A 144179-nucleotide genomic window follows, 5' to 3' on the forward strand; every position below is an offset into this window, starting at 1 on the left:
TGTTTTTAACCAATACTAGGAAGATTAGAGTTTAACGTCCCGTAGTGAGCGAGGTCATCGGAAACAGAGCATAAGCTCAGATAACGGCAGGATGGTAAAGGAATTTGGCGGTGCCCTTTTCAGAGGAACCATCCCAGCACTTGCCTGGAGCGATTTCAGGGAAACAATGGTAGACCTAAATCTGCATATCTGGACGGCGATCTGAACCGTTTTCGTCTCGAGTGCGAGACCAGTGCGTTAAGGGTTGCGCCATCTCGCTCAGTGTGGATGATGTGATGGACAGCAGGACATACAACAGCATTTAGAAGCAATGGATCGCATGAAATGGAGGCACAAAGGACATGCAGATATGCAAGGGTGAGTCAAATGAACACGTTAAATATTTTTGAAATATCATTTATCGTGCAGAAGTGGTACAAAGCTGCATCACTTTTCAACATAATCTCCTCCACGCACAATGCAAGTTCTCCAGTGCATAAATTCCTTTAGAAAAAAAAAATCTTTTCGTAGTCCGCGCAACCACTCATGCACCGCGTGGCGTATCTCTTCATCAGAACGGAACTTCTTTCCTCCCATTGCGTCTTTGAGTGGTCTAAACATATGAAAATCACTTGGGGCAAGCTCTGGTGCGTTTGGTGGATGAGGAAGACACTCAAAATGGAGGTCTATGGTAGTTGCAACTGTTGGATGGGCTGTGAGGGGCCTTGCATTGTCATGTTGCAAAAAAGGACAACTGCTGACAGCAATCCAGGTCACTTTGATTTGATTGCAGGCCGCAGATGACATTTTAGGAGATCTGTGTATGATGCGCTGGTGACACTGGTCCCTCTAGACATGTGATGCTCCAAAATGACGCATTTTTCGTCCCAAAAGAGAGTCAGCATAACTTTCCCTGCTGATGGTTCTCTTCGAAACTTCTTTAGTTTTGGTGATGAGGAATGGCGCCATTCCTTGCTCGCTCTCTTCTTTTCCGGTTGGTGGAAGTGAACCCAGGTTTCGTAGCCAGTAACGATTCTTGCAAGGAAGCCATCGCCTTCTCGTTCAGAGTGTCGAAGAAGTTCTTCACAAGCATCAACACGACGTTCTCTCATTTCAGAAGTCAGCTGCCGTGGCACCCATCTTCCAGACACTTTGTGAAACTGGAGCACATCATGCATAGTGTGGTGTGCTGACCCACGACTAATCCGTAAACATGCTGCAATGTCATTCAGTGTCACTCGGAAGTTCTCCTTCACTATGGCTCCAACTGCTGCAATGTTCTGTGGAGTCACAACTCGTTGTGCCTGGCATGGACGAGGAGCATCTTCCACTGAAGTCACACCATTTGCGAACTTCCTACTCCATTCGTAGACTTGCTGCTGTGACAAACATGCATCACCTGACTGAACTTCATTCGTCGATGAATTTCGATAGCTTTCACACCTTCACTACGCAAAAACCGAATAACAGAACGCTATTCTCCCCTGCTACAAGTCGCAAGTGGGACGCCCATCTTTATACTGATACTGCGACGGTATGTGCGCATATGCACTATGCTGCTACGTGAAGGCCATTCTGCACTCTGTTTGTAGCACGCTTACCAACTTACAGGATAACGGCGAGAAATTTCGATTTGTTATTACAAATTTAAGGTTTTCGTTTGACTCACTCTCCTAGCAAACCGTCGATGGTGGTGGAGTACTTCGTCACACACCGTAAGTTAGGTTGTGGTGTGTAGCTGTAGATAAAAAAGAAGCTTAACGGGTTAACACAGAGAGTTAAGGCCATAATGTCGGGATGGTTCCTTTGAAAAAGGCGCTGCCGAATTCGTTCACTTCCTTATCCTATGAGAGCTCGTATCCGCCCGCTAATGACTTAGTCGTCGACAGTTCATTAAGCCTTAATCTTCCTTCCTTCCCGCCTTTAACTGCGACGTCACACCTTGTAGGTTTTCGGCGTAACGTGACACGTCGGGACCTAAGCGCATTTGCACGGCTCCTCAGGATTGAAATGACGGCTCGTCCGGAAAGCAAAGGGTGGATGTCTGAGATGACGCCCCCCCACCCCACACCATGCGCAGAGAGCGGCTCTTAAAAATGGATTACGGCGGCGGTCGCCTCCGGTGATAGGAGCGGCGCGGTGGAGGGGGTAAGGGGCGCGTGGTCCGTGTAACCCGGGGTCGGGACCTCCCGGCTCGGCCGCTCGTGAAAACAAGAGCAGCGGAGGGGGCCGGCACTGCAAACACGTCGTAAAGTGGCAGTTAGGCCGAATTGCGCCACATATCACGGCGCCGCGAAGCTTTTATAGGCCGGGCCGCCCTGCGAACCTGCGGCCGCTCTCCGCGGGCTCTGAACGTTATTTATTGGCCAGGAGACCGCGCACACACGCACACACACAGAGTGTACGTGAAGGAGTGTCGGTGTGTGAGGCGCTGGGCAGAGTAGGGGCGGAAGACGTCGAGGCGGAGGAGAGAAAGGAGCGGAGGAATCAGAGCGGAGCGCGTCCCCGTGGCTTCTTTAGAGTCCGCCAGCCACTCAAACGCGTTCCGGCGCCCCATAAAGAGACGAGTCGTCGCGAACGGAGCATTCGGGCGGCTTCCTGGCACACTACCGGCGCACGCGGCTGGAGGCGTTGCCGTTACTGCGGCCCCCGGTGCCGCCGCCTAACGTCCTAATTTTACTGCAGCGTTGCCTTAATGTTACGAGTGAAATGCCCACGAGAAGTGACACGCGAGTCAATATTTTATACACGGATCGAATACGAGAGCGTTTGTCAGGGTAGTGGGGATCCTACTACCAGGAACTGTTCTCGAGCAAGGAAGAATGTGCACTTGCCTAGTCGACATGGTGAAGTGCGACACCCAAACAGGGTCGGCGGTTATCACTAAAACAAAGGGTTTTCGCTTATATCGCTACTACCCCACACCAGTTTAACCTGATTGTTAAAAACGTCCAATAAAATTACAATGAAATTATAATAAATGTAAAGCACCAGTTTGCTTTTGTTCTACAGTATTACTTTTATTGTGAACCGGTTTGCGGCTTACATGGCCATAAACCCAACCTCCTGGAAGCCCTGGACATTAACAAACATCTTGCTCACAGTCGAGATCTCATCCTAAATGACCAGACACAGCTCAAAACTTCCCCTCTCCTAAACTTCATACAGTCATCTTTGTAGTTCATTACTTCCCACACTCTCTCTTCCTACATATTCCCATTTTCCTGTATTCTTTAAGTTGTTTTATTTGTTGAAGTTGTCTTTGTATTCCACATAGACTGTAGTCTCAATAGTTAAGGCTTTCTTTTAACTGGTACATGTATTAATATCCACGTTTAACACCCCTTGCAGTTGTCTCATCAAATACTGTTCATATTTTACTTTGCTCATTTATTTAATTAACACTCGTACACAGCCACTGCTTTGATTATAATGTTAATGTTAAAATGCAGTACCACCACGCTCTCAAACTGTAGGTTCCCGCAAACACCTCCATTTTCCTGCATTTATTTATTTCTGTTTATCTTATTGATATTGCTAAATTTCGTTATGTATTCTGTATTTACATTGATAACTTCTCTTCTTTTAATTGGTTGTGTATCACTCTCCATGTTTCATACCTCCTGATGCAGCCTTGTCTATGAGTAGTACTAATTTTATTTTATTTTATTAGTTTTGTTTATTAATAGAAACTCTTACGTAGGCATGCTATTCCTGTTTTGTGCTAACGGTTTTCCTGTTTACCCCATTGTTATTTATGTACTGTTCAGTTTTTACTTTTTCATTGCAAAGATGTTACTTACTTTATGTTTCTACTTCAGTTTAGATGTGTTGCTTCTCTTCCAATGTTGTCTGCTAACATTTAACTTCTTTGGTGATAATACTCAGTAAATGTCTGTAAATGGCCTTGTAAGCTGGGCCAGGTGGTAGCCGGTACGGTAGCTCAGCGTGTTCGGTCAGAGAGCTGATTGGCCTCTGTAATAAAAAAAATAAAATATATGAAAAAAGCTGAGTGGAAGGATCAACAAACGAACTTAACCGGATGTCATGTGACGTCCGCAACGACCAAACACAACGATCAACAGCGAACAAAATGAAAAAAAAGGAGGGATAGAGCGTCTGCCCTGTAAGCAGGAGATCCCAAGTTCGAGTCTGGGTCGGGGCACACATTTTTACCTGTCCTTAGCAGTTAAGTCCCATAAGATTTCACAAACATTTCATTTTCAAAGACTTGTGCGGGAAACGGGGTAACCCTCAAATGTAAAAGCTTAGAGATAAGTGTTGCCATCTGTTGCTGCGTACAGGAGGTATGAAAATTGACGTTGGCAGACCCCTAAGTATCATATTAGGATATTTAGGGGTGATACCAATGTAAATTTTGATAGTTTCCATAGCAAGCAACAGATGGCAACACTTACTTCCAAGTTTTTACATTTGAGGGTTGGCCCGTTTTTCCGGGCATGTATTCTATTCCACATCAGTTTAACTTGACTGTTACAACCGCTCAAAATAACCGGTTTTTAAATAAATCAGATTTTCGGTTTTTTATTCCTATTATTTGCTATAATAAACGTTGAAATCGAACACAGACTGAAAAATTTTTACTCTCTGAATTTTAAGACACGTGCAATCAAAGCATTAAATTAAATAGGCACATAAAAGAAAGCCTAGTCTGTCCGCCATTCGCTGCTTTTCTCAAAAGTGATAAGTGGCTGAATACCACAAAAATTCTCCTTTCTCTTACTAATTCCAATTTTTTGAAATTCTGCTAAAAATCACGTTTTAATCGGGGATCATACCACAATTTGGGCATTACGAACAGTCAGTGCTAAAGGGTGAAAACCGAGATTGAGGAACTCCGATTTTCGTGTTAATTTGTCCACTTTCAAGGGCTACAGACAGATAAACGCATATTATGTACACATAAGAAGCAGATCGGCTAGTTTCTGTTTTTGTTGCGTACTATGAATGAATTGTTGTCACGTTTTTATAAATGTTCCCTTCCTATTTTATTATTTCATAGAAATGGCAGACATATCTTTAATCTTTTAAAGCAAATGAAGCATTGTACTTTGTTACTACATCACTTGTTGCAAATATTTCCAACTAGATTGGTGCCGTCCTGTAATAAGACGGATGTCCGGTTACAACAGTGAGAAACTACCGTATACAACAGGTAGGGACAAATCTTGCACACCACACGTAAACGACAAGAGGGACATTATTATCTCAGCGATGCTGTACCAATTCCTGAGGGGAAGAGGGACATTATTATCTCAGCGATGCTGTTCCAATTCCTGTTCCAGGAGGTTGTTTCTCATTTCTGAAGGCATTGTTACTGAAATAGCACTGATCGCTTTTCCCATTTTCTATAAAAACGCACTATTTCGAGCCAAAGCAGACTCCACGAACAAAAATTACTCCTTTATAAAAAAAGGTTAATTTAAAAGAGAAAAATTTTACCACTGCTACTATGGCTAATCGATTTTTCGATTTTTTCCTGGTTATTAGTAAAAAATAGAAGACACTTGTTACAACCGAGGCCAAACGAATACCGAAACACACCGATTATTCATAACTAAAATACCGGTATCGGTTTTAACTGGTCGGTTTCTCCCAGCCCTACGCCCAAAGGAGTGAAGATGTTAATCTGACATCATGAACAAAAGTCAAGGACACTAAATTAAAGTGTGGTACTGGGGTGAAGCAAATAAGTTTTCAGTCATTGTAGTCTTTTTTGTGTTTCAGTATATGAAAGAGACAGAGATAGAGAGTGAGAGGAAAAATATTAGATAACGTTGTACATTGAGTAGAGATGTATTTCTGGATGATGTTAATTTCAGTGCAAGCCGTTGAATAAAACGTTCTCGGTTTTTAAACAGCGTCATTTCGAATAAAATCCTCGAGCTTTCGATGACCATCTATACCATCGTCGTCAGGAGTTCAATGATGCCGGGGGTGCTACGGACATCATCAGCAGCCAATCAGATAGACCCGCGGTGGCGCGCGCGCGAGCTATTAGCGGGGCTATCACCCGGGGCAGCACCGGTGACGTCAGGTGGCGCCAGGGGCACCAAACAGCGAGGTCATCGGTCTCATCGGATTAGGGAAGGACGGGGAAGGAAGTCGGCCGTGCCCTTTCAAAGGAGCCATCCCGGCAATTGCCTGGAGCGATTAAGGGAAATCACGGAAAATCTACATCAGGATGGCCGGACGTAGGATTGAACCGTCGTCCTCCAGAATGCGAGTCCCGTGTGCTAACCACTGCGCCACCTCGCTCGGTTTGCTTTCTTTCGATGACGCCGATGGCGGAGATGGTCATCGAAAGCTCGAGGATTTTATTCGAACTGATGCAGCTTAAAAACCGAGAACGTTTTATTCATGTATGCCGTCGCGAAAGACTCCGAGGACACAGTGCAAGCAAGCGTTTGCTTGCTGTCAATTTTCCGAATGCTCCGATGCGACGTGACAGTATTTGCTCTCTCGTGTCAATCTCTTCAATCCAATGTCATCAGTTCGTTGTTCTACATTTCCAAATTTCTACCCTTTACTGCTTCCCTGATGTCTTAGCACATGACCTGTAACCACATAACTTCTTCTAGATAGTTTTCCACATCTTCCTTTGCTCACCGATTCCGTGGGCAACCTCCTCAGTTTTTTTTTCTTATGAGTAACTTAAGGGTGTGTTGTGGTCGACAGCCACGAAAAATGTGTAAAGTTTCGAATTTTTTTCATAGAGGGATTCTTTTTATTAAAATTTGGGTTTTACCAATTTTTTATACGTAAAATGGTGTATAAATAAATGTTTATCTCATATGTGCCTTGCGGCGCGTTGTGGTTTTCGTGAAGCGTTGAACAGAGTTGTGGCTATTTCTGAAACCCATAAAAACAGAAAATTCCTAAATTGGAATGAATTTGGGGGACCACCAAGGTGGGCTTTTGAAAAATATATCGAAAAAGCAATGGCATCTGTTTTAAAAATATGTACGTTTCTCTCGTTTAAAGTTTCGAGTAACAGAAAGAAAACACTGACACAAAACATCCGGATAATTTGCAATCCCAGAACCATAGAGGCATACTTCCTCTTCCTCACAGATGCTCTAGTTCTACATTTAGCTCTGTACTTTTTTCAGTCGCGGATGTTTTAAGAAACGGAGACATTATTTGCTCTAAGACAGCCACTTGTTTCCTGTCAGACAACACCGCGAAGTTTTTGCTGTTCGCCAGAAGGACGATTCCTTACACGTTCATGGTCTTCGGCAGAATAGTTGAATATACATGCAGCTGTATATATGCCGCTGTTTCAAGAGTTTCCAAACGCACGCCTTGTCCTTTTTCTTATTGGCAGCGGGCATATTTTAAGCGAATCTGCACTGGACAGGAATTCGTATACTGGTCGAATCCTTTCTTGAACTAATCCATCAAGGGCCTACATCTACCTATTTTTCGGCCGCAACACAGTTCCGTTCAACACGCTGTGTATTCTAAAATACATCCACATGCAGGAAATCCATAGTTTATACACTTAAAAGTATGCAAGTTATGTTAAAAAATCTGTTTCTTCATCGCTCTCGAACAGAGCCTTAATGTGCAGCAGCTTACTGCAGCATCGTACCTCAACCGCTTAGATTCTCTTCCTTTTGGATAATCTTCTATACCACCCTGAACTCCAGATACATATTCTTAGAAATTTCTTTCTGAAGTTGAGGCCAGTGTTCGATACTACGTAGAGATGTCACAAAGTATGTTGCACATGTAGTTCCAAACTAAGACCGTGGGGCAACGAGAGCGATGTTCCGTTAGATGATAGTATATAGTCTGGGTTTCCTGGAGGTAAACAGGCGAATCATAGTGTGGCAGTGAAATGGCACGGTAAGTAGAATAGTACTCCAGAGTTGAAGAATAAAAGACAGTACGACTGTTGTGGGCAAAAAGTCTAAATTGAGCATAGATTCACAGTCACATTCTGGTAATATGTAGACCAAATACAATGTCGCGTGCAGGCATAGGGAAATGCTGCCAACAGTTCGACCAAGACTATATAGACATGGGTGATACTGATTAGGAAGTCCAGATCTTGCACGATAGAATTAGGGCAAGCTGAACGAACGTCTGGGCGGAAAGAAATTTTCCAACAATGTGAAAATTCATGCAGTTGTTCACGAATCGTTCGCTGACCAAGGAGTGGATTACTGTACTAGAAGGACACTGCCGGTTCGAGATGATCATGATCTTTTTGACCTCAATAAATACAAGGTCAGCACTTCTGGTGCTAGCACCCAGGTATCTGCGGCAATTTCGCTTGTTATTTTCAAGGTCACTGACCTCCCCTCACTTCCTCTCCACCTCCCTCTGTTTGCTCTCATCTAGTTGTGTAACGTCAGTCTGATCGTGCAATGTTGCCCTCAGCCAGTAACCAGGTGGACCCACTGAAACGATTTGCCCTCCATTCTAGGTCTTTGCTCTTTAGCGAGAGGGCCATAATTAGTTTAGCCAACTGTATGGCGCCAAATCAAGAAACTGGCAAAATTAACAACTTGGCCGTGAAAATTGGGGAACTGATAGAAAAATGTGGGGAGCCAAATCCGAAAACTGGCAACATTGGCTGTAAATGCTGGTAGATTGGTTATCAAAATTGGCAAATTTACAGGGAAGGTAAACTGGTAAGATAGGCCGAAAACACAGATTTACCTGCCTGGTGTGTGGATATATCCATTCTTGTAGAAAGATGTATGCAATGTGGATGTAGCTTCACTTTTAAACAATTAGATGCATGATGTTAAGTGTAGGTCGACATTTACAATTTGTTATAACACACTAATTCTAACTCTTCCTTTTAAGCAATTTCATCGGTTTAGTTATTTTTACTGTCTAACGAAGGGATCATCTTCTTTTGTAAATATTAACGATGGTATAACAAAATAATCAATGGCTGTACTAACAATAAATAAATGTTAACAATAACATTGGCAGTCTGGCAGTCTTATCTGTTCTATAAAAGACGACTTACGTACAGATATACAACTGTGACATTGCATCTTTTTTATAACTTTGATTTACAAAGATACTTTTTTGTATTTTAAGGATTGCATATATATCTCACAAACTAATGCTGTTAGGTACATAGGTAGATATACTCAATTTGTTTGCACCAAAATTAGTAAAGACTCTATTTGCACTACAATTCAGTTTTTTTTTCTCTATACACAGTTCACCTTCTTATACAATATTTACAATGCATGGGAAAGAGGGAAAAGAAATAGCAGGTGAGCGACTATGCCTTCGTTGAAGATTGTGGCTGTATAAAATTTAGCGTAGCCATGTAATCTCTTGCAGTATAACGCTACTGTCAATGAAGAATTAAATGAATTTCGCGTGGCATTTAACATTTTCAGGAATTTGTTGAGAACAGATTTACCCACTCATCATCATCACTTTCGTTTTCCATCTATCCAACATCTGGTTAGTTTGGGGTATCAATGGTATTTCGCCACTTTACTCGGTTTTTCCACCATGCTTCTTCCACAATTTGGTTCCATAACAGGTTTCTCATCCTGAAACTCATCTTTATTGTATCAATACATCTTGTTCTCGGTCTTCCTCTTGGCCTCTTGCCCTCTATCTTGCCCTCCATCATTCTTCTTGGTATTCTTTCCTCTCCCATACTTTTCACATCCCCAAACCATTTTAATCTATTCTTTTCAATTTTCTCAGTCAACTTGTCCACTCCAATTTCCTTCCTAACGTATTCGTTTTTCACTCTGTCTCCCCTCGTCTTTCCTAGCATACTTCTCAGAAACTTCATTTCACTGGACTGTATCCTACTCTTCTCTCTCCTAGCCATAGCCCAAGTCTTTGAGCCGTAAATTAGCAAGGGTGTGAAGTAAGTCTTGTATAGCACCAGCTGGCACCTCAATGGCACTTCCCTACCCCACAACAAGCCCCTCACACACTGGTAAAATGTAGTACTCTGTTGTATTCTTTTGCTAATTTCTGTCTCCAAAGGAGCATTCCCTATTAATACACTTCCCAAATGTTTAAAGTTGTCCACTATTTCAATATCCCGTCCCTTAATATGAATTTGTCCCTTGCCCTCTCTATCCCCACTGGTTACCACCATGGTCTTGCTCTTCTCCACACTAAATTTCATTCCATATTTCTCGACCTTATGATTTAGAATTTTTAATTGTTTTTGTACCTCCTTACTGCTTGTTCCTCACAGCACAATATCATGAGCAAATAGTAACAGCTTCATCTCTCTTCCTCTATGGGCTTCTTTCGTCTCTTTGACTGTTTCATCCATCACCATTATAAATATCAGTGGTGATGTCACACTTCCTTGTCTTAGTCCCATAACATTCTTAAACCATTCAGTTTTTCCAACTAGTGTCTGCACACAACTAGAGCTTTTTTCCTACACCTGTGTGTCATGGTTAACCATTTCCGGTAGTACTGGATCAGCTGCTGGTAAAAATAAATAACAACATATAAGTACAAATGAATAAATTATCAAATGAAAAATAGATTTATTTATAATATTTATTAATAATTTATGTGCATATTCTTACTTCCACATCTATCACTCTTCTTCTGCTTTTTATTCTGGCTGGAATCAGTGGTTGGTCCCTGCAGGTTGTGCTTGACGGTGATCTTTTAACTATGATAAACAGATCTTGAGTGATAGGCAATAGTATTTTTATAATGAAAAGAAGAGGGGTGAGGAACCTGATTCCAGTTCCCTGAGACCAGCAGGGCCCCTGGCGATTGACAAGGAGCATCACGATGTTGACTTAATGCAGTTGGCCAAGAGCAAAGTGGGGGAAGGGAAGGGGAGAGAAGCGAAGGAGGGGAGAGACTGACCTTTAATATATCAAGCTCAATAGCCTCAGCTTTAATCCGACACTACAGAGCAATTCCTCGAAGGCTGATAACAGAGGTTCAGACCTTGCAATTTTGAGCTCAGAAAGGTAAGCATCATCTAGAAATAACAGTTTACTGAACAGAGTGTGACAGCAGGATTCTTGTGCAAAATATGCTTAAACTGTACAGAGACTCACAATGACATTCTGGCAATAGACAGGCCAAATCCAATGTCATGTGTAGCCATAGTGAAATGGTGCCAACAATTTGAACATGGCTGCATACACATGTACGATACTCATCATGAGGTTCAGGTGTTGCTCCATGCAATTTACATCTTTTATGCAAGTTGAAAGAACGTCTCGGGGAAAAGGGATTTTCCAACAGTGAGGACATTCATGCACTGGATCCTGAACGGCTCCATGACCAAGGAGCATATTTCTGTCATCAAGGTATTTAACGACTGATACAGCATTCCTAGTATTGTTTAAACAGACTTGATGAATATGTTCAAAAATAGTGTTACATGAAGTGTAGTGTGTCGTTCAGCACAGGTTACTTGGCCTGCCACAATTATATATAACTTTCTGTTTGAAGTCCCCTCAAAGTAGATCCCTTCAAGCTATGAATATTCTCTTTGCATCTCCTTCTCATATCCTCCGTACTTTGGTCGCCATATTTTACACATATGTGTTAGGTTTCACAAAGATAACCAAGCACTCTACTCTATATAAGACAAGGTGCCATGAGTGCAAACATAATGCTGCAGAAAAGTACTTAACTGTTTAGGAGCAGCCAGGTAACGACAACATATCTGCAGAGTCTACTCAGAATCTGCTTCTAAAAGTTACCTAGTTTATCTGCCAGAAAGTCCATAAGGGGTGGCTATAGAAAAATGTGCCAGTCATGACTTACACTACACAGACTCACTTTTGTCAGCTCTCTGAAGCAGCCAGCACATTACTTTGGTGTCATGTTGTCAGTGCCTATCACTACAGACCTTTAAACCTTGACTGACTTTTCTGGCGTCTCATTGACGAAAGTCCTGTACTGAGAGGTCATACGCTTAGGGGAGCAGCTAGTGACGATACAGTAGCAGTTATATATATGTAGTAATTGTTACCTTGTTGATAAGAGCGTGTGCAGTTGTGCCTATCCATGGGTTATATGTGGATAGCCTTAATGATTGATGGGCAGTTAAAAATTAAAGGACAATATCAAACTCATTATACACTCTTCGAAACATTGTCTTAACTGCTGTCAATGAATGACCCGCGTAAACTATTATCATATGCCAGGTTATAAGATTGGCTGAAATCTTGAAGTCTGTGCAGATTCTTAGAATGTTTGCAAGATCCAGGTAAATCAGAAGTCTGTTTCTGACCTTACCTTCTGGCTACGACCACTTTAACACCTCCTGCACCTACTTACTACGCATTTTCCCAATCTTATCTCTCATACAGTCTGTAAGCACATTCTGGATGATGGTATGAATAAAGGGCCGGCCGCGGTGGTCTAGCGGTTCTAGGCGCGCAGTCCGGAACCGCGCGACTGCTACGGTCGCAGGTTCGAATCCTGCCTCGGCCATGGATGTGTGTGATGTCCTTAGGTTAGTTAGGTTTAAGTAGTTCTAAGAGATCTAGGGGACTGATGACCACAGTAGTTAAGTCCCATAGTGCTCAAAGCCATGAATAAAGGCACCCATCCACAGCCCGATTGTTCCACCAGCCCATCTACTGAGCGGCTTGCTAACACATCTGAAAATGTGTGAATACCAGCGACCCCTTGGCAGACACTATATCTGTTTGGACCAATGGACCCATACCACAGAACCAATGGAGGGTCGATTGCTAGCGCAAAGGGTGAACAGGTTGGGGCAGACTTACTCTGGTCAATGGACTTGGCCGCCTGCGTGTGAGGGCCTTCAGAGATCGGCTATTATGTAAAGCCGCCATACACATGCGGACGTCGTGTGTGCCCTTACCCATTCGCCTATCCATCTGCCCACCCATTCGCCTGTGGGTTCACAGTTGAGTAGAAGGTTCAAGTTCGTCAGTTCAACTGACAAATCTCTACCTGCTAACCTCAACCGCTACCTGCCAGCCCATACTCCATCAGTGCAGGGAGGTGCCAAGCAGTCGCCACTGACCACACACAGTCGGACAGGTCGGCGAGCAGGCCAGTGAGTCAGCGGACCACATGGCCAACAGAACACAAGACTCCACACATTTGATTGTTCACAAAAAGCGACAATTTCCAGTTGACTCATAGCAAGACGTCTACTTTTCTAATGTAACATGAACTGTTATAACGTATTTCACTGAACTTTACAATTAGATTTTTCTTTATATTTGAGAGGATGGAGGACCACTATAAAGATTTCACTGTGCTGTGCCCTTGATAACGATACAAGCATTATTAACATCTGCAGGGACTAAAATCCGACATGGTCTTTTGCACGCTTTTAAATGTGTGTTCTATTTCCACCCTTTTGTGACAGAGCCATCACATATATCGCTTTGCTATAATAAGTAAAACTGGTAGCTTAATGTTCTTAACTGTCTTGGGGGAGACACACATAATTAATGGCTTCTGATGTAAATCTTTGGATATCTCTGCTGTGAGGCAGGCCTGAGAGTGTGCAGTGACGGACCTTGGTGATCGCAGCACTTGAATTTGGGATGGCTCAAGGCCCTCCCTCCCTCTGCTGAGTTGCTGGTTCACAGACATATGTGGCCACATGCTGGCCAGTTTTCGTCGTCTATGAGGTGACCTTCCCTTGCACCTCTGTATGCTGATCGGAACTATTGGTCGTCATTATGGCGAAAGTTGTGAGCTTCCCCTCCAAGCCGTGGTTATCTGGGAGTGGAGAGGAACCTGAGTTAGTCAAAGAACCAGTGCGGAGACGCAATGCTGCGAGGTCAGATCGAGAGAGAGAGAGGCATCTCGTCGCATCATGGCGCAGTTTTCGGTGAACTGATGTTACTTTCTAAAGGTAGTGTTGCTTTTTCCCTGAGCATCTCACAATTTGTGAGGTCAACTCTGCAAATTGTGTTACTTTTTCAGTATTTTTACTTATTTGGATCTTGGAACCAGTTTCAACTTGCGTACAGATTTTGGAAAAACAATCGTCATTTCATAGCAAACTTCTGTTCAGTTAGAGGCTTCCACCACTTCTTATCAGAACAGTCTGTCCCAAGTGAGTTTCACTCAAGCAATCATTTATTGTACATTTGAGCATATATGTGTGCATTGCACTGCGGAATAAAATTTGTTAGATTTTTCAGATGTAACTGTTCACTCAATGAGATTCAAATAAGCAACGATATTTGTCTCAATTATGAAGAAATATTCATTTTAATTGTGAAGCAATTTAAAGAAAATAAATTCATTGTTCAAAGGAGTGGATCTGTTTTGTCCCTTTTTTTTTATTCTTGCAACAGACTCACCGTGCTGCCGTTCCACTGTAAAGCAGGTGTCCCTTTCACGGAGCAGTATAATAGTGATAGGAAATTTAATTACTTTACATGACAAATGATTGATCAGCATTTCTTTCATATGCATTAAATAATTTTGGAATCTCAGAGCATTTTCAGTTACTGTGATGAAGGTAATATAAGGCTTACACCAGCTTCCATATCGTTTGTCTGATGAGCACATAAGTGTGGCAGGCAGACAGCACAATCCACTGCCGAGACTCAGCACATCACACTCTCACAGTAACGTCCTAACAAGCATCACATTTCACTACAAGCAGCTGCCTTGCATCTAACCCTATTTCTTTCACAGTAACAGAACTCAACTGCAATTTCAAAAATAACCATAAAGTGGAAACTAGGTTCTTCTAGGACAAGCTTTTTTTAAAAAAAATTCCTTTTTGTAATTTCACCACTGTTTGTTAATCACATTTGCCGCAGATAACGTTCAGCAAAAAATTGATGAATCAATCAACGCCTATGCTAAGTACCTTCAAAAGTACACGATTCAGTCCTTGTTGCAGTGAGAAGAAGAACATGTTAAGACAACTAAGCATTCTCGTAAAAGATGCACTTATCATAAACCAACTATTTGACTAACATTTAACAGCATGGAACAGATGACAACTTGTCCCATGACTACGTTTGACTTAACATTGTATCAGAAAGGAGTCACAAACAAAGTCGCATAATCTTTTTCAGTAATTATAACAGTATTTTATTATTTGCCGACCCCATCGATAATATGGCAGACCATGCTGTATTAAAATATGGTTATCTAATTTAAAAGGCCTCTTGCGTAAAATTCTGAAAATCAGCTAGGAAACTTCTTCTCCTTTCCACGTAAGTAAGGAAGAAATACGTTTTATGCCACTCTTACATGAAAGAATAAGAGTTTCAGTTTGGTACGTCATTCAAATATGTCCACCTCTAATTCGCACCAGAGCCGAGTGAGGATTACCGCAAGCGAAGCTTCAGGCTAGGAACAAGCCTTTTGTAAATTGGTTTACAAAACTTTTTAATACCCGCAGATGCGTATACGGATAAGAATTTGTAGATGTGGAGAACGGACTTGCAAAAGCAGTGCGGAAGCTGCTACCACTTTCGTTATCCACGCCGACTTTTACGATATAAGACTGTAACAATTTTTATTTTGCCGGATGTTGATTAGATAGATGCAGACCGATGGCAAATAAAAGTTTGTTTCTTAACGGCTCATTGTCTTCGATAAAAATATCATTCTTTTAATACTCATTGGTCAATTACTCTCTCTCGCTGGTCTCATCGCAATATTTCCTTTTTAAACATCAGAGAGTATTCATGTTGTAACTTTCCTTTCACACTATTATTTTTGTTAGTCAGTAAAACATCATTACCGATACCAGTTCACTCTTTTGCCTTGATTTCGGTGCAAAACATTTCATTGGTTAAAGATGTGTAGGTTGGTAAGCGATTACTTTTTGTCAGCTAGACGAATTTACACTCTTCTCGGTGTTACGATTATGGCTTGGCTGTAGCGTTTATCTACATGACTATGATTAACGGTGACTAGTTGTACCAACCCACTGCTAGTTTCGCACTCTTATATGGGATCGGAAACAATACTACATAACCAGTCACATTAATTTGACCAACTGTCGAAATCCTGAACCAGATCAACGCGAGTCGTGCAGGAAGAGAATTAATTAGGCTCTGGACGATATTTACAAGGATTTGGAACCATGCCGAATTAGTGCCACTGCCAGCTGTGCTGGGTGTCTAGGTTGAGGATACATGGTGAGTTCGACCCGATCGAGTGGTCCCACAGTTTCTCGACTAGGTTTCAATCCGGGAAGTTCGGTGGCCAGAGGAGTATGACAAACCCATCCCGGTGCTCTTCGAGCAACGCACAAATACTGCGAGCTGCGTGACACGTTGCACTGTCTTGCTGCTAGATGCCACTGCACGAAGGAAAAACTAACAGCATGTAGGGGTGGCATGGATCCCAACGATAGATGCATAATAGTGTTAATCTATTCTGGCTTCCAGAACGACGAGATCACCCGGAAAATATCACGAAAACCCTCCACAGACCATAACTCTCCCTCGTCCAAACCGGACTTTTCCTACTATTGTTGCAGGATGTTTGCTTCCAGGCGTTTCCCGCCATACAGGCCAACGGCCACAAGTCCGATGGAGCATAAAACCTGTCGCCACTCAATGGATGTCCAATGGTTGTATTGGCGTGCAAATTCCAGTTTTAGTAGCCGATGGACAGCAGTCAGTATGGGTGCATGAATCAGGTGCCTGCTGCAGAGGCCCATATGGAGCACCATCCACTGAATGGTTAATGAGAAGACACCGTTGGTAACCTCTTGGTTCATCTGTGCGGTCAGCTGCCCAACAGTTGCACGTGTCATGGAGGTCTGTTCCGTCTACGCAACTAAATGAAAAGCAGTTTGTTTTTTTGCAATACGCGTTTCACTTCTTTTATTTGTGAAGCATCTTCAGTGGTGGTCTGTAATGCATGTTTCTTTTTATGCATATAATAAATGTATCATGTGGTAGTTACGATATGTTACCATGTTTCATTTTGCGATGTTTTTCTCTTGTTTTTCAGGTTAGAATCAACTTTTGTAGCACAAACTTCGTGAGATGAATTTATTGTTCTGTGTTACTTAGAGCCCCAGTGCTGTTAGCCCATGTGTGTGTTCCTGGGTATGTGTTCATTAGTTCCCATACTCCAGCTAGCCGATTTCCGGCCTTATTTCACCCACATCTGTTATAACACATCACTTACATTACTTGCACTTTTCATTTTGTGATTAACATGTGTGTGTTTACGGAGTGTAGGCTAACCCAGCGAAAGACAGTTGGTAGGCACTGTACGTGAAAGTCGACAGAATAATCCCCCTGATGTAGTCAAGGCAAAATTGAAAAATGGGGCTTTGTAGCCCAATCGAATGAAGACAAAACTGTAGTCTTAAAGTGGAAGGTTAAATGAGACGTGCTAAAGCTTGGTACGAAACATGAGGACTCAATGGCCCAAATTACACAAAAAGGAGAAAGAAACCAGTAGGTCCCCTTTGCCATTGACAATAATAAAGGAAAGGTCCTTATCGACCTCTCTGGCCAGATGGCTTCATATTACCCAAATTTAAGAAGTACTGTCAAATGGTAAGAGGCTTGTCTTCCATTTCATCACTTCTACATCTATCTATTGCAAATACTCCGCATTTGGACAATTTGTTTTACGATCGTTTTTGTAACCTTCTAAGTAGCAGTCATGAAAACGAAATAAAAATTATGATTATATAATACCTCAGGATACGTTTCCTGCTCTTGATCCTCAATACTCAGTATTTGTACCTCCGCTCTGCCCAGTGTGCGTATGGTTTTGTGGTTCAATGGGACCACTAAATCCTCTGAGGCGTGGTTATAACGTACAAAGCATGCCCGCAGGTGTCCACACGGGCTTGAAGTAAGACACGCCGAATGATCACGAGTGAGCACACGGACTGACAGAGATATTTCAAAATGCCCACCAGTGGACATATGGTACTCAATGTGTTAAAAGGAAAGATCAAGACAGAATTATTAAGATACTCCCTTATGATTTGTACCAGTACGCCCACACGTCTTTGCGCACCAACCTCAAAGCGGAAACTAGCTTCTTCAGAGTCCCTAGTGTGTAATGAAACTGCCACGCCACGAAAACTTCGAAAGACCTTCTGTTGTTTAGGGGATCAGCGGGAAGTTCTCTCATTCTCTTCTTGTCGACAAGACGTTAACTCCTAATCTTCCTTCCTTAATACACTCCTGGATATGGAAAAAAGAACACATTGACACCGGTGTGTCAGACCCACCATACTTGCTCCGGTCACTGCGAGAGGGCTGTACAAGCAATGATCACACGCACGGCACAGCGGACACACCAGGAACCGCGCTTTTGGCCGTCGAATGGCGCTAGCTGCGCAGCATTTGTGCACCGCCGCCGTCAGTGTCAGCCAGTTTGCCGTGGCATACGGAGCTCCATCGCAGTCTTTAACACTGGTAGCATGCCGCGACAGCGTGTACGTGAACCGTATGTGCAGCTGACGGACTTTGAGCGAGGGCGTATAGTGGGCATGCGGGAGGCCGGGTGGACGTACCGCCGAATTGCTCAACGCGTGGGGCGTGAGGTCTCCACAGTACATCGATGTTGTCGCCAGTGGTCGGCGGAAGGTGCACGTGCCCGTCGACCTGGGACCGGACCGCAGCGACGCACGGATGCACGCCAAGACCGTAGGATCCTACGCAGTGCCGTAGGGGACCGCACCGCCACTTCCCAGCAAATTAGGGACACTGTTGCTCCTGGGGTATCGGCGAGGACCATTCGCAACCGTCTCCATGAAGCTGGGCTACGGTCCCGCACACCGTTAGGCCGTCTTCCGCTCACGCCCCAACATCGTACAGCCCGCCTCCAGTGGTGTCGCGACAGGCGTGAATGGAGGGACGAATGGAGACGTGTCGTCTTCAGCGATGAGAGTCGCTTCTGCCTTGGTGCCAATGATGGTCGTATGCGTGTTTGGCGCCGTGCCGGTGAGCGCCACAATGAGGACTGCATACGACCGAGGCACACAGGGCCAACACCCGGCATCATGGTGTGGGGAGCGATCTCCTACACTGGCCGTACACCTCTGGTGATCGTCGAGGGGACACTGAATAGTGCACGGTACATCCAAACCGTCATCGAACCCATCGATCTACCATTCCTAGACCGGCAAGGGAACTTGCTGTTCCAACAGGACAATACACGTCCGCATGTATTCCGTGCCACCCAACGTGCTCTAAAAGGTATAAGTCAACTACCCTGGCCAGCAAGATCTCCGGATCTCTCCCCCATTGAGCATGTTTGGGACTGGATGAAGCGTCGTCTCACGCGGTCTGCACGTCCAGCACGAACGCTGGTCCAACTGAGGCGCCAGGTGGAAATGGCATGGCAAGCCGTTCCACAGGACTACATCCAGCATCTCTACGATCGTCTCCATGGGAGAATAGCAGCCTGCATTGCTGCGAAAGGTGGAGATACACTGTACTAGTGCCGACATTGTGCATGCTCTGTTGCCTGTGTCTATGTGCCTCTGGTTCTGTCACTGTGATCATGTGATGTATCTGACCCCAGGAATGTGTCAATAAAGTTTCCCCTTCCTGGGACAATGAATTCACGGTGTTCTTATTTCAATTTCCAGGAGTGTATTTCTGTGGCCAAGGCACATCTCAGCTGTTGCAAGTACACTAAGCGATGTCAGTGAAGTGCTACGTATGTCACATGACTCTGTGTGGTGCCGCGGCAATTTAGTCCGCACAGTATCTGCTTAATGCAGTATTCTTTTTTGTTTGTTTTCTTGTTTGTCTAAGATACCCCAACTTACGGACAGTGGTGTATGTATTTGTTAATTATTCCGCGACTACATAACTGTACGTGGAATATTAAAACCAGTGAGGAAGTATGTAGTCGCACGCTGCTGAGAGCTACAGTATCTACCCGCAAGGCATTTGCCGTTCCTCCCGTGAATCCCATGACTCACAACATAGCTCGAGATAGATTTAGCACTGCATGCAGGAAGCGGCAAATTTCAGCGAAGTCAACTATACAACACTCTTCACCTGGTGATCTAACAGTTTATCAATAGAAATATCAGTCGCTGTCTCTTGCGCGTACAACTTCCGTTACCCGGCGAGTTCTGTGCGTTGACAACATGCGGGCTCGAAATAAGCATCCATGACTCTGCAGCGGTAAATTATGGATCTATATTCATTGTTAGAGAGCTCAGTTTTTACATTACAAGATGCAACTTTAGCTCCCGAAATGCTTAGCGTTTTCTCAGTAAATCCATACTTAAATGATGTTCGATTTTCTTATATACTGCATGTTTCTCGACGAGGGCAAGGACGGGCAAAGAAATAGGCCATTCCCATCCTGGTAATCGCTTAAATCAATGTAGTAACACCATATCATGAGTCTGAACCCTCATCCATCCTTAAGTGAATCCAGTGTTTCAACCAATGTGCCACGTCGTTCGGTACTCATGTGATTCATTATTTTTAATATTGGTTAAGTTTACTGAAACAGTGTCCGTGATTGCTTGCACAATAAATATGTTTGGAAGGTTCTGTCTTGAGCAAAACACAGAGGGTGCGCCTTTCAGAAAGACTGTTGAGCTAACGTCTAATCTTAAGCTTTGAAGATAACAGTCGATTTTACTTTACTGGACCTTCTCTCTCTCTTTTCTTCTCTGTCTCTCTCTGTCTTTGGATTACACATACACATAAGAAGCGTGATCAAAAATTAACAGAAATTTTATTTTTCCTTAAGTTTCTATATGTATACATCAACATAAACTTTGCCTCCTTACTCAGATGTAATACACTTGTGCCCGCGCTTTTTTGAGTCTTGCAAGCACTTATGCAACTTACTTTTCGTTGCAGTGTTCAGCCCATTCAGTGGTTCTGTTTTTACCCTATCCGTGGCAGCAAAAAAGTCCTTTCTTGGCTCTCTTAAGCCTTGGGAATATAAAGAAGTCACAGGGAGTCATGTCCGCTGAATATGCTGGCTGAGGCAATAAAAATTTTTTTGCCAAAAAATCACGAACGAGCGGAAGCATAATCGAGATGCAATTTCCACGAGTGGTATTGCCACGATTCTGGTCGTTTTCTTCTGATTGTTTCACACAAACGGTGCGTAACTTCCAGATAGTGTTCCGTATTGACCACATAACCATAAGGCAGGAAGTCATGATGCACTATCCCATTGTAGTAGAAGGAAACGGTGAGAAGAACTTTCACATGTGATCAAACATGTCTAACTCTTTTCGGTCTTGGCTCTTCAAAGAGTTTCTATTGGGAGGATTGGACCTTGGTTTCAAAGTCATATTCGTATACCCATGTTTCGTCACATGTTATAATCCTCTTTAGAAGTTCGAGATTCATTCAGCAATTCCTGAGAGATGTCTACGCGAAGTCGATTTCGCCGCTGCACGTTTCTCACCCAAAATATGTGAAAAAATAGCTTCTCATGAGCCAGAGAATACGCTGACATCATCAGCAATCTCTCTGACGGTGATTCGGCGATTTTCACAACCATTTTCTTTGCTTCTTTCACACTTTTGTCCGTAATTGATATGCTAGAAAACGCATAACATTTTCGACTGTCCACAGTAAACTAAACAGCCGACAGCTGAAAATGCAAACATACATCAGGAAAAAGTGTGTCAACAAGATAAAATTTTTTTTTGAAAATCGGATGAATAAAGCCTGTGGAATTAAAGAAATCTCATTTTTTGTCACACCTAGTACATACACACACAAACTCCTTCACCTTTCATACGCACAGGATAAACAACCGAGCTGATTAAAACATCAAGCTCAGGCCTTGCTTCTAGTAATGGCACGCTGAGGAAACATCCCCTTATATATACGAGGACACGAATGCAAAGAGCCACTTGGTTTTCCCGACAAAGAAACCATTTCAAGATCAGTGAGTGTACCGTCTGCAGAGTGGCTCGCCGTTGGCCGATGATTCACCGTCATACGTTTCCTCCTTGCATGCGGAACGTCGGACATGTTTTCTCTAATATCAGTTTACTTAAGTGCAACAACTCTAGGACCTTCAATAAATCACGTATTTTGCACTAATCGGACTGTCGTTTTCAAGATAAGAAAGCCAGTTGCTGCTGGGATAGGAGACAAAAGAAGTCATTAGGGAACAGCATGCAGTACGACTCAGCAATTTCAGCACTCGGTGTTCGAACATATTCCTCCCTAGCCCCGACATTATTCAGTCTGTATGTTGAGCAAGCAGTAAAGGAGACAAAAGAAAAATTTGGAGTAGAAAATAAGTCCAGGGAGAAGAAATAAAAACATTGAGGTTTGCTGGTAACATTGTAATTCTGTCAGAGACATCAAAGGACTTGAAAAAGCAATTGAACGGAATGGACAGTGTCTTGAAAGGGGTGTATAAGATGAACAACAACACAAGCAAAACGAGGATAACAAAATGCAGTCAACTTAAACCAGATGATGCTAAGGGAATCAAATTAGTAACTGCGACATTTAAAGTAGTATTTGACTTTTGCTATTTGGGCAGCAAAATAACTGAGTATGGTAGGAGTAGAGAGGATATAAAATGTAGACTGGTCATGACATGGTAAGCGTTCCTGAAGAACTTTGTTAAAATCGGGTATAGATTTAAGTGTCAGGAAGCCTTTTCTGAAAGTATTTGTTTGGAGTATAGCCATGTATGGAAGTGAAAAATGGACGATAAACAATTTAGACAAAAAGAGAATAGTAGCTTTTGAAATATGATGTTACAGGAAAACGCTGAAAATGAGATGGGTACATCACGTAACTAATAAACAAGTACTGAATAGAACTAAGGAGAATAGAATTTTGCGGCACAACCTGGCTAGAAGAAGGGATCGATTGGTACGACAGATTCTGCGACATCAAGGGATCATCAGTTTACTAGTGGAGGGAAGCGTGAGGGGTAAAAGTCGTAGAGGGAGACCAAGAGCTGAATACAGTAAGTAAATTCAAAAGGATGTCGATTGCGCTAATTACTCGGAGATAAAGAGGCTTGCACAGGATAGAGTAGCATGGAGAGCTGCATCAAACATGTCTTCGGACTGTAGACTGCAACAAAAGCATGTGTTTGACAAATGATTTTGTTTATTAGCTTCAAATCAGTCAGGGAATTTGTACGTTCACGAGAGCAAATTTTGCAAAGTAATGAAATAGCCTCACTCGGTTGGACGTTTCAGACGAAGATTTTGTATAGAAAATTCCGCACACTTTCATCTTACGTAGTTATCACTCTTCTGCTTCCGCAATGTGTGTTCTTTTTCCGTTTTACGTACCCACAAAGCATAGCAGACGCTAGTGGACGGAAGAAATTGATATAAAGATACACTTCATTGATGCACATTGTAACGTTAGGGGAGATAAAAACAAAAAGAAAATTCCCAACTTATGACACTATGTGAAGCAGTTCGCGGCATGCGTTTTGTCAAAGCAGTGTATGTACGGCCAGTCATAGCTAAGTACAGGGTCCAAACATGGACCAATGAACGGTAGCCCTGATGCCGTTAGGGAAAACAAGTGATGTACGAAGGTCGTAAAGGTCTGTTGGACGTTCAAAGTTCGTTTAAAGACGCGTCGTCGCGCTGATTCACGTAACAGATGCCCGCAGAGCATCTTATTTGAGTCCAGGCGGAAGAAAGCCGGCGTAGCTCTAGTAACTAATTGAGAGGATAGGTGTATGGCAGTTACCACTGTTTCAGTACAAAATCCAAAGAAAAAGAATCCAAAAACCCCAAGAGTCGCTTACAAATCTTATTAATGTATTTAAACAATTATTTGTTTATTTACAACAACAATTAATTAACTGTTTACAATCACTTTATATATTGCAAAACTTAAGGATGAATCAACTTTCGCAAGTAATATAGCTCGAAGAAACGTGGAACATACAAAGAAAGAACTAATACCGTCTATTACAGAAGGCACCTAAAAGGAATACGCTATGAGAAGAACTTCCATTCAAAGAGAACAACTACCCGCGATTTACGGTGGTCCCCTGGACATTGTTCTTAACAGTGTGTGATGATGGAGGGCAATGCAACAATCTCTCATGCTGGCCAGAAGGTTGGTAAGGAATTCTTGTGGTAGGGCATTCCATTTCATCACTAGCGCGATTAAGAGAGGTAGGACGTCAAACGGGCTGACTTGGAGCAGCAGAGACACCACAGGACATTTTAATTTCCACTTTCTATACTTTCACAGATAAATTCATAAAACTTTGTCGCGTGACCAGAAAGGTATCAGGATTCACTCTCATAGCAACTGAAGTTCAAGAACTTAAAAAATTTCTTTTTATACGTGAAATTTTATCATTTTTTCACTTACCATTGGCTGCATTTGTTGCTATAGGTACACTTTTCTTCATAAGTAAGAAATTTGCACAGCATACAAACCATACCCAAAGGTGTATGAAACTTTAGAATTTATTTAATGTATGAAAAAAAAAGAATGAGCTGTTACATTTTAAACTTCATGTTTAGAAAAAACTCAAACTTTATAGTTAAGTATCTCAATTTTAAACACAGTTTTTAATAGAGTTGGAAAATTCTAGAGTTTCATACACCTGTAAGTATGGTTTGTACGCTGTGCAAAATTTTATTTTGTTACGTTTTTTAACTCCCGCTGCTATGAATGTGAATCCTGAATCGTTACCGGTCATTCTATTAAAGTTTAATGAATTTACTTGTGAAAGTGGAGAAAGTGGAAATTAAAATGTCCTGTGGTGCCTCTCCTGCTCCACGTCGGCCCGTTTGATGTCCTACTTCCCCCCCCCCTCCCCCCCCCCCCCCCCCCCCATCTGCACACTGGTAGTTGGTACATATGAACGTGCTGTAGTACGTCTTCCCAACATTTCCGAAAGAACAGATACCATCCTCATATACAGGGTGGTCCATTGATAGTGACCGGGCCAAATATCGCACGAAATAAGCATCAAACGAAAAAACTACAAAGACCGAAACTCGTCTAGCTTGAAGGGGGAAACCAGATGGCGCTATGGTTGGCCCGCTAGACCGCGCTGCCATAGGTCTAACGGATATTAACTGCGTTTTTTTTTTAAATAGCCCCCCATTATTGTTACATATTCGTGTAGTACGTAAAGAAATATGAATGTTCCAGTTGGACCACATTTTTGCTTTGTGATAGATGGCGCTGTAATAGTCACAAACGTATAAATACGTGGTATCACGTAACATTCCGCCAGTGCGGACGGTATTTGCTTCGTGATACATTACCCGTGTTAAAATGGACCGTTTACCAGTTGCGAAAAAGGTCGATATCGTGTTGATGTACAAAATGCCCAACGGGCGTGTGCTATGTATGCTGCTCGGTATCCTGGACGGCATAATCCAAGTGCCCGGACCGTTCGCCGGATAGTTACGTTATTTAAGGAAACAGGAAGTGCTCAGCCACATGTTATCGTCAGCCACGACCTGCAACAAATGATGATATCCAAGTAGGTGTTTTAACTGCTGTCGCGGCTAATCCGCACATCAGTAGCAGACAAACTGCGCGAGAATCGGAAATCTCAAAAACGTCGGTGTTGAGACTGCTACATCAACATCGATTGCACCCGTACCATATTTCTATGCACCGGGAATTCCATGCCGATGACTTTGAACGTCGTGTACAGTTCTGCCATTGGGCACAAGAGAAATTATGGGACGATGACAAATTTTTTGGACGCGTTCTATTTAACGACGAAGCGTCATTCAGCAACAGCGGTAACGTAAACCGGCATAATATGCACTATTGGGCAACGGAAAATCCACGATGGCTGCGATAAGTGGAACATCAGCGACCTTGGCGGGTTCATGTATGGTGCGGCATTATGGGAGGAAGGATAATTGGCCCCCATTTTATCGGTGGCAATCTAAATGATGCAATGTACGCTGATTTCCTTTTTAATGGTCTACCGATGTTACTACAAGATGTTACACTGCATGACAGAATGGCGATGTACTTCCAACATGATGGATGTCAGGCACATAGCTCGCTTGCGGTTGAAGCGATATTGAATAGCATATTTCATGACAGGTGGATTGGTCGTCGAAGTACCATATCATGGCCCGCACGCTCACCGGATCTGACGTCACCGGATTTCTTTCTGTGGGGAAAGCTGAAGGATATTTGCTATCGTAATCCACCGAAAACGCCTGACAACATGCGACAGCACATTGTCAATGCATGTGCGAACGTTACGGAAGGCGAACTACTGTTGAGAGGAATGTCGTTACACGTATTGCCAAATGCATTGAGGTTGACGGACATCATTTTGAGCATTTATTGCATTAATATGGTATTTACAGGTAATCACGATCTAACAGCATGCATTCTCAGAAATGATAAGTTCACAAAGGTACATGTATCACATTGGAACAACCGAAATAAAATGTTCAAACGTACCTACGTTCTGTATTTTAATTTAAGAAACCTACCTGTTACCAGCTGTTCGCCTAAAATTGTGAGCCATGTGTTCGTTTACAGAGCCATCTATCACAAAGCGAAAAACATGGTCCAACTAAAACATTCATATTTCTTTACGTACTACACAAATATGTAATAAAAAATGGGGGTTCCTATTATAAAAAAACCCGTTGATATCCGTTTGACCTATGGAAGTGCCATCCATCCATCTATCTGGTTTCCCCCTTCAAGCAAGTCAAATTTCGTTCTTTGTAGTTTTTTCGTTTGACGCTTATTTTGTGAGATATTTGGCCCGGTCACGATCAATGTATCACCCTGTATAGTTAAGGCTAACCGGCCATTGACCTTCTTCTTCTGCGCTGGGTGCACACGCGTTGCCCGAACTCTTACAGGACTCGGTAAGATTGTCTCCCGCGAGTAATGAGTGTAATGGGCAGGGGTACTACGAATGTAGTGTGTCGACGTTAAGTTGGGAATGGGGTTCTCACTGGGAGCGTGCAATTGATAAATCCCTGCAGCCGCAATATCCTCTGTTCCCTTGGTTTATCAGATGGTTAGAGCGTCTGCCATGTAAGCAGGAGATCCCGGGTTCGAGTTCCGGTGGGGGCATACATTCTGAACTGTCCCAGTTGATGTACATCAACGCCCGTAGACAGCTTGGGGTCTTGATTCAATTATCATTTCATTCTGGCAATATTCTACCGCACTTTCACTCATTTCCACCGAGTTGTTTACATGTTATATTACTATATCTACCACATCCTTAAGTCTTGCAGAGACGTTTAAGAACAGTATAGGTCATTCTTTAATACCTTAAATACGCCCGTCATAAAGTCAGTGATTTCACAGTAAAGTGAAATACCACAGGCATTTGTTTCACTTCTCAAACACAGATATAGGGTTTTTCAACAGGAAAAGTAGTATCACCAGTGCTGAATAGAAAGCTTTTTTAGACTTTTCCATAGATTACGAACCTCCTCCATGAGTATACATGTTGCTCTTACTTGTGATCTACCCACGTCTTCGTTTTTCCTCATATGTTGGAATCCAGCAAAGTACTTCCTCAATGCATCTACAGTCCATTCGTGTGGCCATACACTGGTGGACCGAAACGTTATGATCACTGCTCACCACGAGATTGCAGGCGTTGCAGGTATGTGACGTGCTAAGGAAATTACGTAAGGAAAGCAGAGTGGAACAGGGTATTTTCTGAAGGAAGTGGTTCCGTCAAAGGAAAGACTGTTATAGCCTGACACCTGTGAACAAGCACCTCCGAAACGGCGAAGTTGTGTGAATGTTCACGTAGTATGACGTCAGAGAGTATGGAAACTAGCTGAAGGTCGGTGAAACGACGAGTAGGCGTCATTGTGTTGGATGTCCATGCTTCGTCACAGTGCATGGAGGTCGGAGGCTTGCCCCTTCTGTAAAGCAGACCTGGTGCAGGCTCAAGTACTTCGGTGTGCACCATTCAGCACACATGGATCTTCACAGCACATCTCTAAGTGTTCCATTGATGACCTAACGACACTGTCAGGTACGACTGTAATGGCCATGGGATCATCGAAATTGGACCGTGGATCAGTACAGAAGTGTTGCCTAGTCGAATGAATCTAGTTCATCGTTACACCAAGTCGATGGTCGCGTCTAAATACAGGTAAAGGGCTGCTCGAAACGTACACTGCATCACGGACTTACCCCGTTCAGGCCAGTATTATGCTATGGGTGACAATCACCTGAGTTTTCCTTGGCCCTGTGGCAGTAATCCAAAGCACCATGACAGCTATGGACTGCATGAACATGATTGCAGATCATCTACATCGTTTCATGCTAGATGCCTTTCCCAATAGCGATGTCATATTTCAACGGGATACCTGACCATGTCACAATGCTATAATTGTGCTACAGTGGCTTGAGGAGAATGATAGAGAACTCACGTTGATGTCTTTGTCATAAAATTCAAGTAATCCGAAAGAAAAAGATCGTATCCGTGACTCAATCGGACGCCAACTGCGCACCCACAAACCAGCTGCCTGTTACCGTCGAAAGTTGCGTGACATTCGCGTACACAACTGGTGCAAGGATTTTTCGAATCCGTGCACAGAATTGGTACCATATTACGTTTGAAATGTGTATCAGCACGCTGTTAACAAGGAGATCATAATATAGGGTGGTTCGAATTAAAATTTTGCTACTTGAGAAGTCATCCTTGCGAAATGAGTGATAATAACACAATGAACTTTGTGGAAACATTGTAAGAAGATGCGGAAGAGAAATAATGAATAAACTATTGGTAGAAACACGATTAGTTACCACATGAGAGGGTAGCCTTTGTTAACTGCGTACCATGTTTATGTTCTAGATTATAAACGTTGCGGAGTTTTGAAGGTGACAGCGTCAAGTAATGTATAAAATGCGTCTTTGACTATTAGCCGAATTTTTGATGCCTTCATAGAGCATTTTTTCTGATGTCTTTCACTTACCTGGTTCTAGTCCATAACTTGTCTCACCGAATTCTATCATTCTATCATTCAACCTCAGACTTCATCCTTTAGCACTGGCTATTCGTAATGCACGAATAGTAGTGTGATTCTCGATTACTAAGTGATTTTTGAACAGAATTTCAAAAAACTAGAATTAACGAGAGAATACTGAGTGATATTTAGTAGTATTCACCGCTTATCACTTTTCGAGAAAAGCAGAGAACAGTGGGCAGACTATGTTTTATTTGTCAATTTAATTTAATATTTTGATTCTACGTATCTTGAAACTGAGGGAGTCAAAATTTTTCAGTCTCTGTTCGAATTCTGCGTTTATTACAGGTAACAATAGGAATAAAAACCGCAAATCGGGTATTTAAAAACCCGCTTATCTTGAGCGATTTTATCAGACAGGTTAAATTGGCGTCGAAAACAAATGATATAATCAAAAACCGGTATTTTCAGCTATGACCACCATCCATACCTGCTGTACACAGCAGCCAAACGTTCCGCACATTCCTTGGGTAACCTGTTCCTTCCATAGCTCAATGACTTCGGGTAATGTAGCTTACGAGTACTGAAAGATTCACATAAAACAAGTCTCATCGTTTCTGTTCACAGCAGGACAAATACTTTGAGTACAACATTATACAAAGTGTTGGAATGGCGTAGAAACAATGAGATATGCTGTAGCTTAAATTGTTCTACGCAGTACTTTGACGAAATTGTTAATTTTTACTACTCATAGTTCCCCCCCCCCCCCCCCTCCCACCATGAACCACGAACCTTGCCGTTGGTGGGGAGTCTTGCGTGCCTCAACGATACAGATAGCCGTACCGTAGGTGCAACCACAAAGGAGGGGTATCTGTTGAAAAGGCCAGACAAACGTGTGGTTCCCGAAGAGGGGCAGCAGCCTTTTCAGTAATTGACAGGGCAACAGTCTGGATGATTGACTGATCTGGCCTTGTGACACTAACCAAAACGGCCTTGCTATGCTGGTGCTGCGAACGGCTGAAAGCAAAGGGGAAACTACAACTGTAATTTTTCCCGAGGGCATGCAGCTATACTGTATGGTTAATGATGATGGCGTCCTCTTGGGTAAAATATTCCGGAGGTAAAATAGTACCCCATTCGGATCTCCGGGCGGGGACTACTCACGAGGCTGTCGTTATCAGGAGAAAGAAAACTGCCGTTCTACGGAGCGTGGAATGTCAGGTCCCTTAATCGTGCACGTAGGTTAGAAAATTTAAAAAGGGAAATGGATAGGTTAAAGTTAGATATAGTGGGAATTAGTGAAGTTCGGTGGCAGGAGGAACAAGACTTCTGGTCAGGTGACTACAGGGTTATAAACACAAAATCAGATAGGGGTAATGCAGGAGTAGGTTTAATAATGAGTAGGAAAATAGGAATGCGGGTAAGCTGCTACAAACAGCATTTTTTTTTTTGTCATCAGCCTACTGACTGGTTTGATGCGGCCCGCCACGAATTCCTTTCCTGAGCTAACCTCTTCATCTCAGAGTAGCACTTGCAACCTACGTCATCAATTACACTCCTGGAAATGGAAAAAAGAACACGTTGACACCGGTGTGTCAGACCCACTATACTTGCTCCGGACACTGCGAGAGGGCTGTACAAGCAATGATCACACACACGGCACAGCGGACACACCGGGAACCGCGGTGTTGGCCGTCGAATGGCGCTAGCTGCGCAGCATTTGTGCACCACCGCCGTCAGTGTCAGCCAGTTTGCCGTGGCATACGGAGCTCCATCGCAGTCTTTAACACTGGTAGCATGCCGCGACAGCGTGGACGTGAACCGTATGTGCAGTTGACGGACTTTGAGCGAGAGCGTATAGTGGGCATGCGGGAGGCCGGGTGGACGTACCGCCGAATTGCTCAACACGTGGGGCGTGAGGTCTCCACAGTACATCGATGTTGTCGCCAGTGGTCGGCGGAAGGTGCACGTGCCCGTCGACCTGGGACCGGACCGCAGCGACGCACGGATGCACGCCAAGACCGTAGGATCCTACGCAGTGCCGTAGGAGACCGCACCGCCACTTCCCAGCAAATTAGGGACACTGTTGCTCCTGGGGTATCGGCGAGGACCATTCGCAACCGTCTCCATGAAGCTGGGCTACGCTCCCGCACACCGTTAGGCCGTCTTCCGCTCACGCCCCAACATCGTGCAGCCCGCCTCCAGTGGTGTCGCGACAGGCGTGAATGGAGGGACGAATGGAGACGTGTCGTCTTCAGCGATGAGAGTCGCTTCTGCCTTGGTGCCAATGCTGGTCGTATGCGTGTTTGGCGCCGTGCAGGTGAGCGCCACAATCAGGACTGCATACGACCGAGGCACACAGGGCCAACACCCGGCATCATGGTGTGGGGAGCGATCTCCTACACTGGCCGTACACGTCTGGTGATCGTCGAGGGGACACTGAATAGTGCACGGTACATCCAAACCGTTATCGAACCCATCGTTCTACCATTCCTAGACCGGCAAGGGAACTTGCTGTTCCAACAGGACAATGCACGTCCGCATGTATCCCGTGCCACCCAACGTGCTCTAGACGGTGTAAGTCAACTACCCTGGCCAGCAAGATCTCCGGATCTGTCCCCCATTGAGCATGTTTGGGACTGGATGAAGCGTCGTCTCACGCGGTCTGCACGTCCAGCACGAACGCTGGTCCAACTGAGGTGCCAGGTGAAAATGGCATGGCAAGCCGTTCCACAGGACTACATCCAGCATCTCTACGATCGTCTCCATGGGAGAATAGCAGCCTGCATTGCTGCGAAAGGTGGATATACACTGTACTAGTGCCGACATTGTGCATGCTCTGTTGCCTGTGTCTATGTGCCTGTGGTTCTGTCAGTGTGATCATGTGATGTATCTGACCCCAGGAATGTGTGAATAAAGTTTCCCCTTCCTGGGACAATGAATTCACGGTGTTCTTATTTCAATTTCCAGGAGTGTATTTTCTTGACGTATTCCAATCTCTGTCTTCCTCTACAGTTTTTGCCCTCTACAGCTCCCTCTAGTACCATGGAAGTCATTCCCTCATGTCTTAGCAGATGTCCTATCATCCTTTTCCCTTATCCTTACCAGTGTTTTCCACATATTCCTTTCCTCTCCGATTCTGCGTAGAACCTCCTCATTCCTTACCGTATCAGTCCACCTAATTTTCAACATTCGTCTATAGCACCACATCTCAAATGCTTCGATTCTCTTCTGTTCCGGTTTTCCCACAGTCCATGTTTCACTACCATACAATGCTGTACTCCAGACGTACTTCCTCAGATATTTCTTCCTCAAATTAAGGCCGGTATTTGATATTAGTAGACTTCTCTTGGCCAGAAACGCCTTTTTTGCCATAGCGAGTCTGCTTTTGATGTCCTCCTTGCTCCGTCCGTCATTGGTTATTTTACTGCCTAGGTAGCAGAATTCCTTAACTTCATTGACTTCGTGACCATCAATCCTGATGTTAAGTTTCTCGCTGTTCTCATTTCTACTACTTCTCATTACCTTCGTCTTTCTCCGATTTACTCTCAAACCATACTGTGTACTCATTAGACTGTTCATTCCGTTCAGCAGATAATTTAATTTTTCTTCACTTTCACTCAGGATAGCAATGTCATCAGCGAATCGTATCATTGATATCCTTTCACCATGTATTGTAATTCCACTCCTGAACCCTTCTTTTATTTCCATCATTGCTTCCTCGATGTACAGATTGAAGAGTAGGGGCGAAAGGCTACAGCCTTGTCTTACCCCCTTCTTAATACGAGCACTTCGTTCTTGATCGTCCACTCTTATTATGCCCTCTTGGTTGTTGTACATATTGTATATGACCCGTCTCTCCCTATAGCGTACCCCTACTTTCTTCAGAATCTTGAACAGCTTGCACCATTTTATATTGTCGAACGCTTTTTCCAGGTCAACAAATCCTATGAACGTGTCTTGATTTTTCTTTAGCCTTGCTTCCATTATTAGCCGTAACGTCAGAATTGCCTCTCTCGTGCCTTTACTTTTCCTAAATCCAAACCAATCGTCACCTAGCGCATTCTCAATTTTCTTTTCCATTCTTCTGTATATTATTCTTGTAAGCAGCTTCGATGCATGAGCTGTTAAGCTGATTGTGCGATAATTCTCGCACTTGTCAGCTCTTGACGTCTTCGGAATTGTGTGGATGATGCTTTTCCTTAAGTCAGATGGTATGTTGCCAGACCCATATATTCTACACACCAATGTGAATAGTCGTTTTGTTGCCACTTTTAGAAATTCTGATGGAATGTTATCTATCCCTTCTGCCTTATTTGACCGTAAGTCCTCCAAAGCTCTTTTAAATTCCGATTCTAATAGTGGATCCCCTATCTCTTCTAAATCGACTCCTGTTTCTTCTTCTATCACATCAGACAAATCTTCACCCTCATAGAGGCTTTCAATGTACTCTTTCCACCTATCTGCTCTCTTATCTCTTCTAAATCGACTCCTGTTTCTTCTTCTATCACATCAGACAAATCTTCACCCTCATAGAGGCTTTCAATGTACTCTTTCCACCTATCTGCTCTCTGCTCTGCATTTAACAGTGGAATTCCCGTTGCACTCTTAATATTACCACCGTTGCTTTTAATGTCACCAAAGGTTGTTTTGACTTTCCTGTATGCTGAGTCTGTCCTTCCGACAATCGTATCATTTTCTTTGTCTTCACATTTTTCCTGCAGCCATTTCGTCTTAGCTTCCCTGCACTTCCTATTTATTTCATTCCTCACCGACTTGTATTTCTGTATTCCTGATTTTCCCGGAACATGTTTGTGCTTCATGCTTTCATCAATCAACTGAAGTATTCTTCTGTTACCCATGGTTTCTTCGCAGCTATCTTCTTTGTACCTATGTTTTCCTTCCCAACAAACAGCATAGTGAACGCATTATTGTGGCCAAGATAGATACAAAGCCCACACCTACTACAGTAATACAAGTTTATATGCCAACTAGCTCTACAGATGACGAAGAAATTGAAGAAATGTATGATCAAATAAAAGAAATTATTCATATATAAGTACAGGGTGATCAAAAAGTCAGTATAAATTCGAAAACCTAATAAACCACTGAATAATGTAGATAGAGAGGTAAAAATTGACACATGCTTGGAATGACATGAGGTTTTATTAGAACCAAAAAGAAAAAAAACGGAGTATTGCTAGACGCGTGAAAGATCTCTTGCGCACTTCGTTTGATGATCGTGTTCTCAGCCGCCACTTTCGTCATGCTTCGCCTCCCAGGTCCGCAGACCTCAGTCCGTGCGATTATTGGCTTTGGGGTTACCTGAAGTCGCAAGCGTATCGTGATCGACTGACATTTCTAGGGATGCTGAAAGACTACATCTGACGCCAATGCCTCACCATAACTCCGGACATGCTCTACAGTGCTGTTCACAACATTATTCCTTGACTACCGCTATTGTTGACGAATGATACTGGACATATTGAGCATTTCCTGTAAAGAACATCGTCTTTGCTTTGTCTTACTTTGTTATGCTAATTATTGCTTTTCTGATCAGATGAAGCGCCATCTGTCGGATATTTTTTGAACTTTTGTATTTTTTTTTATCTAATAAAACCTCAGGTCATTCCAAGCATGTGTGTCAATTTGTACCTCTCTATCTACATTTTCCCGTGATTTCAGTTTTCAAATTTATACTGACTTTTTGATCAGCCGGTATATGTATATGTTTATGTACCGTATTCTTCCTTATACGCAATCTTCTCGTGTACATTTACATTCGACATGTCCACAACGATTAACTACGATCCTGATATATGCCACTGCGTACATGCCTCGAAACAGAATTTGGCTGTGGATTGCTTAACGCACTGGGTTCGAGTTCGAGAGGTGTGGGCCTGAAATACTATCTTTACCGAATATGATTATATCTCGCATTGTTTCTGTCATTATTAAGGGAAAGGTGGTGATGTTCTTGCGCTAACTAATTATTTTACCTTCCGTCTTTCCTACTACGCTATCGCCCCGTTTCTAATTATTCAGCGTTTTACTTTGACCTATACCCTTCATTTCGTTCCTCTTTATTCCCTTCTGTCTTCAAATATTCTCCTTTCTGGCAGCTATGAAATAATGTATCTGTGTACTAGAGTGCGTGTCTGTGCGTGTGTGTGTGCGCGCGCACGTGTGTGTGTGTGTGTGTGTGTGTGTGTGTGTGTGTGTGTGTGTCAGAGAGAGAGAGAGAGAGAGAGAGAGAGAGAGAGAGAGAGAGAGAGGGTGCGCGTGTGGGATGTAGACGTAGCAATTTCTTAATGCGAAATAATTCTAATATAGAATATGTAAAATAGTTGTATCTCTTAACGAAAACATGGTAACATAATCTTAAGTAATTCAATAATCCAAGAGATCAGTTATGCACCAGTCGCAGCACCGAGTTCACACATCGTCGGCAGAAACTCGAAAAACGTAATTACGCATGAAAAGCTAACATAAACCGACTTTACTCCGTGCTATCTGACTGGACACATCACACATGATATGTTTGCTGCGTCTGAGACGTATGGTACACATTTCATTTCGTGAGTGTAAACATACAGCATTCGCGTGTAGCTCTTTCTTCCTGTGTCTGCTTTTTATACGGTAAAGATAGTCTGTGCTATCTTAGGAACACGTAGAAAGTTTAGCATCGTCCGATACGTTTCGTTACCAACACACAAAGGGCTTCAAATTGATTTTCACGTAACAGGTACTTCGGTCGCTCAAAAAGGTGTTTAACGAACAGAAATTCTTGGTAATAAATTATTTGTCTGCTCATCTTCGGCTTCTGTCAATAATATGACATCTTTTTACCCTAGACTTAGAATTTGGTACCACTGATGTGCTTCATAGGCAGAGAAGAAGCACATGATAGGCGCGATATTTAAAACACGGCTGTAGCGTATTTTTGCTTAGTATGAGATTCCGCAACCCTCCAACTTGTGCGCAGTGACTTTACTGTTGAAAACTGCGGTAGCTATATTACATTGCAGCTAGAGCTGTCCCAAACCTTTAATCTGCTAAAAGGTTTCATATCATCGCAATCGCCACTGCAGCCAAGCCAAAATCAACACCATGCGGGTTCTATAATCTTCTACAGGCTCAAAAATGGCTCTGAGCACTATGGGACTCAACTGCTGTGGTCATTAGTCCCCTAGAACTTAGAACTACTTAAACCTAACTAACCTAAGGACATCACACACATCCATGCCCGAGGCAGGATTCGAACCTGCGACCGCAGCAGTCGCACGGGTCCGGACTGCGCGCCTAGAACCGCGAGACCACCGCGGCCGGCAATCTTCTACAGGCATGCTATATTGTAAATTAGAAGACATACAACGATAAAACCTTGTCCAAAGTCCTGTCCTCATCGATGATTCACTGAAAATAAGTTAATGTTTTCATTCATAAATGAAACTACTTTCATTGGCCAAGTGAGCGATATGTAGGTCATCGTGTAAGTTACTCGCATGTCAATAGCTGTAGATGCTTAAATACTGAACATGGATGAATATCGTGTGTCGGCGAAAGAAACCATTTGGTGGACAGCTTGTGTCTAAAGCGGCAGTTATTGTCGCTGTGGCCATTGCATGCCATTCCATTCTTCCCGGGATTTCACGCGATAATATCATGATAGGGAGGAGAGGAAGATGAATAAGCTGAACTCCCATTGACATATATCAGCATTTTGGTAGCGTTCCTACAAGTAGAAATCTAGAGTAGCAGTGAGTGACGACCCGGAAGCGCTCGACGCAACGTTAGCCACTTCGACCACCACCGGTGTAAGGAATATTAATCTCAGGAATCGAGAAGGAAAGGCAAGGGATGAGCAATCCATGCTGTTCAACACCAAAGTCTCTGGTTGTTTCCTGAATCTGTGGAAGGAAGTGAGGATTCAAAATATTGCTCCTAGAGATCAATCGAATGAGCAACGAAGTTTAGTTTCCCGAAGTAACTGCAGATGTCGTGATGGTTACTGAAACTACGCAAGACTAGTTCTTCCCTCACGCTTAACCGAGCTGATGTTCTGTCTCTAACAATCTCAACGTGGCCTCCTTCTTTCTCGAAAATGACAAATGCTGGTGATTTATTGAGTTCTCTCTCCACTTCTCTCACTAACGTCATCGACACGTGTAGGAACAAACGACCACATATACACGTCAATGACAACTACAAAGACAGTTTTAATTTACTCTTACGTACTACGAATTATTTTCGCGCTGTAAGTCAGCAGACTACGTTACATATCTCTTCGCAACGTTTCATCCACGACTGCAGTGGCCATTTTCAGAGTCCTCTTGACTGTGTGACTGTCCATCACGGAAGCACACAGAAAGTGCGACTATTACCCTCTAATATTGCCTTCCATATCAAGTGCGACCTCATCTCTTGACGCTTTTATAATCTCCTTGAATCTCCCTGGCTTCTCTGCATAAGCGAGGAAAATAGTTACTTATGGAACTTAAATGACAAGTAATCAAAATATTTTTTTTAATGTTTTGATTCTATTCTTCAAAAGCGAGTTCCTTTGTACCAGCCTCGATGCCATCATGTGCATTGCACATGTAGACCATTTCTTATTCCTATCTCACTAGAAACTGCTTCGAGCTTGGGGTTTAAGCCATCATCTACAATTACTTTCTCAGCTACAAAAACATTCGGATACGCCATAAAAATTTCATTAGGATGGGAACAGGAATAACACAGAGGAAGAAATTTGCGCCGGTGTTAAAAGTTCATTGCAAATGGAGGTTCGAATCATCCGATCTGCCCGATCATCTGAAACATAGAGCAGAAGCAGAACAGGTACTAACCTTCAGGTACTTGAAGAAGCCAGTTTGGACTTCTCGCAAAGGCTCTCCATCACCGAGACGTTTGGAATTAATTCTTCGCAACCGCAGTTATTTTCAGTGTCCTTACGACTGTTCTCCTAGGCCGCACAAAGAAAAGTGTAAATATAGACGGGAAAAGAATCGCAACACCAAAAATCAATTAATGTAGAGAAATAAAATTTCAGGTATACATCCATCTAGGTAACATATTTAAGTTTTTTAACATTGCAAGATCACACGTTACTGTAAGTGAGATAATCCATTGCAACTGCCAAATGTTGGTTCATTAATAAAGGGTGTAGCCGACAGAAAGTTGAATGCAAGCATGCAAACGTGCATACATTGCACTGTCCACGTGTGATATGTCAGCGGGTGGGATGGAGTTGCATGCCTGTTGCCCTTGGTCGGTCAATACGCGGAAAGTTAATGATTTTGTGGACGACGCTGATGTCCCATACTTGTTCGATTGGAGACGGATTTGGTGATACAGCAGGCCAAGGCAACATGTCGAGACTGTGGGGCGCGTTGGGTTATAGCAGCCGTTTGTTGGCAAGCGTTAACATGTTGGGAAACACTCTCTAGAATGTTGTTCATGAACGACAAATGGCTCTTAGCACTATGGGACTTAACATCTGAGGTCATCAGTCCCCTAGACTTAGAACTACTTAAATCTAACCAACCTAAGGACATCACACACGCCCATGCACGAGGCAGCATTCGAACCTGCGACCGCAGCAGCAGCGCAGTGCCGGACTGAGGCGCCTAGAACCGCTCTGCCACAGCGGCCGGACATGAATGACAGCACAAATGGTCGAATCACAAGGCAGACGCACAGATTTGGAGTCAGGATGAGTGGAATAACTACCAGTGTGCTCCTGCTGTAATACGACATCACACGGACATCACTGTCACCACGAGAGAACCAGTTTTCATCAGAAAACACAACACACCTCCACTCTGCCCTCTTGTGAACTCTCGTTTGTCACCACTGAAGGTGAAAATGGCAGTGGTTTGGGGTCAGTGGAATGCACAATACAGGCCGTCTGCCTCGGGGCTGTACTTGAAGTAACCGATTTGTAACAGTTAGCTGTCTCACTGTGGTACCAACTGTTGCTCAGACTGCTGCTTCAGGTGCAGTACGACGCGGCAGAGCCATACACCGAGCACGATGATCTTTCCACTCGGTAGTGCCACGTGGCCGTCCAGAGTCTGGTCTTCTTGCGACCGTACTTTCTCCTGACTACCGTTACCAGCGATCATGTACAGCAGCTATATTCCTGCCAAGTATTTCTGCAATATCGCAGAAGAAACACTCAGCTTTCCATAGCCCCATTACACGACTACCTTCCAACACAGGGAGATTATAATAATGGCCCCTTTGTCACCTAAAAAGTAACTCTTGACACACATCAACTCACCACCTCCAGTCTCTTGGGTGACTAACGCTCACGAACGTTACAGCGTATATTTAAAGAAAACTGATTTGCATCATCGTAGTGGAGCTTCTAGCGCCACTCTTATAGGACTGGTGCGAAATTTAATAAATATCAGCGTTCAGAAATACACTTATGCGCCAAAGAAACTGGCATAGACATGCGTATTCAAATACTGAGATATGTAACCGTAAAGAGACAGAATACGGCACTGCGGTCGGTAACGTCCGTATAACACAAGTGTCTGGCGCAGCTGTTAGACCGGTTACTGCTGCTGTAATGTCAGGTTATCAGTCGCGCGGAGAGGCGACGCAGTTTGAGGCGCCATGTCAAGCTTTGCGGGGCCCCTCCCGCCGGAGGTTCGAGTCCTCCCTCGGGCATGTGTGTGTGTGTGTGTGTTTTGTTTTTAGCATATGTTAGTTTAAGTAGTGTGTAAATCTAGGAACCGATGACCTCAGGTGTTTGGTTCAAATGGTTCAAATGGCTCTGAGCACTATGGGACTTAACACCTGTGGTCATCAGTCCCCTAGAACTTAGAACTACTTATACCTAACTAACCTAAGGACATCACACACATCCATGCCCGAGGCAGGATTCGAACCTGCGACCGTAGCAGTCGCGCGGTTCCGGACTGAGCGCCTAGAACCGCTAGACCACCGCGGCCGACCAGGTGTTTGCCCCCTTAGGAATTCACACACATTTGAAATTTGACAGATTTTCAATATTTAAGTGAGTTTGAAAGTGATGTTATAGTCGGTGCACGAGCGGTGGGACACAGAATCTCCGAGATAGCGATGGAGTGGGGATTTTCCCGTGCGACCATTTCACGAGTGTACCGTGAATATCAGGAATCCAGAAAAACGTCAAATCTTCGACATCGCTCCGACCGGAAAAAGATCCTGCAAGAACGGGATTAACAAGAAATGAAGAGAATCATTGAACATGACAGAAGTGCAACCCTTCCGCAAATTTCTGCAGATTTCGATGCTGGGCCCTCAACAAGTGTCGGCGTACAAACCGTTTAAACAAAACATCATCGACGTGGGCTTTCGGAGCCGAAGGCCCACTCGCTTACCCTTGATGACTGCACGACACAAAGCTTTACGTCTCGCCCGGACTCATCAACACCAATAGCGGACTGTTCATGAGTGGAAACATGTAGCCTCGTCGGACGAGTCTCGTTTCGACTTGTATCGAGCGGCGGGACATGAACGGGTATGGAGTCAACCTCATGAACACATGGACCCTGTATGTAAGCAGAGGATTGTTCAAGCTGTGTAATGTGTAGGGCGTGTGCATTTGGAGTGGTATGAGAACCTTGATACATCTAGATACGACTCTGACAGGTGACACGTACGTAAGCATCCTATCTGGTCACCTGCATCCATTCATGTCCATTGTGCATTCCAACGGACTTGGGCAATTCCAGAAGAACAATGCGACACCCCGCACGTCCAGAATTGCTACAGAATGGCTCCAGGAACACTCTTCTGAGTTTAAACATTTTCGCTGGCTGCCAACTCCCCAGACATGAACATTACTGAGCGTATCTGGGGCGCCTTTCAACGTGCTGTTTAGAGGAGATCTCCACCCCCTCGTACTCTTACGGATTTATGGACAGCCCTTCAGGATTCATGATGTCAATTCCCTCCAGCACTACTTCAGACATTAGTCGAGTCCTTGCCACGTCGTGATGCGGCACTTCTGCGTGCACACTTGGACCCTACACGATATTAGGCAAGTGTATCAGTTCCTTTTGGCTCTTCAATGTAGTACACGCATAGTTTCGTTAATGTCGCACAACTCCTATTTTTCCGTCAGTATAGCACCCAGTAAACGGAGCTACGTACACACCAATTGTGCATAAGTTGATGATTAAATATGATATTGCAGTGGCTGTGTTATTAAGAAGAACAATGAATGCGTGTCCGAAGGAAAAGACACTGTGGCGACTACATCCGTTACGACATACACGAAATGTATGCACAGTTGTGAATAGGATCAGTCATCAGCTTTTTAAAAGAATAATGACAGTGAAAATTTGTGCCGCACGGGGACTGGAAGCCGTATTTCCCGCTTTACGCAAACAGTCGTCTTCATCAGTTCTGCCATCTGTGCACAACACAGGGTGAGACGCAAACTTGCGTACGTCGTCGCTCCTGTGTCACAACCCATACTCTTACACACATTATGTAATTCTCCAACAGGGTAGGACATTTTAAATGAAAGACGCTGTCTGGTATCGGCGGATAAATACAATAATGCAATGCCAGTGTTTACATGCATGCATATACCAAGAAACAGTGCATCGTAATTCTGAACAACGAAGACACTGCAGCATCGCATGTTCTCAGTATGTCGATCAGATTGATGCTTAGTGAAATTTCTGAGAGATCTGAATCTGAGGACGACAGCTAGTTAGTGTCGAAACTGGTCATGAAATAAACTGTTTCACAGCAAGCTATCTTGACACCTAACTTTATACAGTGTGTTACAAAAAGGTATGGCCAAACTTTCAGGAAACATTCCTCACACACAAAGAAAGAAAATATCTTATGTGGACGTGTGCCCTGAAACGCTTACTTTCCATGTTAGAGCTCATTTTATTACTTTTGTTCAAATCACATTAATCATGGAATGGAAACACACAGCAACAGAACGTACCAGCGTGACTTCAAACACTTTGTTACAGGAAATGTTCAAAATGTCCTATGTTAGCTAGGACACATGCATCCACCCTCCATCGCATGGAATCCCTGATGCGCTGATGCAGCCCTGGAGAATGGCGTATTGTATCACAGCCGTCCACAATACGAGCACGTAGAGTCTATACATTTGGTACCGGGATTGCGTAGACAAGAGCTTTCAAATGCCCCCATAAATGAAAGTCAAGAGGGTTGAGGTCAGGAGAGCGTGGTGGTCATGGAATTGATCCGCCCCTACCAATCCATCGGTTGCCGAATCTGTTGTTGAGAAGCGTACGATCACTTCGACTGAAATGTGCAGGAGTTTCATCGTGCATGAACCACATGTTGTGTCGTATTTGTAAAGGCACATGTTCTAGCAGCACAGGTAGATTATCGCGTATGAAATCATGATAACGTGCCCCATACTGACGAAACTAAAATGAGCTCTAACATGTAAATTAAGCGTTCCCGGACTCATGTCCACATAACATCTTTTCTTTATTTGTGTGTGAGGAATGTTTCCTGAAAGTTTGGCCGTACCTTTTTGTAACACCCTGTATAGTTAATATTCCTGATGCTGCGAAATGTATGTTTATATACCACATCTTACTTCCTTTGATAACTTATGACATGATATGAGTAACCTATTCACAAACTATGTGCACTAATTTAAACTCACTCTGCATATATATGACGGAAGAAGGAATATTTGGGTTTAACGTTCCGTTGACGAAGAGAACGTTGCAGATGGATTGCATTTTGAGGAGTGGATGGTAAGTTTGGTGATTTGAGTCGAAATCATTCCGATTCGAAGTCCATATTAAAGTTGGATATATCAAAAATATTTCCTTTGTTTAAGACCATAATCTGATACTTCAGGTAAAAATAAGAAATCCATATCAACATAGATTGGTTAGTTTGCGAAATACGAAAGTTGCATCCATTGTATGCACTGAACCAAATATTGATTATACTTTTCATTTAATACATTTTACTAATGGTTCACGTCACTCAACACTAAAATTGTAGATCCCACCTACATCTGCATCTACATCTACGTGGTTACTCTGCTATTCACAATAAAGTGCCTAGCAGAGGGTTCAATGGATCACCTTCAATCTCTCTCTCTACCGTTCCCCTATCGAACGGTGCGCGGGAAAAATAAGCACTTACATTTTTCTGTGCAAGCCCTGATTTCTCTTATTTTATCGTGATGATCATTTCTCCCTATGTACGAGGGTTTCAACAGAATGTTTTCGCAATCATAGGAGAAAACTGCTGATTGAAATTTCATGAGAAGAACCCGTCGCAACAAAAAACGCCTTTCTTTTAATGATAACCACTCAAATTCACGTATCTTGTCTGTGGCACTATCTCCCCTATTTCGCGATGGTACAAAACTTATGAACCTTTTCGATGTCGTCCGTCAGTCACACCTGATGCGGATCCCACACCGCACGGTAATACTCAGAATAGGGTGGACGAGCGTGGTGTAAGCAGTCACTTTACTAGACCTGTTGCAATTTCTAAGTGTTCTGCCATTGAATCGCAGTCTTTGGCTTGCCCTGCCCACAACATTATCTATGTGATAAATTCCAATTTAGGTTATTTGTAATTGTAATCCCTAAGTATTTTGTTGAATTTTGATCCTTCAGATTTGTGTGACTTATCGCGTGATCGAAATTTAGCAGATTTGAATTACTTCACACCTATCTTTATTCAGGGTCAATTGCCACTTTTTGCGCCCTACAGATACCATATCCAAATCATTTTGCAATTCGTTTTGGTCATCTGTGACTTGACAAACAGTAAATAACAGCATCATCTGATAACAATCTAAGATGGCTACTAAGATTGTCTTCTGTGTCGTTATTATGGATCAGGAACAATAGAGGTCCTATAACACTTCCTTGGGGAACGTCGGATATTACTTCTGTTTTACTCGATGACTTTCCGTCTGTTACTACGAACTGTGACCTTTTTGACAAGAGATCATGAATCCAGTCGCACAAATGAGGCGATATTCCATAGCCACGTAATTTGTTTACAAAACGCATGTGAGGAACGGTGTCGAAAGCCTTCTGGAAACCTAAAAATATGGAATCAATTTTACATCCCCTGTCGATACCACTCATTACTTCATGAATATAAAGAGCTAGTTGTGTTTCACAAGAACCATGTTTTCTGAATCCGTGCTGACTATGTGTCAATAAATTGTTTTCTTCAAGGTAATTCATAATGATCGAACACAGTATCCAAAACCCTACTGCAAATCGATGTTAGCGATATAGGCCTGTAATTCAGCGAATTATTCCTGCTTCCCTTTTTGGGTATTGGTGTGACTTGAGCAATTTTCCAGTCATTAGGTATGGAACTTTCTGTGAGCGAGCGGTTGTATATAATTGATAAATTTGTAGCTATTGTATCAGCATATTCTGAAAGGAACCTGACTGATATATAATCTGGACCGGAGGACTTGCCTTTATTAAGTGATTTAAGCTGCTACACCGGGGATATCTACTTCTATGTTTCTCATCTTGGCAGTTGTTCTTGATAGGAATTCAGGAATATTTACGTCATCATCTTTAGTGAAGGAGCTCCGGAAAACCTTGTGTAATAACTCTGCATTACTGACACTGTCATCAGTGACTTCATCTTTGTTATGGCGCAGTCAAGGTATTGATTGCGTCTTGCCACTGGTGTGCTTTGTGCTTCATGTATGGTCAGAATCTCTTTGGATTTTCTGCCATATTACGAGACAGAGTTTAGTTGTGGAAATTATTAAAAGCATCTTCCATCGAAGGACGCGCTATACTTCGAACTTCTGGAAAACTTTGCCAATCTTAGAGATTTTGCGTTCTTTTAAATTTGGCATGCTTTTTTCGTTGCTTGTGCAACAGCGATCTGACCCGTTTTGTGTACCATGGGGGATCAGTATCATCACTCATTAATTCATGTGGTATATGTCTCGCAACTGCCGTCGATACTATCTCTCTGAAATCGTTCCACATCTTTTCCACGCTTACGTGATCAGATCGAAAGGAGTGGAGTCTATCTCTTAAGAAGGCATTAAGAGCACTTTATCAGCTTTTTTAAATAGATGTACTTTGCGTTTCTTTTTGATGGTTGTATGTGTTTCGGTATTCAGCCTAGCAACAACCGCCTTGTAGTCGCTAATCCCTGTATTCGTCACGATACTCCCTGTTTATCCAGGATTATTTGTTGCTAAGAGGTCAAGTATGCTTTCACATCCGTTTACGCTTCGAGTGGGCTCATGAACTAATTGTTCAAAAAATTTTCTGAGGAAGCATTTAGTACAATTTAGGGTGACGTTTTATGTATGCCGCTGGTTTTAAAACGTATAATTTTTCCAGCATATCGCGGGTAGATTGAAGTCACCACCGACCACAGTTGTGTGAGTGGGGTACCCACTTGAAATGAGACTCAAATATTCTTTGAACTGTTCAGCAACTATATCTTCTGAGTCTGGGAGTCAGTAAAAAGATCCAATTAATTGGTTTAGTCCGATTGTTAAGTATAACTCTACCCATACTGTTTCGCAGGAACTATCTACTTCAATTTCCCTACAAGGAAAACCGCTTCTGACAACAATAAGTACTCCACCACCAACTGTATTTAATCTATCCTTTCTGAACGATGTTTAGTCGTTTGAAAAAAATTGCTGAACTTATTTCCGGCTTTATCCAGCTTTCCGCACCTTAGTAAAGGTTTCAGCTCGCCCATGTAGTGAAGGCCGAAAACACTCAAGTACACCTTAGACCATGCGTGCTGCCTTTCACACCTCGCATAGGAGGAGATGCTTCATTGTTGGAGGATATTGCATAAACCTGTCGCTTTAAATTGACAGCAAGAAGTGGCAAATGTGTTTAAGGCAGACGTGTATTCAAACGAAGGAACTGACCCTCTATCACTATTCACTTGCAGAAATAACGAACATTAAAATGTCTTCAGACGCGAACACTGAATTGTTCAGGAGTGCCATCATCCGTGTAACCATATATAGTGTTGCACAAGAAATGTTGACTGTTTATCCCTGCATGGCTGTTTGGTGTCACAAGAACTCCAGCAATAAGATCCTGGATGTTGACTAAGATCGTCTGTTAGTGTGGAACTTAATTTCCCGTAGCCTCATCTCTGCCCATACATACTGATTATGAAAATTCCGCGTTCAAAATTCTGTGAAGCGATAAGGACGCTAAGGAGTACGATTCTCAGAAGTATGTTAAGAAACAGAACGTTCACGGATACAGAACTATTGAAAGAATATATTAAACAAAGAGCAGTAACTCTTCGTATAGTAACCACGATACTCTTTTAATAATATTTATGCCTTCGCCAGTTAAATGTAATCTTTAGTGGTAGTCATAGATGTTGTTCCTCGCAAAAAAAGGACAGTAAAATTAATCAGTTTTTAGTAATAGAAACCGTGTGCTGTGTTTATAGCATTTTTCTACGCGAACATAGATTTCGAAGTCACTGCTTCATAAGCAAATTATCTGTTTTGCTATGTAAGGACTCTCACTGCGATGCCAACACAACAGGAAAGCGTATCTGCGCATCTTAATCGCAATATGCGAAATTGTGGTAAAATATATACAGAACTACGAAAGAATATACTTAGGTAGACTTTTGCTAAAACGTCCAGAATGCTTGTGAATTTAGTTGATCCCTTGTTAATATGACATGACAATGAAGCAACTCCCTCATATTCAACATACGCAGTAATGAAAATTGACATTACAACTTTTCAAAGACAAACTTAATAAATACCACATGTATGTGGTAATAAATACCACATGTATTATATGAGATAACTTAATCTCCAAACAATGTTTTGTTAGTTAAATAGTTAATTACATATTACAGTGAAGATGCAAAGAAACTGGTACACCTGCTCCCATGAGCACGCAGAAGCGCCGTAACCCGACGTGGTAAGGACTCGACTAATCTCTGAAGTAGTACTGGAGGGAATTGACACCATGAATCCTGCAGGGCTGTCCATAAAGCCGTAAGAGTACAAGGGGGAGGAGATCACTTCAGTAATATTCATGTCTGGAGAGTTTAGTGGCCAGCGGTAGTGTTTAAACTCAGAAAAGTGTTCCTGGAGCCACTCTGTATCAATTGTGGGCGTATGGGGTGTAGCATTGTCCTGCTGGAATTGCCCAAGTTCGTCGGAATGCACGATGGACATGAATGGATGCAGGTGACCAGACAGGATGCTTACGTACCTCTCACCTGTCAGAGTCGTATCTACACGTATCAGGGATCCCATATCACTCCAACTGCACACGCTCAACACCATTAAAGAGCCTCCACCAGCTCGAACAGTCCTCTGCTGGCAAGCAGGGTCCATGGATTCATGAGGTTGTCTTCATACCCGTACACACCCATCCGCTCGATACACGTGACTCGGACGGTCAGACAAGATGAATCCAGTTATCAGCAGACCAATGCTGGTGTTGACGGGCCGAGGTGACGCGTAAAGCTTTGTGTTGTCAAGGGAACACGAGTGGGCCTTCGGCTCCGGAAGCCCATAATGACGAAGTTTCGTTGAATGGTTTGCACGCTGCCACTTGTTGATGGTCCAGCATTGAAATCTACAGCAATTTGCGGTAGGGTTGCACTTTTGTCACATTGAACGGTTCTCTTGAGTCGTCGTTGGTCCCGTTCTCGTAGGATCTTTTTCGCCCGCAGCGATGTCGGAGATCTGACGTTTTACCGGATTCCTGATATTCATGGTACACTCGTGAAATGATCATACGGGAAAATCCCCACTTCATCGCTACCACGTAATGCTGTGTCCCATAGCTCGTTCGCGAACTATAGCACCACGTTCAAACTCACTTAATTCTAGATAACCTGTCATTGTAGCAGCAGTAAGCGATCTAACAACTGCGCCATACACTTGTCTTATATAGGAGCTGCCGACCGCAGAGCCGTATTCTGCCTGTTTACATATTTCTGTATTTGGATACGCATGCCTATATCAGTTTCTTTGGCGCTTCAGTGTACACATATCATTTGAAGGATTTTTTTTTATTGAAATTATGTTGGACGAATAAGTTTACTGGATAATATGTATACTTGATTTTTATTAATATTAATGATCACGATGTTTGTGTAAGTCCTTCTCAAAGAACTACACTTAAAAACTAGGTCTTTTTTACCAGCTACCGGTTTTTAGACAAAAATTCATTTACGGAAAAGAAGGTGTTTTTCAGAAGAATCGATTGTAGGTTAGATTTAAATTTGTTTTCCTACCTGTCAGACATTTTATGTTATTCAGTAAATGATCAAAAATGTTCATTTATGCATACTGAATTACTTTCTGAGCGAAGATCGTCTACAAAAAGTACCAGTTCTGCTTGATGGATATTAAACGGAAGATGATTTATATATACACTATCTGATCAAAAGTTTACGAGCAACTCTGTATAATTCGAAACTGACCACTAAATGTGACGAGAAGAGGACCCGCCTTTATAAAAGAGGCAGGGTGTACCGTGCTGTCAGTAGAGAGGCAATAACAGAGGAATGGTTCGAAAAGGAGAACTCAGTGACTTCGAGTATGGGGTAGTTATTGGATGCCACCTTGTAACAAACCCATCAGGGATATTTCAGCTCTTTTAAAGCCGTCCCTGTTTACTTTTGGTAATGTGATTGTGAAGCGGAAACGTGCAGGACCAATCGAAGCTAAACAAACAGCAGGCAGACCCCATGTACTGACGGACGGGGAACGTCGAACATGCTAGAGGGAGGTTGTGAAAAATAATACGAAATCACTCGTGAGTTGTGAAGTGCAGTATTCATCAGTAGCAGAATTGCTTGGTTGTTGTACGAGTGTGTGAAGCGTAGGATCAATACACTGGTCCGTCACGATCATGTATTGAGTAGATCACCAGGACCGTGGAGGATTGATGTATCTGTCATAAGGACCACACGTGCTCACAGCAACCGAGCAAGCCTGCTACTGCAGAACATTGTCTTCATGCCGATCGTCCTACGAAATATAACAACACGGAAATTCTCGCGTGCTCTTCCACTAACAACGGTAGCGTTATTAATGAAGCAATAAAATATGAAATTAGCAAGTAACTTTATAAGTATTGGTTTGGTGCATGAATCAAGGTTTTCCCATAAAATGAAGATAAGGCTTACAAGCCAATGATCTTCTTCAGTGCAGATGCACTCACATTGCCCGAACCCTTATGGGAATCGATAGACTGACTGCCGCGAGCAATGGGTATAGTCGACAGGGGCACTACAAATGTAGAGTGTGGACAGTAAGCTAGAAATGTGGGTCTCACGGGAAACGTGCCAGAGATCAGTCGCACTATCCTCTGTGTCCTCCATGGCTCCGTCGGACAGAACGTCTGCAATTTAAGTAGGAGTTCCTAGGTTCTAATCCCGGACGGGGCACACATTATCAACTGCTCCCGTTGATATTTATCAACGCCTCCAAGCAGTTAATGGTGTAGATTTCACTCCAATTTCATTTTTTCATAAGTTCAATAAACACGACGCATAAACATAACAGAGATTTTAGTCTTCAATAATACACTACTGGGTGCCCGCATCTCGTGGTCGTGCGGTAGTGTTCTCGCTTCCCACGCCCGGCTTCCCGGGTTCGATTCCCGGCGGGGTCAGGGATTTTCTCTCCCTCGTGATAGCTGGGTGTTGTGTGTTGTCCTTAGGTTAGTTAGGTTTAAGTAGTTCTAAGTTCTAGGGGACTGTTGACCATAGATGTTAAGTCCCATAGTGCTCAGAGCCATTTGATTTTGAATACACTATTGGCCATTAAAATTGCTGCACCAGGAAGAAATGCAGATGATAAACGGCTATTTATTGGACAAATATATTGTACTAGAATTGATATGTGATTACATTTTCACGCAGTTAGGGTGCATAGATCCTGAGAAATCAGTACCCAGAACAACCAACTCTGGCCGTAATAACGGCCTTGATACGCCTGGGCATTGAGTCAAACAGAGCTTGGATGGCGTGTACAGGTACAACTGCCCATGCAGCTTCAACACGATACCACAGTTCATCAAGAGTAGTGACTGGAGTATTGTGACGAGCAAGTTGCTCAGCCACCATTGACCAGACGTTTTCAATTGGTGAGAGATCTGGAGAATGTGCTGGCCAGGGGAGCAGTCGGACATTTTCTGAACGCAGAAAGGCCCGTACAGGACCTGCAACATTCGGTCGTCCATTATCCTGCTGAAATGTAGGGGTCCGCAGGGATCGAAAGAAGGGTAGAGCCACGGGTCGTAACACACCTGAAATGTAACGTCCACTGTTCAAAGTGCCGTCAGTGCGAACAAGAGGTGACCGATACGTGTAACCAATGGCACCCCATACCATCACGCCGGGTGATACGACAGTATGGCGATGACGAATACACGCTTCTAATGTGCGTTCACCACGATGTCACCAAACACGGATGCGACCAGCATGATGCTTTAAACAGAACCTGGATTCATCCGAAAAAATGACGTTTTGCCATCCGTGCACCCAGATTCGTCGTTGAGTACACCATCGCAGGCGCTCCTGTCTGTAATGCAGCCATGGTCTCCGAGCTGATAGTCCATGCTGCTACAAACGTCGTCGAACTGTTCGTGCAGATGGTTGTTGTCTTGCAAACGTTTCCATCTCTTGACTCAGGGATCGAGACGTGGCTGTACGGTCCCTTATAGCCATGCGAATAAGATGCCTGTCGTCTCGAATGCTAGTGATACGAGGCCGTTGGGATCCAGCACGGCGTTCCGTATTACCCTCCTGAACCCACCGATTCCATATTCTGCTAACAGTCATTGGATTTCGACCAACGCGAGCAGCAATGTCGCGATACGATAAACCGCAATCGTGACAGGCTACAATCCGACCTTCATCCAAGTCGGAAACTTGATGGTACTCATGTCCCCTCCTTACACGAGGCATCACAACAACGTTTCACCAGGCAACGCCGGTCAACTGCTGTTTGTGTATGAGAAATCGGTTGGAAACTTTCCTCATGTCAGCACGTTGTAGGTGACGCCACCGGCGCCAACCTTGTGTGAAGCTCTGAAAAGTTAGTCTTTTGCATATCACAGGATCTTCTTCCTGTGGGTTAAATTTCGCGTCTATAGCACATCATCTTCGTGGTGTAGCAATTTTAATGGCCAGTAGTGTACATTTTTCATCAGTATTCATAACAGTCTGCCAACGCTGGGCACTTTTTGATTCCGCGACTGTAGAAATCACGTGATTTTGAACTTGTCGAGCCATGTACAGGGCGCAAATTCACCCGGAAAGGAAATTCCATGAAGGTCGTTTGATAGAGAGCGGAAATAATGAAAATCTGAGGGCGTAAGATCAGGTGAATAAGAGGGTGCGAAATGGCTTCCAAACCCGACCCCTGTATAGTGTTTGTTGTCAGTCTAGCAGAATGTATGCGGGTGTTATCGTGGAGTAGCATCACTTCCTAGTCGCTGTTCGCGGACTGCGTCGGGAAGACGTCTCAGTTGCTGACAATAAATGTTAGCACTGATGGCTAACCTCGGGGGAAGCAATTCGTAGCACACCACACCGTTACTGTTCCATCAGCTGCATGACACCGGCTTTTGTGGATGCGCGCAGTTCTTTGTAAGGGGAGTAGCTGCTTTGTTTGGGCTCAACCATTCCTTTCTTTTCCTTGTGTTAGCATAAAGACACCGATTCACGTCACCATTAACGATACGTGATATGAATGGTCGGTGTTGTTCACGAGCCATTTGATGACGAGCAAGCAGAAATGCACCTATGCCTATGGTTTTTGTGGTTTTGTGTTAGATCATGTGGTACCCACACACCTGCGTTTTCAACCATCTGCACTGCGTGTAAATGTCGCACGATGGTGGAATGATCACAGCTCATCTCATATGTCAGTAGATCATTGTGGATTAATGACTTTAAACGATCGTCATCAAACACCGAAGTTCTTCCTGAACGTGTAGAGTAACTATTGTCAAAACGGACCTTCTTAAAACGAGAAAACAATTTTCTTCCAGTGCTGTGTCCAATGGCAAAAATATTTCTGGCTGCTTCCGTTTGGCATTTGCGTTTCCTCCCATCTGGTCACATAGTGGAGGTCGCATTACAACTTCATTTGCGAAACATAAGCACGTTTTTATGTTCCAAACCTTTTCTCTCACACTTCTCATATTGTTTGCCATTATTGTTGTGGAGCAGTCAAACAATAAGAAAATAGTGGAAAAAAGGTGCTTATGTTTCGTAAATGAAGTTGTAGTGTGACCTCCAGTATGTGACCAGAAGACAGGAAATGCAAACGCCAACCAAAAATGGGAAGATTTATAAGCAATCGCTTATTTACCTAAAAGAACGACACGAGAACCGTTTTATAATCAACACATAACACATATCAAAACAAAACTTTATCATTATAGATCTCACGAAAGATGCCTTAAAGTAAAAGAAGGGAAAACGCGTCTGGGAGAAATAAAACACAAGGAAAGCTTGTTTTTACAAGGGTCACTCCATAAGAAATGCACACTGTTTTTGTAAAAATACAGTTTTCATTCTGCATGTGTGAAAGTTTTACAGAGTGTAGATACGTCCTTCCCGCTTGTTTTCAAACTTAGTTCAACCTGTCCCTATGAGTGGTGCCGTCACAGCATGTCTTCAAGATGGCTTCTACACTTGACGTTCGTCAGAACCAACGTGATGTCATTGAATTCCTGTGCTGTGAAAACGAGACAGCGGGAAACATCCACAAGATGTTGAAAAAGGTGTATGGAGATGCTGTTGTCGATCGCAGTACAGTTAGTCGGTGGGCAAGCAGGTTACGTGATGAAAGCGGGCACGGCAATATTGATGATTGTCCTCGCAGCGGCAGGTCTCGTACTGCACACACTCCAGACAGTGTGCAGAGAGTTAACGAATTGGTGACTGCTGACAGACTCATCACAGTGAACGGACTGTCACGCTACTTTGGGATAGGGGAAGGAAGTGTTTGCAGAATACTGAAAGTGTTGGCGTTAAAAAATGTTTGTGCCAGGTGGGTTCCCAGGATGTTGACAGTGGCTCATAAAGAAACAAGAAAAACGGTATGCAGCGAACTTTTGTAACAGTACGAGAATGGTGGAGCTTGGAAGAATAGTGACAGGTGATGAAACATGGCTGCATCACTTTTCACCAGAGGCGAAGAGGCAACCAATGGGGTGGCGTCATGAAATTTCACCCAAGAAAAAAAAATTCAAAACCATACCTTCTGCTGAAAAAGATATGGCTGCGGTGTTTTCCGATTCCGAAGGACTCTTGCTTGTGGACATCATGCCAAGTGGAACCACCATAAATTCTGATGCATATGTAAAGACCCTGAAGAAACTTCAAGCTCGACTGAGTCGTGTTGGACCACATCGGCAAAAGCAGAATGTTTTGCTGTTGCACGGCAATGCACGGCCACGGGTCAGTCAAAAAACCATGGAAGCGATCACAAAATGCGGATGGACAACACTGAAACACCCACCTTACAGTCCTGACCTGGCTCCATGTGACTATTATCTCTCTGGGAAACTGAAAGACTCTCTTCGTGGAACAAGGTTTGAAGATGATGACTCCCTTGTGCACGCTGCCAAACAGTGGCTCCAACAAGTTGGTCCAGAATTTTACTGTGCTTGTATACAGGCGCTCGTTCCAAGATGACGTAATGCAGTTGAGAGGGATGGAAATTATGTGGAGAAATGAAAATATTGTTCCTAAAGGATGATCTACACACTGCAAAACTTTCAAACATGTAGAATAAAAGATGGATTAAAAAAATAGTGTGCATTTCTTTTGGAGTGACCCTGGTACTTACAAAACGAATATTTCAAACAGAAGAATATTTCACATTTCTTCACTTGGCATTCCATTTTCTAGCGTCCACAGCTCCACTTACAATCTCCAAACGACAAAATGACAATATATAAACTCGAATAGCAGCAGTGAACCACAAATAAAATAATGACAATCTATAAATAAACCATAGCAATCGGAATGCCATTAATCAAAACAAAAACAATATGAACTTATGGATCAACCTAATAGAAACGGAGGTTTTTGTTTAAATTCAACGTGGAATCCTGTTCTGTCTCTCGCCAAACGATAGAGGGACTGAGTTAACGTTGCCTTATCCGTTGGTTGTTAATATTCGCTATCGATAACTTCCGACGTTGGTTATCATTAGTTGTGTGTTGGCGCAACTGTTTGCAGTGTGTGCCTTATCTCTCTGTATATACTCTGATTGCGGAGGTTTTAAATTCTCTCCCATACCGTTCTAACGCTACATTTGTGCCTTCAAAATGAGACAGGACATGCACCTGTCGAAATACTGATGTTTGTCGAGCATGTCCCCCGGTCGCATTCCCGTACGTTATTTGAACAGGTGCTAAATTTAACTTCCATTAGTTGTTCACAGTTATTAGATAATACATTAAGAATTGGGTGCACATTAATTGTTTCAGCCTTATCACTGTCTGTAAAAATACAATCAGAGTTCTGCTATCTTGTCGTAAACGTGTTGGAAATTCAACACTGAAATCATATTGAAAGAGACAAACAATGTTTATAGATCATGTTTCCTGTCATATTCTTTTAAGAAAGGCACATTGTAATCACCACAAATTATTAACTGTTATCTCTTGTCTGACAGGTAAATTTAAATCGCCAAATTTCTCTTCAATACTTTATTTCCTTTGTCTTCTAAGTACTGTAGCATTGTTTGTTTCTATTTTTTTACAAATTACACTGATATTTGCGTTTTATTTTTGAATAATTTATTATTTTTACTTTTGTAATTTTGTTTTCTAATGATTTTGGATTTATTTATTTATTTATGCATTTATTTTACCTGGCAAGATTAGGGCCTTCAGGCCCTCTCTTACACCTAACCAGGCATACTCAGATTGAACGAGTTACAGTTTCTACAGAACATTAAGGACATATAACGTATTATGCAGTATTGATGTTAAAGAAAAAAATAGAGATTATAACGGTAGTACAATGAGAACTATAACAATAAAAAAATAATTATAACAATCAAGAATAATAATGATAATAATAATAATAATAATAGTAATGACTATGTACATGAAAGTAAACATACTTTTCTTTTGTGAATGTCAGTCCTATTGTTAGTTGGGAATTTTCTCGTTATGTTCTTGCAGCTTGTGAGTTATTCTCATCGAGCAGAGACATAAGACGATAGAATGGGGTAAAAGAGATATATAAGAGGTAGATAGCTTAGAGGAAGAGAAATAGAATGGTAAAATTCGAAGCTGTGATGGAGAGGAGAAAGAAAGAGATGAGAGGGGCACAACAATGGTGGCTATACCCTCCCTAATATGTAAGTTTTGAGTTCCCTCTTGAATGTTGAGTAGTTCTGAATCAGACGCAGATCACAGTGGAGCGCGTTCAATAGTCGTATGGCTGAGATGTAGAATGACACGGAGAAAGATTTTGTGTTATGTAAAGGTACAGCCAAGATGCTAGACGTATCCGATCTGGTATTGCGATTGTGGAATGATGATAGTTGTTTAATGTGAGAAGATAAGTATTGGGGGCACCAGTGGCTAAGAAATCGATGTAGTAAGCACATCGTGTGGAGATCGCGTGCCTTATGTGGGCGTATCCAACCTAGCTGGGAGTATGAAGGACTGATATGATCATACAACCGAATATTGCACACGTATCTAACGCAAGCATTCATCACTAGCTCGAGGCATCTAGAACTTTCACTATTTGTGCCGTGTTGAACTACATCACAGTAGTAAAGATTAGGCAAGACTAGTGTTTGGACTAATTTTTGTTTAACATGAGTTGGAAATATTTTTCCAAATTTTTGAATTGCATATTTTCCAGTCAGGTAGTTTTGAAGTACAACTGTAACTGGATCAACTGCTATTTTCACATATACAATAATGTTTGCTATATTAGTATGAATTGGTTTATTTGGTAAATTATATACTAGGCGTTCTCGTAAAAAATCTATTTCATTATTGTTAAATTCTATTTCTGTCAAATTCAAATTTTGAATCACATTCTACTCCTGTTCCATTGTAAGTATAACTCTGGACTTTTGTCATATTCCTTAATAGATTACATAGTTATGTCAAACATAGGAGTTTGTAGCAGATTTCCTATTTTTAGATACTTATTACTCCCGGATATGATAAGAGGAACCGCTCTCTTGTGTCAGAAGAAACACTCCACGATGACAAGAAGTTAAGTTACAACAGAATATGTACATGTGAATATAAAGACAACGACATTGGTAGCCAAGCGCATAAAAAAAGAAAGTGAAGTGATGTGGATAAAGCAAAAGGTCTACGACAGACATCGAAAGAACAATTAATTAAAGACAAAACAAAATTTAGCATGTCTAAAAACAGGAAAGCTACTACGAACCCCAGTGTTTGACATAATTATGAAACTGATTAATTAATGTGACAAAAATGAACATCAGCGTATTAAATTTAGACATAAGAGAAAACTTAAGACATTAATCCAGAATTATTATTACAACAGAACAAAAGTAGACTGCGCCACAAAACTTAAATTTTTCGATAGAGCAAAAAATTTGACAGAAAAAAATTTAACAATAACGAAATAGATAACATGTAATACCTCATACTAATGTAACAATCATTATTGCATGTATGAAAATAGTAACTGATACAGCTAAGATTTCTGCTTTAGATCAAAACTACATTCCTGGAAAGACATCCCAAATGATTCTTATAACTATCTGAAAATTTCCTAGGCCTTTACACTTAAAACAGAACGTGGTTACATGTGCTACAGGAAAATAATTACATCTGTTCTTCTCAACGGTTCAATGCTTAGTGTTTGAAAGCCGACTTCGACTCCAACAAACAGTTGCACAGTCTCGTGTTCGGACTTCAGTTTAAGACCACCTCCGCTATGTCTCTGCACTCCATTTAAAATTATTTTAGTATTCACTTCCAATTCTGAATGTGTACAGTGTACAAAGATGGATCTGGCCAGTCTTGCAATATGTTTTCGTTTTAGCGTGCTTTTAAGATGATTTACAGGAAGTTTACGAAAGTGCTTTGCCTGATATCATTAGCCAATTTTAGTCAGGTGAGAAACCTCACTGTTATTGAAGCTAGGTGTACATGTCATATGAATAGAATATTGAGAACGCATCATGTTGTTATCTGTTCCTTTGGGGAACTCTATTTTTGATTTCTAACACGAAACTCTTTGAGTTAAATGTGACGTATTAAGTGCGCTTGCGCGTCAAGAGCTCGAGGTCTACTGTAAGCGTAAGGGTTCTAATTAACCTGTTACCACATTTTCTGAAAAGCCACAAGGTTATATCTTATTTCCATCAGCAGCTTATGGCTAGAGAAATGTCCATTGTGAGAGTCTACGTTGTGGGGTATTGTAAATAACGATGTGAGTCTGCCTTGAAAAAGTCATCCTTCCTTAAGGATTATAATCTTCTGAGTGTCTGATGATCCTTCAACAGCATAGTATTAAACATGACGACGTGAGCTATCCCCAGCAAATGAACTTATCCAGAATGAGATTTTCACTCTGCAGCAGAGTGTGCGCTGATATGAAACTTCCTGGCAGATTAAAACTGTGTGCCCGACCGAGACTCGAACTCATGTCTTGAGTTCGAGGCTCGGTCCGGCACACAGTTTTAATCTGCCAGGAAGTTTCAAATTAACTTATGTTGATAATCCGCATATCCGTAGATCGTTTTCTCCCAGCTTCATGATTTTCTAACTTCCTTTTCACCCTCGAACATTTCCACACAATCTAAACAACAGTGAATCTGCTTAAATTGGAAGCTACAGCAATTCTTTCCCTCACCCTGTTAATGAGGACATGAGAGCTCCCATACCTACAACCAAGTACGCCATAAAGAGGTTACACGAAATGGCATCAAAGACAGACCTATAAATAACGCAGAGAAAGAAATTTGATAGAAAATTTACATCAAGTTATCAGGAGATTCCCATAAACGAAATACGTACCCCGTAATACGAAAGTTCGGCAATAAGAAATCAAGGGTTGTTTCGCCTGAAGCATTTTATGCCTCAGACACAACTTCTCTGTGCCATTCAAAAACTGATGAAACTGGAAAACGTAGAGCGAAAAATTCTCAGGTAAATGTATAGTCCCATTAAAGTACGTTACTTACGGGTTAAAAGAAAGGCTGTAGGCCTGAACACAGCAAAAGATAAATTCAATGTGGCAGTACGTGGAACACGCTTGAATTTCTGCGACCACAGCTGCAGAATGGGCAACATCAGATTAACTAAAAAAACTACTTAATATAATAAATTTAGGAAAACTAGAAATCACTAGGTTGGAAGGAATTAAGTGGGAGTTACGAGAAATGATCATCACAGATGATACCATCAGAGAAGGCAAAGCCTTCGAGGTCCTGGCTGCAAATCACACATTCCCAGAGGGATGTTTAACAGTGGTCACAGGAACGTAAGAAATAACAAAGCTAATTCTCGAAGCGATATGGCGAAGAGGAGAAGAAAAGTATTCAGCCGTCCCAAGCTAACAAATTCATACGCCTACTTAAGCTATGCATAACGAAGAAAAAATTGTACAGCAATAATTTCTTTACGTCAGTATTAGATATATAGAATTAGATGAACGTCCAAGAAATTATTAGCCGAGAAATATAGCATTTGAGAGGCAGCTTTCCGAAAATTTGAGAATTACAAATATTATACGCTTAATTTAAAAATCATAATAAGAAACTCCCACAACTTTCACAATGTCTTGTGAATGTGCACCTTCAACTTGCTGGAATAATTCACATGATACGGTTAGTCCCTCAAAGCAAGCAAGTGAAAAGTACATAACTTAGGTTAAACTTTGCTTGTAATTTCAGTAATTATTTACCGTTTTCGAGAATTTCAGTTGCCACGTTTCATTCTAAGTCAGCTGTGAAATTTAGCAACTGGTTATTGTAACCTTTTTGTTCGGCCAAACAATCCTGTCGGAGCAACATCCGCAACCGAGCATTGTACCAGAGATTGAAAACACAGCTACATTTGTCAGGTTCTTTTATTTAGAACTCGACTGGTTTCGGGTTCTTATACGCCCATCTTCAGGTGTCGTAACTTGGTGCCGTGATTTATTTCCGTAAAATTATTATACAAAGCATCATGCCAGTTTTTCTGTTTTTGGCCCAAAAAATATAAAGTGTGCATTTCTTTATTTTTATTGCTCACATGAAACTAGGTTAATTGCTGAAGTATATTTTTAAAGCTCAGCTCGTTTTATGCCTTTTTAGGGTTTGACGGCATGTTATCTGCAATGGCGTCCGAAGAATTTGCATAAAAAGTTATTTTCGAGTGTAGCAGTGGTGTATGTCCTGTACTTACGTTTTCCGTTCTGTTATGCACTTTTTGTTTGTTTTCTGTGTTGGTCGTTGTTACATACTATATGTTCCACACCCTTCCAAACTTCGTTCTCACCTAAAACATACACTACAGGCCATTAAAATTACTACACCACGAAGATGACGTCCTACAGACGCGAAATTTAACCGACAGGGAGAAGATGCTGTGATATGGCAGTGATTAGCTTTTCAGAGCATTCACACAAGGTTGGCACCGGTGGCGACACCTACAACGTGCTGACATGAGTTAAGTTTCCAACCGATGTCTCATACACAAACAGCAATTGACCGGCGTTGCCTGGTGAAACGTTGTTGTGATGCCTCGTGTAAGGAGGAGAAATGCGTACCATCACGATTCCGACTTTGATAAAGGTCGGATTGCAACCAATCGCGACTGCGGTTCATCGTATCGCGAGATTGCTGCTCGCGTTGGTCGAGATCCAATGACTGTTAGCAAAATATGGAATTGGTGGGTTCAGGAGGGTAATACGGAGCGCCGTGCTGGATCCCAACGGCATCGTATCACTAGCAGTCGAGATGACAGGCATCGTATACGCATTGCTGTAACGCATCGTGCAGCCACGTCTCGATCTCTGAGTCAACAGATGGGGACGTTTGTAAGACAACAACCATCTGCACCAACAGTTCGACGACGTTTGCAGCAGCATGGACTATCAGCTCGGAGACCGTGGCTGCAGTTACCCTTGAAGCTGCATCACAGACACGAGCGCCTGCGATGGTGTACTCAACGACGAGCCTGGGTGCATGAATGGCAAAACGTCATTTTTTTCGATGAATTAAGATTCTGTTTACAGCATCATGATGGTCCGTGTTTGGTGACATCGCGGTGAACACCCATTGGGAGCGTGTATTCGTCTTCGTCATACTGGCTATCACCCGGCGTGATGGTATGGGGTGCCCCTGCTTACACGTCTCGGTCACCTCTTGTTCGCATTGACGACACGTTGAACAGTGGACGTTACATTTCTGATGTGTTACGACCCGTGGCTCTACCCTTCATTCGATCCCTGCGAAACCCCACATTTCAGCAAGTTGCAGGTCCTGTACGGGCCTTTCTGGATATAGAAAATAGTCCGACTGCTGCCCTGGTCAGCACATTCTCCAGATCTCTTACCAATTGAAAACGTCTGGTAATGGTGGCGTGAGCAAGTGGCTCGTCACAATACGCCAGTGACTACTCTTGATGAACTGTGGTATCGTGTTGAAGCTGCTTAGGCAGCTGTACCTGTACACGCCATCCAAGCTCTGTTTGAGACAGTGCCCAGGCGTATCAAGGCCGTTATTACGGCCAAAGGTGGTTGTTCTGGGTACTGATTTACGAGGATCTATGCAGACAAACTGCGTGAATATGTAATCACATGCCATTTCTAGTATAATATATTTGTCCAATTGTAACCTCCCCACAAAATATAAAATAATATGAATAATACTCTCATTTACCGTAACTACCCAACAGTGAAAATATAATACAATGTGACAAACCTATAACCTTTCAATAATTGACAGTCAATTTAACCTGGTAAATTTTAGACGTCAGCAATGCTGCGTCATGGCCCTGATACATCATTCTGAATAAGCTGAAAAATCTTACCTTAATTAGGTCCCCGGATAACGCGTATATATCTGCGCCTATAAGAAATTTTTCCTGGCGCAGCTAAGTGCAATGCTGGCCGATAGATTTGTCTTATATAAAGGGGAAGAACTGATTTTTCTTTTCAATAATCGGGATGGCCAATGATTGGAGAAATTATTGAATTGTTTAAATTGAGATTAATGTCAAAAGTTACTTTTTATGAGAAAGATTATTATTAACAGATTTTTTAAACATTTACATGGGACTTGATTAACAATACTACATATGCGCGAGGCTGCTTTTACCTTATCCTACAACGCTCAGGCTCTGCCATCGCTGCACACGACCGGCCCAGCCAACACGATACACCATACACGACTGCTCGCTAGCAACAACAAACTCCTACTGCAGTCAATACTACTCTTTGGTCTCAGATTCTCTTCTAGCTTACATATCGCAGGCAGCGCGTGAGCAATACATCGAAATTACATCAGCTCGAGTGCGCTAGCAACAAATTCTTTAATTACGGACCTCTTAGATAACCCTCCACTGGGGGGCAAAAATTTGGCAGCGATGGTGAGTCAATTGGACTTGCCATGAGCAACAAATTTTTCTATAATCTATTTAGTTTACTAAGGCTACAGAGTATATACATCATTGATAAGTACAGAACATATTAAGAAATTAGAGTGCACATGCACTGAGTACAAAACATTTTCAGAAATGACAAAGTATATACACAATGAGTACAAAATATATTAGCAAAATAGAGTGCACACGCACAATAAAAGTTTCTATAATTTTACAAGAATTTAAATGCACTGTATAAGCCTTTATTATTTTACAGAACTAGGAAAGGAATGGGAAGGATTGCACCATGGTCGTAGCACAGTAGGTTGCATGTAGCTGCATTGAAAGTCCATATCTTTCTACAGAAGCACAACACCAAGTGAGAACCTGAAGTTCTCTTCCCTGAAGTATTTATCAGTGTAGCCAAGGCACTGAAATGTTGTATTAATATTCAATGTTATCATTTTGGTAGTACATTAGGTACACCAAACAGTGGGACCATAATAACATCTCCATCGTTCAAGGTTGTGGACAGCTTGATATGTCAACACCATATTCTTGTGGAATCCATACTCTTACAGCAACGTAGAATTAGTGCAAAAACCAATATAGTGCTCCATGATCATGAGGATGGACAGGATAATCGGATATTGCAGTAATTAGGTCAGAAGGTGAAGGACACTAAGTCTTATGCTAGTCATCCTAGAATTACACTAGTGTATCAACCGATATGGACAATATTGAGTATTACGAAACACTATTAATAACTCATCTGACTGAATCAGTGGCATTCATTGGCCAGTTACAAAGTATTCATGTAGTGTTACAAAACATTATTCAGTGTTATTCACAAGTCAATCAGTGGCATTCATTGGCCAGTTACAAAATATTCATATAGTGTTACAAAACATTATTCAGTGTTATTCACAAGTCAATCAGAGGCATTCATTGGGCAGTTACAAAGTATTCATATAGTGTTACAAAACATTATTCAGTGTTATTCACAAGTCATCATTTAAAACAGGAATTATTGAGTGTAGCATCAAGTTACTGGTGTTCATATACGATATCATGTAAGTGACATAAGACATATTTAAAATATAAGACATTGGAACTATTACTCAAGGTCGGTAGTCAAATAATACATAGACATAATGGAATCAATACACAGAAAATTTGCATTATCTTTAGGACTAAAAATATATCTTAACCTGGTAGCATTATTTAGTTGTATACTGGTAATACTTGGGACTCGTATTTTTTTTTTTTTTTTTTTTTTTTTTTTTTGCCAGAAGTGCATTGCACTGGGATCGATAATTAATTGCTGGGACATGAAAATATTTGCTTTTGACTTATTGCTGGAAATAAGGATTATTAACGTCATTCGTCGTGAGTCAGCTGTAGCAAGATTATGAAACAAGTACAGTATATGTGATCATATTCATAAATGATAGACACAACTGGGTAACAAAAAATGCAAGTACTAGAACAGGTTTAATAACTAACAGCTTATAGCATATTAATATCCTGAAAAGCTTCTCCTGGAAAAAAACACAAAATGGATTATTCAGCTGAAAGAAGAAATTCATATTATGCTGAAAAATAGTGAACTTTGAATTAACAGGTAATGAAACGTGTACTTAATATGTATGTACTCTAGCTGTCTCTTCCAAAACATTCAGTCATTATACCATGCGACATAAGACATACTGTCAAAAGAAACTGCAACAAATACTTAAATAACTACATAGCATTTCTTAACTAACAGTAAATATTATCATCATCTGCAAAGAAAAACTTCATTGTTCATAATATCATAACTTCATCACTATAATCACCTGCAAAGAAAAACTTCGTTATTCATATTACCATATTCTTCATATAACTATTCATCATCATTTATTACCATCTGCAAAAAATAGACACTTCATTATGCATATTCATATTACCATTTACTTCATACAACTATTCATTACCATTCATTACTTCATATAGTATAGAGTTTCTTACTTCTAGCATATTTCATCACTAAAATTAACATCTGTAGTTCTGTCTGACAGTCTGCATCAATCGGCTTGTATTCTGAAAGAAAAATAATTAGTCAAGACTGCTATCATACGATGTGTATAGTATATTCTGGTTAATGCTTGTTAATTCTGATCCATTTACTCTTCATAACAAGATATTGCATTTTCTTTCCTTCATTCTGATGGTAAGATTTCCATTTCATAGTAAACCACTGTGGTTGTTTAATTCATTTCTTTTACACGGTATTGCTTTCTGAAAAATGATGAATATGGATTAATATCTTGCATTTAATTCATATACCCATTAAATAAAACTTGTTTCTAGTAATATAATTAAGCATACAGCATAGCATGACACAAAACATATTAGGTCAAAAACATAGACAATTTTCAAGTGCAAAAAATGTACACACAGTATCATAATGTAGCAAAAAATGTAAAATAGTCAAGATGTTGAGATATCATAAGGAAAAATGTCAAAGTCAACTGTTGTTTGTTACATCTTAAGGATTTCATAGTGCATACAGACAAAAATTCTACTTTCGATAGGAAAACAATCATACATAAACAAAAAATCGAAAATGTGCACGGTCTGATATACAACGACAAGAAAAGCGACCTGCTAACCTTACCTTGCCGGGCACTTGCCAGGAAAAAATATGTTAATCATCAGTAAATAGTCACATAAATATAATTGCGTGAGTGGTCATATAAATATCAGGAAATGGCGGTACAGTGTGATAAATCGTTAAGTATGTTCATTCAATAAAGGGTTTAATATTGGAAATATGGTGATTGCCCTTGCTTTTTCTGGTTCTCAAAGTTTCAACATGTACCACATTGGGATGAGGAATGCTGCGAATTCTGTATGGACCTGCGTATAGAAGTTCAAATTTACTGCATCTACTCTTTCCTCTGTTGGATAAATAGTGTGTGCGTACTAATATCTTCTGTCCTATGTGAAAGTCACGGCGTGTACAAACCTGTTTTTGCTGTCTTCTCCGGCGCTCTGCGGCACGTTTGATGTTGTTGAGCGCAATCTCAATTATTTCATGGTGGCGTAGTCGACGAGATGTAGGAAAGGATACTAATTCTTTAATTTTGTTAGGTTGTTCAACATTTTTCAATATAACAGTCGGAGATTGCATAGTAGATTCATTTGGTATGGAGTTAATTACATCCTGGAATGAGAGTATGTGTGTATCCCAATCAATATGTCTTTTATGGCAGTACATTCTACACAGTTTACCAATTTCTTTCATCAGTCGTTCACAAGGGTTCGAAGAAGCGTGATACTTGGATATATAGATCGGAGAAATGTTTCTAGCTCGTATCATAGGTGTCCATATCACAGATCGAAATTGTGGTCCATTGTCGGAAATTATTTTCAATAGATGCCCTACATGAAATAAAAAATGTTTTACAAATGCATTCGAAATAGATTTAGCAGTAGCTTTCCGTAACGGAGTGAAGGTAACAAATTTCGAAGTGAGTTCAACAGCGACAAAGATGTAGCAAAAACCTCTATTAGTTCTGGGAATCGGTCCAAAAATATCTACAGCGGCCATGTGTCTCAATTTAACAGGTACAATGGGATGTAACGGAGGAATATGTGAAGTCGTCTCTGATTTAGCTTTCTGGCAGATTTTACATGACGCTAAAACTCGTCGAATACGTTTCTCCATGTTGGCAAAATAACAGTTCTGTCTCAGTATAAGAAAACATTTTCTGGCTCCATAATGTGCGTAACTTAAATGAGTATACCAAATTAATTTGTTAACAAGTTCGTCAGGAATGCATAATAACCAGTTGTTGCCGTCAGGGTGAGAGCGGCGGAACATAATGTTATTGCGTATCGTGTAATGGTTTCTAATGGTAACGTTATTCTTATCTTGCCAAAGGTGTTTAATTTCTTTCCATACGTTGTCTTTACTCTGCTCTTGTGCTATGTCTCGTAATGACGATGAAATAAAATTTTCAAATGCGACTTGTTGAATATACATGACGCTACAATTTGCTTGGCAGAAGTTGGTTGCGATGTCTTGCTGATTGTTGCAGAGAGAACGGGATAGTGCGTCTGCTACAATATTTAGTGTACCAGTATTGTGAACAATTGTAAAATTAAATTCCTGTAAATACAGTTTCCATGTGCTTAATCTGTCATGTGTAAATTTAGCGGAAACTAAAAACTGGATAGCTCTGTGGTCTGTGTAAACGGTAGTATGTCTTCCATAAAGAAAATGCCTAAATCGGGTAAATGCCCATACAACACATAATGTTTCAAGTTCTGTAACAGAATAATTGCGTTCAGCAGGGGACAGAACGCTACTTGCAAAAGCGATGTTTTTAAGTACTGCATTACCGTCTTCTTCAATTTCCTGAAAAATGTGTACGCCTAAAGCTGTGTTAGAACTGTCGGTGGCAATGAAAAAATTTCTAGTGAGATCTGGGTGTGATAAAAGTGGTGCATTCAACAAAGCTTGTTTCAGATTGACAAATTCAGACTGCGCTTGGCTATCCCAGGACCAAATAGTGTTCTTACCCGTCAGTTGGCATAATCTAGGGGTGTCTAAAGCAGAGTAATGAATAAATTTACGGAAAAAGTTAATTAAACCCAGAAAGCTGCGTAGTTGTTTCTTCGTCGTTGGAACAGTAATGTCACGTAAATCTTGAAGTTTTTCCGGGTCAGGCGCTATGCCTTCTGCTGACATTACATGTCCAAGAAATTTTATAGAAGTTCTGCCAAAGTGCGATTTGTTAAGATTAACTGTGAGTCCTTGTGCACGAAAAGTTTGCAACATTTGTTCCAGAAGCAAATTGTGTTCAGACCAGTTAGCTTCTGCAATAAGAATGTCGTCTACATACGTTGTGATTCTGTCTTTAAGTTCTGTCGGAAGTATAGTATTCAAACCGCGAATAAATGCTGCTGAAGAAATTGTTAAACCGAACGGTAATTTACAAAATTGATAACAGTCACCAAAACAATGAAATGCTGTATACTTTCTGCAGTTCGGATGGAGTTGAATTTGACAAAATCCCGATTTCAAATCTAATGTGGAATAAATAGCAGTACCATGAAATTTCTGGAGAAGTTCTTCTAGTGTTTGTGGGCGATCTGTTTCATCAATAATAATGTCATTGACATGACGCGAACCTAGTACGAGGCGAAGTGAGCCATCCTTTTTCTTAACAATATGGAGCGGGTTTATGTACGGACTAACTGCTGGTTCAATAATACCTTGGTCAAGCATAGTTTGCAATTCTTTCTTAACTTGTTCTCTGTGAATATACGGAATGGGATAATGTTTGGCTTTAAATGTATCGTGCTGTTTAACTTGAAATTCATACATAAAACCGGATATAGTACCAGGGATGTTGTCAAAAACTGGAGCTTGCTGTAAAGAATTTTGCGTAGTTGCGTACGTTCGTCGTCTGTGTTTGCACTGCTCTGTTCAATCTTATCCGAAATCATTTGTATACCGTCATAGTCGGCTTCGTCTGGTGTACTGTAGTTGTGAACATACGTATCTGTGAACAATGTGGAATGACAGTTTATGTTACGTGATGCAGAAATGACCTCTGTCCGATTAATTGTTTGTTCTTCTGCAGATAAAGAGTGCTGAAACTCTAATGCCAGTTGTACATTTTCATCCTTTAACATTAAATAGGAATTTTGAAAGTCAATAATTGCGTCGTGTTGTACCAAAAAATTCGTACCTAAAATAACGTCTGTTGTCAATAAGGGAACAATCCAAAAATTTGAGTGGAGCGTATGACCTGCAATACAAAATGATAAGTGTGTCTGTAATTTTACATCTACTCCTTTACCAGATACTGCTCCTTTTACTTTACTTCTGCCTAATGGTAACGTACGATAAGTATTCTCTTTGTTACATTCATTGAAGGTTTCTTCATTTATGACTGACATAGGTGATCCAGAATCGATTACTGCTGAAAATGTGGATGATCCAATCTTTACTTCAATGACAGGGTGGGAAATGGTTTTTTGAATAACTGGTTTTTCATGCAAAAGTGTGTCTCGGATGTCGTCAAAAGTAATAACATTCTGCGTGTCAAAAATAGTGCTTACGTTGTTGGAAGATGCAACCTGTACTGTATCTAGTCAAATTCTTTCTGACGTGCTGTTATTTGCGGGAGGATACTGTGGCATCTCTACTATTTGTACTGTTCTGTTATTTCTCCTGACGTATTAGGTTCGGGATGATACCGACTGACTGGTTCATTCATGATAATCTGTTGTTGCGGATGATTCTGCTGCTGGTAAGACCGACTGTTACGCTGAAAACTGTGCTCATTACTTTTACGTTTGTCATAATAATCGTTGCTATACGGCGCATTGCGGTATGAGCTGAAATGGTGTGTTCTCTGTACGTAGTGATTTTCCTTGTTGCTGTGAGTTACTAATTGGTGGAGCCGACGCTATACGTGTAGGCGGCGAAACATTAAAGCTTGGTTGACCTTGCAGACTACTTTGTTGGTTAGGTATGCTATCCGTCTGCTTTTGATGCTGTTGCGGTGAAAACACTCTATTGTAGCCAAAGTGTTTCTGCGATTGCTGATAATTTTGCATATACTGATGATTAAAATTTTGTCTGTTATTAAAATTATGGTGGTTGTCATTCCTGGAGTGTCTAACGAAAACTGTCACTTTCGATAAAACTTGTCATATCAGGTTTTCATTACTCATTCTTAATCCTTGGTAGATCGACAGTTGACGAGCTGCTTTGATAGATATAAAGGATAGTGAAAGAGAAGGCAGCAGTGCAGAAAACTAAAAGATGAAATAGCACTACTACGGCTCGGGGCCCTGTGCACGCTACGGCACATATTCATCGAAAAGGTGATGAATCCCCTGAGGTCATTTACGCGCTGCAAATAAATTTTAGTTTCTGCGTTACAGGCAATGACGGTGAAAATTCAGATGCAAATTGTTGTATCCAGGCCAATTCTAGTTTCTGCATTACAGGCAAAGCTGGTGAAAATACAAAAGCAAATTGTCGTATCCAGTCCAAAGCGTGAATCTGTGTTCTGTCATTATTAAACACCTTAAATTTCCTAACGGACAGAAAGTGCTTGAAATCAAAATTTTCGTCTCTGAATGTCTGAACAGGTTCAGAATTGTATGATAATCTGTTTGTCAGTGACTGTTCGGAATCTAAGTCACGTACTCTCTGTAAATTGCCTAAATTGTACTGGCTGTGTGAGTGTGAGAAATGTTCGGAAAGTGGCGCATGCTGTGATGTGTTAAAGGCTGAAATATTTTTCATCTCCGTCAATTCATACTGTAAAGATGACAATTTTCTACGTAATGTATTATTGGACGAACCTGTCTCACAGATTGTCTGCTGTAAATTTTCGAATTCGGGTGTTTGATTGAAAGAAATTGGTGACGTATCGTCTGATTTGGTGTCATTGTTATTTTCGATAACGTCAATACGACTGGCCAATTCATCAAATTTTTCAGTCAATGCTTTAACCTGATCATCATTTTTAGTGTCACAAGCATTAATTTGTTTTTGGATTTTACAGGTAGTTTCGTTCAATTTCTTAACGTCTGTTTTAATGGCATCGGGATCCTGTATTAATTCTAATTGTTCAAGTCTGTTGGTCACTGTCTGAAAGTCTACTGTGTGTGTGTCTGTTTTTGTTTTAAGATCGGAGATTTCATCCTGCAGTTCGGTGTTCAACTGTTTAATAGTATTGATTTCGTCTGATACTGTAGCAATGTTATTGTCTACGTATGTTTTTCCTTTCGTAAATAATTTACGCTTATCATCCTGTCTCTGTGCAGTAATTGTTTCCATGACTTGTTTCTTTACTTTGTTCTGTTCCTGTATGAATTTACGGTAACGCGTTTCACTGTTTTGTAGGTGGTGATTAAAACGTTCGTCAATTAGGCTGTTTTGTTGTTCAAATTTCTTGTCGACTTTCGCGTCCAGCGTGTGTGAAAGTTCTGCTGACATTAATTTAAACTCGTCGCGTAACTGTGTTGCGTTTTCAGAACATTGTTTAGCGACTGCACTAATTTCATCTCTAAGTAATTTAGTTGTGGCTGCATGTGTATTACTTAATTCTTGTGCTACAGATCTAATTTCCTCACTACTATTCCTAGCACAAGCCTTAATTTTCTCACGTAATTGTTTTTTGGTTTCATTACACTGCTCGGCAACGGCTGTAATCCGTTCAGTAAGCTGTTCAGTAGAGGTTCAAGTTTTTCATTAAGTTGTTTGAAATTGTCGTCTTGTTCTTTCTTCGACTGTTTGGAATTGTTGTCTAGTTTTTCATTAAGTTGTTTGTTCAATTCATTAATTTGTTGTTTGAGATTTTCATTAAGTTGTAGCAATAATGCCATAATCTGATCCATGCCAAAATTAGCTGCTGTATTCTCTGTGCTGTGTGATGGTGTATCTCCATGTGTCACGTTTTGTATAACCATTTGGTCATTGTCTGATTCACAAAAAGGTTTGCTAATCGGATGTGCTGTGTTGGTCACTACAGCGGAATCAAATAAATCTGATGTGCTTTGTGTATATTGGTCACCTTCGTTAGAAACAATTATCTGATCGCTACGTAAATTTTGCAAATCAGGTGTTTCAAACTGGACAGCGTTCATTGTAACGGAACGTGCCGCGTCATCAATTGTCGTTAAATTAACAGAGGACACAACTGAATTAGTTTGCTCATCATTAGCATCAAAATCATTACTAGTGATCGGCACACACTGATTATCTGTAATTAGAGGATTATCACTATTACACTGAGTGTCGCTGGTATTATCGGTCAAATTATTCGAGTCAGCTTTTTCATTCCTTGCACATCGCGATGCACTGTTAGAAGTTTTGCGCGGCATTTTCACAACTCGAAGTTAAGCACAAAATCAAACAAAGACAAAGCAAAAATGGAATAAATACAGTTACAACAAAGAGCAATAAATTGCCGATGATCTGTGAAAGAAAAAGTGACAAATTAGTAAATGCATTGTGCCAGATGGAAACTACTTTTAATTTTAAGTAAATAAGAGCAGATATATAGCTGACCACGTCTCAGAAATTCACAAAAATACGATCCTGGCCGGTTGTCGCCAAGTGTAACCTCCCCACAAAAATATTAAAATATAATAATATGAATAATACTCTCATTTACCGTAACTACCCAACAGTGAAAATATAATACAATGTGACAAACCTATAACCTTTCAATAATTGACAGTCAATTTAACCTGGTAAATTTTAGACGTCAGCAATGCTGCGTCATGGCCCTGATACATCATTCTGAATAAGCTGAAAAATCTTACCTTAATTAGGTCCCCGGATAACGCGTATATATCTGCGCCTATAAGAAATTTTTCCTGGCGCAGCTAAGTGCAATGCTGGCCGATAGATTTGTCTTATATAAAGGGGAAGAACTGATTTTTCTTTTCAATAATCGGGATGGCCAATGATTGGAGAAATTATTGAATTGTTTAAATTGAGATTAATGTCAAAAGTTACTTTTTATGAGAAAGATTATTATTAACAGATTTTTTTAAACATTTACATGGGACTTGATTAACAATACTACATATGCGCGAGGCTGCTTTTACCTTATCCTACAACGCTCAGGCTCTGCCATCGCTGCACACGACCGGCCCAGCCAACACGATACACCATACACGACTGCTCGCTAGCAACAACAAACTCCTACTGCAGTCAATACTACTCTTTGGTCTCAGATTCTCTTCTAGCTTACATATCGCAGGCAGCGCGTGAGCAATACATCGAAATTACATCAGCTCGAGTGCGCTAGCAACAAATTCTTTAATTATGGACCTCTTACACAATGAATGCCTGTTTATCATCTGCATTTCTTCTTGGTGTAGCAATATTAATGGCCAGCAGTGTATGTTAATATACAAACGCTTCTCCCCCTTTGATTTGCGCCTATTTCATCTTAAGCGTAGAGTAATTGTGAACACAGTATAGACGCGACTTATGTCATGCCACTGCTCCGCATGGTCACATCTGCATTAAGAGCTGGGAAGGTGGTCAAAGCAGAATTTCAGGCAACAAAATGTAAATATTTTACCCAAACTGAGCGGACAAACCGACTCACATTGCGTCAGAGCCTGCCAGCAGACGGCGCGGTGCGCCCGGAAGCGCACTCCTGCCGTATCAGCCCCGTCTGGCGTCGCCGTCACGCCGGGAGACGCTTTTGGCTGGCTGGCTTTGTGGGGAAGTCGCCTGCCGCAAGGTGCTGGCCGCGCGTATCACTTGTTTGCCGAAAAGGAGCGGGCCTGCCGTGTCGGAGATTAGGCGGCGGGTGAATGGCCTCGCTGGCAAATATTCCCACGGCCTGGCCCCGGCAGGGCACCCTCACAAACAGCCCGGCGCCCTTCCCTCGCCTCGCCCTGCCTCGTCTTCCCCGGCGTCCGTATATTTTCCTCTCCTGCAGCGGGTGGCGCGCCGCGTTTACGCGCTCGGGCCAACTATTTACTCTCCTCTGCTCTCCGCCTTCTCAACCCTTTCAGCTGCCGCCACCAACTCCCCCTCCCACTTTCCTTTTCACGGTAAACCCCCCATCACCGCGACAGGAGCCATTCTTCTCCTGACTTGGCTGCGGTTTCGTGTGAATGTTCTCGATAACAAGGCGGATGGGTGGTGCAGTCGCTCAACCGGAGACTCTTTCAAGGTCGTGCGCAATCTGTGACGGTCTCATTCAACGGGAGCCCGGTACAAAAGTGTTTTTAGGTCAGTGCAGTCGCAAATACGTAGGATGATCCCAACTCCGCCTCCAGACTTCAGACGTTCATCAAGGTTTACACTTCCGTATAATACATTATGTGCCACTGCGACGTCCTTAGGTTAGTTGGGTTTAGGTTGTTTTAAGTCTAGGAGACTGATGACCTCAGATGTTAGGTCCCATAGTGCTTAGAGCCGTTTTGAACCTTTTTTTTTTTTAAAAAAAATAATTGAAGTCCAGCTATTTATTTAGGACCAGTGTGGGCTGTAATTATCGTATTGCGGCGAAACTTGGAAGATAATCTAATGAGTTAATGTGGAACCGATTTACACTGGAAAATATTGGTGCCAATATTGGCCAACAGGTGCAAATCTCACACTGTAAAGCATCTCTCGTCGATATCTTCGGTGCTGATATTGAACAGACTGTGTAAACGACGGTTAATAATGAAATCACAGTATGCCTTCCTCACTTGTTTAATGTTTTCTGCCCACCTCCCGCACTTAATCCATTGCTCATGGCAACATTTATAAGCGTCGTTCTTGAATTCACGGCGCCAGATTTTACCTGATGGCCAAAACTGTAACCAAGTTTCGCTGCCATACGATAATTACAGCCCATGCTCTGCGTCTGTGAGTAGCTGCACTTCGGTTATAACCACCCGCAATTTATAGCATTATAAGTGTTTCGTTTTATTGACTTAAAGCACCGTTACTGGTGGTATTTTATGTCCACTTTTAGTATGGATCAAGAAATGTCGTCTGCATGCAGATTTCTGAGATTTTCTTTCCTTTTGCGCTGCTGCTTTTTGCCTAATCTCGCGTTGGTTTGCAGTATCACAGCCGTGCGTGGTAGCTGCGTGGTCTTGGGTGCCGCGCCACGGTTCGCGCGGCTCACCTCGTCGGGGGTTCGAGACCTTCCTCCGGCATGGGTGTTCGTCATTTCCTTAGCATAAGTTAGTTTAAGTTAGATTAAGTAGTGTGACAAACCTAGGGACTGATGATCTCAGCAGTGTAGTTCCGCAGGAACTTACCACCACCATCACCAGCTATACACATTACTTTTTGTGTCAAATACGACGCATTTCTGGTTGTTTGCATCCTTATAGATAAACGTATCACTCTGTGTTTAGCCGGAAGTACGTAGTCGGTCAAAATAGTGGTTTTATACTGTGTTGTATTTCGCATCAACAAACGTGTAGCGAAAACGTCAGACAAGTAACAGTGCCAAATGAAAGAATACCTTAAATGTCTGTTAGCAAACAGTACTTACCGGCGTCAGAAAAAATTGGACACAAAATACCACAGCTGAAAATGTTTTATATGAGTAAACCGAAATGCGTATGCTACTGTAAATACATACTTTATTACAGCTGTACAAATGGATTTTAAGTAACTTCAATAACTGTAGACCAAGCACGGTCACTACGGCACACAAATGCATTTTACCTATAATAACATGAACTATTACTATATTACTACCAGCCAGGTCAGCCGAGGGCGCTAATGCGCTACTTCCTGGACTCGGGTAGGCGCGCTGGCCACAGATCGAATCCGTCCAGCGAGTTAACGACGAGTGGCGGTGTGCCGGCCAGCCTGTATGTGCTTTTCAGGCGGTTTTCCACATCCCCCTAGGTAAATTCCGGGATGTTTCCCACATCCCGCCTCAGTTACACGACTCGCAGACGCTTGAAAACGTTCACAGTCTTTCATGGCTTACACTGGATGCAGAGGGCTGGGGTACACTAATTCCATTCCAGAGGGTACGAGGTGGCGACAGGAAGAGCATTCAGCCACCCTCTAATACTAACATCATCAAACTCATAGTAACAAGGCCAACCCCAAGTTGCAGGGTGACAGAGGCCCAAAGAAAATGATGATGAACATCAACTACATATTACTGCGCTGTAACATCAAACGTGAAATACATAAAAACACGGTTTGCAGTGCATTATTTTAATATTTCGATGACAATTTTTATGAAACGTAAGGAAATTGAGCGTACTGACAACAAACATTGGACACTCAATTTGTTTAATGTGGATTCCGCACCGTCCATATATCAATATGAAAATAGCAAATATGCTAAAGAGTAATAAAATAAATTTGACAACATAAATATTATTTGCTACAAGTCCTTATCGTTAGAGATCTGTAGATCGCTGACGCAGTTGCGTGTGAGACCTCCCGCTGCGCCATGGCATCACCGAAAATGAGTCGAAGCAGCTATTCTAACTGTAGAACAAAGGAAATTGCCTGGTTAGCTTAGAGATCAGCGCGGCGTATTGATAAAAAGTAGGGTCCGGAATCGATTGTAGGACGCGTCGCAAATTTTCGTCGTTAGGGGACTGGGTGTTTGTTGTTCTTATTCTCGTTTCGTAGTAACTGACAAGAAATTTGTCTGGGCGACATCATATTATAAGTCTAAATCTACGTAATTTCGTACCAGGGTACAGCTTTGCCATAATGAATGTTCTGAAAAGTATAAACATAGTGTCTTTCCACTGATGAGATGGCTGTATGTGCACGTACCGAAAGGTAATAATTTTTAAACAAAAAAGAAAAAACAAAACAAAATACTTAAATGCGATTGCAGGATTTCACGGCGTATTCCAGTGATGAACTCTTCTCGGGTGATCAGCCGAGTGGTGGCTTCGTCTTGTCGATGAGTTTCGTAACCATCATCCTCTAGCTGGTCACCCGAGAAGAGTTAATCACTGGAATACTTAAACACTCAAGGAAACGAGTCTAACACTTTGCGAAAGTGTACTGTGAAAACTGAAAGAACTGCGTGTAAGGGGGATACCAAGGAACATTCTGTACCACTTACACTACTTCAGGTCCGCGCGGGGTAGCCGCCCGGTCTCGGGCGTCTTGTACAGGTCGCGCGGCTTCCCCCGTCAGAGGTTCGAGTCCTCCCTCGGGCGTGGGTGTGTGTGCCATCCTTAGCGAAAGTTGGTTTCAGTTAGATTAAGTAGTGTGTAAGGTTAGGAACCGATGACCTCAGCAGTTTCGTCCCATAAGAACTTCCCACAAATTTCCAATTTTTATACTACTTTACTAGAAAGGGAGACGAAAATTTTACGCAAAGGTCAGTTGACAGAGAGCCAAATCACTGTTCCGACTCTCCACTCATGAGGTAAATAAAAGGATATCTTCCGTGATGTGAGAGAATGGGAACTTCAGCTGCACATTATTATGTTTTGGAGCGCACACACTACTTTCATGTGGGGCTCCTCCCGTCAGAGGTTCGAATCCTCCCTCGGGCCTGGGTATGTGTGTTGTTCTTATGATAAGTTGGTTTAAGTTAAAACTGTGTGCCGGACCGAGACTCGAACTCGGGACCTTTAACTTTCGCGGGAAAGTGCTCTACCAGCTGAGCTACCCAAGAACGACACACGATCCGTCCTCACAGCTTCAATTCTGCCAGGTCCCGAGTTCGAGTCTCGGTCCGGCACACAGTTTTAATCTGCCAGGAAGTTTCATATCAGCGCACACTCCGCTGCAGAGTGAAAATCTCATTCTGGTAGTTTAAATTAGTTTAAGTAGTGTGTAAGTCAAGGGACCGATGACCTTAGCAGTTTGGTCCCTTAGGAATTAACACACATTTGAACATTTGCGGAAACGGAACTATTTATATGAAGTTGCGGTCCGTGCTGAATAAGGTGGTTATTCAGGCTACTGGCAGGTGCTCACATTAAAATGATCGGTCAGCGTACGTCCGGTAGCGGTTCGCAAAAGGTGATTAATCGGGCTTTTGACAGGTGACCAGATTAATGTGACTGGACAATGTACCGTCCCGTGTGTTTCATTTCGATAACTCGCCTGAAGATGAAGCCATAAAAGGGTTCGAACTCCGAAAAAGTGAACAACAAAGACTGCTGAATGGAACATTGGCATGGAAAAAGACTGTACACACCAAAGAAAAAATGTATAAAAAATTTTTCAATGATAATTGCCTGCCTGCCAAGTATAGAGGTTGTTGCAGAAAATTCGTGAATAAGCTCTATGTTAACATAAGATTGCGACCAACTTGGCGCTTGCCGGCCACTGTGGTCGAGCTGTTCTAGGTACGAAGTGAAATGTAGTGTGAGGAGGGCTATGCGAGAAGCGTTCAATAATTTCGAAAGTAAAGTTCTATGTACTGACTTGGCAGAAAATCCTGAGAAATTTTGGTCTTATCTCAAAGCGGTAGGTGGATCAAAACAAAATGTCCAGACACTCTGTGACCAAAATGGTACTGAAACAGAGGATGACAGACTAAAGGCCGAAATACTAAATGTCTTTTTCCAAAGCTGTTTCACAGAGGAAGACTGCACTGTAGTTCCTTCTCTAGATGGTCACAGAGATGACAAAATGGTAGATATGGAAACAGATGACAGAGGGATAGAAAAACAATTAAAATCGCTCAAAAGAGGAAAGGCCGCTGGTCCTGATGGGATACCATTTCGATTTTACACAGATAGGCGAAGGAACTTGTCCTCCTTCTTGCAGTGGTGTACCGTAGGTCTCTAAAAGAGCGTAGCTTCCCGAAAGATTGGAAAAGGGCGCAGGTCATGCCCTTTTTCAAGAAGGGACGGCGAACAGATGTAGAGAACTATAGACCTATATATCTAACGTCGATCAGTTGTAGAATTTTGGAACACTTATTATGTTCAAGTATAATGACTTTTCTGGAGACAAGAAATCTACTCTGTAGGAAAGAGCATGGGTTTCGAAAAAGACGATCGTGTGAAACTCAGCTCGCGCTATTCGTCCACGAGACTCAGAGGGCCTTAGACACGGGTTCACAGGTAGATGCCGTGTTTCTTGACTTCCTCAAGGCGTTTGATACAGTTCCCCACAACCGTTTAATGAACAAAGTAGGAGCATATTGACCATCAGACCAATTGAATGACTGGACTGAAGAGTTCCTAGATAACAGAACGCAGCATGTCATTCTCAATGGAGAGAAGTCTTCCGAAGTAAGAGTTATTTCAGGTGTGCCGCAGGGGAGTGTCGTAGGACCGTTGCGATTCACAATATATATAAATGCCCTTCTGGATAACATCAGAATATCACTGAGGCTTTTTGCGGATGATGCTGTGGTATATCGAGAGGTTGTCACAATGGAAAATTGTACTGAAATACAGGATAATCTGCAACGAATTGACACATGGTGCAGGGAATGCCAATGGAATCTCAATGTAGACAAGTGTAATGTGCTGCGAGTACATAGAAAGAAAGATCATTTAGTTACAATATGGCAGGTCAATAACTGGAAGCAGTTAATTCCATAAATTATGTAGGAGTATGCATTAAGAGTGATTTAAAATAGATTGAGCATCTAAAATTAATCGTCGGTATAGCAGATGCCAGACTGAGATCCATTGGAAAAATCCTAAGGAAATGCAGTCCGAAAACAAAGGAAGTAGGTTACAGTACACTTGTCCGCCCCCACTGCTTGAATACTGCTCACGGTGTGGGATCCGTACCAGATAGGTTTGATAGAAGAGATAGAGAAGATCCAACGGTGAGACGCGCGCTTCGTTACAGGATCATTTAGTAATCGCGAAAGCGTTACGGAGATGACACATAAACTCCAGTGGAAGACTCTGCATGAGAGACGCTCAGGAGCTCAGTACGGGCTTTTGTTGAAGTTTCCAGAACATACCTTCACCGAGGAATCAAGCAGTATATTGCTCCCTCCTGCGTATATCTCGCGAGGAGACCATGAGGATAAAATTAGAGAGATCAGAGCCCACACAGAGACATACCGACAATCTTTCTTCCCACGAACAGTACGAGTCTGGAATAGAAGGGAGAACCGATAGAGGTACTCAAGGTACCCCCCGCCACACACCGTCAGGTGGCTTGCGTAGTATGGAAGTAAATGTACATGTAGGTGCTTCAGTCCGGGACCACGCGGCTGCTACGATCGCTGGTTCGAATCCTGCCTCGGGCATGGATGTGTGTGATGACCTTAGTTTAGTTAGGTTTAAGTAGTTCCAAGTCTAGAGGACTCATGACATCAAATGTTCCATAGTGCTTAGAGCCATTTGAACCATTTTGAACTTGGCGCTTGACACAATAGTGGTCTGTAGTAAATTTTCATCAATGGTAGCGACAGCACGCAAAAACAGCGCACTGACGTGCGTTGCACTCCTACGTTGATAGCTGTTACAGATCTGGGCAGTCGCCCGTCCCTCGCATGATTGATCACGTGGTGCGGCAGTAATTAACGAGTGCGACGGCAAGTGGCTGCCGCCTCCTCCGCCCTCGGCATTTGCTGTGTCAGGCCGGCAGCACTCGGCGCAACGCGGGTAGCAAGGCCGGCTTGTTGCATTACACGCCGTCCGCATAAATCACCAGCAGGGGAGGGAAGCGTGGCGAAGCGTCGCCGGTGATGGATGGGCCCGCATGGGCCGACGTCGACGCCGCGTCATGCAACTGCAGACCTCACACAGGAGGCGCCGTACCCGTATTTCGCTACGAAGTTGTCGGAGTAACTCTCAGGCCACGTGCTTACAAGATATCCCGGAGGCCCTGGGACAGTACTAAAGGAAACGAAGTACAAACAGGAAAGTTACGTGATATTTCATCGACAATTCTACATCATTTAACTTTGAGATGTCATATTAGTGCGAGGGCTGTACGAAGTGACAAGTCTTTCCGTAATACACACAAAGATGGATAAGCGCTGAACCCCCACTCTGAACTTAACGGCAGCATGCATTTTGATTTACTTTTTTGAGCATTATTCCTTTATCCGATTCTAAACGGAAGTGGTTATTTGTCATACTCTAACATCTGATGCGTGTTGAGAATATATATAAAAAAAATTTCAAATGGCTCTGAGCACTATGGGAATTAACTTCTGAGGTCATCAGTCCCCTAGAACTTGGAGCTACTTAAACCTAACTAACCTAAGGACATGTCACACAGCCCGCATCTCGTGGTCATGCGGTAGCGTTCTCGGTTCCCACACCCGGGTTCCCGGGTTCGATTCCCGGCGGGGTCAGGGATTTTCTCTGCCTCGTGATGGCTGGGTGTTGTGTGATGTCCTTAGGTTAGTTAGGTTTCAGTAGTTCTAAGTTCTAGGGCACTGATGACCATAGATGTTAAGTCCCATATTGCTCAGAGCCATTTGAGCCATCTCACACATCCATGCCCGACTCGGGATTCGAACCTGCGACCGTAGGGGTCGAGCGGTTCCAGACTGCAGTGCCTACAACCGTTCGTCCACTCCGGCCGGCTGTGAATATTAGATTAAATACATAGTATAACAGCAATCAGGGCCTTTTACTTTACAGTAGCGTGAACCACATTTGAGTATTATGAAGCAGTGCAAAATGAGAAATGAAGGCCCTGACTGAAAGAAATATTCACGTTTTATACAACCGATACATTGTGTATAACGTGAGAAATTATCCTCATGATAAAATAAGAGAAATGACAGCTCGTACAGAAAGATAAAAGTGTTCATTTTTCCCACGAGCTGTTAGAGAGTAGAACGGTAGAGAAATAGTCTGAATGCGCTTCGAAGAATCCTCTGCCACCTACTTAAGTTTAAATTGCAGAGCAGTCATAGAGATGTAGATGTTGACCCGTGGTCTAAGTGTAGCGTAATGACTATTAACCTAAAATCAAGTCCTGGCTTCGATGCTAATAACCCTTAGAACTGGAATGAAAGTCATCAGCTATAGTTGCAAACGACTTGTACTATAAGGAGTAATACTTATTCAGTCAACGGCCTTGTAAAAAAGGAGAGCAGTTGCGAACAGAGATTCAGGACACCATCTTGACTTTTTGGTTTGGTCGAGGAGTGTGAAACCACTGCATTAAAGACACATAAAGTTTATCCATAGAATATGCAGCCAAACAAATGTTAGAACTGCACGCAAGAGTGTCATCAGGAGGATGAAGAATAAGGCTAACGTTCTAGTAATCAAAGCGAGCAACGTTAGAAGATTGTATACAGTAGAGAAACAGGAAAACCTAAAAAGAGAAATTAACAGAGTAAGCTAGACTTGGTATGGCTTAGTAAAATGAACTGTGAAGAGATACGAGATTTTCGATCAGATTATTGTAAGATATAAACAGTAGCATTAGTGACTGATGTGTCAAGTGTTTACATCACCGTGAATAAAACAGTAACGAGAAAACGTGGTGTGGGCAACAAATTCATCGAACCTGTGTCTGACGACTGAAAATAAGCCAAACCTACGAGTAACAAACACTCAGCAATCGAACATACAAGAAACACAAGCGCATGATGAAATAGGGTGTATGAGCAAATAGAAAAATTAATGAAATACGTAATGAGGGTGAAAATTTGATAGTACTATTATGTTGTTTGTATTAGAGGGGATGATGGAAATTAAGTAAATGGGAATATAGGCTATGGGAAAAGAGGTAAGAGAGGTTCTAGTGTTCTGCCATAAGCTTCGATTGATTGTAGCACAAACACTGTTCCAAAATCAAAAGAGAAGAAGGCGTGTATAGATGGATAAAATGAGTAATGGGTGGACATCAATTGGATTACATTTGACAAATATCTGGAAATGAAATTTTGGATTACAATGCGTACCTAGGTCTGGACGTACTCAGACCACAATCTGGTGCTAATGAAAAACAGGATAAATTTCAAAAGGATAAAGGAAGGAGATTCCACAATAAAATGAATATTGAAAATTTATTACAGAATTAGTCGGAGCGGAAATTTTCTCAGGAGAAGTGGTGAGAGTAGCTCAGTAGAAGACAAGTGGAATATGATGTAGAAGTGAACACTTAAGGCAGGGCAGAACACCGCGGCTATAACAAAAGTAGAGGCAAAGAAGGCTTAGATGACCCACTAAACAGTCAAGCATACTTTAGTTTATAGGTGGAAGTAGAATTTGTATGAATTTTAAGACTGTGGCAGGAAAGCAGCGCTGTCGGTTGCTTAGGAACGAAATTAACAAGAAGTGAAAATGGGCTAAATGAGAGAATGAGAGACCAAAAAAGGGTTGTGTAAAGATGCTAGGAAACATATAACTGCGGGAAAAACTGATACGGGTAACAGGAAGCTATTAACCAATGGCATTCAAATAGAAGGCCTTTATTAAATAGAAAAAGGGCAAACTGGAGGCATGAGTCCTCCGAAGGTCGGTGCGATAGAGAGAAACAAAGTGTGATACTCGTTGGAGAGAAAGATGAAGCTGATGTGGAAGAAATAGGTGATCTAGTAACAGAGTCAGAGTTTTACATAGTACCGAATGACCTGAACTCAAACAAGTCACCAGCAGTGGATTATGTACCTACGCAGTTACTGATGTCAGTTATAGGTGTAGGAACTGGGAGGTTTACGAAGCGAGAGACTTACCATCAGACTGCTAAAATGAATGAGAGTGTGATGTAGCTAGCTAACAACGACTGGGTTGCATTAATAAGAAACAGACTTGTGGCTAATGCGAATTGAGATTGAGTGTCTCGCAGCAAAAAGTATGTTAAATTTTACCATTCGCCATGGCTTCGTTACAAACCCGAAAGTCTTGTAATTAATTAACGCGCTAGGCTACCAAATTCTAGGATTTGTCTCACCGTTAGTCGTGGTTCAAAACAAGAGAAGTTTGCAGATCATTCTTCGCCACAGAGAATGTGTCAGCACAGGGCTGCACACATGGACGTACACATACAGCGCCGACCGGAAACCACGACAGAGTGTGTCCGGCTCCCTTTGCTGTGTTCGAACGCTGTCCACGAGTTCAAGCGCCAAGCGGTGCAGAGTTCTCATTGGCCGAGTCTATGCCCACCAAAGTATTTGGCTAGGAGCTCCATTCACGACTAGCCAAAGACTGTTCTCACTTCACACAGTGATTACTGGGAAAAGAATATGAGCTTCCGAGAAAGAAAGTATGCAAAATGGTAAATTCTGAAAGCTGTCATTTGCGACGAGCAACTTCCAAAATGATATAAGGCACGGTTATATGTTATTAATACTGAGATATAGCTTCTACGTTGCGAAGCAATGAACAAGATGAACAAAAAAACCAGAGAGTAATAAAACAGCAGTGGGAACAGAGACCTACGTTAAGGATTGCAGCCAAAATACCTCTTCATACCTAATATAAGAAAGAAAAAGAAACTCGTTGAAAGGAATGGTTAACGTACTTACCATGTAATATCGCTTAAAGGAAAGAAACAAAGCAAAGTCGAAGTTGAAGAAGAGAGACAGAAAAGCGAACAACGACTTGCTTAACTTCAGAGCTGGGAACGTTGTATTAGTAGAAGAACTGAAACAATTCTCCTATCCAGTATGAAAGATTACCAAGGATCATCGAACAAGAGGTATCTTCCTATGTATGTACTGCAACTAATGTGACTGGCTGCAGTACATACACACATCCTTTACTATAACAAAGTCACAGCAAACTAATATGCCAATATGGTTAATAATTAAATTTAAAGGAGAGTGCCGCTGGAGAACGAAAAGTTTTATACATATGATGGATCTATGAACAATTTGTTTGCATCATATTTAACAAACAGAATGCAAAACGTTGTACTGAATAATTCAAACAACGCTGGTAAGAGAGGAAATTTTAGTGAAAGGGGAGAAATCACAGCCCACGAGGTTCAGTTTTTGATCCACTTCTATTCCTTATAAGATGTGGATGACCTTCCATGTAACATTCATAAAGCAGAATTGGCACCTTTTACAGATTGTACTAGTGTTATAAAAAACCCATTAGATTAAAAGCAACAAGAGATATTGCTAGAGACATTTTTCAAAGAATTATGAAGTGGTTCTCTGAAAACGGAATAGTGCTAAATTTTGAGAAAACTCACCATTCATTTTTGTTCAATAGACTCGGTCACACCAACAACTGATGCAGCACAAAAACAGGCATCATTAAGCACGGTAGAAAGCTGCAGATTTTTAGGCGTACATATCGATGAAAACTTGAAATGGAAGAAATATATTATGAACAATTAAGTTCAGCTGCTTTTGCTCTTCGAATAACTGCTAGTCTTGAAAACAAACGAATGAACTTCCTGGCATACTTTACATATTACCACTCAATGTCTTATTCAATAATTTTCTGAAATACCTCATCACTTACAAAGAGAGTACTGATGGCACAAAAGCGAGCAGCAAGAATTATATGTTGTGTTCACCTACCGTAGCGTAGATACGTTGTCATGGAGTTTGGAATTTTAAATGCATCATAAAAATTTTCTTAGTGACTTTGGTCGTAAATAACACATCACATACTGAGAAGATTAGTGATATGTATAACTGCAACATGAGACGAAAAATAGATCTTTATCGCCCATTATTAAAGCTGCCAGTGCCTCAGAAAAGAGTTCAACATCTAGCGACAAACATTTTTTATCACTTTCTTAAGAATATAAAATGTCTGACAGCTAGGAAATCAGATTTTTAAATCTAGTCTAAAATCATTTCTCCAGAAAAACTCCTTCCATTCCATGGACGACTTTTTTAAAAAAAATTGGCAGCCTGTAAGAAAAAAGGAGAAGCCCTAGTTTTTTTAACGTAGTTTCATGTGAATACTAAAAAAAGTTTTAATTATTCTTCGCATTAATTATGTGTACATGTCCTATATACTGACTCGTTCCACAACATTTTGATGAAGAATGTCATTCACATAATGTATGGAATATGTAACCAACTAACTAACGGAGTGAAAGAAATTCCTTAACGTTACAGCGTAATGTCAACGCTCGCACTCCAGTCGAGAACGACAGAGAAGAGAAGGCAGTGAGAGGAGGTCAGCCAATCGCACACTGATCGACTACCCTACAGCACAACAATGCGACAGCAGCGGCGCATAGATGAAGAGGACACAAGCGCTGACGGGTGGCAGCCCACATTGGATAGCAGCTTCAACCTTAGCCACTTCGTTAGCTGACGCTTCGTAGCCTCTATCATTATCAATCTTTATGCAGCACAGTTAGGGGTCAGCAGTCACTGCAGTTCAGTTGACATACTTTTGTTAGTAGTGGGCGCTAGGACCAGAAGTGTTATCGGTGTTTTTGTATTCTGAAGAAGACATTATTTGTTTGTCACCCTTTGCTTGCGACGCATCTGTGTAACTGCACTTGTGAATGATCATGTATGAAGGACTACAATAACTCTCAGATCTATGTTAGGTATTTGGACTTGTCTTGTTGTAATCAAACTCATTCATACGAGTTGTTTGATTGTCTAGCGAACCGAGTATGCAGGAGTCCTACACACAACACTTAAAGCGAAATTTGAAGGTACAATATTGTATAGAAATGCAACGTTGACTAGTCGGAAACCCGGAGGAATAGAAATCGAAGCATTTCAGATGTGGTGGTATAGTGTAATTCTAAATACTAATTTGACAATTAAGAAATGAAATTGATAGGAAGGAAAGAAATCTACGGAGATGCTTATCAGAAGGAAGATGACACCACATCTGTATGTATACTCAGTAAGGCACCTTTGGGCAAGTGGGTTAGGGCATTTTTGGTATCTCTATGATTTGCCCCCTTTTCCTGTTCCAGTTGCGTGAAGTGCGAAAAGAACACCTATCGGAAAGTCTCCACAAGAGCTCGAATGCCTTTGAGTTGCCCATCTTGATCGTTTCGAGAGATGAACGTGTGAGGCAACAATATACTACCTGGCTCTTCTTGGAATACACCATTTTGAATTTGAGCTGTAAATCTCACTGTAGGGTATCATACCTCTCTTACAGCTTCTGCAACTGTAGTTAGGAGAACATCTCACTGATGCTCTTGGACTAATGAAATGAACACGTGGAAAAACGCGCAGCTTTCCTTCATGTCTTTTCTTGCTTCTCTGCTAATCTCCCTTACTCAGAATCCCAGTCTAAAGAAGATACCCAAGAATAGATCGAATGCTGATTTTGTAAGCCACCTCTGTTTTGGTTTCGAACGTCCGATGTACGAAGACGACGCTATTGTCGGAAACGGCCGTCACTGACGCGAAAGCAAAACTCGCTCTCATCACTATGCATCGTAGTGAAGTTTCCCGCAAACGATTAATAATGGTGCTAACTGGTGCACTGGGTTTCAACGTTCTTCAGAGCTCCTATTGCAGTCACTGTGCAGCTAGCAGTGAATCTATATCCGCTGGTACCCAAAACCAACATCGATAAGCAACTGACCACCAGCTGCTACCATGCTGAGTGTTTCTTCGGAGGGGTCATCCATCCACCTACAGACTCACTGGCAATCAGCCGATTACATGGACTGTGAGTGTTAGCTACATCGCCACATATCTAGAATCCTCACTAAGCAAGTAATTTGCTCAAAGCAACAGACGACTAATTTAGTAATTTCAGTATACTTGTTCTGGGTTAAGTATTTAAGTGTTCAAAGTTTATCATCTACTCTTCACAGCATAACGTTCATATGTAGCGTCTAAGCTAGTACCAGCATCTGCACTACCGTTGGTGATGGCCCAATTTTGCAGTGCTACCGAAGATGTCATTGTGAAGTCGTTTTTATGAATCATATCAGTAATTAATTTAATGTACTTCCTGACTCTCTATGATTCTCAAGGATGAAACACTTCACCACAACGCGAATACTAGGGTGGTTTGAAAAGTTCTCGGAGTCACAACGAGAGGTCAGCGCTAGCGCAACAAATTGTTCACTTAATATTCATTTGAGTGTTGCCCGTACACCTGCCACGTCAATGCTCTTGGAAGAGAGTTGTGACGGTGACGAGGCTCTGTTGTTGTTCCCACGTAGTGATTTGCGAAGATGGAAAAAATCGAGATTCGAGCAGTGATTAAATACTTCGTGAAGAAAAGTATGAAAGCAAAGGACATTTAGACCGATTTCCAGAATACACTGGGGTACTCTGCTCCTTCATATTCAGCTGCTGCGAAGTGGACTAATGAATTTAAATTTGGTCGGGAGAGCTTAGATGATAATCCGTGCAGTGGTCGGCCAGGATGTGTCACTACTCGAGAAATCATTGCAAAAGTGCACAAAATAATCATGGAGGATCGCCGATTGAAAGCGCGTGAAATTGCTCACGCTTGGCAGATGTCATCTGAAAGGGTGTACCACATTTTAAATGAAGAATTAGAAATGAAAAAATTATCTACAAGATGGTGTTGCGACTCCTGAGGCTGGATCAAAAAGGCATGAGAATGGATATATCGGAACAATGTTTGGCCAGTTTCAGGAGAAACGACCAAGAATCTTTTGCGCCGGTTTGTGATCACAGATGAAACTTGGTTGCACTATTATACCCCAGAGGCAAACCAACAGTCAAAGCAGTGGAAACATTCTGATACTCCGCCACTAAAGAAAGCAAAGACAATTACTTCGGTGGTAAATGTCATGGTATTAGTGATCTGGATTGCGAAGGGGATTCTGTTTGTAGATTATCTCCCCACTGGGCAAACAATTACTAGAGAATACTATGCTAATCTCCTGTACAAATTGCAACAAAAGATACGCGAAAAGTTTAGGAAGGAAGAAAGTCATCTTCCATCAACACAATGCGCGCCTGCACACATGTGCCGTCGCCATGGCGAAATTACACGAACTAAGGTATGAATTGTTGCCACACCCGCCTTATTCACCTGATATGGCTCCATCGGACTTCATCTCTTCCCAAAACTGAAAATTGTTCTTGATGGACGAAGAGTCACTTCAAGCGGAGAATTGATTACCAGAGTTGACAACTATTTTGCAGGCCTGGAGGAAACTCATTTTCGAGATGGGATCAACGCACTGGAGCATCGTTGCACCAAGTGCATTAATCTACAAGGAGACTACATGCAAAAAACAAAATAAAAAGTTTTACTGATGTAAGTACTTTTTTTCTATTCCGTTCCGAGAACTTTTCAAACCACCCACGTACACCGGAAAACTCCTGCGTTGTTAACTCGGCTACGATGGTCGCAACAGCATTCCTCTTTCTGTAGAGGATATTTAACGAATTACCTTCCATCTTGAAGAAGGAGTTTGGATTGTATTGAGCTGTCACTACCTGTCACCAGCTTTCACGCATATATGGAAACTACGCATCTCCACTCACATGCTACCGTTGCTCACACCGCAGTGGAGCCTTTACGCCAAAGTTCCATATCTTCAGCCAGACCGTGTGGCCTAATGGATAAGGCGTCGGACTTCGGATCCGAAGATTGCAGGTTCGAATCCTGTCATGGTCGACTATTTTTACATGAAGATACACACATTAATCAGTCTATTTGTACTTGAGATACACTTATACCATCAGTGTTCGGAAATAATAACGAAACAGGTCACATGAAAGTGACATGACAGACGCTAAGACTATCCACGTCTATAACATTTTGGATTAACAAACTCATTGTCTTCGGTTCTTTTGTACCTCAACAGACTATGAGGCGTCTGAAATACCATTTTTGAACCTACTCATCGCTTTTATGGAAAAATATGCTGCTGGTAATTTGTAGCGTTACGTGGTCCAAAAATAATAGCTCGAATGTACACTTCACAATTTGATGGTTGAGCTTCCTAGATGCACAGCTGGGCCATTAATCAATGCGTCCTCGGGCCTTTATTCAGTAGTCAGCTGAGTCAAAGAATATCGAGTGGAAATTCTTCTTATTCTTCTTGTTCCTGTTGTTCTTATTGTCCTCCTTCTTCTTTATGGGTATGTGAGGTACCTAGTTAATCAGACTGCAGTCATCACCGACATGTATCCGTCTGCTAGAACTAGTGTGATAGCTTAATACAGAGCGAGTGCACTAGTAGACCATGCGTCACTATCATAACAGTTATTCTAAACAGCAATTTTAAGCAAAAACTTGTGTAATCGTCACATAATCCATTTAATAACACAACTATCACGTTTCCTAAGTGTGGAGATATTACAAAGTGACAGACACTACTAAAATCGCCACATCACAAGAGATGTAAAACTAAGTTCTGTTTTGATGCGCATCTTAGTTCGAGTGCAGAGTGATGTTGTATGAATAGACGGAACGTTCTTAGGGGACCTCACGAAAGTACAAACAGAGGACAAGAAAAATCCAGAGATCCACAGTGATGGGAGGGGGACAACACACAACAAGACGATGCATTGTCTTGCTAAAAATACACCAGCCTAGGAAATAAACGTGAGAGTCAACGATGGATCAAAGGCATCGCTTCCTGATATACGAGTTTCAGAACATTAACACTTATTCGAGTAGGACTATTCTCTGTACGATGGCAGCTGTAGTCCGAAACGGGCTATTACTGAATGTAACTCCTTCTTGCAGCAAACACCACAGTCCTCTGCCCACTTATAAAAGTCCGTCAAGCATCTATCTTCTTTGTTCCCCTATGGGCTGCACTCATGTCATGTTATTAAACAAACATCTCTGAAAATGTACACTGGTTTCAGTAAATCAGCTAGAAGTATCCAAACTAAAATATAAAATACCTATACAGTATTCTTATCAATTGCTCAAAATTATTTTCAAATGTTTGCACAAAAAATAAAAAAAAGAAGCAATATCGTGTTCCATACTAAACGAACCATAGTATTACGGACCATTTGGAGCCACAGTCGGGACGTCACTACGATTTAGAAGTTTGAAAATATTTCAAAGTCGCAAACCTAAATGAAGTAAATTACAAACCTAAATGAAGTAAATTACAATGTTTCTGGAACTCCAAAGCTGATGAAGTGGAACTACACTGCATGAATAAACATCCAGAAGTCGAATGCCTATGTAATGTTGTACACGTACACACTATTGGTGGGTATGCAAATGAGTATTAGAGTTACATTCTCTCTGACAGGTGGAATGGCCGCCAAAGTGCATTAGTATTGTTCATGTTGTTACCAGCCGGCCGCGGTGGTCTCGCGGTTCTAGGCGCTCAGTCCGGAACCGCGCGACTGCTACGGTTGCAGGTTCGAATCCTGCCTCGGGCATGGATGTGTGTGATGTCCTTAGGTTAGTTAGGTCAAATTAGTTCGAAGTTCTAGGTGACTGATGACCACAGATGTTAAGTCGCATAGTGCTCAGAGCCATTTGAACCATGTTGTTACCAGGCCTGCTGCGATGTATAAGGATAATGAACAGTGTCAGATGCTGGGCGATTACTGTGAAGAACACAGAAACTCCGCGTTCTCGTGTCAGACAATGTTATCAGCACCTGACATTAAATAATTTAGTGGAGCGTTTCGAGAACTCACAAGTAGATAAGTCGGCTGGCAACAGTGGCGGAGTGTGGAGTGAAGATCAGGAATGAACTCAGTATATCAGCTTTAAATTCGCCGGCGAGTCCTGTGACGTTATCTCTGAACTCACCTTCTCCGTGTGGTCGTAGACTCGGCTCGTGAATATCCGCCGCTGCCCACGTACTACTTGAGTGTGTTATGTACAAGTGGACTTGACTCGCTCAGAAGAAGAGAGGGAGTACATGAATTCGTAAGTACAAAAGCGGACCCGCGGCATTCCCGCTACATACGTAACCTTTTTTATATAAATTTCCGCCATTAGACTGTAAATTATTATTCATTTATTTCGCAAATTCTTGATTTCGGCTTTATAGACTTTCTCAAGTGCAAGTTGAAACGTCACAGAATAACGGACCTGCCTAAATGACAGAAGCAACCACTGGGGCCGCACTGAGTGGCCGCGTGGTTTGAGGCGCCGTCTCACGAATTGCGCGGCCCCTCCCCCCTGGAGGTTCGAGTCTTTCCTCGGTCATGGGTGTGTGTGTTGTTCTTAGCGTAAGTTAGTTTGAGACAGTACAAGTAGTGTGTAAGTCTAGGGACCGATGACCTCAGCAGTTAGGTCCCTTAAGAATTCACAAACATCTAAACATTTGAACCATTGGGTATGAGAATTATTTTATGCCAACTACCTGACAAACCCGCCACTGCCCGAGTATTAATTTGCCAATTTTCTATTAGAAACGAAGAGGAAAACTGCACGCCTGATGCAATATTTTTTCACGCATCTCAGTGCTTACGACGTCGTATCCCTTGAACTATTTGTCGTACAATGATACTTTTATGTAGGGGTATTCAGCGGCATATGTGGATACTATCTACGCAACATGTTGCGAATAGAGTTAGTAGCAAAGAAGTAATAAATTTAAATGCCAACCACGATGCGACAGTTTTTCAACCGTTTCACGTTTATGATGTCTCATCTCCTGATCTATGAGTCATAAAATGATATAATATTGTGGGTACTGTCTAAAAAATGTGTTCCGAAGAGAGTCAGTAGCAAAGAACTAATAAATTTAAATGTCATAAAAAATGCTGCACTTTTTCCCATATCTTAGTGTTTATGACGTCATGTCTCCTGAACTATTGGAGACAGCTGGTTACTCCATAACGATTGTTTCCTGGCGGTAAAGGATATGTGTATCAAGTTGCAATGAAAATGGTCCCGTTGTTTAGGACGTTATGTGGAACATAACACATACATACATACATTTTTATAACGTATATGAATCGTTCATATATGTACATGTATATATTAGACGTTACACGTTACATATATGTATCTTTTACGAAGTCAATGGTAAATTTATTTTAATATTTAATATATGTTCAGAGAATGTGCAACAAATACGTTGACAAACAGACGTTTCCGAGGCGTTATCGAGTCTGTAACGACGGTACCAGAAAACATAACATGAAGATGAATATACAGAATGGCAGCCAGTCAAGGAATATTTTTAGAATTGGTTTAAAAAAATTTATTTCATAGGCCTAATGGAATCTTTACAAGTTTTCTCCAAGAGTAATTCACGCCGTGTCACGTGACAAGTCGCTTACCTTTTAAAATCGAGGCAGTGCTGTCCAGTTAAAGCTGCTGACAGGAGATGCCCTGAGACATCTGCTGAAACTGCTAGCGAATTCACGCCATTGGTTTTAGCCAATAGCGTACGCGGGATATCGATCACGTGTGTGGACGCCGGAAAGTCCTGCGTTGCAGAACACACTTGCGTCTCTCTCTTATAATCCAAACCTCGAGCAGAGCAGATGTGTCTTTTGGAAGGCAGAGCCTCTGGCTCTGCTTTTCACGAGCAGCCCACGCTCTGGAAATTTCCATGCCGACCCCGCGGGTTCCTCGGCTTCTGGCCAATCAGGGCGGAGGAAGCCGCGTGGCCGTGTTGGATTTACCCGGTCGCCAGCCACCGGGTCTCTCTCTCTCGATCGTGCGCCCTGTAGCAATAAACATCTTCTGCCCTTTTTGTTTTTTCAGTAACTGCCACGCCAGTCGGACTTTTCCGAATGGCAGACACCGCTTTTCCTTAGCTACGCGAACTACGTTTCGCCTCTGGCTCGCCCTCGCCTCCGTAGACCTGACTATGTGACCCATCTCAATGCATTTACTGCCAATAAATGGCCTTTTACGAAAATTCGTCCTAATGGTTTATTCCCTCCCACTGTCTTCCAATCCGGCTGCGCTGTACATGAAGTACAATCGCTAAATAGTGGTTCTCTAAAAAATAACAGAAATGAATGATAAGCTACTCAACTCAATGTTGCGCATAAACACAAGTTGTAATGATCAAAGGAAAACAAAAATGTGCCAGGGATATAACAGTAACGCTGCTCTACATCCAGTTTTCGTCTGGTGTGGTATATATGTTTTGTCATGGTGGAGGTAGAATAAATAGGAATACAACCATTTTGTTTGCACTGGATGAAATTTCTATGTTTTTCGTCTGAAGCGTGGACCATAGCATGAAACTTATTCCAGACATCACTCCTCCTCTAATGCAACACATTTCCAATTGTGTATTTTAAGCGAATTAATTATCGGCTTATGCCCTCCACAGGCATAACACTAAATAACTTCATTCAACAATCTGTCATTTCGCCTTGTCAGTGCTACTTTACAGCAGCGAGATCGTGTACACGTCTTCCATACTAACAATGAGTCACAGACAGGCTTACATTTCTGCATGCTTCCGTAAGACTGAAGCACACGCAATACCACAGTTCTCAGCATCGTCATACTCCTGGAATTACAGCGGCAGCGAAGGAAGCCCGTTAGCACTGATGTAACAGCGGCGCCTCGATTTTTTAAGTATGCAACCCACAACATTACACTCGCAATCACTCCGTTTCTCATCTCCTCTAGGGAGGAGGCACATGCTTTAGGATGTGAAGAGAAGTTGCTCCTTCGTGGGCAACTGAGCTATTTCTTACAGTACAGCAGTACAGAAAACTGAGAGAATCTGAAAGAGCATTACTGTGCGGTGGCATGAATTTCAGGGTTTTTTTTTGGGGGGGGGGGGGGGAGTATTGCCGTTTAGCGAGTTCGTGAATGCGCAACAGGAAGAGATCTCAAACCAGTCTGTGGAAACAAGTAGCCAGCTGCATGGTGGTATTCAGTGAATGAGACGGACATAGCGAGATTTCCATTAAAACCAATAAATTAAAGTCGTTTCGTTGTAAACGAGAGATTGGTGTTTTTGTGTGATTCTTTTCCTGTACACTAGAACTGTATTCCGGTGTTGTTATTGTAGAGGTTATTGGTGGAGGTTGCTAGAAGCTAGTTGGAAATGCTGTCCGAACTGCTGGTGTTGTATGGTGGGCAGGTCATTCTGATTTTTGTAAGTTATCGATGTACACGTCAGAGAGAGAGCAAACTATGCTTCTGTTAAACAATCTTTGGTCTTGTTGTGGCACAAAAAATATTCAAATGTGTGTGAAATCTTATGGGACTTAACTGCTAAGGTCATCAGTCCCTAAGCTTATTCACTACTTGACCTAAATTGTCCTAAGGACAAACACATACACCCATGCGCGAGGGAGGACTCGAACCTCCACCGGAACTAGCCGCACAGTGCATGTCTGCAGCGCCTGAGACCGCTCGGCTAATTCCGCGCGGCGTTGTGGCACAGTCTTTGCTTTGGTTCAGTGTGACGCATTCTTAGTTGAAGTATGGTATGTGATGGACATATTCAATAGTACTGTGTAGACTTGCGATTGTATCTGTTGGATGAAGAAAGCTTTATTGTACAGGACAGCAGGTATGAATATGATGTACTCGTACATATTGGAAGGCGAAAGAAATATAAATTTTTAAGAATGTTATTATTTTTTGAAGAGAAGATGTCTGAGGTAACACTGCAGCACTGCACAGCTAATTTTATCAGATTAATTATTATCAGCTAGTTAACTTGCCCAGAGCTGAGAGAAAAACCACCCCTCTTCCCTGAGCCAAGCATCAAGATATCAATTGATTAAGCTGTTTACTTTTTACAGCAATTCTTTCTCAACATTACACCCTTTCCAAATCATAGTTCACTTTATTAAGCGTAGTACTGTTCAGACCAGTGTTACGTGTGAAGATCAGGCGAAGTTTTACTCTGTCTTTCTGAATACATACCCCATTCTAAAATCGTTGTCTTGCAATATCGTTTCGTATGAATAGTTACTCTCCCCATTCCAATGTTTGCAGAAGGTTTATCATTACGTGTTACCACATTGCACCACATGATATGCGACAGTTTGAATATTTATGTAGACATAAAAATCTAGCTGCCTGCTTACTGTTTGTTGCTGAGCTCTCCAGAAATCTGCAACAATGCTGTCAAGACGGGACGTAAGTGGAAATTTTGATTAGAGCCACATAATTGTTTTACTTCAGTTGCGCATTTAATATAAAGACGTGTAGTGCTGAGACCACTTGCAGTTCAGTTAAAATTAGGTTCTCTTCAGTCAAAGATTAGCATTCGAGTTTGAGCTGAATAACAGTTTGTAGGTATATAGTTTTGGTAATTCGTAGATTTGTTTTAGAATTTGTGGAAATTTGGGCTAAATTTAATACAGAAGCATTTAATGGGTAGGTTACAGTGTACGTATTCCTCTCTAGTCGTCGGATTTCGGAATATTTCTGAAAGCAATTTTATGGCCTCAGGGCTTGTAATTATTGACTTGGGAGTAGTGAGAAATTTTGACCCTGTCTCACGGATCAAAGTGAGAAGGTCGATAACTATTGTACTGATTTCGCAAGTTTAGCAGTGCAGATAATTTATCCGGGTTCGCCAATTAGTTTTCGATCAAATCTGCGAAACAATATGTAGCGTAATTTGTCTCGCGCGCCTCACTGGCACCGACTTCGGTGGATTTGGTCGAAGACCGACGTCGGCCGAAGAGGGCCGATCATCTCAAATCAGGACGTCAGTAAGGGCGAGGTCACGAAGCAGCACATCTCATCTGCCGCACGCACAGACTTGGAACGTCAATCGGTGAAATTCAAATCAGTTTGTCTTCTTCAGTCGGCCTTCAAACACAAAATATGAAAAATATCATAATCGCGACTTAGTTCGGAATCTATGGACTAAAATCGCAGCTCTACTGGAAACGACAACCAGGCAAAATCTTCATTGGAAGTTTCAGACGTGAATTACAATCTGAAAAAAATATTTTTTTTCGAAGAGGATGGCGTATATTATGCTTAAAGTTGCTGTAGTGGATATTTTTACGCTGAATGACACACACTGAAGAATAACTTTCCGTTCAACTGAATTAATTTGAGCTGTTGGAGCGTGTTTGTCATCTTGCTTTTAAATGCCACCATGAATCATCTCGCCAATATAATAGACTTTATCTTCTCTTCACCCCATGTATTCGCACAACTTGTCTGGTTATTCCAATAACTGTACAGCAATGTACTGTATAGAACTCGCCACGTTCTTTTCGAGACAGATACATGGCTCATTCACACGCATTCGGCGTCATTTTAATAGCGAAAGCCGCACTGCAACACTTGTGACTGAGCACACAGAGGCGTTGTGACACCCATCACGCCCAGGGAAGTTAAAAATAAATTATAACGACCTTATTTAGAAATCGAAGGAAGACTGAAAAATTTTGCTCCCTCACTTTCAAGATACACAGATTAAAAATATTTAATTAAATAGGTAAATAAAAGAAAAATGTTGTAATCGGGGATCACACCAGCATTTGGATTTTACGAAAAGTCAGTGCTAAAGAGTGAAAACTCAGGCTGAAGAACTATCATTGTTCGTGTTAACTTGCCCGTTTTCAAGGGCTAGAAGCAGAGGAATGTCTTGTAGACATAGCCAGCAGATCAGCTGCTTTCTATTTGTATTGAGACTATGAATGAGCTGTAAAGTTTTAAGTTTTCTCCTTCTATTATGTCACAAGTTTACCGTGCGTCCTCCTACGTTTAAAGTTTTAAAGAAAATGGAACTATCTACTTCACTGATACCGCACTTTATAAAATAGTTCCACCCTAGGGATGACGCCATTCTGCGATACTACACATGACAAATGACCCACAACGACAGTGAGAAACAATCGTATAGAGTATACGGGGCAAGTCTTGCACATGGCATGTACACGCGTACCATCCAATACGCCCGCCACATGATAACAGGTACGTTATTGTCTCAGCAATGCGGTGCCAAATCCTATGCCATGTGGATGTTGCTCGTTTCTGTCGGCATTGTTATTAAACTAGCAATGACTGATTTTCCCATTTTCTGTAATAAATCTGTATTTCAAAGCAATGCAAATTTTAGGAATAAAAATTACTCGCCCTTTAAAAAATGTTTATTTAAAAACGAAAAATGTTAGCATTCCCGCTATGGTTAATTGATATTTCGGACTTTTTATCCAGTTGTTAATAAAAACACCTGTTATAGCCGAAATCTAACAAGTACCGAGAAAATCGGTTATTCAGAACTAAAATACCGGTATCGGTTTTAACCGATCGGTTTTTCCCATCCCTAGGACACACTCTGACCAAGATGTCGGCCGATGTTATCGGGCGGCCTCTGGCGACTGCGTGTGCCGACCGGCGGCTGTGCCACTCTGAACGCAATCTATGAGTGCGTGACTTCCAAGATGAGTGGACGATTGTGTTTCGCCTGACGCCACTAAAATCTGAACCACGGACGAAAGGAAGGTTGCAATATAAAATAATGTTAATTCAAAGAGGCGCACCTCAATATTACAGCATGCTATCGAAACACATCGTGCTAAAGTAAATATTGCTGTCAGAGATAACTAAATCAGCAAATTGTTTTTATAAATTTCATAAGACAGATCAATATAATATGGATGCATTTGCACTTAACGTTTTCGATCACCGTTCAAAAAAGCTATATACTTCATTTCAATACGCACACTCATCGCACAAGGTGAATACAAATTTGGAAATTTGTCGTAAGGTACTAAGGGACCAAACTGCTGAGGTCATCGGTCCTAGACTTATACACTAATTAATCTGACTTAAACTAACTTACGCTAAGGACAACACACACATCCATGCCCGAGGGAGGACTCGAACGTCCTGTCGCCGCGCAAGTTGAATAGACCACAAAATAAATACTCTCTCCATCATCAAGTATAATACAATATACACTCCTGGAAATTGAAATAAGAACACCGTGAATTTATTGTCCCAGGAAGGGGAAACTTTATTGACACATTCCTGGGGTCAGATACATCACATGATCACACTGACACAACCACAGGCACATAGACACAGGCAACAGAGCATGCACAATGTCGGCACCAGTACAGTGTATATCCACCTTTCGCAGCACTGCAGGCTGCTATTCTCCCATGGAGACGATCGTAGAGATGCTGGATGTAGTCCTGTGGAACGGCTTGCCATGCCATTTCCACCTGGCGCCTCAGTTGGACCAGCGTTCGTGCTGGACGTGCAGACCGCGTGACACGACGCTTCATCCAGTCCCAAACATGCTCAATTGAGGACAGATGCGGAGATCTTGGTGGCCAGGGTAGTTGACTTACACCTTCTAGAGCACGTTGGGTGGCACGGGATACATACGGACGTGCATTGTCCTGTTGGAACAGCAAGTTCCCTCGCCGGTCTAGGAATGTAGAACGATAGGTTCGATGACGGTTTGGAGGTACCGTGCACTATTCAGTGTCCCCTCGACGATCACCAGAGGTGTACGGCCAGTGTAGGAGATCGCTCCCCACACCATGATGCCGGGTGTTGGCCATATGTGCCTCGGTCGTATGCAGTCCTGATTGTGGCGCTCACCTGCACGGCGCCAAACACGCATACGACCAAGGCAGAAGCGACTCTCATCGCTGAAGACGACACGTCTCCGTTCGTCCCTCCATTCACGCCTGTCGCGACACCACTGGAGGCGGGCTGCACGATGTTGGGGCGTGAGCGGAAGACGGCCTAACGGTGTGCGGGACCGTAGCCCAGCTTCATGGAGACGGTTGCGAATGGTCCTCGCCGATACCCCAGGAGCAACAGTGTCCCTAATTTGCTGGGAAGTGGCGGTGCGGTCCCCTACGGCACTGCGTAGGATCCTACGGTCTTGGCGTGCATCCGTGCGTCGCTGCGGTCCGGTCCCAGGTCGACGGGCACTTGCACCTTCCGCCGACCACTGGCGACAACATCGATGTACTGTGCAGACCTCACGCCCCACGTGTTGAGCAATTCGTCGGTACGTCCACCCGGCCTCCCGCATGCCCACTATACGCCCTCGCTCAAAGTCCGTCAACTGCACATACGGTTCACGTCCACGCTGTCGCGGCATGCTACCAGTGTTAAAGACTGCGATGGAGCTCCGTATGCAACGGCAAACTGGCTGACACTGACGGCGCCGGTGCACAAATGCTGCGCAGCTAGCGCCATTCGACGGCCAACACCGCGGTTCCTGGTGTGTCCGCTGTGCCGTGCGTGTGATCATTGCTTGTACAGCCCTCTCGCAGTGTCCGGAGCAAGTATGGTGGGTCTGACACACCGGTGTCAATGTGTTCTTTTTTCCATTTCCAGGAGTGTAGTTTAGATTTTAGCCTCTTCAAACAGTTCACCCTTTGCTCTCGTAACAACTGCACAATCTCCTGACGCACTGGAAATATGATTTTGTAAAATTTTATAAGTGGCGCAGTCCAGCACGTCTGGAAATTGTTGCACAAATCTTCAACATTAGGTGACCTCTTTTTCTGACCACCCTGACAAGTTCATCCCATAAGAGTTCAATAGGACTTCAGTCGTCTGATTGACTTAATGAAATCATGTTCTTCATTTCCTCATATTTTTCTTTTCTATTGACATATCCTCTGCACAATTTAGAAGCATTTTGTGATCACTGTCCAGTTGCAGAACAATCCATCGACCATAAGACTACCACCAGACGTAACAGCATTGTTGATCCCTATCGTGTGATATCATTCCTTCTTTAATGTTGTATTAAGCTCACTAGCTCATCGACCCTTTTTTTTGGTCATCAGTCTTCTAACCGGTTTGATGCGGCCCGTGCTAACCGCCTCATCTCGGAGTAGCACTTGCAACCTACGTTCTCAGTTATTTGCTGGATGTATTCCAATCTCTGTCTTCCTCTACAGTTTTTGACCTCTGAACCTCCCTTTAGTATCATGGAAGTCAGTCCCTCATGTCTTAACAGATGTATTATCATCCTGTCCCTTCTCCTTATCAGTGTTTTCCACATATTCCTTTCCTCTCAGATTCTGCGCAGAACCTCGTCATTCCTTACCCTATCAGTCCATCTAATTTTCAATTGTAGCACCACATCTCAAATGCTTCGATTCTCTTCTGTTCTGATTTTCACCTACAAAAGACACCACACAATGACCTACCCTCCACCATGCTTCACCGCTGACGTCACACAATGAGCCTCCATACGGAGTCGAGGAACAAACATTCGACGATAGTTTCAATATACGTCACGCTCAGTTTCGTCCGCGAGTAACTCCTAGGACCATTGTTGCATTGCAGTCTTTTCACCTTACTTTTGTTTCCATAGTAAAGCGTTTTTCGTCGCTATGTACCGCTTTGAACGTTGTTGCACTATTGAGACGTAAATTGGAGCTCGTGGCATACTGTTTACTTCCTCGCGAATTTCACGCTCTGCACGTGTCCTCTAACGTTTACTCTATACTGACCTTCCCTGAGTGACGTTACTAGGGGTCTCCCATATCGCGGAACACTTACATTGTCCCCAGTTTGATTGAACCATTGCAAAGTTTTGTACCACTGTAGATTGAGCTACTCCAGCTTTTGTTCCTATTGACCTACTAGAATAGCCTTCCTGATCCAGAGCTACAATTTCAGGACTTTTTCAGTTCAAATCTCCCGCTTCCGTCCAATTGTGACTGAGGCGCTACAGTCACGGACTGTGAGGAGGATCCCGGCGATGGTTCGAGTCCTCCCTCGGGCATAGTGTGTGTGTTTGTACTTTGGATCATTTAGATTAAGTAGTGTGTAAGCTTAGGGACTGATGACCTTAGTAGTTAAGTTCCATAAGATTTCAGACACATTTAACATTTTTTTTCGTCTCATTGTGAGGATAATAAGGTATGAGCTTGACACGTATACAGTCACTATTAGACGCACAAGATATTGTAAATTACACTGAAACGCCAAATAAACTGGTATACGTATGCGTATTTAAATACAAAGATATATAAACAGATAGAACATGGCGCTGAAGTCGGCACAGTTGTTAGATCGGTTACTGCTGTTATAAAGGTTGGTTATCAAGATTTAAGTGAGTTTGAATGTGATGTTATAGTCGGCGTACGAGAGATGGGACACAGCATCTCCGAGGTAGCGATGAAGTGGGGATTTTCCCGTACGATCATTTCACGAGCGTACTTGAATCTCAGGAAACCGGTAAAACATGAAATCTCCGACATAGCTGCGGCCGGAGAAAGATCCCGCAAGAACGGGACCAACGACGATTGAAGAGAATCGTTCAACGTGACAGAAGTGCAACCTTTCTGAAAACTGCTGCAGATTTCAATGCTCGTCCATCAACAAGTGTCAGCGTGCGAACCATACCTTGAAACATCATGGTTATGGGCTTTCGGAGTCGAAGAATTGCTGGAGAGTGACTTCAGGAATACGCGTCAGAGTCTGTACACTTCCGCTGGCCACCAAACTCCCCCGACATGAACATTATTGAGCATACCTGGGATTTCTTGCAACGTGTTCTTCATGAGAGATCTCCACCCCCTCATACTCTTACGCATTTATAGACAGCCCTGCGGGATTCACGGTGTCAGTTCCCTCCAGCACTACTTCAGACATTAGTCGAGTCCATGCCAGGTCCTGTTTCGGCACTTCTGCGTGCTCGTGGGTGCCCTACACGATATTAGGGAGGTTTATCAATTTATTTGCGTCTTCATTGTGATATGAACTGATTGCTACACAGACATGTGAAGGAGTGAGACCTATTCGAAAGGAACTATCTTAGATAAAGTCATGTCAGTGTTTTTGTAAACACTCATCAGCGCCCTTCTATGTGATCGACCGGTCAAATACACAATGTAGGAGCTTAGTCTTTACACGTTTACATTTGGTTTGTGATAATTACGGGGCTGTGACAGGATACTCAAAGTGAAGTACCTGTTTCAGGCACGAATCCATACTTGTGCTAGGTGACGGAAAACCTTTGATTGTGAAAAGGAACTAAAAAATGTTGTAATTTAATCTTAAAGACACAAGAAGAAAATTTATTCGACTGTCATACCAGAGGAATACGCTAAAAAACTTTTTTATCATTGAGAGACAAAGGACTAATTTCGAGATTCTTTTATTACTTCTAGTATTAACTACCTTTTTGTTCTGATGTTCTGGCGTAAAGACGTACTGTATAGTTTCATGTCTATGTGTGTGTTAAATGACGAAAAATGTGTTTTATAATATCTGTCAAGATCAAGCCTAAATCCCATACCAATGGAGTACAAATTATTCTGTTAATTCGAGAAGGCGAATTTTAGATGGAGGCGACGATCTTTAGGACGGCGCTGCTAAACAATAGAGGTACTTGATTGTGCTCACTACTTTCCTTTGGTGGACGCTAAGATTAATTTCGATGTGCTTTTGCCAAGACATTCTGAACCTGCAATCTTCCTTTTCGTATAAAAATAGGAGTCCAATTGAAAAAGAAATGTTCTTAAGTTTAAGTAATTGCAATTCTTTTACCCAGGCCACGGGGAATGATAGAAAGTGCTTGCCTCTACCCTGATTGTATGTTCGCAATCTCCGAGTGTGTTACGACGTAATTATTTTACAGAAAAAAAATTAAGATAGATCTTTCTCATCAGACCGCAAACATTCGTACGCGAACGTACGTACCCTCTGAACGTGTCTAGTCAGTCGTGGGCATTGTTCTAAAGCTTTTCTGTTAATATTCTGTAGATTGCATGTCCGCAATTAATTTTTGTTTATGCCGCAAACCGCACTTCACGCGAAGTATTTATTACGAAAGTTTCAGGCTCCATTTAATGTCAAAAAATTCCGAAGTACGGCTGATTAAGCAAACCGCTATAATAATTTCATATCTCTACAACTTCAGTGACAAAAAACAAAAACAATAACAGAGAGGGTACGTTACAACTGAAGGGGAATATTAAAGTGAAATTTATGTCACGGTGTGGAGAAAATTTCACGTTCGTAACTAGTTGGCGTCACACAAATCGCCCATTTGACGAAAACGCGTCCATTGTAGTAATCTCCCCTAGTCATTATAGTTCTTAACAGCGGCGGGGTTCTCCGTCCAACTGAGGTTCGAAGTTTGACGCGTATCTGAATGTAAACAGAAAGCACTGCCGTGTTCTAACGTTACGTCGGGCATTTAAAGCTGTCCCTTTAAAACCGGTCCACGGTGTCTGCCGCGCAGATCTGGCCGTGCAAAGCCCGATGGCAGCGGGACCGCAAGCGGTGGGTCCGCCACCCCCGCAAAAACACGCGCTCCAACCAGCCAGCCCGCATTGGGACGCGCCGGCCGGCGCAGTTGCACAAAACGCACAGCACAGTAGGGGGATCAGGTAGAGGGTGGGTAGTGAGGAGTAAGGGTGGAGAGGGGGGAGGGGGGAGGCAGGCAGCGTCGCCGCCCACGCACAATGAGGCCCCGCGGAAGAAAGGTGTTTTTCAGCGTGTACTTTAAAGTAAGCTTTCGGCGATACAATGCGCCTAAATTGAAAAAGAACACAATGGATGCGAGAGGAATAGGGAGCACCGACTGGGGGATGGGAGTGTGTGTGTGTGTGTTGGTGCGGCTGTGCCTGCTGGTGTACAGAAAAGGCAGAAGAGTGGGGGGCAGCGGCAGCTGCGTCCCGGAAGTGGCAGCGGGAGCGCCCGGCATCGGATCTGTCACGAGATACTCGCCGCCCCCGCGACAGGGACGCTCGCTGGGGCTGCCGCCAGCACACTGCGGGTCCGCCGCACGGTTTGCTACTAGCGTTACAAACGCGTGGAGGTCTGGCGCTACAAATATAAGCTGTACCGCTTCCCACGGCCGAGGTAAAAATTTTCTACTGTGAAAAATTTCGTCTACATTAAACGTGCTCGCTCAAGCCGTACTGCCTACACGCGCAAATTTCGGAAATTGCCGCACCACGAAGAGGTGTGCCAGCCAAGCTGCAAGTTGCTACGGAGATCGGTATCAGGCGATGAAAATAGGACAGGGTGTGTCCGACAGCTTCTTCAGATTGCACAAGACCAAATATTTCATACGAATCAGCTGCGTTGGATCACCTGTCACCTTTATGACGGCTTTGACTGTGCTGTGGACGCTTTGAATGAGGTCTCTCTGGAGCAATGGCAGACTGTTCTTCCTCGAGATCTGAAACCGGAGAAGATTCTTGTGCTCGACGCTGAGGTCTCGAGTGATACCCCAAATGTGTTCCATTAGGTTCAAGACGTGACTCTGGACTGACCAATCCATTTCAGATATTATTTATGGGTTCTTCGGCTACTTCTTGGTAGAACAGTTCCATATTTAAGGTTGAATAACAACTACCCTGTTCTTGTTCTATTGAGTCTGTTTATTTCATACTACTTTTCGGTTTATTAGGTCATCTTCAGGAAACAACTCTCTGTCATCTGAAAGGGACACTAGTTCCTTGGTAACTAAACATTATAAAGAAAGGTATACTCCACTTGTATAGAGTGTTGTGCATCAAATTTGTTTCTTAACGTTGAAATTACAATTTACACAATGGGCGATGTTAAAAACAATAAATAATTAAACTACACAACATTATAGGTTAAATGATTATAATGCTAAATTTTGTGAAGTCTTCACATTAACTAAGACATGTAAACCTGCGCACTCTTCGTTTACATTGTGCAACAAACTTGATTTTTGACATCGTAAACTAAACTTTAGCCAATGGACAGTTTTATACACATTAATTAAAATACACATACTTACAATAGAATGGAAAAACTAGTATAAGCCGACCTCGGGGTAGATGAGTTTGAATTCCGGAGAAATGTAGGAACATGCAAGGCAATACTGACCCTACGACTTCTCATAGAAGATAGGTTAAGGAAAAACAAACCTATAGACCTATTCGTAGCATTTGTAGACTTAGAGAAAGATTTCACAATGGTGATTGAAATACTCTCTTTCAAATTCTAAATGTGTCAGGGGTGAAATACAGGGAACGAAAGGCTATTTACAATTTGTACAGAAATGAGACGGCAGTTATAAGAGTCGAGGGGCATGAAAGCGAAGCAGTGGCCGAGAAGGGAGTGAGCCAGGGTTGTAGCCTTTTCTCGATGTTATTCAATCTGTATATGGAGCAAGCAATAAAGAAAATCAAAGAAAAATTTGGAATATGAATTAATGTCCAAGGAGAAGAAAAAAAACTTCGAGGTTCGCCAGTGACATTGTGATTCTGTGAGACAGCAAAGGACTTAGAAGAGCAGTTGAACGAAATGGACAATATCTTCAAAGGAGGATATAAGATCAACACCAACAAAAGCAAAACGAAGATAATAGAATGTAGTCTAATTAAAACAGGTGATGCTAAGTGTATCGGATTAGGAAATGGGACACTCACAGTAATAGATGAGTGTTGCTATCTGCAAAGCAGAATAACTGATTATGGTCGAAGCAGGGAGCATATAAAATGTAGACTGACAATGGCAAGAAAAGCGTTTCTAAAGAAGAGAAATTTGTTAACATCGAGTATGGATTTAAGTGTCAGGAAGTCCTGTCTGAAAGTAATTATATGGAGTATGACCACGTATGGAAGTGAAACATGGACAATAAACAGTTTACACAAGAAGAAAATAGAGAATACGATCTTTTGAAATGTGGTGCTACAGAAGAATGCTGAAGATAAGATGAATAGATCACTTAACTAATGAGGAGGTACTGAATAGAATTCTGAAGAAGAGAAATTTTTGGTACAACCTGAATAGAGGAAGGAATCGGTGGGTAGGAACCGAGGGGGGTAAAAATAGTACCGGAAGACCAAGAGATGAATACAGTAAGCAGATTCAGAAGGATTTAGGTTGGAGTGGTTACTCGGAGATGAAGAGGCTTGCACAGGATAGAGTAGCAAGGAGAGCAACATCATACTAGTATTTGGACTGAAAACCAGAACAAGAACATCAGTATTACAGGTTATATGGTCATGATGCCATAGTTTGTGAGGTAGAGACATTGGTTGACATCAATCTAACTGAGCACTAGTAATTTACTATGTGCGCAACAAATATGTTTTACATTTTAAATTACATTTTTATGCAATGGGAAATATTAAAAACAGTACATTGTTAAAATAAACAATATTAAAGTATTGCAAGGTATATTGTTGATGTTTGTGGGACAAGCAAGGTAAGGAAGAGGATATTCTGTTTCTTTTTAATATTGTGTAGCAGTATGTGTGATTTTGGCGGTTTGTGGGCATGTGTCTGGTTGATTGTGTCATGTGAAGCTTAAGTACCGAAATGTGCTCATTGATAATTTAGAACCAGTTGGGGATTTCGTGCTAAATATCTGTTTACCTCAACTGCTTCTAACAGGCTTAGTTTTCTTCCTTTTTGTCTATGAGCAGTACCACTGCGTGGACTTGGTATTTGTGTCCTTCCTTCAGCACATGTTCGGCAAAACTGATACCTGACCTATGTTAATTTCCAGCTTCGTTCGTGTCTAATGAGCCTAGCTGTTATGGCCCTGCCCTTCTGACAGTCATTGCAAGTGATTTTGTAAACAACAATGTTATTTAATATATCTGTTTTGCTCTTGCTGTTGAATACATGTGAGTTGTAGTGCCTCTTACATGAAATGAGGTTTTGTGATTGTAAGATTTTTGATTTTTGGCTAATTTGTCAGATAAATGTGGGATAGTACACCAGTTTGTTTTAGATGTGACTGTTACCGCAGAGGCGGCATCACATGTAGGAGCACTTTTCTTCTTTGCTTTTTTTGGTCTAAAACGTCAACTGAGTCAGAGGTATACCCATTGTTTCATGCAATGCATTAAATGATGTCGAATTATGTCAGAAAGTTCTGTTTGGACGTTGGTGTGGATGTAACAACAAACTGTATATTGCTCAGACAGGCAGGGCCATAACAGCTAGTGTGACCGAACACTAAAGCAGCTGGAAATTGCTTAAGTCCAACTTCACCTCTGCAGAACATGCGTTCGTTGAAGGAAGGAAACAGGTATAAAGTCCACACAGAAACTGAGCCTGTTAGAAGTACTTGAGGTAAAGAGACATATAGTTCAGAGTCCCCATATGGTTGTAAATGATCGATTACAGCTGAGCACATCCCTACTTTTAAACTTCACATGATGCAATCAAGTAGCCATATGCGTACTAACCGCCACAATGACACGCCTTGCTAGACAATGTTAAAATACAGTAGAATTTCCTACTCCTTACCTTGTTCACCCCACAAAGTTCAACAATACAACTTTTAATACTTGGAAATTGTGTATTTCAACCATGTGTTGTGTTCAATATTTCCCACTGCATAAAAATATATTTTACAATGTAGAACTTGTCTGTCGCGAACAACGTAAGTTACTAGTGCTCAGTTAGATTGTTGTCAAGCAATGTCACGACCTCACCATCTATGACATAATAACCATATAACCTGTAATACTGTAAGAGTTTGTATTTTAATTGCTGTGTATAACACTGTCGCTTGCCTAAAGTTTAGTTTACAGTGTTAAAAAACGTATTTCTTGCACAGCGTAAATGATGAGTGCACACTTTATCAATTTCTCAGTCAATGTGAAGAACTCACAGAATTTACAATTACAACCATTTAAGCTATAATATTGTATAGTTTAATTTTTTATTGTACTTAACATTGTCCATTGTGTAAATTGTAATTCCAGTGTTAAGGAACAAGTTTCATGCACAACACTCTATGCAAGTGGACTGTATCTTCGTTTATAATGTTTGGTTACCTAAGAACTAGTGTCTCTTTCAGATTATAGTCAATTGTTTCCTGAAGATGGCCTAATAAGTCGAAAAGTAGTTTGGAATAAACAAAAATCAGTAAACAAAAATAGTATTCATGTTAAAGAACTATTCTTGTTATTCAACCTTAAACATTTCAAAGACGTTATTGTGCATAAACCATTGCCTAACAGATGCTCCTTTATGACAGGTCGCACTATAGTCGGCGTCTCATAACTGTTCCTCTATTAGAGGCAGTACAAAATACTGGAAAATGTGTTCCTATCCTTCCACATTTAGCATTCTTAAGCGCTATTATAGGACCATATCCTACCCACGAGAAACAGCCCGATATCGTTAGACCACTTCCTCTTTACTTTGCAGCTGGCACATGACATGATGGCAATCAACGTTCTGGAAGCCTTCCGTCGAATTGCCACAGGGTGCAGCGTGAGTCATCACTCGTTTCCAGTCACCCCTGTCCAATGGCGTCGCCCTGAGACCCCTCATGCGTCGCTTAGAATCGACTACAGTAATGTGTGGTCCACGAGGAGGTGATCTGTCATTGTATCGCATTCTTTTCTCCGTATGCAGTGTCTGTGTGCCAGCTGGATTGTGGCAGCACCTTAGAGCTCAAAAGGGCTTTCTGCTGCTGGTTTTACGCAATTTTTGTTCAGCCATCGTTCACTGTGCTCGACGGTCTCCATCCGTCAGCACATAAAGTCTGCCTGGTCTTGCTAGAGATGTGGTTGTTCCTTCGACTTTCACTTCACACTCACATTACCGACAGTCGCATTGAAAAGTTCGTGATGGGTTCGTTGCTCAGGTGGCATCCAAACTGTCCTCGTGCGAAGTCTCTGAGCTGTCCTGACTTACACATTCTGGTTTTACTACTTCTCTACAAACAGCACAATACTGTTTGCCTTTTTCTATACTGGAGGACGTCAATTCTGCATTACATAGGAGTGTTAGGATACTTTTGATCAAACAGTGTATTCTACATATTGGGTCGAGTCAGGAGAATGGAAAAGTCGTCTGCTTACTAAGTCACGCAAACGATAAATGGTACTTGCACCTAGGGACTCAGAAACTGCAAATCAATAATCCCTTCGAGAGCTTCCCTAACGATAGCCATAGCATAAATAAAAATGTCATCCTCCTTAAAAATACCACTTGTAAGTGGGCTTCTTCTGTGTTGGCAGCGCTGTGCAGCGCTTTGCATTGCATCTCTGACAGCATTTTCTTAGTAAGAGACTCTATGGCTGGTTGGACTCGTTGAAAGTTAACACTACTGTGTTGGGCAGTTGGAAGTTAGTCGCCAGCAGTGATGGAAGTACTGTTGGGCAGTTGCAGGTGAGCAGCCAGCAGTGATGCATATTAAAAGTGAGAAGTTAACATTGATGGAGGTAGACGTCTGAAATTTTAGCGTAGGCTAACAATATGGAAGTATCCGATTTCGGGACTGAAAATTATTCATGATTTGTACTGGGTGTCCATGACGATTTATATTCGTGTCTAAACTGGATGTCATATTATTAAGGTAAAAAAAAACATTATTTGGTTTGCAACAAAATCTTTCCTTTACTAACCACATGCCTCTTAGTAAAAATGGGTTCAAATGGCTCTGAGCACTAAGGGGCTTAACATCTGAGGTCATCAGTCCCCTAAAACTTAGAGCTAATTAAACCTAACTAACCAAAGGACACCACACACATCCATGCCCGAAGCAGGATTCGAACCTGCAACCGTAGCGGTCGCGCGGTTCCAGACTGAAGCGCCTAGAACCGCTAGGTCACTTCGGCCGGCCTGCCTATTAGTAGTTTATGACTTCAGTAGTTAGAATCTTCTATTTAGCTAGCAGTGCTGACGCTCGCTGTATTTCAGTAGTTCGCGTAGTGAAAACTTTTGTGAGGTAAGTGCGTAATGAAATGTATAGGTTATTGTTAAGATTTATTTTTAGTCAGGGCCATTCTTTTGAATTAATTATTTGAAGTTAGGTTGTAAATTTTTCAGCAGTCAGATTGCGTTGCGCTGGAATATTGTGAGTCAGTGTCGACATGATAAGAAAAAAGTAAAGAGAAAGTAGGTTCAGTACGTTCACTTTTACTCAGCTGTTTCAGAATCGAATAACGTAGAAGTTAAATCTTCTCAGTCATTCAGTAATTAAAGTACAGACACACACATTTAAATAAAGAAATTTCAGTGGTCCACGAGGAGATGCTCTTCCACTCTATCGCATTCTTTTCTCCACATGCAGTGTCTCTGTGCTAGTTGGACTGTGGCAGCACTTCAGAGCTACAGGGGCCTCCTGTCGCTGATTTTACGCTATTTTTGTGCAGACACCCTTCACTATGCTCGACGGTCCCTATCCGTCAGCACATAAAGTCCACCTGGTCTTGCTAGAGATGTGGCTGTTCCTTCGACTTTCACTTCACACTCACATCACCGACACTCGCACTGAAAAGTTCCTGATGGGTCCGTTACTCAAGTGACATCCAGATTGCCCTCGTTCGAAGACTCTGAGCTATCCTGACTTACACATTCTGATTTTACCACTTCTCTGATGACAACACAGTACTCTTTGGCTTCTTCTATCTTGAAGGATGTCAGTTCCGCATTTCATAGGGGTGTTTTGATCAAACAGTGTATTCTACATATTGGGTCGAGTCAGGAGAGTGGCAAAGTCGTCTACTCACTAAGTCATGCAAACGATCAATGGTACTTGTACCTTGGGACTCAGAAACTACAAATCAATAATGCCTTCGAGAGCTTCCCTAATGACAGCTGTAGCATAAATAAAACTGATATCCTCCTTAAACATATCGTTTTGGTCATTCGTCGTCACTGGGCCCAATGCAGAATTGAGAATCGTGCGGATATACAACGGAGCACCCGCTGACGCTAATAGGGAGTTTAGAGTGAAGTAAATGGCTCTTATGACTAGGGGTGTAATGCAGATGGTTGTCTTCGAATCAAACGATGTTTGATTTTTATGCCTCGGATTCAAAGGCCAGAGTGGTATTTACGTAATCCTGGTGTGCAATTGCCTGTACTGTAGAAGACTGCAGTCTGTGTTTACAGGTCGAAGTACTAACGTTGATTAGCCCTAACCAAATAGAGTTGTATTCGGTGACAGAACTTTCAGACATGATTATCGTGTACAGACAAGCAAATAGAAGCAGCAGAGAAATGGAAAGGCTGTACAAGACAGACTCGTAGAAGACACCCGGCTCACATCATGTTCCCTAGACTGTTGCAATGACTAAGTGAAACACGGCAGTTGGTAACACAGTACAGATACCGAAGAGGACGGCAAATTACACGAATTCCCGACTTCGGAGACGCAGTACTTGCTCTAGTGGATTAAGCACCTGCAATCAGCACTCGATCAGTTGCACGTGAAAGGAATGTTTCGCAGAGTACTTTGTGGCGAACATTGAAGGAAACGTAACTACTTCCCTACAATCCACAGACTGCTGCTGACTTCGGACCTCGTGTCGTGTTCAACCAATGGTTCTTGCAGCACCTTACTGTCACTCTATATTCTATAACTGAAATAGTTTTTGAATGAGTAGCCAGAGGCAAACTGACGATGGAGTTGAGAGTGGTGTTGGTCCGCCAGTTAACAAATTCTGCGCCGATAAGGATGGAACCACGTCGCGTAACGGGAGGTCTTGCTTCGCAAAAGTCTCTCCGCCTGGATCGCGGTATTTATGCGGCTTTTCTTTCCATTGTAGCGCTCTTATAAAATTTTTATTATTATCGTATGGGATTACAGAATACACACATGTAGATACACAATGAGTTATCAGGTTAACGTTTTAATATGACAGCCATATCGTAGCACTGTGTGTCAGCTCATGCAAGTCTTACAGATCTACTTTAAAAGGAAAGAGTGGGCTGTTCTACACAGTATTGTCTTATTGCCTGTTCCTCCGCATTACAGTCACACGCAGCACTTTCACAATCACCTCCCACCTCTCTTTTCTAGATATCTCCCTTTACGTTGCTGAGTATCGGCCACTCGCAAAGGAGAACATTAGTAGCCTCTGTAACTTTCGTCGTTGGCTTACGAATTAGGTGGGTATTCTGGGAACTTTTTGTTGTGTGAGCTACGAGCGGACAGTATTGCATAGAAGACAGCTTCTGAATGTTAGTAGGTCTAACAGCGCCAGTAACGCCCCTCATGGCCTCATTCAGACGTGGATCGATATTAATTGTATGTGAGACGTTATCTCATGCAGTGGTTCAATATTCAGCAGCTATGTTCAGTCCGCAGCTCGTGGTCGTGCGGTAGCGTTCTCGCTTCGCACGCCCGGGTTCCCGGGTTCGATTCCCTGCCTCCTGATGACTGGGTGTTGTGTGCTGTGCTTAGGTTAGTTATGTTTAACTTGTTCTAAGTTCTAGGGGACTGATGACCATAGATGTTAAGTCCCATAGTGCTCAGAGCCATTTTTTTAGCTATGTTCAGAAGTAAAACCGCAGCATGACGTAGCGTATCTGCTTATGCTTCCCAGGTGCTTCCGCATATTTTGTCGACTGAATTTTCTCTTGAACCGAGCTTCTTTGATAAGTTCGTTCTCCGTTGCTTAAATGACAGTATCAAATCAAGAGCGATATCTCGACGTTTAGAGACGTACGTAGGAAATGTCGAGCCCAACAGAACAGAGGTTTAACTTGCCATGTCCCTCTTTGTTAGGTAGAAAGAACGCTGTTACTTCTGTTATACTTGGGATACTTGGGTATGGTTAGAGCCTCCATTAGCAAAAGTATTCATTTAATACCGTAACTTTAGTTGGAACTGTGGTTGTAAAATGCTTGATATCTTTGTTCTGATATATTAATGGCAGGTCATCGGGACAGTGTATTTTGCTGCAGCTAATAGCGCGAATGTTGTGCACATACACATTGAACAGATTCAATAGCTGATGCTGTTTGAGGCAAGGCGTTGTTCAAGGTCCTCCAGCTGCCAGTTTCTTCAATCGCAAAAACTTGGATACATGGAAATTGCTTCCCGGAATATTGTGGGAACTACAGTCGGGCGGGCGTCCCTCGGGCAGAGATGTAGTACTAGAAAATTCTTCGAAATAGGCTCTCCTACACAGCGATTGGTTATATCGAACGAAATGTAGTTTTGCAAAGTTGGTATGAAGCTTTTTTGCACAGCGTCTCCAAATATGAAAACACATACTGATGAGCCAAAACATTATGACCAACTGTTTAGTAGCGTGATGGTCCACGTTAGAACCGCATACAGGGACGTGCCCTCCTGGGATAGATTCAACGAGTTCTTGATAGGTTTTGGGTAGCATTTTTCATCAGATGTCTATGCACGGGTTTAAAGTTCTAGTAAATTACCGGCCGTTGGTACGTGTCTACGGATCCGGCGCCCCACATCGTCCCAAATGTGCACGATCGGGTTCACATCAGTCGAATGAGGTGCCCAGACGTCAACGTAAGTTCGATGTCATGTTCCTCGAGATATGTAGCACGATTCTGACTTTGTGACGCGGACAAGTATAATTTTGGAAGATGGAATCGCTTTCGGGGAAGGGATGCAGGTGATCCACAATAATCTCCACTTTGTCTGCAGCTGTCGCGGTGCCTCCAGTTACTAATACTTGCTCCATAGGAGCCCAGGTGAATGTCACACATAGGATAATGCTGCCCTCACCAGCCTGCGCCCTTGAGGCTGTGCAAGTTTCGAGCTGATCGCTTGGGTGATGGGAGTATCCAGACCCGATTGTCGACATGGAGTAACAAGAAACGAAATTCATACGACAAGGCGACACGTTCACAGTGATTGTAAAAAATAGTCTGAATCGGTCAAGACGCGCAGTGGCCATAACTGCTGGGCTCATTATTGTATTTTTAGAATTCAGCGGAATGTAGAGCAATTCTACAGTCATCTCAATATGATGCTATCGGACGTCTTTTTGTTATGACTTATGACCACAGCAGTTGAGTCTCATAATGCTCAGAGCCATTTTTTTTAATTTTTTTTTTTGCTATCCCGTGCATACGAACACGGACCACAACAGCTGCCGCTGGACATCTAGTAATCACTAGCCAGAAGGATGGCTCACGGGCATTGGCCGCAGTGGTACCTTGGGTGGTATGGGCTCCAAGTCAGGCACTTGCCGCGGCTTCCCGGGCGTCTCAGGGAACCGGAGGGCTTACTCTAAAGACTGCGGTTGCCAAAGCACCGTGCACACTTGTCTGCTACGACCAGACTGTTGAGAATACATTCTTCCATTAAAAGAGATATAGTTATATATATAACTATTTCTCAATTATCTGGTCTAGCAATGGGAAGCCCTCTGGCAGGTATTTTATCTGAAATCTTTGTAAATTCTATGGAACGCCATTTCTTTCAAAATAATGCAGATTGAGCGAGCAAAATTATCTTTTATGCAAGATAGACGACTTACTCCTCATAATCAACGGCTCTCAAGATGTTGTACATCAAATTTTTACCACTTTTAATAAACTCCACAAGAAAATAAGTTTCAGGCTGGAAAATGAATCTCCCAATAGATCTTTGAATTATTCAGACCTAAATTTGGCAATAGAGGGCAATCGAATTAGGTTCAACATTTTTCGGAAAAATACCTTTTCCGATAATATCATCCCAGCCGACTCTATACCCCTCCAAGCCCACAAAATGGCCTTCTTCCACTCTTGCATACACCGAGCGCTCGCCATTCTTCTTTCAGCAGACGCAAAGGAGAACGAGTTACAAACCCTAGATGTTATTGCCTATAATAATGGATAAAAACCAAAAATTGTGAGACAGCTCTTTAACAAGAAAACAGGTACAAAAATTACACTAGGTGTCACTCGAGAGGGTAACCCCACTGGCTTCATTTCTATTCCCTTCATAGGCAAAGCATCTTGTAAAATACGGCGACTCTTAAAGAGCCATGGCTTTAAAATTGCATATTCTACGAATAACACCCTCATAAAGAACTTGGTCCACTGGCTTCATTTCTATTCTCTTCAAAGGCAAAGCATCTTATAAAATAGGGCGACTCTTAAAGAGCCATGGCTTTAAAATTGCATATTCTACGAATAACAGCCTCAAAAAGAACTTGGTCCACTCGTTAAAGAACACTAATGACAAATTATCTCGTTCTGGGGTGTACAAAATCACCTGTAGTGACTGCCCGAGTTATTACATCGGCCAGACAGGGAGAGCCCTCTCAGCTAGATATAAGGAACAAATACCCACGAAAAGTGGTGATGGCACGTGTGGCTCGATTTTTGTCGAGCACCTTGTTCATTTGGCCCGTGCTCCCAATCCACCAAATAACACAGAGCTATTAAACTGCGAGGTTAAAGGCACTAGGCTTGTCATCCTCGAGGAGTTGCTAATCTTTAAATACCTGTTGCTTGATAAAGAAAACCTACTATTGATAAATACGAACTTTTTCGAAGGTTCTCAACCTTTGCTTCACTGGCCCTGATGTTACGTTGCCTTTACAGTCGCCGACGCCTGACTCCACTTTCTTTAGTCGAATACTAATGTATTCAAAATTGAGGAATAATTTTGCCGAGTAATAGCTAGTCTTTCTTACGGGCTCCGAATACGTTTATAGGGTTCTCGTTCTCCTCAGAAGTAAGTTTGGTTACATATTACGCAATTAACAGTTTTAATGCTTACATTAATCCAATTCCTAACGTAAAGGTAGCTACTGTAAAGCATCTATACTTCCACGCTCGCATGCGTATGACTTATCAGCGGTGCTCGGTACACAGCAGCTCGCTGCGATTAGTTCCAGCGCAGCTCTTGCAGCCTACTGACCTCGTCCGTGCAGTGGGGCCTGCTGTTTTATTCAGCTAAGTAATGTAGATTTATGACTGGGTACTACAATTCTATAGTTTTATACTTGACGTGGCCAAACTTTGGCATGCAATAGTTTAATCTCAATAGCTACTGAAGAAGGCCACATTATTTCGGCTGAAACCTAGGTAAAGATTGGTTTCTATTTGCAACTGAGGCTGACGTGTTATATGTTTAATTATCACAGTTGCTGACGGGGCTGCACGATGTTAAAAATTCTTCAATCAGTCTCTTTCGTTCCACTTCAATCCCTTTCTATTCAAGATATTCGTCAGCTTATCCAGCAGCAAACTGTAAAATCTCTTTTCGAGTTCTATGAAGACCGAAAAAACTTTGCCCTTTTCTACATATCTTTTACCAATAGTTCTTGGAAGTCCCATGGCCTCTCGTGTCCCTTTCCCCCTTCGCATTTCTTCTCTTCAAGTGTTCTTCAAAGTTCTATTCAGAGATCTAAGAACTACTTTTGCTACCTGTGATATTACGTTGATTGTCCTGTGTTCTTCATATTTTAGAATTCGTCCTCCTTCGGAATGGGACTGTTATGGATTCAAGAAAGTCCTCCAGCCAATCCCTTTTGCCGGAGATGCAGCTGCAAAGAGAAGTCAGCTCCTTTTCACCTGTTTCTCTTTAACTCTTAAAGATGTGTGCTGTAAAATCGTCTACACCACCCGCTTTGTTGTTTTTTATTTCCTCCAATGCCTTACATCTGATGCTGCGATAAACTTTCCTCATTCCTCTTCATTTACTGATTCTTACTTCTCAATCAGCAGATCAGAAGGTCCCTGAACAGCTTCATAGAGCGTTTTAGTATACTCTTTGAACCTATTTCTGAAATTCACGTTGGTCGCTTAATGGTGTTTCGTCTTTCCTTTCTATCTCCACATTACGTTTGTTCTTTCTTTCTTGAAACTCCATGACCTGATCTACGCGATACATCTTTTCGTACTTCTCCTCTTCCTTCTGTTTCTCCGTTTCTGAGCAAATTTCCCTCCTATATTTTTCCCTCGCCTGATCAGTTACTCTTCTCAGCTTGTTGTCCAGTCTTCTGTATTGAAGTGAAATGGTGCCAACAATTTGTGCAAGACCGCACAAAGACGTTGGTCATGTAGATGGGGAAGTCCATCTTTCGGCCAACGAAAAGAACCTTTTGGGGGAAAAATGAAATATATCATCAGCGCTTCCCAACGACTCTATGATCAAGGAGCGGATTTCTGTTGTCGAGAAATCGAACGATTCGCAGAAATGTCAGACTCTTTATAGAGACTTCGTGACTATGTTAAAAACAGTTTTATATATCTGTGTCATTTCGAACTATAGCACAGCATTCAACAACAGTTACTTGACCTTCCATAATAACATGTAACGTAATTTTTGAAGTCTCCTCGTATTTCTGCTGAGGAGCTCTTATTGCCGTCGTTGCTGCTTCTGGTGTTGAATGAGATCCGTCGTTGATGACTTGCCTGAAGAACTTAAAAGTCAAAGTGCGAGCTGAGTTACTATATTAATCATACAACTTTACTGATTAGTACTCCCAGGACCATTGCTGCTCACAGTGTGTCTAAATGATTAAGTCAGCAGCTCCATGAGGCTGCTCGTGGATGATGCTATTGTATACAGAAAAATTGCAATGCGAGAAAATAGTAGTGAAACCCAAAAATATTTGTGAAGGATAGCAGCCCAGTGATTGATGTTTGACCCACAACGTAAATAAATGTTAAGTGTTTCAAGTACTTGGCGGAGAAGAGTCCGTTATTGTATGAGTACATGATTCACCAGCAATCAATGGAAACAGTCACTTCCATTAAATATCTGGTAATACGCGTACAGAGCGATTTAAAGCAGAACGACCATATAAAACAAGTCGTTGGTAAGGAAGTTAGCCTGAGATTCGTTGGAAAAATCGTCAGTAAGTGTAATCCACACACGAGGGAAATAGATTACAAAACCCTCGTTCGATCGATACTTGAATGTTGCTCCTCAGTCCAGCAGCACTCCTAGGTATTATTTCTAGAGACAACATTGGAGGCCCTAAGAAGAGCACTGTGTTCCGTAACGGTTTCGTTTGGCAGCAGCGAAATGTTAGGTAGATGCCCATCCAACAAGACGTGAGTTGTGTACGGCGGAGAGGTTTACTATCGAAAGTCCAAGAGAATACGTTCCATTAAGAATCGGCCAACAAATTGCTTCTTGTGATATACATCTTGACCAACGACCCCGATACGAAAATCATGGAAATTAGACTTCATATGGAACTTTAACGTAAATCATCATCACGTACCATTCGAGAGTGGAACAGGAAACCGGGGAAAAGACAGTGATAGCAAACGTATACTCCGCCACACACCGTAAATTAGCTTTCACATGTGGATTTAGGGCAGACCGGGTGAATATTGGCCCATTCGGAAATGTTTTCGTATTGTTTTGGATTACTTAACTTCAATGGAAAAATTCATGGCAAGTGCGACCCATGACTGTTAGACACATAGCAGTATGAGAAACATAAAAAAAATATTGAATGCCCTCGGAGTTGTATAAACATTTCCTTACACCTACTACCTGTGGGTGTCACACCGAGAAAATCCTGTTTTAAGCAAGTAACACACTACAGTATCGTAACATATATCAAAATACGTACACAGCATGTTTTTCACAAATGGTTTTTCAATTTGGTTACAAATAACTCAGTTTCAGCTTTCTTGAAACCTAGAATTCTGTTGACATCTGTTGCTGGAGGTTTTCTTGAGCTTCTTTTTGGATTGATCTTTTTAAACCGAGGAACAGTCTTCTCCAGGCATTCTGGTAGTTTTATTGAAGTAGCTCTTAAGGCCTAGTTGTTCGACAAGGTCACAGGCAGTTAGCTGCAACTCAAACAGAAAAGTAGAATAAATGAGCCAATGTAGTCACGTTGCAGATTAATTCTGTTCTTCTTCAGGAATGAAAAAGATCTTCTCTCCCCTCTCAATCTCATTTTTATCGATCAAGCATAGTTCAGCTCTTTGACACGCTATTCAATTATCTCCCTGACATCACTAATCTTAATCCCTTTTTACGTTTTTTTTCAGTCCATTTAGCACTCTATTACACTACTGGCCATTAAAATTGCTACACCACGAAGATGACGTACTACAGACGCGAAATTTAACCGACAGGAAGAAGATGCTGTGATATGCAAATGATTAGCTTTTCAGAACATTCACACAAGGTTGGCGCCGGTGGCGACACCTAAAACGTCCTAACATGAGGAAAGTTTCCAATCGATTTCTCATACACAAACAGCAGTTAACCGGCGTTGACTGGTGGAACGTTGTTGTGATGCCCCGTGTAAGGAGGGGAACTGCGTACCAACACGTTTCCAACTTTGATGAATGTCGGATTGTAGCCTATCGCGATTGCGGTTTATCGTATCGCGACATTGTTGCTCGTGTTGGTCGAGGTCCAACGACTGTTAGCACAATATGGAATCGGTGGGTTAGGAGGGTAATACGGAACGCCGTGCTGGATCCAAACGGCCAGTTATCACTAGCAGTCGAGATGACAGGCATCTTATCCGCACGGCTTCAACGCATCGCGCAGCCACGTCTCGATCCCTGAGTCAACAGATGGGGACGTTTGCAAGACAACAATCATCTGCACGAACAGTTCGACGGCGTTTTGCAGCAGCATGGACTATCAGCTCGGAGACCATGGCTGCGATTACCCTTGACGGTGCATCACAGACAGGAGCGCCTGCGATGGTGTACTCAACGACGAACCTGGGTACACGAATCGCAAAACGTCAGTTCTTAGGATGAATCCAGGTACTGTTTACAGCATCATGATGGTCGCATCCGTGTTTGTCGACATCGCGCGGAACGCACATTGGAAGCGTGTATTCGTCATCGTCATTCTGGAGTATCACCCGGCGTGATGGTATGGGGTGCCATTGGTTACACGTCTCGGTCGCCTTTTGTTCGCAATGACGGCACTTTGAACAGTGGACGTTACATTTCAGATGTGTTACAACCCGTGGCTCTACCCTTCATTCGATCCCTGTGAAACCCTATATTTCAGCAGGATAATGCGCGACCACATGTTGCAGGTCCTGTATGGGCCTTTCTGGATACAGAAAATGTTCGACTGCTGCCCTTGTCAGCATATTCCCCAGATCTCTCACCAATTGAAAACATCTGATCAATGGTGGACGAGCAACTGACTCGTCACAATACGCGAGTCACTACTGTGGTATCGTGTTGAAGCTGCATGGGCAGCTGTACCTGAACACGCCATCCAAGCTCTGTTTGACTCAATTCCCCGGCGTATCAGGGCCGTTATTACGGCCAGAAGTGGTTGTTCTGGGTACTGATTTCTCAGGATCTATGCATCTAAATTGCGTGAAAAAGTAATTACGTGTCAGTTGTAGTATAAAATATTTGTCCAATGAATGCCCATTTATCACCGGAATTTCTTGTTGTTGTTGTTGTTGTTGTTGTCTTCAGTCCTGAGACTGGTTAGATGCAGCTCTCCATGCCATTTCTTCTTGGTGTAGCAATTTTAATGGTCGGTAGTGTATTTTTTTTCTGGTCTCTGCCTTCTGAACTCCGATATACGACCCTACCTTAAGTCAAACAACTTATCTATGAAGTTTAGGGCAAGAGGACATATTGACACCGACATTGTCCTATATTCGACTGATGGGACTACCGCACTCAGATATCACGGCGGACGTCACACTTTAATAGCTTTCCTAACGCTCGAATAATTACAAACCCATGGTAAAACACGCACCTGTATTATAGTTAAAGAAGTACCTCAGCTTATAACATAACCACAAAGTCCAGTCAGAATAATTTTTAGCGCCACAGTAAAACTATCGTTTTCAAGAACTCGTCTTCTCTACACCCTTCCTCTGCAATGCCCGCTATGCTGCAGTTCTGTATCCCACTTACTATAGCGCCACTCGGTTGAGCAAAGGATGGTGTCGTATTACCTGCTATGTCGGTATTCCCTCGGTCTTCCCTAAGGTGTTGGAAAGCTTCGCCTCTTCCACTTCCTCCAGTTTTGGTCTCTCCATAATATTCGATTTTGGCAGCCTTCGTAAACAGATCCGGGCAAGATGAGCCGTCAGATAAGCAGAAGCTCGTTCACAATCAGGCACAGTCGGCGGCGCTACTGGGACGCCGCAATCAGCGCCACGAGACGGCTTCCTCCGCCGGCGTGCTCCAGCGCCGCCGCCGCCGCCGCCGCCGTCGCCGCGGCAGACGCAGCCGGCGGCGAGAATCGATCGCGCCGCGACGCCCTAGGGTCGACTATTCGCGTCACGTCCGCTGGCAGAGCCGAGCTGACGACGCGGGGCGCCGCACCCCAAAGCCACGCCCTCCTCTTCCGTGGTACGCCAGTGCCATCTGCAGAGACGCCTCTGCTGCAGCACTGGCGCCAGCGATGCAGTTCGTCACCCTTCAGCGTCAAGGCTAACCATTCTTCAGTCACTGCTTAGCAGTAACGCTGGTGCACAACGACCCAGCGCAGAAGTTATAAAGCGCTGTACGGTAGTACTTCACCCTCGGTCTCTCCCTCTATTAATTTGTAGCCTATGGCCAATTAAACACTTTGGCCTACTGTCTCTCAGTGGCTTGTAAAGATAACCTGGTTGACGGACGATAGCCCGATGTATGTCACTCCACGATTTTGCATCTTATACACACTGTGGACACGCTGGCATCGGCTCGACTCTACTTGAGGAATAGAACAACAGTCTTGAGACAGGAACCTTTCACTTTGCAACGGAATGTGCTCTGTTTAGAAGCATCCTGGCAGATTAAAACTGCTGGCCGAAACCAGAACTTTGCCCTCCTGGGGCTATGCTCTTAGCGACTGAACACCCAGGTACGACTGGCAACCCATCCTCACAATTTAACTTGTATCTGCGCCTCTCTCCTACTTTCCAAACTTTACAGATGTTCTCCTGCATACCCAGCGGGACTAGCACATCCGGAAGAAAGGATACTGTGGAGAACTGCCACAGCTTAGGCGATTGCTTCCGAAGAACAAGACTTAACAGCGGAAAAATTCTCCTATCGAAGCGTAAAACAGGCTAGTATGCCACTGATTTAAAAGATTTCGACTCAGAAGTAACATACCACCAGCCTCGTTCTGCCTTCTTCAGCACTTTTCAAAATTATCCCAAAAATATTGGCATGCGAACATACACAACTGGCCATTAAAGCCGGCCGCGTTGGTCTCGCGGTTCTAGGCGCTCAGACCGGAACCGCGCGACTGCTACGGTCGCAGGTTCGAATCCTGCCTCGGGCATGGATGTGTGTGATATCCTTAGGTTAGTTAGGTTTAATTAGTTCTAAGTTCTAGGCGACTGATGACCACAGATGTTAAGTCGCATAGTGCTCAGAGCCATTTGAACCATTTTTTTTTTGGCCATTAAAATTGCTACACCAAGAAGAAATGTAGATGATAAACAGGTATTCATTGCACAAATATGATATACGGGTATTCATTGGACAAATATATTATACTAGAAGTGACACATTTTCACGCAATTTGGGTGCATAGATCCTGAGACATCAGTACCCAGAACAACCACCTCTGGCCGTAATAATGGCCTTGATACGCCTGGGCACTGAGTCAAACAGAGTTTGCATGGCGTGTACAGGTACAGCTGCCCATACAGCTGCAACACGATACCACAGTTCATCAAGAGTAGTGACTGGCGTATTGTGACGAGCCAGTTGCTCGGCCACCATTGACCAGACGTTTTCAATTGGTGAGAGATCTCGAGACTGTGTTGCCCAGCGCAGCAGTCGAATATACTCTGCATTCCAGAAAGGCCCGTACAGGACCTGCAACATGAGGTCGTGCATTATCCTGCTGAAATGTAGGGTTTCACAGGGATCGAATGAAGAATAGACCCACGGGTCGTAACACGTCTGAAATCTACCGTCTATTGCTCAAAGTGCCGTCAATGCGAATAAGAGGTAACCGAACCGTGTGACCAATGGCATAACCGAACCGTGTGACCAATGGCACCACATAACATCACGCCGGGTGATACGCCAGTATGACGATGACGAGTAGATGTTTCCAATGTGCGTTCACGGCGATGTTGCCATATACGGATGCGACCATCATGATGCTGTAAACAGAACCTGGATTCATCCTAAAAACTGACGTTTTGCCATTCGTGCACCCAGGTTCGTCGTTGAGTACACCATCGCAGCCGCTCCTGTCGGTGATGCTGCGTCAAAGGTAACCGCAGCCATGGTCTCCGAGCTGATAGTCCATGCTGCTGCAAAACGTCGTCGAACTGTTCGTGCAGATGATTGTTGTCTTGCAAACGTCCCCATGTGTCGACTCAGGGATCGAGACGTGGCTGCGCGATGCGTTGAAGCCGTGCGGATAAGATGCCTGTCATCTCGACTGCTAGTGATAACTGGCCGTTGGGATCCAGCACGGCGTTCCGTATTACCCTCCTAACCCACCGATTCCATATTGTGCTAACAGTCATTGGACCTCGACCAACACGAGCAACAATGTCGCGACACGATAAACCGCAATCGCGATAGGCTACAATCCGACATTCATCAAAGTTGGAAACGTGTTGGTACGCAGTTCCCCTCCTTACACGGGGCATCACAACAACGTTTCAGCAGGCAACGCCGGTCAACTGCTGTTTGTGTAGAAGAAATCGGTTGCGATCTTTCCTCATGTTAGCACGTTGTAGGTGTCACCACCGGAGCCAACCTTGTGTGAATTTTCTGAAAAGCTAATCAATTGCATATCACAGCATCACCTTCTAATCGGCTAAATTTCGCGTCTGTAGCATGTCATCTTCGTAGTGTAGCAGTTTTAATGGTCAGTAGTGTATTTGCGCTCTTTTTTAACATGTAACTCACATCTCACTCCCACAAGCTCCCCTAACTGTAACCCTCTCATACCCGTGAGTCGATCGCTGTAAGTCGCTCATACCCATCCACTCACACTTACCCATTCCCACTCATCCGCCGCGCGGGGTAACCGTGCGGTCTTGGGCGTCTTGTCACGGTTCGTGCGGCTCACTCCGTCGGTGATACGAGTCCTCCGACAGGCATGGGCGTGTGTGTTGTCCTTAGAGTAAGTTAGTTTCAGTTAGATTAAGTAGGCCGTAAGCATAGGGAGTGATGACCTCAGCAGTTTGGTCCCTTCATCCTTACCACAAATTCCCAAAAAGTTTTCTCGCTCATCCATTCAGCCCACATCCGTCTGCATAGCTCAGTGGTTACGTCTTTGCCTCCCACGCGGGTTCTATTCCCGACCCGGTTGGAGACTTTCTCCGCTCGTTGACTGGGTGTGGTGTTGTCCTCATCATCACCGACAAGCAAGTCAAATGGTCCTGAGCACTATGGGACTTAACATCTAAGGTGATCAGTCGCGTAGAACTTAGAACTAATTAAACCTAACTAACCTAAGGCCATCATACACACCCATGCCCGAGGTAGGATTCGAACCTGGGACCCAACTGCCGAACTTCCCCGGATGAGGCCTCTCGCCCAACACTGCCACACGAACATTTCATTCGGACTAACACATTGTCACTATTTCTTTGAGTTTCATTGTAACTGTCTACTCACTCACACTGACAATCTCCTTCGTTTGATCCTATGAGTATTCTCCCCTGTAGCTCTCACTGTCTCGTTGTTACTCTCTGTTACTGCTTCAGTCTCATTCATTCCCTCCCACTGCTGCTGTCTCTGCTCTCACTAACTCCGCCTTCCTCGTTGTCATTGTCATAGACTCTGTCTCTCATTTCCGCTGTCTCTCACGCGCATCCACTTTCTCCTTCTCTTTATTTCTCTCCCACTGGCACTGTCTCCTTCTCCCTTTCCTTAGCACTGTCCTTTCATTGTCAACTACGTTCCATTGCCTCTGGATCCCTGTCTTTGTCTCACAATGCCGCTGTCTTTCTTCGCTCTTCCTGTACCACAACCGTTGTCTCTGCTATCGTCTAGTATTTATCATTTTTCTGTCTCTTCCCCACTCCCACTATACCCCTCTCTCCCAGAATAAGAAAACGGTAAAAAGTTCGCATACCAAAATTTTTGGGAAAACTTTTAAAGTTGCTAAGGGAGGTAGAATCGGACTTTTGCTTTTCAATCAGAATCTTTTAAAAGACGAGCGTATTCGCCTCTTTTTCCGTCCGTTCTCTTCTTGTCCCTACTGCAGCAGAGCTTGTCACTCATATGAAAAAGACTTTATGGATAAGAAAAATTTTGTTAGTTTACTTAGTTGAAACTGAAATAACGTAACACTAATTTTACTCCTGAGACCGGACTTTATGTGTATGAAAATTTTGCATGTGCTCCAGTACTACGACATGAGGTTCCTAGAACATTTCTGATGGTAATGGAAACACTTTACGGCATATTCCTCCGTAATACGTCAGTTTACAAACCACGTTTTCACCTAACACCGGATATTACGCGTATATTTCCCGTGTAAAAGTAAGGTAACTTTGAACCGCTGAACAAATGTTCAAATGTGAGTGAAATCTTATGGGACTTAATTGCTAAGTTCGTCAGTCCCTAAGCTTACACACTACTTAACATAAATTATGCTAAGGACCAACACACACACACACATACATACTCGAGGGAGACTCGAACCTCGGCCGGGACCAGCCGCACAGTCCATGACTGCAGCACCTCTGACCGCACGGCTATTCCCGCGCGGCGAACCGCTGAACATTGGAAACGGATAAAGATACCAATGAAATTTTCACAGTTATTCGAGATCCAGACATTAGTAATAAATCATAAAAATTACACCAATTTGATGTGCATAGCGATCATGGAATCCGCGGCTCGCTTTTGGTACCGGAAAACCATTTTTTTCGATGTTCTTCAGGAACCGTCCATGAAGCAAAAATGCCTCCCTAAGCATTAAAGTTTTCCTAAGCTGGAGAAAGTGTGTAGTATTCCAACTCTGATCCTGTACCGTAGGATAGTTTCAGTAAGACGATCCTTCTGCGCCGGCCCTAGTGGCCGAGCGGTTCTAGGCGATTCAGTCTGGAATCACGTGATCGCAACGGGCGCAGGTTCGAATCCTGCCGCGGGCATGGATGAGTGTGATGTCCTTAAGATTAGTTGCGTTTAAGTAGTTCTAAGTTCTAGGGGCTGATGACCTCAAATGTGAAGTCCCATAGTGCTCAGAGCCATTTGAACCATCTTGATCCTTCTGCTAGCTGTACAAATAGTCCCTAGCCCAGCTGCTCTTTAAATCATTTTACCCCAGATTTCTGTCACTAATAGAACCCGAAGTGTCAGCCCCGAAAAAATCCCACTTTTACGTGCGGCGTTTTGAAACTTAGTAGGTAGCGCATGTTGTCGCATGCGTTCCGATTACAGAAGAACTAGTTCTACCTTGTGTTACTGACAAAGTGTCCATCTTGGAGAGTCCATGGCAAAACAGCTTTTGCCCAATCCTTGGTCTGACACTACAATTAGTCGCCGAATTCAAGCTTTAGGAGAGGATCTTCATGAACAAATTATAAAAGAAATTAGAGAGAGGGATATTGGTTTGCAGCTTGATGAGGGCATTGACTGCAGTGGAGATCATTTAATTTGCTATGTGCAATATGTTGATGAAAAAAGTAACAAAATGCTGAAGGATTAACTTTCCTGAAGGGGAATAAATCGAGATACGACAGGCAAAGATCAGTTAGATCTGGTGGACAACTCCACGGCAGAAAATCAAATAACTGGGATCACTGTGTTTATGTGTGCACTGGCGGTGTGCGATTCCTGTCAGAGTGTTACAGTAGTCTACACGCACTTATCCGTGGTAGAGTTCGTGATATTATGTGGACGCACTGCATTGCCGATAAAGCAGCACTTGCTTCGCAACATTTGAGTGCTGATCTGAATCAAGTACTGCAAACTGCTATGAATGTGGTAAACTTTACCAAAACCTGTCCGTGAGACAAGTCTGCCACGATGTGGGTTCTGAACGTGCATCTCTCTCTTGTTTTATAGCAGCGCTCGTTGGCTTTCCAGGGTAAATTTATTATGGAGCGTTTTAGAACATAGGCGAAAAGTCTATTCTTGTCTGAAAGAAGAAAATCATATAATTGCTAAGTGCTTTCTCGATATTTACTTTCTGTTAAATGTCGCATACTTCGTGTGAGTTATTTGAGAAGTTATACTCACCAAATAAGTCTCTACAAGGACGTGAAACCAATTTCGTTTTGCTTACTGAAAACTTTTCGGCCTTCAAAAGAAACTTCTTCTTTGGAAGAGAAAAACAGACGACGGACGAGAAATAGACTACTTTTTCAGCATTTTACAAACGACCATGGGAGAGGCCGTACATAGCAGATATTTTTTTATATATTTCAAGGACATTTATCTGAACTTCGTTTTCATTATGAAAACCACTTTCCTGAAACATGCGATAGGTTTACTGCGTTTAAAATGCCTTCAGTAATGATTCTGCTTCTGGGTTCAATATTGGAAAAGAGGAAAATTGATAGAACTTTCATCAGGTTCTTCACTAAAAGTCAAGTTTTCATCAACGACATTGCCAACAAACAATGATTCAAATGGCTCTGAGCACTATGGGACTTAACATCTGAGGTCATCAGTCCCATAAGACTTAGATCTATTTAAACCTAACTAACCTAAGGTCATTACACACACCCATGCCCGAGGTAGGATTCGAACCTGCGACCGTAGCAGTCGTGCGGTTCCAGACTGTAACGCTTAGAACCGCACGGCCACTCCGGCTGGCTCACGTGTTTTGTTTACAGGTGGGTAACAACAGTGTTATCAACAGCGAAATGTTTTTCAGTTGCGTCTTATATTTGTGGTTCAGATAAACATGATTGTATGTACTGAAGTAAGAATAACGAGTAATTCGGGAGAGGGAAGAGTTCAACCCTGGGTCTAGCGATGTACACCACGTCGCCGACGAGAAGAATGCACTTTCAGCAAAATTGGCTCAGACCACAATCGCATTCGCGTTCGGAAAATGTGGAATGTTTTGATGTCCACTGAATGAAAGAGAACTACAATGCAAAAACTAAATATTGAAGACAAGTCGTTCAAAACCACATGGTAAACTGGAAAAGTAAATTACAAGTTTCGCTACGTAATTCTTTGTATAGGTATCAATGTTCCGATAAACTCGTCGATCATGAAAAAATGTGTTTAATCGGTTCTTTTAAATAACTTTGAGAAGAGCAATCGAAAGTTCATTATTTAAGAAGTCCCCTAGATGGCACAGAGACGGTACTTCGGATGAACCAGATATTACTAAGGGAGGATTTAAAAGTTAGAAATGTAATTCGGTTTTGAAGACCGATATAAAAGCTGTATTCCACTTTGATCTTCTCGTTAAATACAATATTATGATAATAGGGTTTTATTTAATGAAACCTAAAAGTTCCTAAATGGACGCACTATCTGGTTTGGGGCAAGAAAGAGGTATCTGCAACAGCAAGGTGCAGAATATCTGTTTCTTGATTGAAATTGCTGTTCTGTTAAGTAAGATCTGTTAATAAACTTCGTCAGAAAGAAAATTTTAACACAATTTAGAATTAAGAGTTTTAGAAATTGTCTTTTTTGTTTTTTATGAATCTTAAAAAGCTGAAGGTGCCTCATGTTTGCAGCAAACCATTGAGTTGCGTTAAATGTTGCAACATTATCGTGCTCTTTACGTGATGTATGTAAAATTATTCTCAGAATTAAAAATCGAGTTGGCGGAGTATTACCGTGAAAACTCACCCCTAGAGGCACAGAAACCATACCTTACAATGGAATTATACGTAATTAGAAAACAACAGTAAATATTAAAGTTGCACGGTAATTGGACAATAACGATAAATAGTAAAGTTCTACGGACTTATTTTCATAGAATAACGTGTTTCGTTGCTGTTCATGAAGGAAGTTTACATGTGGCTACTCACCCAATTGCGGCGGTTCGGAGGTCTATGTACGTTAGTGAACTGTTCATGTTCTCAATGGACGAATACAGCAGTGAGCTGAGTATTTCATTTTTGAAATGCAGGAGATATTGTTAGACGCTGTGCAGATGGTCGGTTAGATGCTCTAAGGTCTAACGCGAGAGAACAAGACTTGCTGACACAATCGAAACAGTTGAACTGTTTGCCGTTGCCGCGCAACGGTCGCCGTGTCCTGTCATTAAGACATTGTCGACGAGAGTCGGGTCACGGCGAGTGAAGTGGGTGCGGGAAAGCGTTTGATGAATAAATTAGAACTGTTTCTTTTATTTAATTACAACTTCCATAACTTCCCTAATTTCAGTCGTTACCCTTTTCTGTTCTTGAACTTCTTCTTGTGTTTTTTTCTCTCTGTATATTCTAGCGTTGTAATGGCTAGAGTTGGACCAGCGGCGTTCGTGGGACAGGGGAGAAGGGGGTGAGGGAACGGAGGGAGACGGATGTAAAGTGAGAGAAAGTTTTTTGGGGGCTCAAAAAACTTTAAGATACAATTTGGATCATAAAATAAAATACGATGTTTCAGGACTCTGGAACAGTCTGCATAACAACTGATGCCCTGTGTTGATGTTTCATCAACAATTATTATTTAACATGTACGGTCGTAGCATTTGGAATCTTCCCAGTAGACGAAAAGGTGGGTCATGGGCAATTGCGGAGCACAGCCTCACGGACAAACATAAAATATTGTTCGACGAAACTAAAATTCTGTCCCATGCCTCCACGTACTGGGATTCTGTTACTAAGTAGGCTGTTGAAATAAGAATGAGCCAAAAGAACTTTAACCGCGATAGCGGATACCATCTGAGCTGTGCGTGGAAACGAGCGCTTGATGCAGAGAAGCAGCTGAGACGTTCCTTCCAAGGTTTCCGTTCAAACGGAAGCGGCGGCGCCGCCGGCGCACACAGTGATACCGTCTGAGACAGCAGCACTTAATCGCCGACCAATCATAAGCCGACCAATGAGAAGGCGTCTTCGGGCTATATAGAGGGCACCACAGCTGCAGTGGAGACAGTCAGCTCCTGACGATGACGATGGAGGTAATCGTCGAAAGCTCGAGATTTTGTTTAGAACTGACGCTGCAAGAATACCGAGAATGTTTTATACACGGATCTTTGATTGGTTGGAGTGGTCCGCTTTTGCTTGAACGCATGCGCAAAACAAGTGTCTCGCTTGGTGCTCACGCTTGTTTCACGACTCTGTTGTTGTGTTTCTGTTCGGAAATAAAGATTCTCTCTAGGAGCCTAAATCAGAACTGAAAAGACATCAGAAAATGTGCCGTTGGGTACAACACACACGTAAATAGTATTCCTATATTGTAGAGTGGTGCATAAGGACCTTTATTTATTGATAAATAGTCTTTGAATTGCGGGAAAGCAGCTTTTTTATTTGACTGTAGGCTTTCCCGGCGTAAACTGTTGATGGAGGTTTCACCAGAGTATTGGTAGTATGACACTTCCCGAAACGTCGCGAGATATCAACGTTACCACCAGGCTGGAGACCCGAGAAACCTTCATCAATAGCATTTTTATTGTCAACACTTGGTAACAAAAAATCTAATGTTCCCAAAAAGTTTTCACTGAGTTTCCCTTAGGAAACAGTAACTATTGAGATTGGCCTTAACCCTTGCGTATTTGATTTTTGCAAATAATGGACTACATATTTTTTGTATTTTCCGTTTAAGTGTCTGTTAAGTGACAAAAAATTTGTATTTTAATTAACACCCGAAAAATAGATAACATAAAGAAACAATCTGCGGTAGCGTGACTACCCAACTCAGTATTCCTCGGAACAGCGATTTCTGGCTAGCTACAGGATTCACATGCACGTCCGGTGCAGTTTTCCGTTTGTATCCTGACTTGCACCTACGTATCGACACCTGTCGTAGGACGAATTGCCTTCTTGCCTCCAGTAGTGGCACTGTGTCCCCTACAGGATTTCTGCACAAGTTAGCAATTAATTGTGTTTATTTATTAGTTGTCTCTATGCATTTATACAGTTATTTAATATTTTTCAGAATTTACATCATCCATAGGATCTGGTGTCCAAAGCAGGAAAAGATGAAATACCGAACACAAACAGCTTGCCAAACGAGCTGGAAATCTTGACAGAGAACCGCTGATAGCACCAGCTCTGTAAAGTACACCAGAATTTATGTGTTCGTATAATCCAGAGTCCGTACGCTGTTCACTCTCTACAGTGGAAGCAAATACAACTGTGCTCGAAAATGCTTCAACATCTCCGCAGGAAATCATTCTCTCAGAACGGATTGATTTGCAAGTTTTCAGTAGCATTAGTAATTGACCAGACAATGTAAGCGAGACTTTGACTCTTAAATTTGTTAAGAGAGGAGCGTGTGAACCACAGAATTAATATGATTTTTTTTTTCACCTGATAACAATGGCAAATCATTTTCTAAGGATTGTTTTACATGAAGTCAGAAAATGGCGAGAGAGTTCCAAGAACATTGTTGTTGTATTCTCCTGTCAATTGTGTTATATATATTACTCTCCTTGCACTTTTTTTTTAAGAAAAGGAGGGGATGTTCTTTTGTACTGTCACATGGTTTTGAAACATGAAAAAAAGCTTAAATCTAAGAATATTAGATCATGAAGGAAGTTCCCATCATGTTAAAGCATTCACATGCATTCTCATGACAGTATAAAATGCACTCAGTCAAGTACGCTACAGACATTACAGGCTGGAGGTTTCTCTTGCGGGTGAACGATGCCGTGTGTTAAAGGACAATGGCCCGTTCGGAGGCGTGTTAGTGTTATTTCATCCCCCTCCCCCCCCCCCCCCCCCCCCCCAGGGTCAGGTATAAAGCACGCCGTGGCCGGATACTCTGCTTCAGTGATCGCGGCCTACTGACCCTCTTGCTCCGGTCAACAGCGAAGTGACAAGATGTAGGGGAATACCACAATGTGGCATGTCATGTTCGCTGCAGGCCTCCCCAGCTGCTCGGCCTGCTTGCTCGCTCCCCAGATTCCAACATTCCGTGGTAGCTGGAAGGTTACGTGTTTCCTTTTCTGTTCGGAAAAGGAACTTATGTCCGATATATTTTGTACCAGTTTCTCCACTGGGTATATTTGCTGCAATATCAGCAAGACATAAGGAGCAGATGGAAGTTTTTTTGCTCTGAAGACGCCTCATCTGTTGCAATACCTCCAGGACTGCATGGAGCTCTGAAGGAAATACCACGTATTCATTGGGAAGGCGTATCCTGTGCACACGGTTCGGGAAACACGACTGAGCAGCCAAGGGAGACCCTTTGAGCCACCACTGCTATTTTAAAACCGCGATACCTTCCTAAAATGATATGGAACGAAAATTTGGTGGGCAAATCTGAAGTGCAATATTCCTCAAAAATTGTCAATTCTAAAATAATTCTAGTCCTATGTAGCAGTGTAGATGTTGATATGCTCGAATCTTGGTGTGAAAGTTTACAGTCAGCCACATCCATCCATGAAAGTCAATCATTCGCGCGAGTACCATAACTCAGCGCCGATTATTAAATAGTCTTTTCATTGGTGGGCGTGCAACGGTGTGGCACGCAGATGTGAGTCGTATGGATATACCTTGCAGGTCTGTTCCATCATGAGGAGTCGCCGGCAAATATGCAGGAGCTCAACACCCTCCGTGGAGAGGCTTGATATGGGACAATTGCTTAAGGCCCCGGTGGTCAGCCTGATTCCTTCATGGTGTAAGGGAATTTCTTTTTTTTCCCATTTCTTTTTCGGAATGTGTCCGTTCATTGATCTCAGTAATGGAAAGACAATGCAATGGAGTACTGGAGATGATTTTCTCAGTTAGTTACGGCACTACGAAGCAAGGACAACACAACACCCAGTCCCTTAGCGGAGAAAATATTCGACCCAGCCGGAGATCGAAATCAGACTCCTCCTTTGGTTAACAATTTGCAATGCTCAGCCTGCAGCTACCGAGGAGGACATGTGTGTGAAAAATGTGTCCATAGCTTTCCTTCCGACTACGACCACGCATCTCAGAATGAAGAGAAATTGAAGAGGTCGCTGCATAAAGGAGGTAGTTCGATTCCAGGGAATTCGTAACTGTGGGGAGCCAGTCGCAATGCAGCAGTGATAACACCGGTTTCTGTGAGATCACCGAAGTTAAGCGCTGTTGGACTGGGCTAGCACTTGGATGGGTGACCATCTGGTATGCCAAGCGCTGTTGGCAAATGGGGTGCACTCAGTCCTAGTAGGGCAAACCGAGGAGCTAGCAGCGATACGGCCGGGAGAGCGGTGTGCTGACCACATGCCTTTCCACATCCGCATCCAGTGACGCCTGTGGGTTGAGGATGAAATGGCGGCCGGTCGGTACCGTTGGGCCTTCATGGCCTGTTCGGGCGGAGTTTAGTTTTAACTGTAGGAAACAAAGAGCTCTTTCGTTCTGTGCAACAAAGATGTAGCTCCATTTGTTAGCTTTCGTGTTACTCAAAAAGTGAGCTGCAAGTCACGTTATCTAGTTGTAAATGAGAGATAGGTCCTCGATGAATCTCTCTCCTACGTTAAATGACTCACTTGTTTTGTTTACAGGTAGACAACAACAGTGTCATCAATTGCGAGATGTTTTTGAGTGGTGTCTTATGTCCGTGGTTCTGTAAACGTAATTGTGCATACTCAAGTAAGGCTAACGAGTAATCCGGTGAGGGAAGAATTCAGTCCTGGGTCTGACTATGTATACGACACTGCTGATGAGAAGAAATAACTTCCAGTGAAGTTGATGCAAACCACAATCGCATTCGTGTTCATTAAAAGTGAAAAATTTTGACATCTAGTGAATGAAAACTAAGTAAAAGGCAACGACGGAGTATTGAAGGCAAGTCGAAACAAACCATACGGTAAGTTAGAGAAATAAATTATCCCGAGTTACTAGACGTTTCCTTTGCGTGGGTAACAACATTCTGAAAAACTTGTCAATCATGAAAAAGTATGTACTAGATTCTTGTAATTAATTGTGTGAGGAGCAGTTGCAAGTTCTTTATTGAAGGAATCCACTGGATTGCACAGAGACGGTGTTTCAGATGAACCAGACGTCACTGAGAGAAAATTTGAAAGGTATAAATGTAATCCCATTTTGTATGCCAATATAAAAGTTGTATTTCACTTTGAACTTTTAGTTAAATGAAATATTATGTTATAGAGAGTATTGTTTAATAAAACCTGCTTCCTAAACGGAGTGTCCATTCGGTTTGTGGCAAGAAAGCGGTACCTGCAACAGCGAGACAAGAAAATCTCTTTTTGAGTGAAATTGCTGTCCTGTTACGTAAGAATTGTTAATAGACGTCATCAGAAAGAAAATTTTCCCACAGCTTAGAATTCCGACTGTAAGAAAGGACTTTTTGGGTTTATGGAAACCATATAAAACTGGAGCTACCTCATTTTTGCAGCAAGCCCTTCAATTGTGCTGAAAGTTGCATGATGTATGTAAAATCATTCTCCGAATTAAAATCCGTATCGGTTGAGTATTCCCTTGAAAACTCATTCCTGTAGGCTCAAAACGATACTTTCATTTGGATAAATTGTATAAATTGCCGTACCTAAGTGTGACACTTCCGATGTCTTTCTACGTTACTGAACCACAATAAATTGTAAAGTTTTAAGGATTTGCTTTCATAGAAACACATATTTCGCTGGTATTCACAAAGAAATTTGACTTGAGTTTACTCACCTGTCGTATCTAAGTGTGACACTTCCGATGCCTTTCTACGTTACTGAACCGTCATGTTCTCAATGACAAATACAGTCGTGATTGGAGCATTTTTAACTCGTTCTTAAAATACAGTAGACGTTGTCAGACACTATGCATATAGTCACTGAGATGCTCAGAAGTCTTCTTCTTCTAAAGGTGCGAAAACTTTTCCGCGCCACGGTCGCCGCCTCATGTCTTCATTAGGACACTATCGAAGAGAGCCGAGTCGTAGCGAGAGAAGTAGGTGTAGGAGCTCATTTGGCTATTAAATTACAGCTGTTACTTTTATTTAATTCGAAGTTCCGCAGTTTTCCTAATGTCAGTCGTTACCCTTTTCTGTTTTCGAACTTTTTGAACTTCTCCTCCTGTTCACTTTTTCTTTCAATTTTTGTGGTCGCACTATCGAAAGTGCACAATTCTAGCATTGTGATGTTTAGATTTGGACGAGAGGTGTATCTTGACGAGGGGACTGAGGTTCATTGGGATGGGGAAGGAGGGGGGATGGGTAGAGGATGGAGGCGGAAGGTGGCAGATGCCCTAGGCGCAAATAATTGTTAGATTAAAATTTTGTCATAAAATAAAGTCCGATATTTCAGCGTTTGCATTTAGTCCGCCTCAGAATTAATACACTATGTTCATTCTGTATTAACAATTATCATTTTACATGTTCGGTCGAGGAAGTGGGGGTCATCCCCGCCGTCGAAAAGGTCGGCCTTGAGCACTCCGATTGGTTGGACTGGTCTGCTTTCTCTCATGGCCACTCGCAAAACAGTTGCTGTCGCTTGGTTCACGACTTCGTTGTTGTATTTCTGTTTGGAAATAAAGGTTCTCACTAACTGCCTACATCAGGATTGAAAAGACCTCAGAGAAAAACTGCCATTAGACACAACGCTCAAGTAAATAACATTCCTATCCTATAGAGTGGTGCATAAGAACGTTTATTTATTGATAAATTGTTTTTGAATTATGGGAATAGTAGCTTTATAGTTGCCAACGCGTAGCATTAAGAAAGCTGCTGTTGCGAAAATACACTCCTGGAAATGGAAAAAAGAACACATTGACACCGGTGTGTCAGACCCACCATACTTGCTCCGGACACTGCGAGAGGGCTGTACAAGCAATGATCGCACGCACGGCACTGCGGACACACTAGGAACCGCTGTGTTGGCCGTCGAATGGCGCTAGCTGCGCAGCATTTGTGCACCGCCGCCGTCAGTGTCAGCCAGTTTCCCGTTGCATACGGAGCTCCATCGCAGTCTTTAACACTGGTAGCATGCCGCGACAGCGTGGACGTGAACCGTATGTGCAGTTGACGGACTTTGAGCGAGGGCGTATAGTGGGCATGCGGGAGGCCGGGTGGACGTACCGCCGAATTGCTCAACACGTGGGGCGTGAGGTCTCCACAGTACATCGATGTTGTCGCCAGTGGTCGACGGAAGGTGCACGTGCCCGTCGACCTGGGGCCGGACCGCAGCGACGCACGGATGCACGCCAAGACCGTAGGATCCTACGCAGTGCAGTAGGGGACCGCACCGCCACTTCCCAGCAAATTAGGGACACTGTTGCTCCAGGGGTATCGGCGAGGACCATTCGCAACCGTCTCCATGAAGCTGGGCTACGGTCCCGCACACCGTTAGGCCGTCGTCCGCTCACGCCCCAACATCGTGCAGCCCGCCTCCAGTGGTGTCGCGACAGGCGTGAATGGAGGGACGAATGGAGGCGTGTCGTCTTCAGCGATGAGAGTCGCTTCTGCCTTGGTGCCAATGATGGTCGTATGCGTGTTTGGCGCCATGCAGGTGAGCGCCACAAATAGGACTGCATACGACCGAGGCACACAGGCCCAACACCCGGCATCATGGTGTGGGGAGCGATCTCCTACACTGGCCGTACACCTCTGGTGATCGTCGAGGGGACACTGAATAGTGCACGGTACATCCAAACCGTCATCGAACCCATCGTTCTACCATTCCTAGACCGGCAAGGGAACTTGCTGTTCCAACAGGACAATGCACGTCCGCATGTATTCCGTGCCACCCAACGTGCTCTAGAAGGTGTAAGTCAACTACCCTGGCCAGCAAGATCTCCGGATCTGTCCCCCATTGAGCATGTTTGGGACTGGATGAAGCGTCGTCTCACGCGGTCTGCACGTCCAGCACGAACGCTGGTCCAACTAAGGTGACAGGTGGAAATGGCATGGCAAGCCGTTCCACAGGACTACATCCAGCATCTCTACGATCGTCTCCATGGGAGAATAGCAGCCTGCATTGCTGCGAAAGGTGGATATACACTGTACTAGTGCCGACATTGTGCATGCTCTGTTGCCTGTGTCTATGTGCCTGTGGTTCTGTCAGTGTGATCATGTGATGTATCTGACCCCAGGAATGTGTCAATAAAGTTTCCCCTTCCTGGGACAATGAATTCACGGTGTTCTTATTTCAATTTCCAGGAGTGTATTAATTGAATTTATTTATTAGTTGTCTTTATGCATTTTTACAGTTATTTAATATTTTTCAGAATTTATCTCATTCATAATTTTTTAAGAAATGAATCTGGTGTCCAAAGGAGGAAAAGACGAAAGACTGAACATAAACAGCTTGCTAAACGATCTGAAAGGCTCGACAGATCTATTGAAAAAAACCACTGTTTCCACGAGTTCTGCAAAGTGCATCAGGATTTACGTGTTCGTATAATCCACAGCCTGCAAGCTATTCACTCTCTGCAGTCGAAGCAGAGACAACTGTGCCCGAAAACTCTTCAATGTCTACGCACAAAATCAGTTCCTCAGAGCAGATAGATCTGAAAATTTTCACTGACATTAGTCACCGCCAGAAAACGTAAGCAATACTTTGAAATTTTGAACTTGTTAAGAGAGAGGTGTGTGAACTACAGAATAAAAATGTATTGTTTTCAACAGATAATTAACGAAAATCATTTTCTAAGAATTGGTTTTACAAGAAGTTAGAAAATGACGAGAAGGTTTCAAGGCCATGGTTGCAGTATTCCTTGTCAATTGTGCAATATACTGCTTTCCTTGCACATTTTTTAAGAAAAATAAGCGGAGAAGTTCCTTTATACAGCCACGTGGTTTAAAAAGATAAAAACAGCATAACCCTCGAGTATTAATTCATGTAAAAAATTTCCATCACGTTAAAACATGTGAAATCCGGAAAGATCTTGAAATTCGATTACAAAACGTCAAACAATCGAATTGTGAGTAGGCAGTGGGGAGGTGGGGAGTCAGAAGAGAACAACTTGATAGTATCCTACAGGTTTTGAACATCCACTGCTGGCCTACGAACAGATTTCCTGGTGCCTCACCTTCTCGTTGACCACAATTTTTTTTCTTTAAATGCTGGCGTAGATTCTGCTATGGGCCATTGACAAAGTGTGGGACTATTTACGAAACTAATTACTTGCATTTGTGTTTTTCTTTAATATTCGTTATTTTGTGTGTACGTTATCCTTCCATTCCGTGCCAATTAATGCTACGGAGTTGTTTAAAACTGCACCAGTAAGCCTCGGTGAACGGGTGACAATGTTACACTTCCTTTTGCCAGTAACGTTTCATTTTTTTCCAATGTGTAATATGACAAGAAGAAAGCTATTTCTAAGGTACTAATGTTGGCAGCTGTTCTTGATTGGAATTCCGAAAATATTTACTTCGCCTTCTTTGGTGAAAGAATTTCGGAAGGCTGTGTTTAGTAACTCTACTTTACCATAACTGTCAACCACAGTATTTCCATCGCTATCGCGCGGACAAGGCATTGATTGTGTCTTGCCACTAATATAACTTACATACGACCAGAAACTCTTTGGATTTTTTGCCTTGCTTAGAGACAAAGTTTCGCTGTGGAAACTATTTTAAGCATCTCGCATTAAAGTCCGCGCTAAAGTTCGAGCTTCTGTAAAGGATTCCTAATCTTGGGAATATTGCGTTCGTTTAAATTTCGCATGCTTTTTTCGTTGTTTCTACAATAGCGTTCTCACCCGTTTTATGTATCAACAAGCATCAGCTCCGTCATTTGTTAATTCATTTGGTATAAATTTCTCATGCTGACGATACTATTTCTTTGAATTCAAGCACATCTGGTCAACACTTACATTATTAATCTGGAAAGAGTGGAAATTGTCTATCAGGAACGCGTCAACCGAATTTTTATCTGCTGTTTTGAATAGGAAAATTTTCTATTTGGTTTAGGAGGATTTGGGGGTTACGGTATTCTGTCTCACTACCCCAAGCCTCTGTTCACTAATCCCTGTATCCGTTTTGATGCTCGTTCTTAGCTCAGGATTATTTATGGCTAAGAGGTCAAATACGTTTTCACCTCAGTTGACTATACGAGTGAGGTCACAAATTGCTTGAAATTATTTTTAGAGAATGTGTTTAACACGATTTAGGATGACGTTTTACATGTACGTCTGGATTTAAAAATGTATTTTCACCAACATATCGAGGGTAAATTGAAGTCCCGACATCTGTAATTGTATGAGTCGGGTAAGTGTTTGAAATTGGTTTCATGTTCCCTTTGAACCTTTCAACAATTAAATCATCTGATCTGGGACGTCGGTAAAAGGATGCAATTATTATTTTATTCTGGTTTCCGTGAACGCCCTCTAACCATAATAACTCACGGGAACTATCTACTTCAGTTTCGCTATGTCATAAACTACTCCTAACAGCAACAAACACGCCACCACCAGCTGCGTTTAGCCTGTCCTTCCTCAACACTGTAAGCAATTTCGCAAAAATTCCAGCTGATCTTATTTCCTGCTTTGACCAGTTTTCAAAGCCCATAACGATTTGAGCATCTTTTCTGTTAGCGCTTGGAGCTCTGGTACTTTCCCAACACAGTTACGACAGTTTATGACTGTTAACCTATCGTTCCTAGATCAACGTTCTCCCGGTGTTCGATCTGCAGTGTTGAAACTGTAGCCCTTTTTGCGTTTCCCCTAGGCCCAGTCCACGCCACACAGGCCCTGCTACCCACGCAGTCGCCTTCTGCGTACAATGGGTTCGTGACCTACTTAGCGAAACCTGAAGCCCAACATCCTATGGCGCAAGTCGAGGAATCTGCAGCCTACACGGTCGCAGAATCGTCTCAGCCTCTGGTTCAGACCCTCCACTCAGCTCTATACCAGAGGTCCGCAATCTGTCCTGTCGACTGTGCTGCAAATGGTGAGCCCTGCTTTCATCTCGCAAGCAAGACTGGCAGCCTTTTCGACTTTTGACATCCGCTCGACAGCAAATAGGAACTCTCTCAGTGTGAAGCGACACTCATGATTTGCATTGACGTGAACCATCACCCAGTGCTCTTCAAGGCACCCGTAAGGACCCGTTCCACGTCTGGAATGACTGTACCCAGTATGCACACAGAGTGCTTATTTGCTTTCTTTCCCTCCTTGGCAGCCATATCATCAATGGGCGTCATAGCGCACAAAACATTGGAGCTCCTAACTATAAATAACACCACCCTCTGCGAGTGCCCGGATCAAACAGGCTGTGTGCATTTATCTGAAACAGGACAAGTTGCTGCATCTGGCTGAGGGGCAGTGCCAGCAACAGACAGCACGTGGAACCTATTTGTCAATCTAACCACGGAGGCCTCAGTACGAGCAGTAGCTGGGCTGAGTACCGGTGCAGACCGGTCGGTGTACTCGTGGGTTGCACTGGGCATCTGTTGCATCCCCACAGCGACCCACAACAGTGATGCCCATCCACTGCAGCCCCAATCTGTGCAAGCAAACCCATCACTGCCTGGAGCTGAGACCGAAGTGTCACCTACATCTACATCTACATTCATATTCCGCAAGCCACCCAACGATGTGTGGCGGAGGGCACTTTACGTGCCACTGCATTACCTCCCTTTCCTGTTCCAGTCGCGTATGGTTCGCGGGAAGAACGACTGACGGAAAGACTCCGTGCGCGCTCGAATCTCTCTAATTTTATATTCGTGATCTCCTCGGGAGGTATAAGTATGGAGAGGCAATATATTCGATACGTCATCCAGAAACGCACCCTCTCGAAACCTGAACAGCAAACTCCACCGCGATGCAGACCACCTCTCTTGCAGAGTCTGCCACTTGAGTTTGCTAAACATCTCCGTAACGCTATCAAGGTTACCAAATAACCCTGTGACGAAACGCGCCGCTCTTCTTTGGGTCTTCTCTATCTCCTCCGTCAACCAGATCTGATACGGATCCCACACTGATGAGCAATACTCAAGTATAGGTCGAACGAGTGTTTTCTAAGCCACCTACTTTGTTGATGGACTAAATTTTCTAAGGACTCTCCCAATTAATCTCAACCTGGTACCCGCCTTACCAACAATTAATTTTATATGATCATTCCACTTCAAATCGTTCCGCACGCATTCTCCCAGATATTTTACAAAACGGTTCAAATGGCTCTGAGCACTATGGGACTCAACATCCGTGGTCATCAGTCCCCTAGAACCTAGAACTACTTAAACCTAACTAACCTAAGGACACCACACACACATACATGCCCGAGGCAGGATTCGAACCTGAGACCGTAGCAGTCGCGCGGTTCCGGACTGAGCGCCTAGAACAGATATTTTACAGAAGTAACTGCTACTGGTGTTTGTTCCACTATCATGTAATCATACAATAAAGAATCCTTCTTTCTATGTATTCGCCATACATTACATTTGTCTATGTTAAGGGTCAGTTACCACTCCCTGCACCAAGTGCCTATCCGCTGCAGATCTTCCTGCATTTCGTTACAATTTTCTAATGTTGCAACTTCTCTGTATACTATAGCATCATCCGCGAAAATCCGCATGGAACTTCCGACACTATCTACTAGGTCATTTATATATATATATTGTGAAAAGCAATGGTCCCATAACACTCCCCTGTGCCACGCCAGAGGTTACTTTAACGTCTGTAGACTCGGCTTGCATCCACATAGAGCCATCACTGTCCATATAGTACTAAAGACCATGGAAAACTACACTACATAGACAAAGAAAAGACTATCGACACACACTACAGAACTCTGCTATAGACAATGAAAAAAAAAGCGAGAACTGTGTCGGAGAAATTAAGCTAACACGCACAAATTGAAAAGCTAAACTACCAAAGCACTCAGGTGAAACTATGTTTCCTGATTAGGAACTTGTAATATGACACAGAATAGGCTTACTTCCCGATACAAACGTAAACGCGAAAACTGTGTCTATTAAATATCAAATTAACATGCAGAAATTCAAGAAACTAAACTGTCAAAGCACACAGATGAAACTGTATAATTCCCTCCTATTTAGGAAATCGTAAAATGTCACAAAATCGGCTACTTCCTTTCTGCTGCTTGTCACGCCCGGCTGCTGCTGCATACTGTGCTCATAAATAATGCATATAATTAGTTATCCTAAAAGTGCTCATATTAACCACTACGTATACCAGCCCAAAGTTTAAAAACAATTATAGACAAACCAACTGTTGTTGGAATAATAATTTCCTTTGTACACCACTGAAGATTCCTGAAGTAACTAAGTGAAATGATTTTGGTTAAGAAACAATAATAAAATTCAGCTGCAAAAGACACGTAACACACTTTTTTTTCTTTTTTACAAGATAAATACCGCTGAATTAGTGACAGGGCAACAGTGATTCCAAATACATACTAACACTATGTTTCAGATGTACGTTTATCCATCCTGTTGGAACTTTAATTGTTACCACGGCAAAATTAATGCACCATTCTAAACGTATCTAACAGGTTTGTACTTCCGAGAAGGTAAGCTGATTTACAATAGTTGTCAAACGCGTAAATGGAATCGTCCGTAACAGAGAAGTTATTAAGGCCTTTAGAACCGGAACATGACTTTCAAGTTTATTCCAAACGTTCTACACAACACTAATAACAAATGGGAATTGACGGACACAGAATGAGGTTATTCGCTGAACTGCCGCCCAGAACACCAATTTACCGTGACCGAATCGACAAACGCGTGTAGTAGGTGAAGGGAAACATGAGAGAGCACTTCGAATTATGCAACGAAACGTGTTGCGGGAAGGCAATACCATTATGTCAGCACGTATTAACCATCCCGGATCTGTGTTACTGTGCTAAACACGTGCAGCACGTCGAGTTCTGTAAGTAAAGGTATCTTAGAGATACAAGAAACAACATGAGACACAGCAATATTGTGCGCACTGACTGGTGTCCTTTCAGCATTCTAACATGTGGCACAGTGAAACAACTGCAATATTTATCGTTAAACTGCACACGGGACGTGAGTGGCACATACTAGAGAGAGTAGAGATACCAGGTGGTTATAATTAAACTTTCTATATTTAACACGTTATAACACGGAAACTAATAACTGTACAAATATCAAACTTGGTAGCATTAATGTCAAGGAAATGGGGAAGAGAAACAATGCAGCATTAATTCAGCTGAAACACGTTTAATGTGCTGCTGCGGTACATCATACTATCATATACCGGTACCATTATTGCTATAAAAGGGGCTCAGAATGGCGCCCATCAGTGGCCAGAAGAGTCGGAAAGCGCAGGATTGCATTCTGCACAGTAGAACGAAGTATGTCCGTAGGTATGCCGGCTACCTTTCTTGATATGCTGCGCTTCAGATCAGCACATGTGTGAATGTTCCAATGGTAAACCCTGTCCATCAGGTAGCCCCACTGCTAGAAATCGCAGGGAGTGAGATCAGTTAAGCGTGCCGGCAAAGCATTTGGAAACGATCGGCTGCTAATTCGATCGTTTCCAAATGTGTTTTGGAGAAGCAGGCGAACTTCACGAGCGATATAGGATGGGGACACGTCTTGCATGACATCTGATGAGTTCAATGCGTCTCTCTCCTGTAGGGCGGGTATAAGATGCTGACGGAGCATATCGCAGTAACATTGGCCAGTCACACTGCACGTCTTTGGTCCTTGAGCACAAACCTGCTCGAATAAGGATGGGCCAATGATGAACGCAGCTGTGACGCCACGCCATACGGTGACACGTTCACCATGCAGAGGAACTTCATGCACAGTGATTGGAGGTGAAGATCCCCACACTCGGCGATTCTGTGTGTTCACCTCACCCGTCACAGAAAAATGATCTTAGTCTTTCCATAGAATGATCAACTTCAATCTTTGCAAGAAAGTGGAGAGCGAAGTCAACACGTCGTTGCGCATCCTGCGATGCAAGCTGCTGTACTATATGGATCTTGTACGGATACCGTTTGACAATGGTTCGAAGCATCTTCCGTACAGTGGACCACGGGATGATCCAACTGTCGTGACACAGCATGCGCGCTCCCTGACGATCGGGGAATTTCCGCAGCGTTCCCTGCCATAGCAACAGCGATTTCATCAACCACCTGTGGTTCAACCGGTCATCGCCCTCTTCCTGGAGCGACGCCCATTTCTCCAGCTGATTCGAATTTCTTCATCATGCTCCGCCCGGCAGGTGGAGACAGAGGAACCTTACGTAATCCTTTGAGCCGGCAATATTCTTGAAGTGCAGCTGCAGCACTACTGTTGTGTTAATAGCAGAGCTTCGCCATAATGCCTTGCTCCTTTTCTCCAGTCTCATGTTGACACATCAACAAGTGCACTGCAACTGGTCAGGTTTGTCAGACTATGAATCAGGATGACTGATCGAGGCACATGGTGGTCATAGTAGGAACAGGGCGGGGGCGTTGTGACGCATGGAAATCATGCACCCCATACTCTGGACATTAATGCTACCAAGTTTGGTACTCGTACGGTAATTAGTTTCCGTATTATAAAGTGTTAAATAAGGATAGTTTAATTATAACCACCCTGCATATATGGCTGTCAGGTGGCGAGAGAAAATGCACTACCGCATGTGATTCGTCTGACGGTCGAGTACTTACAACATGTAGATATGGCTCCCTAGCGCTGTTAATTCCCTTATAAAAAAAATGCATGGGCCGCTCTGTACTGAATGGCCGAACACTTAACATTTTCTGCAAAGACGATTGCTGACCGCAACTGGGTAGCTGTGAGACAATGAGACATGTTGGGAGGACATGTAACTCGGAGTGGTAGCCTGACTGACCTTACTTGCTAGTTCATTTGTAGTACACTTCAGTTATCTTTATTTTTTCTTCCTAAACAAAAGTGATATTAAAATGAGTAATATTGTGCGGCCACCTAGAAATTTAGATGGATGGGTTGTAGGTACGGCAATAAACATTCACCACAGCTTCTAGCGCTTCATGTGCCTTCTTCGTTAGGTCGTTGAGAGTGGCTAAAAATTACATCCTGTGGTACAAAGCCACAGGTATAACTTTTTGAGTGACAGTACGACAGAAAGGAAATAATGAGGTGTGTTTCAGGCCGTGAGTGATGTGTCTCCATTTTTAATACACGATACCTATTACTTGCCTTTCTGAAAAACCTAAAACCACGTTCGGGATTTATTCTAGTAGCAAAATTCAGATTACTTGGTTTTAGCGAGTGTGAGCAAGCTTAACGACCAACCGAAATTTCGACACGTTTTTTGGCTCATGTCAGTGTTCTTGCTTCCGCTATTCCTTCTTTATATTCTCTTATACCCATTGTCACAGTGTTTTTCAATACCTTTTGTAACCGTAATCACTGTAACAATTCGCAAGGCTTGCATTTCCTGTAACGCCTGATCAGGAGCTAACTGCCTCTAGCACTCAACCTTAAGTAATATTTCACATTAACAATAATTTATCCATTTTGCTGCTCGTTAAACTCCGTAGCTGTTGATTACCTTATTTTAAGAAGTACAGCAGCCAGCCACTTTTTATGTATTTTTATTTAAGCTAAAATGGGTTTCTGGCCTTCATCCATCTTCAGTTAGCGTGATACTCATTTGAATGTTCAGTCAGTACATTGTTATATACTCACGGTAAACTGGATGCAGCAGCTGCCTTTTGCAAAATAACGATTTTGTTTATCTACTATACTTCGCGATTGTGTACTTGCGATATATTGCTGTTTAGGTGTACTCTGCTTGTTGTTATAGGAACTAAGGAGAAAGTAAGCTCGCTGCAGCATTTACACTGATGCTCATAATTAAGGATAATGCTGATACATGGTGAATCAACGCTCTGGTGGGTGGTTTGCGGGTTTAAATTACCTCGGGGTATGATCATGCGGTGCATTTGACCTGCGGTCGTCGCACGATGGCGGTGGCAGCAGTCTACATACGAAAAGGTGTGTTGAGTACGGTGCAGTGAGTAAGTGTGCAGACGTTTTCAGACGTACTAATTGTGACTGTGTGTTGAAAATAGCTCAAAGAACACATTTTGATGACGTTACGAGGGGTAGAATACTAGGGCGACAAGAAGCTGGTCAAACACAGCTG

At 42.6% G+C, this 144179-nt stretch overlaps 1 non-coding gene across 1 annotated transcript; it reads left to right on the top strand.

Annotated features, from left to right (window-relative positions):
- The first annotated feature begins 87257 nt into the window (after positions 1-87257).
- Positions 87258-87330, top strand: Trnar-ucg (transfer RNA arginine (anticodon UCG)). Its single transcript has one exon. It is a non-coding gene; the product is annotated as a tRNA-Arg (tRNA).
- The last annotated feature ends 56849 nt before the right edge of the window (positions 87331-144179 follow it).

This window comes from Schistocerca gregaria, chromosome 3 (assembly GCF_023897955.1).
Source record: "Schistocerca gregaria isolate iqSchGreg1 chromosome 3, iqSchGreg1.2, whole genome shotgun sequence".
Classification (NCBI taxonomy): Eukaryota; Metazoa; Arthropoda; class Insecta; order Orthoptera; family Acrididae; genus Schistocerca; species Schistocerca gregaria.